This window comes from Schistocerca gregaria, chromosome 7, assembly GCF_023897955.1.
Source record: "Schistocerca gregaria isolate iqSchGreg1 chromosome 7, iqSchGreg1.2, whole genome shotgun sequence".
Classification (NCBI taxonomy): Eukaryota; Metazoa; Arthropoda; class Insecta; order Orthoptera; family Acrididae; genus Schistocerca; species Schistocerca gregaria.
Window position 1 is genome coordinate 236,614,872 of NC_064926.1, and position 144,179 is coordinate 236,759,050.

Here is a 144,179-nt window from a genome sequence, read left to right on the forward strand (position 1 = left end):
TGCCATTCTCCAAGAAACCTTCCAGCACCTGACTTAACGTATGCCTGCAAAAATGGAAGCTGTCATCAAGGCTAAGGGTGGGCCAACATCACACTGAATTCTAGCATTACTGCCAGAGGGCGCCACGAAAATGTAAGTCATTTTCAGCCAGGTGTCCGGATACTTTTGATCACACAGTGTAATTCCTTAAAACTGCTACCTCTGTCGAGAGTTCCTAGTAATCACTTTATTTACTTTAGTTTACATGTGGCAAGAGCCTTATGGGCCGTACGCTTGCTTTACGAGCGTCTTCCATTTCTGTTTGTCCATTCGGTGCTGGTGTTCACCCTACCTGTGTCCTCCTGGTTGTTATCTCACCACCTACTTTTGGTTTTCCCTCTCGTTCTATGTACCGTCCTACAAATGCTATTTTAGGTAGCCTGCCATCTGTCATTACCGCTCTATGGACTGGTCCGTCCAACCTTCGCTTACTTATCTCCGACAATGTGAAGGTGATTGTACAGTTCTCTTATTTATTCATTGATGTGTATGGAATATAGTGAAGACAGAGACAGGTGGGGCCAAAAAGGAAGAGGAACAGATAGCTCTAAAAATAAATGACACTTTTGTAGCAAGTACATGTAGTGCTGCAAACCTCTTAAACAAGTTCCTCATTTCTGTTACTGACAGCTTGGGTTTATCATGTTCAATGAACACTGCAGTGAAGTATCTGAGACCAGTCTTTAAAAATTATTTCAGTAAAATGGAAATGACACTCACATCTCCCAAAGAAATAGCATCTGTCATAAAAGCCTTAAAATCTAAGTATTCCAGTCGGCATGGTAACATAACAGCGCAGTTAATCAAATAGTGTTCAAGCGAGTTGAGTTCTATATTAAGTTATTTGTGTAATCAATCTCTTAGCAGCAGAATATTTCCAGACTGGCTATGATATGTTGAAGTTAAGCCTCTTTACAATAAGGGGAATAAAGAGATACCATCAAACTGTCGACCAGTTTAACTGTTACCAGCTTTCTTGAAAATATTTAAAAAGGTTGTGTTCAAGCATCTCCTTAAGCATCTGATGGCAAATAATATATTGTCCCAGTCACAGTTTGGATTTCTTAAGGATTCTGATATAAATAAGGCTATTTACACTTACAGATAGAATGAACTAAATTCATTGTGTAATAGATTAGAGGCTACTGGCATTTGCTGTGACATGTCAAAATCCTTTGACTGAGTGAACCATAGCATTCCATTAAATAAATTACAATATTATTAAGTCACCGGTAATGCTGCAAAATGGTTTGAATCTTGTCTGTCTAACAGGAAACAAAGTGTATTGTTACGAAATAGCTGTTCAGTAACCAGTAAGCCTTCATCTGACTGGGAATTAATTACATGTAGTGTTCCTCACAGTTCCATCTTGGGTCCTTTGCCTTTTATTGTGTAAATTAGCGACCTCTCAACTTTTACATTGCCAGATCCTAAGTTTTTTTTGTTTGCAATAAGTAACAAGTCCAGTACACATTCATAAATAGCTGCTAATCGAATTTTTGCTGACATTAATAAGTGGTTTAAAGCTAATTCATTGTCATTAACCTTTGAGAAGGCCCACTATATGCACCTAAGAACCAGTAAGACATTTCCTTCCAGCAAGTGTATAACATACGAAGACATGCAGATCGAAGAGGTTGACAGTGTTAAATTTCTCGGATTACAATTCGATAATAAATTCAGATGGGCAGTGAATACGTCAGAATTGCTTAAGCGCCTAAACAAATCTGTATTTGCAGTGAGAATTATGTCAGATGTAGGAGATATAAATATTTAAAAAACTTGCATTCTTTGCTTACTTTCGTTCTATTATATCAAATGACATTATATTCTGGGTCAGCTCATCAACCTGCTAAAAAGATTTTAGGGGGCAAAAGCGTGTGATAGGAATCATTTGTGGTGTAAATTCAAGAACATCTCACAGAAACCTGTTCAAGGATATTTTTATTCTACCGACTGCTTCTAAGTATATTTATTTCGTAATCAAATTTGTTACAAGTAATACATCTCTATTTACAACCAATAGTTTTATACATAGTATCAATTCTAAGAATGAGAGCAATCTACATAAATACCTAAAATTACTTACCATAGTCCAAAAAAAGTGTCCAGTATTCAGGAACATATACTTTCAATAAATTGCCAGCAACCATTTAAACTTGGTTTCAGATGAGACATAGTTTAAACAGAGGTTGAAAGACTTTTTGATAGTGAATGTCTTCTACTGTATAGATGAATATCTTGACAGAGACTGTTAAGCCAGTTTAAGTAAAAATGTCTGTTATATTTCAGTTTTTATATAACTTGATCACAATTGTCAGAATTAGATATTTTGTGTATGATAAATTTATTAATAGTGCATAACAATGTTTCATTCTGGCAGCATGTAAATTCTGTAAATATTAGCTGTTCCAGTTTACTCCATTGTATTCACCTATTTCTACAATCTCCTGACAAATGGTCAGGGTAGTAAGTATTATATTCTAATGTTTCATGTTTTTATGTTATACTTTCTGACATGTTCCACACCCAGGAGAATCAGCTAATTTTTTGAGTCTGTGGAACAAAAACTGAATCTAATATCGTCCATTCCATGTAGTTATCGTTCCACACTGATCCAAAAAGTTTTCGTTGCATTTTCTTATGTACATCAACATTTTTGCTTCATCTTTCTTTCTAAATACTTAGCTTTACATCCATCTAATATTACCGTTATAACTTTCTAGCAACAGTAGTAAATTCTGAAATTAGTAGTAAGGGATCTTTCCCCAAAGATTTCAATAAAACTAAACATGTTTTGTTCACTGTTGCTTGATGGAAATCTATTTTTAAATCCATTCTACTGTTGTTACTAAAAAGGCTATCAAAGAATTTGAAGCAGTCTCAGTTGTCTTGAAAACGTATTCATCTACGGCCAAATGTGTTTCGCTTTGGAGTTGCTTACTTGTGACCAGATATTCTATCTTTTCTTGGTTAACACATAATCCTGTTTTCACAGTGATTTTTTTATGATTTTGATTTAGTCTGGTTTATCCTATTTGTAACTGCTCATTGATGGTGTATCATATGCATAGACGAGTCTAGTAATTTTCACCTTCAGCATTTGCATTCCTTGTGGATTTGTTTTACTAAATTCTCTATCAGTCTTCTCTAAGATAATATTAAATATAATAGATGACATGGCGTCCCCTGGTCTCGGTCCAATAAACATCTTCAAATTTTCAGTTTCACCTTGTAATGTCTTTATATGACAAAGTTTCGTCTATACAGATTTTAACTACTGTGATTATCTATGATGGTTCGAATTCCCTCATTATCTTTGATGATGTATGCTATCGTTTTTGAAATCTATAAATAGTTTGTGTACATCTACACCATCCATGGCTACAAATCAATTCATTGGCCCAAAAAACTCACAAATACCATCACTTCTGACTGGCTGAGAAGCATCATAGGCAGCCAGGTATGAGTGTTAAAACTGAGCTGGACTCTATATTTTAGTATGAACCAATCACAAAAATATTTTTCTGAGCAATTGTTTAAATGAGCAAGCTTAAAAACCCACAAATATCAAAACAGCCCCTCCTTACCAATCTGAATTATCTATCTTTTTGTTTCCCTAGCACCGCAAACGGAGAATTACGCTTTACAAATTGTTTCATGCTCATTTGATTCACTCGTACCATCTAGGTCAGTTTTCACGCTAACATATACTCCGTTAACAAATATGAAAAATTCTTGTATTATATAATTTCACATTAAACAAACAATTATATATGTTAAATCAGCAATAAATAATATAAGAAATAACATTTGTAGCAAACGACAACAAACCGAATTACAAAAGTACGCTAATTTGATTGCTTATGCTTTTTGTTGTCCATATGACAGCATCATTGTCTTGGAACATGTAAGTTTGCAAGGAGCACACTTGTCACAAAAGCACCATGACTCATCTATGCAAGAACCTAATTTCTATCTTTACAGTCATTTACAAACAATGTAAAGGCACTGCGCCTGAAGTATAACAAAAACATTCAGTATAAACCATAACTAATATTTATGTAGTTTGGCAATCACATTTATGTGTTGATTTCTGTGTTGGTAAGGATCGCAAAATTCTGTCTGTAGATATATTTTTGTATGCAGATATGTAGAATGTTTCTTTTAAACTGTGGGTTCTGAACAAAACGAACACTTTGTATTTAAATGTTTCCTGTCCTGGATTAATTATCCACAAAGTATTATAAAAGCTGCGACACTAGAGTGGATCAGGGACAAATCTATTAACTAGAATTTTCGAGGTATAATATGGACCAACAAGCTAAAGTTATAATGTACATATTGCGGAGTAAAATATAAGCCTTGTGGCACTTTGATATGCATCAAAGTGTCATTTTACCTCTTTGCCCCTATAGCCAAGCAACTGCGTCCTTTGTGTGAGCTCGCTCTCAGTCGTGTATCACTGATAGCTGGAGGATGGACATCGAGGGACGGCTACTAGCAGCCATGTGGCACATGGAGGCTATGAGCAGTTGCTTAAATTAAATATAATTTCGAGCGTGTGGGTGGCGCTATACTATCAACTTATACACCTGGGATGGCAGTGAAACTTAATCTGGTATTTATGGCTACAGAATACAAAGTAAAAGTGAAATTACTGTACTGTGTGTCTTGGGGCTCTTGGGACTTGCTTGGTGACCTGCTGTGCCCTACGGATTCTTATATTAAGTTTTTTAAATTTGAGCTAAACCTCATTAAACTCCAGCAGTTTACAGGTGCCAGTCTGGCTGCCTTACATTTCCAAAAAAATTTTCTTTCCGAATGTCACAATAATTCGTCTCCATCGGCTTTGAGGCTGGTTTTTAAATTGTGAATATTAGTTGTGGTCGACTTGAGTAAGTTTTACACTTAGGATAAAGACAATTGCTTGTTGTTTTAATTGAAGCATTCTGGCATTATTGTTTAAATTTTATATAGACATTCGTTAGTGGAAACAGCCTGAGTAATTCAAAGTAAATTCAAACAGTGTATACTGTTAGCAGTTTCTCCGACATGAGTAAGTTTTCCACTTACAATAAATATGATTGCTTATTGTTTTAATTGAAGCATTCTGCCATTATTGTTTAAATTTTATATATACTTTCGTTAGTGGAAACAGCCTGAATAATTCAAAGTAAATTCAAACATTGTATACTGTTAACTGTTTCTCTCTCTGTGTTATTTTACATATACATGCTATTACCGAACTAGGATGCGAATCCACTTATATTTCTGTTTTTGGTAAGTTTTTTTTCTCATAATTCAATAACTGTCCATTTGTTGGTTTGAACTGCTCGACATACAAGTCTCTGCTCACGTTTTGATATAATGTTTAATCATGTTCTTTCTTTGAACCAAGAGGACTGAAATTTTTATGTATTGTTTCTCCACCCCGCCCCCACCCAAACCAGTAATGTCTGAATTTCACATTATCTCTTATTGTAGTACTTTTAATTACTTTCTGTTTGTTCTAACCTTGTGTGCAAACTCACATTGTTGAACACCAACTGCAAGTTCATCAACTTGTAAATACGAATACTGTCTTTAGTTCGCTTTTTGCATTCTTTTGCGATTGTAAACATATTCGAATTTTTAAAGGAAGAAAAATTATTTCTTCATTATAATAAAATTATATTTCTGGATGACATGCTGTGGTTTTGCAGACTGGCACATTGTTACTCCCATCTCCTCGTTTGCTATAGAATTTCCAGAATTTCAGTACAAATATGTGACTATAGAACAAAGCACGTGTTCTGAACTCTAGTATGTACAAAAACTACAATGTTCGAACAATGGTTACAACTGCTTATTTAATGCATTTGTGGAGGAGCGTTAATATTACGTGAGAACAACATTTGTTCTGCATCATCGACCATCAACGATTCAAACAACGTGGAGACTGTAACAATACACAATTTCAACACGTCTGCATACTAATTTGTCTTTCAAGGAAATCTACAGAGGAATTACTGGAATATGTTCGTCACCCACCAACGGAGAAACGACTTAATATTTCTTGTAGTGAAGATTATTTCACTGATCGTTGTAACTGTAAGGGAGCTTCTAACGTTCTTGTACTCTCCAGTGTACAAAAAAGTTCTTTGTGGTGCGTTTATCTTATGTTGCGTAATTGCTGGAATCTATGCAGCGAATCCTAAGATCAATGTTTACCAAAAGAATACAGACAGTTGTCGCACGTGTGTTTACTGTGTACAAGTTTAAAAAAAAGGATATAATTAGAAGTTATGCTGTTTGCTGTAGCTATCCATAATTTTTTATTCGAAAATTGTTTGAATGAATTTAGGTTGTAGAGTAAGAATGGTCACCAGTTCCAAAACGACCAAAAGCTAAATCTTGTAAATGATTATAATAACTTCGAAATCACGCAACTACTGGGCTGGAATGATAATGTGCCAACTGAAGAAAAAGCACTCATGCGAGCTTAAATGTAGAAAACACTTGAAACATGAACACTAATGACTTTAATTTGGAATGCAATAATTATAATCACGATCAGCGATAATTTGCAACAGTTGGGAACAGTTCACAGTACCTGCAATCTACTACGTAACTCACGGTAAAGGTATCTGTTTGCATGTTCACAGGTGATCGAATTAAATTGCAGCTCTTTACTGATTGCTTTTCAAATGATGCCGTATCAGCTTTCATTCATGGCAACAATTATTTGTCAATACTAATTTTAAGTAAAGTTATTGACATTATATCATTTACAGAACGCAACATAATTATAAATTTACTTTGACCACGGAAGTTCCGTCATAGAAATAAGATCAGCCTGAACAGTCTGAACAGGTTATGGTCTCCAGGAATAGTCCAACACCACATGGACAACTGTAGTTACTATTGCTTCCTGCTACAATAATTAATTGACTGAAAACCGGTTTTCAATTTAACTGACTCTGTTTTCTTTTAACTCCATCAAACATGACTTTCCTGGAAATTACGGTGATGTGGAAAGGAGCCTGCTGATGGTCAACGACTTCAACAAAGTTTATGTTTTGACCAAACACTCTAATGTTCAATACAGTTTGCTACAACGATGGCATGTCTATTACTAAGCTATAAAAATACTGTTGTAAAAATATTTAGCTTCCAAAAGTTTTTTCCTTTATCTTTAAACTTTTTATTCTCCTTATTGCTTTGAAAATTTTATTTTTGTCATTTATTTAGTGAATTTTTTTACTAAAAGTTGATAAAGGGTTTGCAGGGAGTTTCTTGTGGTGCTATGTATTGCTGATAATGAAATTTATTATTGGCAATAGATTGATTAGAGAACAACTTTAATAAATTCCGGCCACACAGTAGTCTTCATTACTTACAAGATCTTCCTGTGACCGTGTACTGCGCTCATATGCGTGTTCACTTTGCAACATATGCTATCACCATTTCAGCACAGTATCCATTTGGCCTTTGCGTGCAAATATACACATATGTACCGCACCACGGATGCTTCACTACTCCTTTCTGCCCCCATTTCTTCGACTGCGCGCTCTGGCGTCAGCGATGTTATTGTTACATGAAAAATATTTCTTGTGCTTTGTACTATATAAGTTTCCCTACATGACATTTTCATAAATACTGTTTCCTGACAAAATTCACAAAAATATATAATTATAAAAATGTTTTTATATTCATGAACTCAAGTATCTGAAAAGAACGCGAGGCACTGGGTTGTATTTGTAGCGTTACAAATTCTCCTCTTGGGATTATGTTTTTGAGATGATTTGCTAAGCAAAATGAACTCTTCTTTTGGTCAGTTCATATGCAAGGTTTCGCATTGTTCTTATCCAGTCAACTAAACTTTTTAACAGTTCATTTAAATAATTTTTCAGTAATTTCAAGGACTGAACCAGTACTAATTTCACTATTTCATGTATTTCACATTACAGTATTTTTACACATGATATTTACTTTAAATTCTGTTGGCACTTGCCTTCCAGCGCTAATAAGAAATATATAGTTTTTTGTCTTATTGTATACAAATTAGTACTTTAGAATTTGTAAGAGTTGTCCTGTCTTTTGAATGTTTGGGTCAAATTTGCAGAAGATTAAAAAATATTTCATTCACAGTGTTAGTAAAATGTGCGTGTTGTAAAGTGTTCGCCATTGAGATATTTGGCTTCGACCCAACAGAGAAGACTAGGTAGATTTTCATTGGCAGAGCTTTTAGACATCGGAAAATAATTGAAATGGACAATTTAGTGCTAAACAAAGTTCGTTTGCAATATTACAGAGCCATTGTGGGAAGATGTCTGCTTCTCTTTATGTTTTTTAATAATTATTCTAGTACGAGTGAAACTAATATTTCGTAAATTTGAGAAAAGTCAAATATTATAATACTTTTTGTTTTTCAAAAACTAACAATTTGTACTCTTTCCATCGATGAGAAAAAGGTCAATTAAATTGTGTTCGATTTTTAAATCCACACACTCATTACTGGTAGGAAGACTAATTTTGGACAGCATGATTCGTCATACGTTGAGCATCCAAAACTGTCTGGAGACATGGAACTAAGGTGAGAAATATTTAGTAATTATGGACGTCACCAGCACTCTCCGAATTACAATGACTTAAGTGCACAGCAACTGTTCAGTGTGACGAACACATGTTAGTGGGATGTGCAGGATTTTGTCACACTCACTGTAATACCACTGCAGCCTTTTCTTTTCAATGAGATAAGCATATAGATACATATGAGGCAGCTCATCTTCAGTTCATACTTGGATTTCGTTCAGCTTCTTCGTTTAGCCCCTTATGTAAAATTCCTCCAGAGGCACATCACTGAGGCAGTGAACTGCTTTTCGAAGTAGCACTTCAAATGTCGTTTCAGAAACAAGTACTTGACTTTCAGGGCTCATTCAAGATCTGAAACTGGCTGAAATATTGATTTCCTAGTATTAGTTCCACATCTAGAATTACGCAGTTTCCGATCCTCTACCTTTCTCAAACTTTTTGCCGTAGATTTTTGGAACACCGATTGCAGGAAAAATGCCAGTTGGTACGTGATTTAATTCGCTTCCATCTCTGTCTATGTTACTGTATACTGCAACACGTGCTAAGAAATTAGTTGTACGTATCATTATAGGTTTGAGAAACTCGGCAATTTTCGTTGATTTATTAGATTTTTAAAATGAGTTCCCTTGAAAGAAGTACGAAATTTAGGATGTTTGAAGAACAGCTTTCTGGGCGAAACGTGAAAACAGAAAAAACTGAAAGGAACGATCGAATGTTTTGTGAAATTATTTCTATAAAAGTAAGAAATGAAATAAATTATGGGAACATTTGACACGCATCTGAATTATACTAAAAAACACGCGCAGTAAATGGTGGTCCGCTTGAGAGTGTATATTCACTTTTCAGATATTTGATTGATTCTCTACTGAAAAATTTTCGGCACTGAGAAACTGCTGAAAACAACTTTGAGCACTGGTGGCAGAAACATGTCCATGCCACACAACAACAGTCGGCACTACCAGTTGACCCCCCTCCCCCCAGCCCCCCCCCCCACACCATCCACCCCTTCTACTGTTTCACACCATGGTCGTTGTACATGGGGACCAGGATTGTTTTCTCCACTCCTTGTAGCCACCTCCTCTGACAACTGGACGTCCTACCGTCAACACGCTGTACAACCGACTGACACACTCAGTTCAAGATACCTGCTATAATGAAATCAACATCGCTCACGCGTGTCTCCTGTCCAGCACGACCTAGGCCATACTTTCGAGACATCTCCTGGGAAAGGAGACTAGCATTTCTGGTTCAGGTGTTCGTCGTACTTAGTGTGCCCTTTGACATTCTTGGATGACATTTCCTGGCATACGTCCTCAGTTTCTTTGGGCAGTTAATACCTTAAGCTTTTTCAACATACTTTTGAGACAGCTTAAACGACGCCTCATACAGCTGTAGCCTGAAACAAATCTTCGAACAGGAATTTGAATATGCCTGGGTGTAGCAGCAATTTTCCATCGACTGCTGTACCTAATGAGTACCAGCTGTATAAGGTGGAGGACAGAAAATAATTACAGAAAATGCTGGTACGATGTCATATGTCACGCTCTGCCTTCGAGTTACCCCACAACCGAATTTAAATGGGTGGAGTAAATGAATAAATACGCCAGTTTTGTTATCGTGATAGTGTACTTTGTAACATCAAGGAGTCCGTAGGCGACGAAATCTCAGTTAAAATATTACCATGCAAAATTGTCCAATTAATAAAGCAATCATGGTTCTTCATTCAGCTAGAAAACATTTTTTCATAGGATTTTATTTATTTATAGGACTGTCCCAAAACATGTAAATACTTTCTGTCTTTATAATTTGGACTTAGTGCTTAGCTAAGCGCTGAGTCATTTCATTGTAATGAATGACGACTTTTCTTTTGTCCAGAATCATTGTTGCTAACACACCCTTGGAGCAAAAAAGAGTAATCAAATGTAATTGATAAGAAGGCTGTACTGATATCATTGCGTATCACACAGACAGGAAGTTTTTCTCCAGATATCTCCGATAACATCGGTGAGAAGTACGTGTATATTACGTCAGTGTCTATTCCTAAATAAATCTTCTAATTGAATGATGAGAACATAAAACAATCAGATATAATCTATTTAGTAGCTTGCAACATCTTATGAAATTACAGCGTAACTACATTACATATATACACCTTGCACCAGCTCACACAAAGGCACTGAAAATTTCCAATCATGAGTTTGCTGATCGCCTTTACGACTGTTTTGGCTGTAGCTTCGGCACTGACAACCACTAATAGATTTCCTGACGACTTTTTGTTTGGGGCTGTAACCTCCGCGTATCAAGTCGAAGGAGCCTGGAATGAAGATGGTGAGTTTAGAAGCATTGACTTTATTCCGCAGCAAAGTAACAAAGAACAATAGAAAACTGTGTATTGAAACTTGTTCCATTATACTTACTGCTCACAATAACATACGCTTTCAGTATCTTCCACGTTGTTGTTTTTCTACGATAAACTCAATAATAAACTTCCATGACAATAGTTGGTTTGTTATGTCATATATCATTTTTGCATAGGTAAAGGAGAGAGCATTCAGGACTACTTCTTCCACAACCACCCTGAACATACCACAGGAGACACCGGGGACGTCGCCTGCGATTCTTACCACAAGTACCAGGAAGACGTGCAGATTCTGAGAGCACTCAACGTAAGTATACTTTCCAAAGCGAAAAAGACTAAAGTCTGCTTATGCAGACTTCAGCTCAACATCTGCTTCATTTTCTCTTCAAATCATACGAGATAGCAAAATGTTTATTTTAATTACCCACATTGCTTCCCGTACAAAGTCTTCTAATACTACAGAAATAGTATATTTCCTCGAAAATAGGGGGTCAGTTTATTTTCAGGGATAATTTGGTTCGGATAAACACCTAATTGCTTAAAAATAGGACTTGGAAGATCTAATATCGGGGGAGACTACAGTTACTGCAGATGTAGCGTCTTCTCGAGCTGAAGAAGAAAGAACACGTTTGTCTTAGCCAGCAGTCAGAGAGATCGAATAAAGTACAAGGATCATTTCAGCACCAGTTCAGTTGTAACAAACAATGAAGAACAAAGTAAAAGAATTTCGGTAATACAAAAGAAAGAAAAGGAAATTATTGTGTCAACTAGGAGTTCACTATACTAGGAGCAAAGATCCAAAACGGCAAAGGATGAAACGGGAAAACTTCAGTGTCACTTGGAAAGAAAAACTTTCTAAAATTCCAGTTAATCGATTTAGGGGAAACACAGAAAAAGCAGTTGTTATGTGAGGCGAAATTTGAGCCCCGCTCCTCACATATGCGTATCAGTGCTTTAACCAGTCATCCACATGTCCTTCATTGCTATACTTGTCAGCTATTTTCATTCATATTCACGTTATCCCAAGAAACATGCAGATACAGTTCTACTTTATTCCTCTGTGGGTCACTTGTGCATCTGTTAAGTGTTAGTGACAGTTGCTTATGGAGAATTTTTGTGTTGTTATGTTACAACGAATTGTTGAGGAAAGGAAGAAAAGACTGTCGAAGAAATCGAAAGTTACTACTGTTCCATTTAATCGAGACAGTCTACGATCGTAACGTTTTCGTGTGAATGTCGTGGGCCACAAGGGGCAGGAACTTAAAAAGTTAGAAAATGCTTCCATACCACACGAATTCCAGACAGCCATTCATATCGGAAAGGTTTTAGAACACAGAATTTCTTTGGAGGTGTAAAAAGGAGAAAAAACAATCCTTAGAATAGCAAGATACTTTGTTTTCGCGAAGAGAAAAATTTATTATGAGTGTATCCAATGATAAATGTGCAGAGATTATTTTGTAGTCAAAAGATTCAATACTGTGTCTGAAATAGTTCGAAAAATTGAGGATTGTAAATTTTCAGGCTAACGCAAATGCTAGGAGCCAACCATGCAGTGACAACAGCGAAAATGAAAACCGCAGACTTCTTTTTATTAAGATTCAGTTGCTTGTGAGATCAACAAGTAATATATAATTTTAAGCTATCGTGACGTTTGCAGTCTGCTAGTGAGTACGGCAACGAGGTGGCAAGAGGCAATCAAGTTAGGATTATTACTGTGTATCGTTACTTCGATCTGTATTTAGTAGATCTGTAAAGTGGACCTGTTCCTTACTTCCATTAGCTACTAAGTAAGAAAGCTTACTCTTCCTCTTCTTATAGACATTTTCTTCATAGTTGTCTGTGTAGCTACTCAGTTTCCCGTTCTTATTCACATTTATCTCGGTCGTCATTACTATTGATATTCATTCCTCGTACGGTACATATACACTCCTGGAACTTGAAATACGAACACCGTGAATTCATTGTCCCAGGAAGGGGAAACTTTATTGACACATTCCTGGGGTCAGATACATCACATGATCACACTGACAGAACCACAGGCACATAGACACAGGCAACAGAGCTTGCACAATTTCGGCACTAGTACAGTGTATATCCACCTTTCGCAGCAATGCAGGCTGCTATTCTCCCATGAAGACGATCCTAGAGATGCTGGATGTAGTCCTGTGGAACGGCTTGCCATGCCATTTCCACCTGGCGCCTCAGTTGGACCAGCGTTCTTGCTGGACGTGCAGACCGCGTGAGACGGCGCTTCATCCAGTCCCAAACATGCTCAATGGGGGACAGATCCGGAGATCTTGCTGGCCAGGGTAGTTGACTTACACCTTCTAGAGCACGTTGGGTGGCACGGGATACATGCGGACGTGCATTGTCCTGTTGGAACAGCAAGTTCCCTTGCCGGTCTAGGAATGGTAGAACGATGGGTTCGATGACGGTTTGGATGTACCGTGCACTATTCAGTGTCCCCTCGACGATCACCAGAGGTGTACGGCCAGTGTAGGAGATCGCTCCCCACACCATGATGCCGGGTGTTGGCCCTGTGTGCCTCGGTCGTATGCAGTCCTGATTGTGGCGCTCACCTGCACGGCGCCAAACACGCATACGACCATCATTGGCACCAAGGCAGAAGCGACTCTCATCGCTGAAGACGTCACGTCTCCATTCGTCTCTCCATTCACGCCTGTCGCGACACCACTGGAGGCGGGCTGCACGATGTTGGGGCGTGAGCGGAAGACGGCCTAACGGTGTGCGGGACCGTAGCCCAGCTTCATGGAGACGGTTGCGAATGGTCCTCGCCGATACCCCAGGAGCAACAGTGTCCCTAATTTGCTGGGAAGTGGCGGTGCGGTCCTCTACGGCACTGCGTAGGATCCTACGGTCTTGGCGTGCATCCGTGCGACGCTGCGGTCCGGTCTCAGGTCGACGGGCACGTGCACCTTCCGCCGACCACTGGAGACAACATCGATGTACTGCGGAGACCTCACGCCCCACGTGTTGAGCAATTCGGCGGTACGTCCACCCGGCCTCCCGCATGCCCACTATACGCCCTCGCTCAAAGTCCGTCAACTGCACATACGGTTCACGTCCACGCTGTCGCGGCATGCTACCAGTGTTAAAGACTGCGATGGAGCTCCGTATGCCACGGCAAACAGGCTGACACTGACGGCGGCGGTGCACAAATGCTGCGCAGCTATCGCCATTCGATGGCCAACACCGTGGTTCCTGGTGTGTCCGCTGTGCCGTGCGTGTGATCATTGCTTGTACAGCCCTCTCGCAATGTCCGGAGCAAGTATGGTGGGTCTGACACACCGGTGTCAATGTGTTCTTTTTTCCATTTCCAGGAGTGTAATTCCTTTGGGTACCAGGATGGAGATGCATTCCTCGTAAGGAACCTATTAATTTTCTTTTGTACTTCTGTGTGTGAACTAATACCTTTTAAAGACTTTCAGGGAAAACTGCCTCCATTCGCCTTTTGTGATGGTGTAAATTTTAAAAACTGAACCATCACCAAAGGCGGCTGGCTGCAGGTATTTCTGAGAATCTCTATTCATCACATTAACAATCTACATCCGTGATGAGAAAGAGCTTTGTGTTTCCACCTATAATACTATCCTTTTCGTATTTCATTTGTTCATCGCACGTTCCTTTGTCTTTCATAGAACCAAAACCTCACTTTCACACAGTACAGTACGAATAATAATCACATTGTCCAATTCCATAGTACCCTGTCTTCACACTTAATTTTACATATATCTCCAAAATATTGCGTTTTTGTAATCGGGTACCTTATTTTATTACCAAAGAGTATTTTTTTTCCCCAGAAACGTAAATCGTACTGTAGCAAGTTCAATGATTTACCCTCTTTACTTGTTTATTTCCTGTTACTATGTCCCACCAATTTAGTTCTGGTTCTCTTACTGCCATGCCTGTGCTTGTGTTAGTCGAAACAGTGCTTGGTTCTATGAAAAAAAAACTCTTACTCAAGTGCTACGGGGTGACGAGTTATTACGCACGTAATGCAAAGGAATTTCTGTATACATACACAATCTCCGTAGTATTAAGTACGTAATGGCTCGTCACTCGGTACCGACTGAGTAAGAAATTTTTTCAGAAGACCACTCGCTCTTTCGACTAACACAAGCAAAGCCATGGCACTTAGAGAACTAGTTTTAATGTTTAATGTCTACTGTCGTATCTAATCATCTGTTTAAGACTTGCGAGATGGTTTAATGGCTTATTACACAAATTACCTTGTCACATACGTCGTGCCTATCGTTGTCTACTTCTAAATCTTCATAGTAATTGTAGGTTTCCAGAATTCAAACAATTAACTTCAGAATCGTTCACAGAATATTCTCAAGGTGAATTTATGTTACACTTTTTCAGTTTCCTTTTTTTAAAGTCAAAACGTAAATCTATTAATCAACGCATAACCATTATTCCTGGCGCATTGTTCAATCTTCTACCGGACCGTCGTCCGATATACTGCCCGAGTAGGTGTTTTCAATTTGAAATATATGTACCACTCACTGAATTCAGCATTAATACATGAATTAAAATCCAAACATAAGCCATCAATCCCCCAATCTTTCTGTCACGACCAATAATACCTTGTGATTGAACAGGCGAACGTATACCGATTTTCGATTTCCTGGACACGTGTGTTGCCCACCGGTGACCTCGACGTTATCAACCAGGCTGGTATCGACTACTACAACAACCTCATCAACGACCTACTCGCCAACAGAATTCAGCCTCTGGTAAGTTAGTAAGAATGTAAGTAAGTCTTATTCACAAACTTTACCTCGTGCAGTAACTCTGTCGCGCATTTATAAACACATACAAATAACATGTTTAGGCTACTTGAGAATTCTATCAGTACGACAAAGTAAAGAATATTGCTGTTATAGAGCCAAAATTAAATTTCTAGGTTCTTCCTGTGAAACGCAAAAAGGCATGCGAACTTTTCCTCGTCGTTATATAAGCATTAAGACCGAAACAGCTAACCCAGTCGGATTAATATCTACCTGAGCATAGCATTTGTTTTAAATGAAGACTAATAATTGTGATTGGACTTATCAAGCACTACGTTGTGAACATCAAATAATAAAAATTATGGGCAATTTTTGCCTAAACTAGTTTGAGAAACGACATAGTTCTGCGCTTCTTTGGCAATGAGACTGGCGAAGCATCCAAGGAGACAAGGAAACGAATTACAAGGGAATCTATAATCCGGCTGCATGTTATTTTCTCTGTGAGTCAACACTCCAGGGAATAGAAAAGCAACTGGAATTACTCAACAGAGGAAAGTCCACTGGACCTGACGGGATATCAATTCGATTCTACACAGAGTACGTGAAGGAACTTGCCTCCCTTCTAACAGCCGTGTACCGCAAGTCTCTAGAGGAACGGAAGGTTCCAAATTATTGGAAAAGAGCACAGGTAGTCCAGTCTTCAAGAAGGGTTGTCGAGCAGATTCGCAAAACTATAGACCTATATCTCTGACGTCGATCTGTTGTAGAATTTTAGAACATGTTTTTTGCTCGAGTATCACGTCGTTTTTGGGAACCCAGAATCTACTCTGTAGGAATCAACATGGATTCCGGAAACAGCGATCGTGTGAGACCCAACTCTCTTTATTTGTTCATGAGACCCAGAAAATATTAGATACAGGCTCCCAGGTAGATGCTATTTTCGTTGACTTCCGGAAGGCGTTCGACACAGATCCGCACTGTCGCCTGATAAACAAAGTAAGAACCTACGGAATATCAGACCAGCTGTGTGGCTGGATTGAAGAGTTTTTAGCAAACAGAACACAGCATGTGGTTATCAATGGAGAGACGTCTACAGACGTTAAAGTAACCTCTGGCTTGCCACAGGGGAGTGTTATGGGACCATTGCTTTTCACAATATATATAAATGACCTAGTAGATAGTGTCGGAAGTTCCATGGGGCTTTTCGCGGATGATGCTGTAGTATACAGAGAAGTTGCAGCATTAGAAAATTATAGCGAAATGCAGGAAGATCTGCAGCGAATAGGCACTTGGTGAAGGGAGTGGCAATTGACCCTTAACATAGACAAATGTAATGTATTGTGAATACATAGAAAGAAGGATCGTTTATTGTATGATTATATGATAGCGGAACAAACAGTGGTAGCAGTTACTTCTGTAAAATATCTGGGAACATGCGTGCGGAACAATTTGAAGTGGAATGATCATATAAAATTAATTGTTGGTAAGGCGGGTACCAGGTTGACATTCATTGGGAGAGTCCTTAGAAAATGTAGTCCATCAGCAAAGGAGGTGGCTTACAAAACACTCCTTCGACCAATACTTGAGTATTGCACATCAGTGTGGGATCCGTACCAGATCGGGTTGACGGAGGAGATAGAGAAGATCCAAAGAAGAGCGGCGCGTTTCGTCACAGGGTTATTTGGTAACCGTCATAGCGAGATGTTTAACAAACTCAAGTGGCAGACTCTGCAAGAGAGACGATCTGCATCGTGGTGTAGCTTGCTCGCCAGGTTTCGAAAGGGTGCGTTTCTGGATGAGGTATCGAATATATTGCTTCCCCCTACTTATACCTCCCGAGGAGATCAATAATGTAAAATTATAGAGATTAGAGCGCGCACGGAGGCTTTCAGACAGTCGTTCTTCCCGCGAACCATACGCGACTGGAACAGGAAAGGGAGGTAATGACAGTGGCACGTAAAGTGCCCTCCGCCACACACAGTTGGGTGGCTTGCGGAGTATAAATGTAGATGTAGAAATGTAGATGTAGATGAATAGAACACAGTCGAATAGAATGCAGCTGAGGTTGGCAACCAACAAAGAGATCGGTAACAAAGTTGATCATTGCGTTGGAGTAGTATCAAGTGAGTCGTTTCTGCGAAGTCGCAGATGTTCGCATGCTACAGCGAGAAGCTATTGATTTGCAGTACTGGTTTAAGGAAACCAAATGAGCAGTTCTATTGACTAGTTTAGTATCAGGACTAGTCCACAGGGGAAAAAGCAACCATGAACGTAGATATTAGTTCAACAAGAGAACGGCTCTCTCAGTCACTGATCTGATGAGGTGACGTAAAACTGCGATTACATTGTACTTTCAGCACCGTGGACGTCGAGAGGCGTGTAGAGAAGACACAAGATTTAAATAACGAACGACTCCAAAATATATCCGCTGTATTCTTTTCAATGGAAACGATCACGTTAGTGCTTCAGGAAAATGAAGTAAACTGAAATCTGGTTGAACAGATGGAGAGTTGTACATTTTGCAAACCTGAACCCAATATTTTAACCACTGAGCCATCACCCACGAGAAGAGTTACACTAGTGTTAACAGTAAGACAAATATTGGTATTTTGCTAATGGATAAGGTATTGTAGTATTACAAGGTGGGCTTCTATAATAGTAACTTCTAACAATCAGTAATGACTATCATACGCAAAATATGGGACTATATAGAATTCTTTTACTTATTCAGAGTTATTCCGTGATGACGTTACATACTTTCATGGATGATGGATAAGGGTTAATGGATCAGTTTTAGGTAAGAGACCCTAGCCTGGGAAACTCCAAATCGAAAGTTATAAGCAAATATCGTCCCGATTCCCTTGAAAGCTCTTTGCTTTCTATATTCTGAGAGGTATTTGAATGGAGCAAAATAAGAAGAAAACGGCCAGTAATCATGGACAGACCTTAAGAGCTATGAGCACTTGTTCAGTAAAGCGGATGTGTTTTAGAGTGGCAAAGATGAGCAAGTGTTCAATAGCATGCAGTTGAGCCCATGTTTATTGGACATTTTTCTGATTTTGGTTCATACGAGCACCAGCCAAAAATTGGGGAGCATAGAGGTTGTAGTAGAAGATGATTTTTACTTTCTAAAAGCTTTTGTGCAACATTTAAAAAACGTAAAATAAAATCTAATACTGTTTTAAGCTCCTGTTGCCTGTCTTGACCAACAAACGGCAGCATTCAGAGTTCTATTCCAGTACTATATTTGGTTCAATATACAACAGAGCCCCACATTATTCTGAAATGTTCTCAGACATGCGTCAGGAGTGCAATAAAGTGGAATTTTTACATTAGTACAGTGTCCAAAAGCATACAGTGTATTTAATCTGATGGTGTGTATTGTCATGACCTACCTTCTTCGAAGGAGAGTGGTGATAATGTATCACTAGTAAAATCAGTAGAATGCAATCCATACAAATTATAAAACTGATTGAAGAATCTACTACAATCAGAACTATGCCACTCTAAGAAACTGTAAACAACCACACCAGCATCTAATAAAACACCACCACGCAATAAGATTTTAGGAAGGAAGGTATTTTATTACGATACATCAATTAATCTGCAGACTCAGATGATTTTTAAGTTCTCACATACAAAGTGGCATAAGACAGAGACAGAGATGTGGCATCTCCAAAGATAATGGCATGTTCAATACCTCAGAAATAAATATATTTGATTAAGTCATTTATCTTTTATTATATTGTATGTATGTCACGAATTTTGCAAGCGGAATGCAGCTTCAAATTAAGAATTCCAGCACCAAAAAAATCTTTATTACTTACTAAAATAAATGCTGCTTGCTTTTCGGCACTGCTTAAATTATAGGTTTGAGAAGATTGTAGTTCGATTTAAGTGGCATGCATTACATTCATCTCAACAGGTAAGAACTGGTCACATTTGAATATTACTGCAGATCTGTCTTACAGCTTAAAATGCACCAAAATTGACCTCACAGCTAAAAACCACAGAAAGTTCCACACATTTTGCAAGCAAATTACTTATTTTTCTACCTAAATTGTCTATAAAGCTAATTAAAATATAAACAACATTACATTCATCTAGAACACTACTGTGCATCTGACTTACAGGTACGATTACCGAAGTCGTGAGTGACAACACTTTATGAAAAGATTTACATGTTCTCGTCACCATCTTAGTTGAACCTTAATATTCTCATATCCAACTTCTTTTCCCCCAACTTCATGCTTTGTTCCATGCTTCATGAAGCTCCTGTTCAGTAGATAGTGTTTCATTATCTTGCGAATTATAATCTTCCTTTTTCACAACTAACGAGAAAACCAATTGCTCCACCAATTTATTCCGTTCTATATTTGCACGTGGTTTTCCAATCGTGAACGTCATCATAATAATTCCCTCCACCTTCTTCTTCTTCTTCTTCTTCTTCTTCTTCTTCTTCTTCTTCATAACTGTGATAATAACCACCTTCCTCATAGTATTCACATCATTCTTCTCCAACTTCTGTTTTCATAAATATATATATTATTAATTTCTACATCTGCTTCTTTTGGAATGATTATCCTAGTCTATGGGAAATGAGTCTAATCGGAAGTTGAATTGCATGCTTTTTAAATAATATCTTCCCCTCTGCCAGAACCTGGTGAGATTTTTTTGTATCCAACGTAAGACACAGCTGGTTTAGAATCTGAAACTGAGACTAATATATCATTAACATCTCTACCTATGGACACAGTTCCTTCGTGAGCTTGGGTACTTCATTTCCACCCCTGAATCTGGTCTGCACTATGCTACAAAATAAATTAAAATTTACCTTAGCCTTTCAAATCGACAAACTTTCATTGACAACTGGTTTCACCGTTTTCAAATCTGTTGCAGTCTATTCAGCTTTCTCTTTCTTCTATATATTTTCCCTATCTTAATCATTAAGATCAGTGGTACTAATAGGATATTGACGGTAGTTTAACGTGGTACCCACAATTCCCTTAAGCGTAAAGATGGAACTTTCTGAAATGATGGAGAATGATGATTTCACATGAATTCTACCCATTTGAAAAGTAAAAAACTAAATACTGCTAGCATTATAATGGTCATTTCACTGGGTATTAATCATTCCTGCTATGTGTCTACCATTCACTTTCGGTAGCCACCATTCCACCTTCGGTGGCCACCATTCCCCCTAGCTCTCTATCATTCCCTCTAGGAAGGTTCCATCCCCCCTCGGGTGGCAACGATTTCCCTGCGTACTAATGGGTGGATCTGTTTATGTGGTGGCCGTCATTACCCTGTTCGTTTAAAATCATTAATAACTCTGTGATACAAATTAGGACTTACCTTGATTTTAAAGTTTTAGAAACCATTCCGTATTTGGAGCACAGCAGTCGGTATAAAGTACTAAAAATCAAATATAAGCAATCTCTATCGGATTTTCAGATTTTTTATTTGTTAGAAACTAGTCTGAGAAGAGGGCCGAAATCGGTTGCTAACAAATTAAAAATTTGGAGCCCCGACCGAGACTGTTTTTATTTGATTTTTAGCTCTTACCTTGATGTTGCATAATCAGTAGTATGAGACAACTTATTGTGAACTGTACCAACAGACTTACTTACTCGATACCCAAACAACAGGCAAGGCGGCTCACACTACACCTCTTTAATTCAGAAGACGGCAGCGCTCGCCACCGCGAGTGACATGGTGGGGCGCATTATCTACCCAACACAGTGATAGTATATATTACTTCCTTGATGTCACAACATGTTGATGCAGTCATTGTTACTCTAGAATTCTCTAGGACTTCGTACAATAATACCAATAAATGTTGATGTTTTGATCTCGTTTGCTGCAATTAATTTGCCAATAACACAAAATTTAAGGCAGCACGTCTCCCATAAGAACCTGCTCAGGTATGCTTTTCAGATTATGTTTCCTGGAAATCAGGATGATAAAGAGGAGGCTGCACAATGAGAAACTGGCGAAGAAAAGAAATTCCAGGACAAATCCCCTCCTGGTTTTTTATGCGAGTTTAGAAATTTTTTGGAAGTTCACTCCCCACCACTTGCAGACTTAGCTGAGGAATACTACTACAAATAATATTTCCACATCTGTTACATCACAATAAATGTGTCATTTACACAGCAGTAAGTTGCCCAGGTAACAATATGTTACAGGTGGAATACAATCCCTCCAATAGCCGACACCCACTGCAATGTAGGAACAAGTAAAGACTTGGCCAGTCACAACTTGCAGTTCAACACATGATATGGGATCCATCCTCACCTAGAATGGAAATAAACACAGACATGCACCTCCGGAACCAACACAGTGTTCCTATTCAACGCATAATGTGCGAAACATTCATACCTACATAAGGTTATCACATCCTGTGTAAAAGATATATGAGGTGAGATTAGCATCGTTCATTCATTCGTCCTCAGCTATCAGACAGCGTCCAGGCCAAAAACGTGAAGCTGAATTCTTTTGCACTTGTACTTAAGATCAAACTGCATGTTTACATTGTTTTGGGGCCTTGAAATGTTGGAAATAAATGAACGATCCACGAGTTAAATATACTCTGGGGTATCTGAAGTGATTGTCTGTGTGGGGTGTTTCTCAACGAGTTATTACTCAAATGTCGTGTGCTGGGACAGTGAAATCAATTTAAGGTGCAACAGTGACGTGCTGTATTCTCATGAAACAGGCAGATGGTCAGCTTGTCGGTTCCTGTTTCTTTCCCCTACGAAACTTGATGACACTCAGTGTGTTAAGTTGGAGCATAATTTGTAGCGTTTTTGTTTTTCATGCCGGTATTCCGGTTTTTAGGGGCTCATTTGTCCACTGTCATTTTTAATTTGTAGTTCACTATTGCTATTTGAGTTTACATCCTGTTCTTTTGTGTATGAAGCTCTGGACGCTAGAAAATGGAGTGTCAGTTGAGAAATCGGAACATTTGAGACATATTCTGTTTGAAATCAATTCATAGTTGACAGCAGCGGTGAATGCCAGAAACATTTACGTCTGTATCGGAATAATATAATTGGACTGAGAACAGCTAGCGTGCCATGATGCTACTCCACGATAAAGTTCACCCGCATTCTGGTACCATCCATCACCATCACCATCATCATTTAACACTGATTATGCCTTTCAGCGTTCAGTCTGGAGCATAGACCCCCTTATAAAGTTCCTCCATGATCCCCTATTCAGTGCTAACATTGGTGCCTCTTCTGATGTTAACCTTATTACTTCAAAGTCATTCTTAACCGAATCCAGGTACCTTCTCCTTTGTCCAGACTGGACAAAAGCAGTAATCACACGACTCTTTAAACATGGAAACAGAAATAATTGTAACAACTACAGAGATATCTCTTTAATCAGCGTTGCGGGTAAAATCTTCTCAGGTATTGTTGAAAGGAAAGTGCGAGTATTAGTTGAGGACCAATTGGATGAAAATCAGTGTGGGTTAGGCCTCTTGCAGGTTGTCAGGACCAGATCTTTAGCTTACAGAAAATAATGGAGAAGTTTATGAGTGGAGCCAGGGAACTGTATCTGTGCTTTATAGATCTAGAAAAGGCATATGGCCGGGTTCCTAGGAGGAAGTTATTGTCTGTTCTACGAGATTATGGAATAGGAGGCGTAAATTTTGGAAGCAATTAAAGGTCTTTACATGGATAGTCAGGCAGCAGTTAGAGTTGACGGTAAATTGAGTTCAGAGTAGTTTCAGGGGTAAGGCAAGGCTGCAACCTTTCTCCACTGTTGTTTTATTTATGGATCATATGTTGAAAACAATAAACTGGCTGAGTGAGATTAAGATATGTGAAAGCAAAATAAGCAGTCTCGCATATGCAGATGACTTAGTTGTGATGGCAGATTCGATTGAAAGTTTGCAAAATAATATTTCAGAGCTAGATCAGAAATGTAAGGACTATGGTATGAAGACTAGCATCTCCAAAACGAAAGTAATGTCAGTGGGAAAGAGATATAAACGGATTGAGTGCCAAATAGGAGGAACAAAGTTAGAACAGGTTGATGGTTTCAAGTACTTAGGATGCATATTCTCACAGGATGGCAACATAGTGAAAGAACAAGGTTGAGGTTACGGGTATGAAGGTAGCTAGGATGATTGCAGGTACTAGTACATCTACATGACTACTCCGCAATTCACATTTAAGTACTTAGCAGAGGGTTCATCGAACCACAATCATACTATCTCTCTACTATTCCACTCCCGAACAGCGAGCGGGAAAAACGAACACCTAAACCTTTCTGTTCGAGCTCTGATTTCTCTTATTTTATTTTGATGATCATTCCTACCTATGTAGGTTGGGCTCAACAAAATATTTTCGCATTCGGAAGAGAAAGTTGGTGACTGAAATTTCGTAAAAAGGTCTCGCCGCGACGAAAAACGTCTATGCTGTAATGACTTCCATCCCAACTCGTGTATCATATCTGCCACACTCTCTCCCCTATAACGCGATAATACAAAACGAGCTGCCCTTCTTTGCACCCTTTCGATGTCCTCCGTCAATCCCACCTGGTAAGGATCCCACACCGCGCAGCAATATTCTAACAGAGGACGAACGAGTGTAGTGTAAGCTGTCTCTTTAGTGGATTTGTTGCATCTTCTGAGTGTCCTGCCAATGAAACGCAACCTTTGGCTCGCCTTCCCGACAATATTATCTATGTGGTCCTTCCAACTGAAGTTGTTCGTAATTTTAACACCCAGGTACTTAGTTGAATTGACCGCCTTGAGAATTGTACTATTTATCGAGTAATCGAATTCCAACGGATTTCTTTTGGAACTCATGTGGATCATCTCACACTTTTCGTTATTTAGCGTCAACTGCCACCTGACACACCATACAGCAATCTTTTCTAAATCGCTTTGCAGCTGATACTGGTCTTCGGATGACCTTACTAGACGGTAAATTACAGCATCATCTGCGAACAGTCTAAGAGAACTGCTCAGATTGTCACCCAGGTCATTTATATAGATCAGGAACAGTAGAGGTCCCAGGACGCTTCCCTGGGGAACACCTGATATCACTTCAGTTTTACTCGATGATTTGCCGTCTATTACTACGAACTGCGACCTTCCTGACAGGAAATCACGAATCCAGTCGCACAACTGAGACGATACCCCATAGCTCCGCAACTTGATTAGAAGTCGCTTGTGAGGAACGGTGTCAAAAGCTTTCCGGAAATGTAGAAATACGGAATCAACTTGAGATCCCCTGTCGATAGCGGCCATTAGATGGGAACAATGGCAGGAGGGTGTTCACAATGAAGAAATCAAAGAAAAACTGGGAATGAACTCTATAGATGCAGCAGTCAGGGCGAACAGGCTTAGATGGTGGGGCCATGTTACACCCATGGGAGAAGCAAGGTTACCCAAGAGACTCATGGGTTCAGCACTAGAGGGTAGGAGGAGTCGGGCCAGACCGCATTCTGGTGGACTGACAAAAAACACTATAATGGTTCAAATGGTTCAAATGGCTCTAAGCACTACGGGACTTAACATATGAGGGCATCAGTCCTCTAGACTCAGAACTACACAAACGAATCTTACCTAAGGGCATCGCACACATCCATGCCTGAGGCAGAATTCGAACCTGCGACCGTAGCAACACCGCGATTTCGGACCGGACCGCCTAGAACTTTCTTTGAATGAAACTGCGCTCCAAAAATGTCTCAAAGAGTTCTACGCCTCAAAACCACGTGATTTCTTCAGCTGCGGTTTCGGAAACTTACCCCAGCATTGTCAGACTGTTGTAAATAGCGAGGAGAATATATAAATTAATCAAGATTTCTGAAATATGTATGTGTTGTGTTTATTAAACTTATCCAAAGAAAGCTACGAACTTATGCACCAGCCTAATGAGTATGTAAACATTCCACACACGTAAATACTACCAGAGACTACATGAGTGATGTCATTTTGGGAAACATCATTCTAATTTATCAATGGCGAACCCATACAGTGTAAAACGTGTAGTATGACTGATTAGTCCAGTGATCTTGGAGTATAATTACTAGCGACCATTCTGCACCTCCTTTGATGTGACGTATCCACTAGCAAGGAACTATCTGATGGCGTCGAATACTAAATTTACGAGTGAGACGCAGCACTTTGGGTTGCCTAATCCTGTTACAGTTGGCTAGAGTCTATGATTACCCATGTCATCAACAGTAGATAACATCCGACGTTAATTTCAGCCGAATTAAGACACTCACTATACCCCCATGACAAATTAGACAGTGGACAGCATCTGCACAAGAGTGGACAATATTGACCGTGATAAAGGGTACTGATGTTCACGACTTGCACTTTCTTTGCTCGATTAATACCCCATAGCCCTGCGGTATGAGAGTTATGGTAACCGTATTAATTTCCCATAGCGCAGGAAAGCTCTTTTTCCCACACAAAAGCTGTCACTAACTCAAATTTTGATGTGTTTATTGCGCTACGTTGTTGTAAAAGTAGGTGTTGGTGTGTCGAAATGTGAAATGGCTAACAGAAAGATATTACAGTTAACGGAATAATGTATGCTTTTTAGTAATCAACAGACATAGGGCAAACAACCGAAAGCTGCATTCGAAGGAAAAATTAGTTGGCGGGAGGAACATGATTTTTCTTTGAATTACTTCAAGTCCGTCAGCCGTATTCCTCGCTGAAAACAACATGCATTCGCTTCGAATCGTTTAAAGTTCTTTTGGTGTGCTCTCCCATTCCTTCATCTGTGTTCTACAAATTTTTTTCGATCATAGATTGTGCCGTCCTCTGCTAAGGTATGATTAAATATCAAGTAGGCTTGCGAGTCTCTGCACAACATATTTTAGTGTACTCACTCACTTGAAAATAAAACAGTCTTTTGTTAAACCACTGAGGCAGTTGCAAGCCAGTGTTATCTAAAAGTCTGACTTGGAAATCTCAGCATATATAACTCCCGTCAGATTTCCTATTTGTAGCCATGAAGAAAACATTCTCAGAAAATGCGTTTTTTTCTTTTCTTAGAGGCACTTTCAGAGTTAAGCGATAAGCAGTCGGTAGCTATCTTATTGGATTTAACGACGCCGATCTTATACTTCGTGTATGCTGGATATTTCAGAATTAGGCAAAAGTTTGCATGTGGTCCGTTAGACTTCTAGCAACCTAAGAGCAGACGGCTTTCCTTGGCATATGTGTAACAAGTACAAATACTCCCACAAGTCTGCAAACTCGTAGACGCCGTAGAGTCGTTTCAAGGCCCTCTGCCTTTCTTAAATGTATATAAATAATCTATCACTGAATATGACAGACGCCTACATTTTTGTTTTCTTTTCGCACATGACACAAGTTTAATTCTCAAATATGTCAAAGATAAAAGGTAATGTCAATAATTTAGCACGTGCTATAACAGTTCGGAGTGAGTAAATTTTTCGTTATATGCAACACCGCATACCGCTGACAGTTTCAGTAACGATAGTCTAGAAAAAGTGAAATGCCATTATGTACTAGGTGATTTAAGTGAAACAGAACATTAGGGTTCCTTTAGTTTTTGGAATTTAAATCCATATTACTCTATTTTGAATTATACAGTGATAGTTGTGATTCTCTCTTCTAAAGCATAAATCGAACACATATAAGTATTTTAAAATAACTTACGGGTTTGCTGCTGTGTGACGTCGTCGACCACCACCGATATTTCGACAGGAGCACACCCTGCCATTCTCAAGGCACAAATGCAAGGAGGAAGAAATTTGCAAGGAAATTTAATACCTCGGTTCACAGAGGAGAAACAAGGAAGATACCACACACAGAACAAGTAATCGCAGAGTCAACACAAAGTGACTATTAATCAGTAGGTGAGGTAGCACTAATTCTGTCCCTCCGTTTTTTGGTGAGAGACAAAGCGGGATTCCAAGCAGCATTTAAACAATTATGGAATACAACAACACGGAGATTCTGGTTTGCACGTCCAGCTATTGGAATAAATACAAAAGACTACAATGATTCCATGTTAAAAATGGCATCAAATATATTTTTTAATATCACAGCACTTTATAGTCTCTAATCACTCAATGCTATATTGTGTACCATTTCAATTACTATACATTATGTTCTAAATAACTTACCTTTCATATGATATTACACTACAGTGTATGATGTACGTCAGTTTCTGATCTGCCTTATCTAACTAACTGTAAGTCTTGTTCTCATACACTGTACAGGTAGCGTGGAAATTACTTTTGAAATGGATGGACTTGAACCACTGACTAACTCGACAGAGGATGCAGACGCTGCTGAAAGAGCACGACAGTTTCAGGTGGGTACTGTAGCTCTGCCGTAACCCAGTTGGAGCTCCTGTAACTATTCAGTGCCTTGCTCGTTGGAGAGCGCAACTGACACTAACCAAGTGACAAATGAGACCTACATATAGGACACGAATGACTGTGAGGAAATCTGTTCTGCAGGTGGGGATCTTCGCTCATCCTATTTACAGTCAAGATGGGGATTACCCTGGTGTGGTGCGACAGCTAGTGGATGCCAATAGTGAGGCTGAGGGGCGGCCCCGGTCAAGGCTACCAACCTTCACACAGGAAGAGATCGAGTACATTAGGGGTGAGTAACCAAATATATAGCAGTGGCAGGCCATTAAGATTCAACAGATGGAGACGTGATCTAATCCAGTACTGTCCACACGTGACAGTGCCGTAAACTGTTCTTCTCATATGTTCGTCCTTTTCCGATCTTAGTTCTTATGATTTTTTGTAACTGAATCGTATCAACAGCTGAAAGCGAATAGCAATGAATGTTGACTTTTGTCCCATTAGAAATTCTCGACCTCCAGCGACAGGTTTTGTTGCTGATGTACTGAGCACAACCATACATCTAGCAAAGTCACACACCGGAAAAAATGTAAACAGATTCATCAGAAAAACTTCCAGACAGTCGTCAATTACATTATTTTGTTTGGGATGGTGTACTACAAAGAAGTGTTCTTGCTTAAACATGAAGTGTCAAGTAAGAGTCAAAAATGTGTGCGAAATCTTGTGGGACATAACTGCTAAGGTCATTGGTCCCTAAGCTTACACACTACTTAACCTAAATTATCTTAAGGACAAACACACACACCCATGCCCGAGGGAGGACTCGAACCTCCGCCGGGACCAGCCGCACAGTCCGTGACTGCAGCGCCTTAAGACCGCTCGGCTAATCACGCGCGGCAAGTAAGATACAATCCTGTAAAACATATGGCTGTTATGACGCAGCACTCTCTCTTCCACAAGGGTGACGTTACAGTTTTTGGAAGCTACAACAATGGCCATATATTTCCAAAATTATTAGGCTTCTCGACAGAGTAAGCACATCCAAACCATATATATTTTTCTAAATTCTTCCACTATGCTAAATATCATTATTTCCACTCATTTTCGTTGTAGGCAGTCAACTTTGCCACGTCATTACCATTAAGAGGGGAATGTACAGAAGGGCTAATTTTTTTGTGGTTATGATTGCAAATAAAATAGTTTCGAAGTATTTGACTATTTATCATAATACATAAATCCTTTCACTTTGCTGTCAGACATGTTCATTTCGCATTGATGCTGAGTCATCCGCTGGTAGATTATGGCGGCCCAATTCTCCAACGTGGACTCGTCCTGCGTTATTGCCCTTTAAATGAAGAAAACGTACCACCATAAGATGGTTTACTTTATCACTGCGCTGCGAGATGTCGTTTTGTCTCGAGCAGCGTCTTGCTATTGTATTGTGTCAAAAAATGTTCAAATGAGTGTGAAATCTTGTGGGACTTAACTGATAAGGTCATCAGTTCCTAACCTTACACACTACTTAACCTACGTTATCCTATGCACAAACACACACACCCATGCCCGAGGGAGGACTCGAACCTCCGCCAGGCCCAGCCGTACAGTCCATGACTGCAGCGCCCGAGACCGCTCGGCTAATCCCGCGCGGCTATTGTATTGTGTCATCCTGATTTCAATGTGTATCGTAGTGCAGTCATATACCTACAAACAGACACAAAATAAATTTCACATGCTCATTTTCTTTCGACTTGATAATTAACACATTATGAGTGTGTGTCATATAATCCTTATGCACACCATTTGTCCTGTTCTCTGTTACTTCTGTCAAGACTGCCAAAAATATAAGCTAATAATTCAGACTTTGACAGCGAGAGGGCACTGATTTAATTCAGTGGTGAAAGTTGAAAATTTGCGACGGACCGGGATTCGAACGCAGGTGTGCAGCTTATAAAGTAGATGCGTTGACCACTACACCATCGCGACACAGACGTCACAGTCAGTGTACGGACCACCCTAGCACGCCACTCGTAAGCCTCAAATTGTCAACATACCACCACAGTACTAACGTAGACTTCCTTGCCTATTATCATCATTACTAGTGGCATTACGCCGATTACCATATGAGTTCGACCCCAGTGTGCATATACACTGGAAAGGTATACATACATACATACATGCAGGGTGCTTCACAATCTATGTTACACGCTTCTAGAGGTTGTAGAGGGGACTTAGTAGATCAAGTTTTGCGTCGAAATTACAGCGCTGGCGCCTGTATATATTTACACAGGGTGATTCCGTGATGGCGTTACAGACTTTCTAGGGTGATCGAGAAGGATGTATCAGTCTTAGGTAAGGATCCCGGTATCGGAAATGAACGAGTCCAACATTATAAGTGTAAACCGTCCAGATACTTCTGACAGTGGAATAGATACTGGTACTGTTCTCGCTAAGATTATAGTGTAGGCAACTTTCAGAGGTAGTAGTGTGGACTAAAAAAAGGCCTGAGTGCCTCAGCGATACAGATAGCCGTACCGTAGGTACAACCACAATGGAGGGGTATCTGTTGAGAGGTCAGACAAACGTGTGGTTCCTGAAGAAGGGCAGCAGCCTTTTCAGTAGTTGCAAGGGCAACAGTCTGGATGACTGACTGATCTGGTCTTGTAACAATAACCAAAACGGCCTTGCTGTGCTGGTACTGCGAACGGCTGAAAGCAAGGGGAAACTACGCCCGTAATTTTTCCCGATGGCATGCAGCTTCACTGTATGATTACATGATGATGGCGTCCTCTTGGGTAAAATATTCCGGAGTTAAAATAGTCCCCCATTCGGATCTCCGGGCGAGGACTACTCAAGAGGATGTCATTATCAGGAGAAAGAAAACTGGCGTTCTACGGATCGGAGCGCGGAATGTCATATCCCTTAATCGTGCAGGTAGGTTAGAAAATTTAAAAAGGGAAATGGATAGGTTAAAGTTAGACATAGTGGGAATTAGTGAAGTTCGGTGGCAGGAAGAACAAGACTTCTGGTAAGGTGACTACAGGGTTATAAACACAAAATCCAATAGGGTTAATGCAGGAGTAGGTTTAATAATGAATAGGAAAATAGGAATGCGGGTAAGCTACTACAAATAGCATATTGAACGCATTATTGGGGACAAGATAGATACGAAGCCCACACCTACTACAGTAGGAGAAGTTTATATGCCAACTAGCTCTGCAGATGACGAAGAAATTGAAGAAATGTATGATGAAATAATAGAAATTCATCAGATAGTGAAGGAAGACGAAAATTTAATAGTCATGGGTGACTGGAATTCGGGTGTAGGAAAAGGGAGAGAAGGAAACGTAGTAGGTGAATATAGATTGGGGGTAAGAAAGGAAAAAGAGGAAGCTGCCTGGTAGAATTTTGCACAGAGCACAACTTAATCATGGCTAACACTTGGTTAAGAATCATGAATGAAGGTTGTATACATGGAAGAACCCTGGAGATACTAAAAGGTATCAGATAGATTTAGGAACCAGGTTTTAAATTGTAAGACATTTCCAGGGGCACAATCTATTGGTTATGACCTGTAGATTAAAACTGGAGAAACTGGAAAAAAGTGGGAATTCAAGGAGATGGGACCTGGATAAAGTGACTAAACCAGAGGTTGTACAAAGTTTCAGGGAGAGCATAAGGGAACGATTGACAGGAATGGGGGAAAGAAATACAGTAGAAGAAGAATGGGTAGCTTTGAGGGATGAAGCAGTGAAGGCAGCAGAGGATCAAGTAGGTAAAAACGCGAGGGCTAGTAGAAATCCTTGGGTAAGTAAAGAAATATTGAATTTAATTGATGAAAGGAGAAAATATAAAAATGCAGTAAATGAAGCAGGCAAAAAGGATTACAAACGTCTCAAAAAATGAGATCGACAGGAATTGCAAAATGGCTAAGCAGGGATGGCTAGAGGAAAAATGTAAGGATGTAGAGGCTTATCTCACTAGGGGTGAGACAGATACTGCCTACAGGAAAATTAAAGAGACCTTTGGAGAAAAGAGAACCACTTGTATGAACATAAAGACCTCAGGTGGAAACCCAGTTCTAAGCAAAGAAGGGAAAGCAGAAAGGTGGAAGGAATATATAGAGGGTCTATACAAGGGCGATGTACTTGAGGACAATATTATGGAAATGGAAGAGGATGTAGATGAAGATGATACTGCGTGAAGAATTTGACAGAGCACTGAAAGGCCTGAATCGAATGAAGGCCCCCGGAGTAGACAATATTCCATTTGAATCACTGACGGCCTTGGGAGAGACAGTCCTGACAAAACTCTACCATCTGGTGAGCAAGATGTATGAAACAGGCGAAATACCCTCAGACTTCAAGAAGAATATAATAATTCCAATCCCAAAGAAAGCAGGTGTTGACAAATGTAAACATTACCGAACAGTCAGTTTAATAAGCCACAGCTGCAAAATACTAACACGAATTCTTTACAGACGAATGGAAAAACTAGTAGAAGCCGACCTCGGCGGATCAGTTTGGATTCCGTAGAAATACTGGAACACGTGAGGCAATACTGACCTTACGACTTATCTTAGAAGAAAGATTAAGGAAAGGTAAACCTACGTTTCTAGCATATGTAGACTTAGAGAAAGCTTTTGACAATGTTGACTGGAATGCTCTCTTTCAAATTCTAAAGGTGGCAGGGGTAAAATACAGGGAGCGAAAGGCTATTTACAGTTTGTACAGAAACCAGATGGCAGTCGAGGGGCATGAAAAGGAGGCAGTTGTTGGGAAGGGAGTGAGACAGGGTTGTAGCCTATCCCCGATGTTATTCAATCTGTATATTGAGCAAGCAGTAAAGGAAACAAAAGAAAATTTCGGAGTAGGTATTAAAGTCCATGGAGAAGAAATAAAAACTTTGAGGTTCGCCTATGACATTGTAATTCTGTCAGAGACAGCAAAGGACCTGGAAGATCAGTTGGATGTAGAGGCACATATCACCAGGGGTAAGATTGATACTGCCTACAGGAAAATTAAAGTTACCTTTGGAGAAAAGAGAACCACTTGCATGAATATCAAGAGCTCAGGTGGAAACCCAGTACTAAGCAAAGAAGGGAAAGCATAAGGGCGGAAGGAGTATATAGAAGGTCTATACAAGGGTGATGTTCTTGAGGACAACATTATAGAAATGGAAGAAAACTGTAGATCAAGATGAAATAGGAGGTATGATACTGCGTGAAGAGCATGACAGAGCACTGAAAGACCTAAGTCGAAACAAGGCCCCAGGAGTAGACAACATCCCATTAGAACTAATGATAGCCTTGGGAGAGCCAGCTCTAACAGAACTCTACCATCTAATGAGGTAGAGGTATGAGACAGGTGAAAGAAATACCCTCAGACTTCAAAAAGAATATAATAATTCCAATCCCAGAGAAAGCAGGTGTTGACAGTTGTGAAAATTACCGAACTATCAGTTTAATAAGCCACGGCTGCAAAATACTAACACGAATTCTTTGCAGACGAATGGAAAAACTGGTAGAAGCCGACCTCAGGGTTAGATTAGTTTGGATTCCGTAGAAATGATGGAACACGTGAGGAATTACTGACCCTACGACGTATCTTAGAAGAAAGATTAAGGAACAAAAATTAGTCTTCTAGCATTTGTAGACTTAGAGAAAGCTTTTAACAATGTTAACTGGAAAACTCTCTCACAAATTCTGAGGATGGCAAGGGTAAAATACAGGGAGCGAAAGGCTATTTACAATCTGCACAGAAACCAGATGGCAGTTGTAAGAGTCGAGGCACATGAAAGGAAAGCAGTGGTTGGTAAGGGAGTGGGACAGGGTTGTAGCCTATCCCTGATGTTATTTAATCTGTATCTTGAGCAAGCAGCAAAGGAAGCAACATTAAAATTCGGAGTAGGAATTAAAATCCATGGAGAAGAAATAAAAAATTTGAGTTTCGCCGATGACATTGTAATTCTGCCAGAGACAACAAAGGACTTGGAAGAGCATTGGAACGGAATGGAGAGTGTGTTGAAAGGAGGATATAAGATGAACATCAAGAAAAGCAAAACGAGGATAATGGAATGTAGTCGAATTAAGTCGGGTGATGCTGAGGGAATTAGATTAGGAAATGAGACACTTAAAGTAGTAAAGGAGTTTTGCTATTTGGGGAGCAAAATAACTGATGATGGTCGAAGTAGAGAGGATATAAAATGTAGACTGGGAATGGCAAGGAAAGCGTTTCTGAAGAAGAGAAATTTGTTAACATCGAGTATTGATTTAAGTGTGAGGAAGTCATTTCTGAAAGTATTTGTATGGAGTGTAGCCATGTATGGAAGTGAAACATGGACGATAAATAGTTTGGACAAGAAGAGAATAGAAGCTTTCGAAATGTGGTGCTACAGGAGAATGCTGAAGATTAGATGGGTAGATCACATAACTAATGAGGAAGTATTGAATAGGATTGGGGAGAAGAGAAGTTTGTGGCACAACTTGACCAGAAGAAGGGATCGGTTGGTAGGACATTTTCTGAGGCATCAAGGAGTCACCAATTTAGTATTGGAGGGCAGCGTGGAGGGTAAAAATCGTAGAGGGAGACCAAGAGATGAATACACTAAGCAGATTCAGAAGGATGTATGTTGCAGTAGGTACTGTGAGATGAAGAAGCTTGCACAGGATAGAGTAGCATGGAGAGCTGCATCAAACCAGTCTCAGGACTGAAGACCACAACAACAACAAGACCTATAGCATTTGGCTAGCAGGGAGATGTGTACAGCAGTAGCGAATTTGTACAAACGTTCATAGTTCCTCAGGTATACATTTCGAGCCCATGTATGACGGCATTTTTTTCTTTTTTTGGTCCATACTACCACCTCTGAAAGTTGCTTCCCCTACAATCTTAGCAACGACAGTACCGGTACATGATTCCACTAGCAGAACTTATAACTTTCGACTCCTTCGCTTCCGGCACAAGGGATCCATACCTCAAGTTGATACATTTAGCCTTTCGCATCATCCTAGAAAGTTGATAACATCATAGAAATATCATATATATTTACAGGTGCCGAAGCCTGACACCGACGCCCTGTAGCGTCGTTTGATGTAAAACTTGAGCTACTAAGTCCCCTCTTCAACCTCTATAATTGTATGTATGTATCCACTACGAAATAAGACACAAAGGAATTACAGACATGGGCTGTGAGCAGACATAGATTTAAATCCATGTGAAGTGTTGAATCACTCCCCGCTCTCAGCCAATGTCCGTAATTCCTTTGTGTCTTCAGTCATAGTGGCCGTTGGATCAAAATTGTGCCTGTTCTTTCGGACATGTCCGAAAAAGAAAACACCACACCACACCACACACACACACACACACACACACACACACACACACACACACACACACACACACACACCACATGGTAAGGATATTTAAGGATTCTAGATTCGAAAGAAACAGAGATTGTTCACTTGCATGGGGACACTGGAGTCAGAGCTATCGGTTGGAGGTTGACTGGGAATTGCATACATCGCTGTATAAAAAGAAAATGCAAGAACACCAGCAACTTCCCTATTATTGTCGGATAATTCCACATTTTTCCCCTCGTAACCTCGGACCTTTCGCCCTATAGATCCAAGGGATTCTCCAGTGTTATACGTTAGAGTCCCAGTTTCCTGCATTTGCACTTTTCTCGGATGAAACCGATTTCTCCATAGACGACATCCCCAATAGTTTTAGTATTCAGGTACGTACCGCCCCATTACAACTGTGATGATCGGCCAACACAGGTTTTCGGCGAACTCTTAGCCGTATGTAGGCAGTGACTGGTTAATAGTTGTGTGGTGTCAGGCTCCTTTCCGATTAATACCACCATCGTACACTGTACTTCTGCGGGACATACTCCCTCATCTCTTCTAAGACATCACATTTCAGCTTGTGCGACATGCCGTTAAGCATCAGCCCTGAAAGTGAGGAGCATCACCACGGGAACACGCTGTGCAACAAATTTTCGTACCTCCGTATACGCAACAGTGCAAAACTGTGTGGTTCGGTACAAAAAGCGGCACTCACATAAGCGTGTGAATGGCGTCAATGGAAGTCAGTGAAGGTCGGAATATGACTGATTTGCCTTAGATTTTCTCTGATCACGAGTCATAGTCGAAAAACTTAATCAACAGTAGCGTTTGCGAAACACTTTAAAAAGTGCTTGTTTCCCAAAAGCGGTAAGAGAAATCGTACAGATTTTATACTAGCGCGACAATACTCCGCACATAAAGAAAGACCAATGGCATCCTGATACCGAGAAAACCAAGTGAATCACGCAGAGTTAATTTCTCGAAGCCTCTGCCAAGTCTCCTTTAGAATGAACTACTGCATAGGTTACTCTACAGATTTGTTGCTTCAAAACACCAGGACATCTTTCCACCTTTCACCATGAAGAACGGGAAAACACTGTACTATCAGTACCTTGCAACTTACCTAAGGCCTTTTCGATGGTTAAACAGTGTAGCAGTAGCGCAGTAGATGCACACACTTCTACACACTTGACTTCTATCTTTTGACTTAAGGTACACGAACTGAAGTGATATTATTCGAAAAAATTCATGTCAATACTGAGCACTGCTTTATGAATGTCGATTACTAATCGCTATTTTTAACATATCAAATGGTTCCTAGAAGCTTCAATACATAGTGACATTTGGCAATTTAATGCCTTTAGATTTGGAAGCTATTTGTTTTTATTCGTGATTTTAATGATTCTTCTAATATACTCTTTTAAGAAACTTCGAAATATATATATTATCTGTAAGTATTGCAATTCCTTTTTCTTATTATTAATTGCTTTTTGGAGAGAAATAGGGGCTACTCTAATAAATATTGAAGTAAAAAAAACCACTTTCATAAATTTTCCTTTTGTTAAATATGCTTTAGCTCAGCACTGATTACTTTCTTATGCATCTGTCTAGGCTATATCACACACATAATCAAACAAATACTTTTTAAGGTTGGAGCAGTCGTTTATCATTTTGCTAAAACTGACGGAATGAACCGTGTGACAGGTTCGGCCGACTTCTTTGGAATGATCCACTTCGGAACGAATTTCGTGACGCCAGGTGTCACAGTCGAATCACGTTCTAAAACGCGGGATTCTCCTGTAATTACATCGTCTCGTGAGGTAAGTTCAAATTACTGCTTGTACGAAAGTATAAGGGATCACAATGTGTTAGCGTAAATATTTTAAACGGTGCCTAGCTTTCACAGATTGACGTTCACAAGCATAACAAAACTTTGACAGCACATTCGGTATTGCTGACGGCGCATATCCTGTCCATTGGAAATCGTCGAAATGTGTATAATATGTTCTGAAGATGACATTCTCGAAGAACTTCGAAACTTCTTTCATATCATTATTCGTTATCACGGCAGTGAGACGGAGGTGCTGCGTGTGAAGGCTTAAGAACAAAGGTATTCAGAATATTCTGGGCTGAAAAATCGCGAATATGTTCGCAAGCTAACATTATTGTAGAAGAAGTTGAAACAAGAAATGAAGCTGATGATCCGTTACATTGCTGACACACTGTATTAAAGAGAAGCGTGTTCATCTCCGGCATGGTAACTCAGCGTGTTCGGTGGGAGGGTAAGCTGCCCTCTGTAATAAAAAAACTGAGTGAACGGATCAATGATGAACTTGAATGGATGTCATGTGATATCTGTCTCGAACAAATGCAACGAGCAATAACGAACAAAATGAGATCACAGAAAAAGGCGTAGCATCTTTGATTAATAATCAACACGTCCTCGGTCCCGCAATCGCTTGAATTTCAATAACCAGCATTGGCGACCGAAGACTTCCGGCATAAGAACTCATCCTCATTTTGCCAACAGTATTGTCAAAGAGAACGGAGGACAGTGTTCAAAGCACTCTCTTGCCTTGGCATGGGAAACTGCCCTTAAAGACGAAAGAATCAGCAATAATCAATGGCACGAGGATGCAGAAAGCAATGGAAACCACTGCAATAAAGACACACGACGTGTATACACAGAACATATGGCTTGTAATTGAAAAAGTTTCATGATGTTCTCACCATTGGCAAATGATTCCGGAATAGTCCCACATTGGGATCTTCAGGAGGGAACTGCCAACGAGGAGGTGACCATGAGAAAAAGATTGAATAACCAACTAAAGGAAAAAGTTCTACAAGTCGGGGCGCGGAATGTCAGAAGCCTGAACGTGGTAGGGAAGCTAGAAAATCTGAAAAGGGAAATGCAAATGCTCAATCTAAACACAGAATGGGTCAGTGAAGTGAAATAGAGAGAAGACAAGGACTTCTGGTCAGATGAGTATAGGGTAATATAAAAAGCAGCAGAAAATGGTTTAACGGAAGCAGAACTCGTCAGGAATAGAGGGGAATGGCGGAGAATGTGTTACTGTGAAGAGTTAAGTGATAGGCTTGTTCTTATCAGAATAGACAGGAAACCAACACCGAAAACGATAGCTCAGGTATAGATACCGACATCACAAACTGAAGATGGAGAGAGAGAGAAAATAAATGAGGATACTGAGAGGGTAGCCCATTACGTAAAGGAAACGATAATTTAATAGCCATCGGGGAATGGAATGCAGTTGTAGGGGAAGGAGTAGAAGAAAAGATTACAGGACAATATGGTCTTGGGACAAGAAATGAGAGAGGTGAAAGGCTAATTGAGTTCTGTAATACATTTCAGTTAGTAACAGCGAATACTCTGTCGAAGAATTACAAGAGGTGGAGGTATACGTGGAAAAGGCCAGGTGATATCGGATGAATATGGGACGATCTCAGCTAGAGTACATCATGGTGAGGCAGAGATTCAGAAATCAAATATTCGATTGTAAGGCGTAAGTAGGAATGTAAATAGACCCAGATCAAAAATTGGTGATGATGGAGAGTAGGTGGAAGTTTACGAGACTAGGCAGGAAGAATCAATACGCAAAGAAGTGGGTACGGAAGTACTAAGGAATGTCGAGATACCGTTGACGCTTTCTGAAGCTACAGATACATCAATAAGGAATACCTCAGTAAGCAGTACAGTTGAAGTCGAATGGACATCTCTAAAAAGCGCAATCACAGAAGCTGGAAAGCAACAGCGAAGAACCCGTGGGTAACGGAAGAAATACACTACTGGCCATTAAAATTGCTACACCACGGAGATGCGTGCTACAGACGCGAAATTTAAGCGACAGGAAGAAGATGCTGTGATATGCAAATGATTAGCTTTTCAGAGAATTTACACAAGGATGTGCCGGTGGCGATACCTACAACGTGCTGACATGAGGAAAGTTTCCAACCAATTTCTCATACACAAACATCAGTTGACCAGCGTTGCCTGGTGAAACGTTGTTGTGATACCAGGTGTAAGGGAAGAAATGCATACCATCACGTTTCCGACTTTAATAAAGGTCGGATTGTAGCCTTTCGCGATTGCGGTTTATTGTATCGCGACATTGCTGCTCGTGTTGGCCGAGATCCAATGACTGTTAGCAGAATATGGAATCGGTGGGTTTAGAAGGGTAATACGGAACGCCTTGCTGGATCCCAACGACCTCGTTTCACTAGCAGTCTGGCATCTTATCCGCATGACTGTAATGGATCGTGCAGCAATGTCTCGATCTCTGAGTCAACAGATGGAGACGTTTGCAAGACAACAACCATCTGCAAAACAGTTCGACGACGTTTGCAGCAGCATGCACTCTCAGCTCGGAGACCATGGCTGCGGTTATTCTTGACGCTGCATCACAGACAGGAGCGCCTGCGATGGTGTACTCAACGACGAATCTGGGTGCACGAATGAGAGAACGTCATTTTTTCGGATGAATCCAGGTTCTGTTTACAGCATCATGATGGTCACATCCGTGTTTGGTGACATTGGAAGCGTGTATTCGTCATCGCCACACTGGCGTACCACTAGGCGTAATGATATAGGGTGCCATTGGTTACACGTCTCGGCCACCTCTTGTTCGCATTGACGGCACTTTGAACAGTGGACGTTACATTTCAGATGTTACAACCCGTGGCTCTACCCTTCATTCGATCCCCGCGAAACCCTATATTTCGGCAGGATACTGTGCGGCTGGTCCCGGCGGAGGTTCGAGTCCTCCCTTAGGATAATTTTGGTTAAATAGTGTTTAAGCTTAGGAACTGATGACCTTAGCAGTTAACTCCCATAAGCTTTCACACACATTTCATTTCATTTTTCGGCAGGATAATTCACGACCGTATGTTACAGGTCCTGTACGGTCATTTCTGGATACAGAAAGTGTTGGACTGCTGCCCTGGCCAGTACAGTCTCCAGATCTCTCACCAGCTGAAAATATCTGGTCAATGGTGGCCGATCAACTGGCTCGTCACAATACGCCACTCACTACTCTTGATGAACTGTGGCATCGTGTTGAAGCTGCATGGGCAGCTGTACCTGTACACGCCATCCAGGCTCTGTTTGACTCAATGCCCAGGCGTATCAAGGCCCTTTTTACGGCAAGAGGTGGTTGTTCTGGATACTGATTTCTCAGGATCTATGCACCTAAATTGCGTGAAAATGTAATCACATGTCAGTTCTAGTATAATATATTTGTCTAATGAATACCCCTGTATCATAAGAATTTCTTCTTGGTGTAGCAATTTTAATGGCCTGTAGTTTACTTCAGTTGATCGACAAAAGAAGGGAGAACAAAAATGTTCACAGAAACTCAGGAATACAGAAATACAAGTAGGTGGAGAATGAAATAAATAGAACATGCAGGGAATCCAAGACAAAATGGCTGCATGAAAAAATGTGCAAAAAATCGAAAAAGAAGTGATTGGCGGAAGGAGTAACTCAGCATATAGGAAAGTCAAAATAACCTTCTGTGAAATTAAAAGCTAGCGTGGTAGCATTAAGGCTGCAACGGAAATTCCACGGTTAAATTCAGAGGAGAGATCAGATAGGCGTAAAGAACACATTGATAGCCTCTATGGGGGGGGGGGGGGGGGAGGTTTTGTCTGATGTGATACAAGAAGAAACAGGAATCATATAGAAGGAACAGGGAATCCAGTATTAGAATATAATTTAAAAGAGCTTTGGAGGACTTAAGATTAAATAAGGCAGAAGGGATGGGTAACATTCGATTAGAATTTCTTAAAACATTGGGGGAAGTGGCAACAAATCGACTATTCATGTTGGTGCGCCATTATATCTGACTTCCGGAAAATTGTCGTCCACACAGTTCCGAAGACTGCAAGAGCAGCCAGTTGCGAGAATTGTCGAACAATGAGTTTAACAGCTCATGCATCCTAGTTTCTGACAAGAATAATATACAGAACAATAGAAGAAAAATTGAGGATTTGTTAGATGACGATGAGTTTGGCTTCAGGAAAGGTAATGGCACCAGAGATGCAATTCAGACGTTGCTCTGATAATGGAAACAAAACTGAAGAAAAATGAAGACATCGGATTAGTCGACCTGGAGAAAGGGTTCTACAAGGTAAAATGATGCAAGATCTGAGAAAACAGGAGTAAGGTATAGGGAGAGACGGATAATATGCAATATGTACAAAATCAAGAAGAGAATAATAAGAGTAGACGACCAAGAAAGAAGCGCTCTGATTAAAAGGGGTTCAAGACAGGAATGTAGTCTTTCGCCCATACTATTCAATCTGTACACCGAAGAGGCAATGATGGAAACAAAAGAAAGATTCAGGAGTGGAATTAAAACTGATGGTGAAAGGATATGAGTGATACGATTCACTGATAACATTGCTATTCTGAGTGAAAGTGAAGAAGAGCTGCATGATCTGCTGAATGAAATGAACAGTCTCATGAGTAGAAAATATGGATTGAGAGTAAATCGAAAAAAGACAAAAGTGATGAGAAACGTAACATCCGGATTGATGGTCACAAAGTAAATGAAGTTAAGGATTTCTGCTACCTAGACAGCAAAATAACCAATGGCGGATGCAGTAAGAAGGACATCAAAAGTAGAATAGCTCTGGTAAAAAAGGCTTTCCTGGCCAAGAGAAGTCTACTAGTATGAACCGTAGGCCTTAATTTGAGGAGTTAATTTCTGAAAATGTACGTTTGGATCATAACGCTGTATGGCAGTGAAACATGGACTGTGGGAAAACCGGAAAAGAAGAGTATCGAAGCATTTGAGATGTGGTGCTGCAGACGAAGGTTGAAAATTAGGTGGACTGGTAAGGTAAGGAATGAGTAGGTTCTGCGAAGAATCGGAGAGGAAAGGATTATATGGAAAACACTGACAGGAGAAGGGATTGGATGATTGAACATCTATTAAGACATCAGCGAATGACTTGCATGGTACCATAGGGAGCTATAGGGGGCAAAAACTTTAGAGGAAATCTGAAGACTGATACCTCAAAAAAATAAAAAATAAATTATACTTCATATTACGATTAAATCGATCGAAATGGTAGGTCTCTGAAATACAATACACATTATTTGTATGAAAATCTACAGTATAATGTTAATTATTTTTGTGGCATTTTAATTTCTCTTGCATACAAAAGAACTAAGTTAATCCCTATCTAGCAAACAAAGGATTTCATAAATTAAGTTTGCCACTACACCATAAAACTCTCTGCACGCAGTGCTGCGTGTAAAAGAATTATCTGGGTGTAATAATTTTAAGAGAAAAGACGCCAGTCCTGCTGCTGATATGTCTCAAGACATGGACAGATATATTTTTGCTCAAAAAAGCCTGCAATAATAAAGCCCAAATTTGGTTTACACAAAGTGAAGTTTTCAGCAACAAAATATTCTATGCAGTCAATGAAATCAAACTATGTGCTCAACTATTCATTAAGCGCAGCCTCGCATAGAAATTAAAGACCCGGCGTGCATAATAGAGCTGGTATCATATGAAAGTAATTTGAAGATACCATTAACTGTAGCCAATGACCTGCATACAAATTCTGCAGATGACACTAGAGTAATGTAAGAATCTGATAAAGCCTAGACATTTAGCAACACTTGCACATAAGAGAGATATAGTAACATTATGGCATGAACATTAACTATAATACGAAGCCTAGGAAAATTAGAGTCTGACGTACTTCCATGTAAATTATAACTAACCGAAAATAACTGTTTCTGTCAACAAGAGAAAAGACGCCAGTCCTGCTGCTGATATGTCTTAAGACATGGACAGATATATTTTTGCTCAAAAATGCCTGCAATAATAACGCCCAAACTTGGTACATATCTACTATCTAAAATAACTTTTTTACGTAGTCCACTACGGGTGGGGTGGAATGGGAATGGGAAAGAGTGAAACGTAAAAAAGGAGTTCGGATCAATCGATAATACTGTCGAATGGATAGTTTTGAAAGTTGATGGACACGTCACTGGCCCTATAACTTGCAGTCCGAAGTTTAATCAAACAGAACAAATAGAATGGAAAAACCGTGTAGAAGCAGATTAAAATAAATTAAAGTTTATTGGAATTTGTTGTATTTACAGAGCCTTACGTTCTGAGAAAACGCTCCAGTTCCTAAGGTTGCTGATGCATGCTTGCGCGGAGGCGCTGATATCGGTAGTGTTTGTTCAAACCCGGCGATAGAAGACATTTTCACAGCCAGTATTTTGCTTCCAAGAGGAAGGGGGTTGAAGCGTAATGTTCATGGTCACCAGACATTATGCCATTGTGGTGAATTAAATTCCATCTCACACTGCAGTGTTTCGTGGGATGAGGGAGTGACACTGGCGACGAGGCCCGTCCCTCGAAAAGGAAAGCTACGACCGACTGCCACTTGGTGGTTTTGTAGAGCTTTAGCCTATGTGTCGCAATCGGGTTTTACCTTCTGCCTTCCTTTTATCTGTAACAATCGCTACTGCACAAGGACTCACTATATTTATGAACATGACTCTTGATACTTTGCAATAGGTCGGAAGAAGACAGCCCACCTCCATTAGTAACCTGCTGATGACGGCAATACAGGATTCTCTGATCGGCTCCCATATTTCATTTCGTTAGTAAAGGACAAATTTTGACTTTTTCTTCTAAGAATCGCATCGCTTGTATATGCAGACTCCTTATACTGTGAAAATGTGAGGGATCAAGAAAAGTAAGATTTTGTAATTAGTACACAGTATTAACACTTTTAAGAACACCCAAAGAAATTATTGGATTTTACACCAAGGATAGATTTCAGGCATTTTCCTTTCACATAAGGTTTAGAAACATTAGATGTTAGTAACTGGGCAACGCCGTGCTGTAACTAGGGACAGAAATATTTTAAATCTTTTTTAACTATTAAATTTGGTAACCGCATTAGCTGTTTGTATTTCCTTTATTACAGGATTGCCGGCCGCGGTGGTCTCGCGGTTCTAGGCGCGCAGTCCGGAACCGTGCGACTGCTACGGTCGCAGGTTCGAATTCTGCCTCGGGCATGGATGTGTGTGATGTCCTTAGGTTAGTTAGGTTTAAGTAGTTCTAAGTTCTAGGGGACTAATGACCACAGCAGTTGAGTCCCATAGTGCTCAGAGCCATTTATTATAGGATTATACACAACCGGTTTCGCAATTAATTGATAGCATCCGAAGTTGTATGCGTGTAACTAGTTTAACACTTCTTTTTAAATACACGGTCTCCCATGAGTAGTGCAAGCTGCTGGTACGGACCAGCGATGTAAAACCATGTGGCTTATGGGCGTATTTGTTGATCTTTATTTTTAAAAAATGTATGTTAAACTAGTTGCACGTATACATCTGAGGATACGATTATATCATTAAAAAACCGGTTGTATATAGTCCTGTAACATAAGAACTGTTAACAGCTAATGCGGCTACCGCAAGTTTTTCAGTACACTTCAGTAACTTTTCAAATATGTATAATATTTCTGTCATGCATCTAAGCTGTGGATACCCAAACAGTAAAATCGTATGTTGTATGATAAGTACCTTAACTTTCAGACATATCCTTGGGGATTGCGGAGTCAACTGAACTGGGTTGCCAACGAATATCCAGGATACCCAATCTTTATAACAGAGAACGGTATGTCTAATTCTGGAGGGCGAAACGACACTGACCGCATCGAATTCTATACTGTAAGTACGATTTTCCACACGGATATAGCGAACATTTCCATATTCCTAAAGTCATTTCATTATCAGCAATGTTTTTTCTAGGGATACCTAGGAGCTGTACTAGAAGCGATATACACAGACGGTGTTCCGGTTATCGGACACTTGGCATGGAGCCTCATGGACACCCTGGAATGGAACGCGGGATTCACGTGAGTAATTGTGATACATTCATGTGTTAAACGAAATAATATAGAAAAACAAACACATCCACAAATATTTAAAAAATGAAGGTACTTACGTTTTTATGTATGTATGTTCCCCATCTCCTCCTAAACTACTGGACCGATTTCAACGAAACATTCAACACGTATTTCTTTATAAATACTGTGGCGCTGAAAACCACGTACCTATCAAAGTGGTGAGGCTGGGCCTGAAAAAGCACTATAGCCAAAGGTGCGCGAGTACCTACAGTTTGTTCATCTGGTATTTCAGAATGACAGCACTTACCGACTTTTAACAAACATTGCACAAAACTTCATACCTTAACGTATCTTTTTCTTACTCATATTTTGCAGACAGTATTCACATATACTATTGAATGTACCAGGGAAATTACATCATCGTTTATGGCAGAGAGTTTGGCAGATATAACGTTAGAAATACTGCAATGAATGCAAAAGTGCGCATTATTATGACGTTTACATTTATTACTTCTCTGCTAGTAAATCTATTCCCAATATAGTTCACAGACAGTATCCTCATCTGCTGTTGAATGTATGGCAAATAGTTCAGGAGGTATGACATCAAAGACTGAGACGCGTGAAAAACTCCTCCATCGTGGATAACATTTTAATTTATTGTTTGTTTGCTACTATTTCTATTCACAACTCACTGCAGAGACATTAGCCACATACGCCACTGGGTGTACGTGCTAATTTATATCATTGTACGACACATAATCAGGAGATATTGCGTTACAAACATTGAGCTGGGACAAAATGAAACCGCAGGGCAAAATACTATAGACATACAGGAGATATATGTGCGCAAATATGAGTGAAATAAGTTAAATACAAATGGTTCAAATGGCTCTGAGCACTATGGGACTTAACATATTAGGTCATCAGTCCCCTAGAACTTAGAACTACTTAAACCTAACTAACCTAAGGACATCACACACATCCATGCTCGAGGCAGGATTCGAACCTGCAGCCGTAGCACTCCTGCGGTTCCAGGCTGCGGCGCCTAGAACCGTACGGCCGCCGCGGCCGACCGTTAAGGAAATGTGAAATATGTTTGAAAAGTGTGTAAGCGAGTAATGCGACTGGCAGGAAACCCATTCTAAATCCCTAGCACGATTTCACTCAAATTGTGTGCACATATTAGTTATATCTGGACAGAAAAACTATGGGCGCGAGAACCACCTTCCTTCTATTGGATTGGGAATGATAACGGGGCGAGAGAAGAGGTGATGAAGATATCGACAGAGATAGAGGGGGCAAAAGGACAGATACAGGAATAGACGCGAGGAGATGAACAGAGAAAGGAAAGAGGAGGAGATAGACAGAGAGGAGAAGGAGGTGGGCAGAAAGAAGCGGGTGGAGGAGATGGATTGAGGGAGGGGAGGAGGAAATGACCAGTTGGATGGATGAGAGGGCATTAGTAAATGTCGACTAGTGCCTGAATGTGTGGAATATGAAAATGACAATCCGAGGCTGGTACTGAGTACAATAATACTCGTGGTTGCTGTGTTGGTAGGTACAATGTAGCCAGCAGTTTCTCTGCTCTGTCTCATCGCATATTATTGACAGTATCATTTCAGGTGTGGATCTGTAGTTCATGACATTTAATTACATGATCACTCTCATGTTTTCTATGCAGAGCTAAGTACGGGCTGTACGAGGTGGATTTCAACAGTCCAAACCGGACGAGGACGCCCAAGGATTCAGCCGGAGTCATGGCGGAAGTCTTCAGCAGCAAGCAGTTGCCCAACCAGTAGGAGGTCCTGTCTCACCTCCCGAGGCTTGTAAATCAATCTGTCAACGCAATTTTTAATAATCTCACTTCAATGATACAGTGCAGTTATATGAAGTAACACATTTATTGTCCGCAACTATTGAATTTAAATATTTCCAACCACTGCCTGTGTAATAAATTTCTGAAAAGGAACTTTGGTCTCTTCTTCTTTTCACTTTAATAGGTACAAAAGAGAGTAGCAGGAGCAGGTAAAAGTGGCAGTTTATTTCCCCCGTAGCCTCACTTGAAGAACGAAATACTAAAATGAAAGGCAACAACAAAGCAGTCGTTGAACTGATTACATACAGAAAATCTACATACACACTGTAATCTACATCTTTTTTCATCGTACGAAATTGGAGATCTTCTTTCCCTTTAAAGACTGATGCAAATTGAGAGGAAGAGTACAGGCATTGTTTTATAATTTTATGAACTGAAACTACGTGCTGTAAACCAACGCGGCTTGTTTGAGAAAAACCTTAGTTCTACTGCTTATTACTAGGCTCATAGCAGTAAGCAACGACTGACAAGCAACAACAGGAAACTGGCTGAAAATGTGACAAGTGTGTTAAAATTCGCATTATAACCGGGTCGCACTCCAATAAAACATGTGCTTATATACTTTGTTTAGTGTATATGTATTACCAATGCTATCGGAAGAACAGTAGAGTATTGTTGCAAATGACCGCACGACAGAAGCTTTTAACACATGACTGAAAGTAATTCTATCCACAATGAAAAGCTTCCGGAATCTTTTGTGAACCGCCTCTTTCCCAAAATTCGAAGAATTCGCTACTTAAAATTCTTTGAGCCTGAAAAATTGATTGACTTTTTTACACCTTCGGGCATAAATGATAGAAATCTGTCAAAACTACACAACAGCAAACTGAACGGTCTACGCATTGCATCAGGCTAGTAAGCTTTGTTATTTCTTAAAATACTAGGGTTCTAAGTTAAAAATGAACTACACATCCTCAGTCGGGACCTCATTGGCTGTACATGATTTCGAATATCAAGCTACAGAGAATGTTGTGTCCAATTTTCTTTGTTTCCTACTTCACACTAATCGTTTCACAATGCAAAACCTTTCCTTCTTTTTTTTAATATTTCTTTGTTTTCCAGTTTTGATCAGCATGACCTTCTTCAAACGTCGCTTTCTTGCCTAACGTCTTCTTTCCTCCAAATGTCCTGAACTTAATACTTGATTCGAAGGAAGCTATTTTCACACTTAAATAAATATCTCACCGATTCTACTTTTTATGCGCGTCAAGTATTTTAGTTTTTCCTTTAATCACTAATTAATTTATTGTTATTTACCCTGATTATTTTTAAGCAGTTTGTATGGTTTTTGTTAAACTATATCTGACACTGATGAACTTGATGCCCCATTTCTCCATTTCGCAATTTCGTTAGTGTATGAAAATTCTGACAAAACCTATTGTGCAATTTATCGAGTGTCTTGTTTGCGAACATTCGACCAAAAATATCACAACAGGAGCATAAATACGTCTAGAGTTTATCGGGCAGGAACGAGTTTCAGCAGTGCTACCGTTTACCAAAGTTGTACCACTCCGCCTTCATCATTCCAGCAAGCCTACATGAGATGTCAAAATCACCACGTGTCCGCTAGCTTTTGTACTTACCACGTCTTCCAGGGATGTAATGGAGAGATGGTATGTTCTGCTTATCAGCACTGCTTAAGAAGAGCCAGTCAATTATAGGCATGAATCTCCCCAGTCTAACTAACTTTGCAGTTACTTTTTAATGTTTGCTTATATTAAATTCTGGTTTACATGCCTAAGTCAGACTTGTCTCTACAGAACTTTACTATTTCTCTCTTCTAAACTTCAGTTTTACTATTGGTTTTAATTTAATTAGCTCTATCCAGTTAAATGCTGCGACAGTAATTGACGAGCAGCTTTCGCTATCCACCTACTGGGAGGTGTCCTTACTGCTTACGGAAAGCAACCAAACTTCTGGCCTTCAGTCCTGTCAATTCTGAGAGTCTGACAGCTCCCCGATCTGTATGTGGTACCGCTGGTCGCTCGTAAAATTCTACTAGCCCAGCACAGAAACCAACTGACCAACATATGCAATTCCTGCGAATTGTTTATTCTGTTGTCAATATCGGTTGCGGTATTATATGGCGTGCATATTATTCGGTCGAGTTTTTTCACTTCGCTGACGCGAGTTGCAACCCTCTGCCGCTAGGTGGCTCCGATTTGTAGCGTGTAACATGGAGATGTATGAAGTAACTACGTCGGTGCGTAGAAACAGTGTGCTGTAATCGAGTTTCTAACCAGAGAAAACGTGCTTCCATTTGAAATCCATAGTGAATGAAAGCTATGCACGGTGATGATTGTATTGACACCGGTTGTTCTTGCTCGTGATGAGGGAAACGGCGGTGCTAACCTCAACGTATGTGACACGGCCCAGGGGGGGGAGGACTGCAGACGGCAACTGACGAGACTCATCGGGGTGAGATTGATGAACTCATCACAGAAAATCATCAGATAACGCAGACACAGCTGTCAGGTATGTGTGGCAGGTACTGGCCATCACTGCAGAACTGCGATACAGAAAACTGACTCGAATGCTCACTCCTGACATGGAACAGAGGACATCACACATCCGTCAACAATTCGTTTTAATTTTTGGGTAAGCGTGAGGGCTTCCACACCAACATTGTGACAGGTGGTGAAAACGAGAGTGTGTCAACGGAGTTCGCGCCACATTGGAGCACCGACGTCAAAGAAGTTCAAGAACGCGCCACCAGCAGGAAAGGTCATGCTCAATGTGTTGCGGGATTTTCAAGGTGTGGTGAAATTGGAATTCATGCTTAAAGGCACCACCATAGAATCGTCCCCCCCCCCCCATCTGTAAGTTCATTACCCGATGATGCAACGTGGTCGTTTGCCGAAATATTGTGCCCGTTGGACACCGACGTCTGGCATCTCACCCATGAGCTATTTCAATGCATAATACGTAAGTCCACTAGGTCAGTGGACAAACATACTGCGGCAGAATCACTAACATACTCAAGAGAGCGCCGCTGCTGGTGGCCCCGCTATACCCCGTGCAGTACCTTGGGTGACGTAAGAAGAACGTCCGACGAGTTTGGTAGTGACTACGCCCTCCAAACTGTTTCTTTCCCAAAAATTTATAGAAGACTTCATCTTACGCCTATGCCTTTGTCTGACCGTGCGGAATGAATTGACATCCCTTCACGTGGGAAGGAGCAGTAGGAAGCAGAGGCAACTTTAAAACCTGTTCCCGTCTGTGGGAGGAAACGAGTTTCTCCATGTGACATTTGAAAGGAAATGAATTTTGTGAGGAATCGCAACTCGTGCATCGTCGTTGTACGTATGAAACAATGCAATAGTAGAACACCTGGTCGCGCAGGTAACATGTGACGATGCGAGAAATGGCGGCGCGCCAATAGGCGATGATTTCTTTTAAACTGCACGGTTACACGTAGTCTAAGTATTCCAAAGCGACCTGTAGAGCTGCTCAGAAGCAGTGGCTAAGACAAGACGCCAGAAATCGACAGGCAAATTTTCAAGACATCCAAAATCCTATGAAGCGATTTGAAAATTTGATTACTCAGAAGATTTAAACGCTGGGTCAGTACTGACTGGTAACCGAGAGTATAAGTCAGCATTCGAATGTTGGGCAGGTAGCCTCTACAACTAATTATACTGGTCGTTGGACAATATCACAGCCCAATGTTGTAAATTTTTGCACTTTCCAAGATGGAAGCGTCTTGGCAGGATATAGCAACAGCGTCAAAGGACCATGATCTGACAGCAAATATAGCTTCCGATCGTACAAATATTGGTTGAACTTCAACTCTATAGATAATGGCGTGTGATATTGCCCTGTGTTAGAGAGTTCGAGACTAAATTAACAGCTCTATCAGAAGCACCAATTCCATGGTAGAGGACTGCTCCGATCTCATGTGAAGATGCGTCCACAGCTAACACGACAGGCTTACCTGGATGGAAATGAATCATAAATTAACGACTTAACAATGCGTCCTTTAATTATTGAAATTCGTTCTGGCATTCCTTCTAAAGCACAAAACGAACATTTTTTCTGTCGTAGGCGATTGGATGATGCAGCGATATAACAATAAATTTTAGATGTTAAATGAGCTTCCCCATGACTGATGTGAGCTTCCTAATGTTACAGAGCGCCAGCAATTATTTATTTGCAGCCAACTGCGAAGTACTAGGATGAATATTCTGTACCTCAATGATGTGACTTATATAGTTTAGTTCTTCCTGGAAGAACGAGCACATGTCTTTGTTGCACTTTAAACTTGCTACAGAAAGAACGTGAAAGAAACAGTGTAAATTTGCTAGATGTTCAGCAGATGTGCCGTTAACAATTCCAGGAACTGTTGAAATATTTCAGGAGCTGACGCACTCCAAAGTGGCAGTCTTTGAAAGTGAAACAAACCCAGGTCAGTGTTTATCATGAAGTCTTCCTGGATCTGCTTGTCTGGTGGTAGCTGCAAATATGCCTCATGCAAATGAATTTTGGAAAACTATCTCCCCTGTTCCAGTCTGTATATCATTTCATCTGTATGAGAGAGAAGAAAAGAGTCCATTATAGTCTGTGACTTTACTGTCGCTTTGAAATCAGTGCACAGATGTAAACCACATTGATCCTTCTTGCGAATGACCAAGGGTAATAAACATTGGCTTTTGTGGAAACGGGTTGGATAAATCCATTGTCTTTCCGTCTTACTAGTGTTCACACACTAGTAATCCTATGAATCGATTTGAAAATTTGATTACTTAGAAGATTCAAACGCTGGGTCAGTACTGACTGGTAACCGAGAGTATAAGTCAGCATTCGAATGTTGGGCAGGTAGCCTCTACAACTAATTATACTGGTAGTTGGACAATATCACAGCCCAATGTTGCAATTTTTGAACTTGCTACTGTATTGCATAGAGGACAGGCTGTGTCGGGAAAAAAGGAAGAAAGATGGATGCGCATTATCTTTCACAGTCATGTGCGTTTCAAAGTCTGTAGCCCCTCCTAAATCTGCTTCGAACAACTCTTTGTACTTACTACACAATTTAGAAATATTAGTCTGAGGCCCTGAAGCACTGACATGTAACACATAGTCTTGTAAGCATGGGTTGAACGAGTCAAATAAATCTAACCCTTTGTACCTTCCTAGAATTGAGTACATGAAACGAGACGTACTTCGTCACTCCATGCAAACTTGCAGATGAACTTTACATTCCAAGAATTGGAATTTCTTTCCCCTTTTAGGCAGCAGAAATGGAAATAAGCTTTTGTAGAGGTGTGATACCGATTCTGTTAGTCTTTATTAATCAGGGAAACTGAATCACCATTGTCCAGCTGCAGATTAATTGTCTTTTATTCTACTTTTAAGTGAACAAAAAGTTTGTTCGCCTACCTGCGTACTGCAGCAGAAGATTTACGCGATGCAGATGTACCAGGTTTTGGATGTGCTGTTGGGAATGGCTTAATCGAACGCACTTGTTGACAGCTTTTTCGCAGCTGCGCTTTCGCAGTATGGCAATTGATTGCTAAGCCTGGGTTGCCATGCAAATACACGACTTGAATGTGACCTTGCTGCCCACTCTGTAGTACTTCCAATCACAACAATGACAAGATATCCGGTCATGATTGGGGAAGCACTGAGGATAATATTTCCGCTTGAAATTTTGTAGCACACTCATTTTACCGCAAGACAAAGTTTTTACTTTTATGCTTACCGTTTGTCTCAACCCTATTTTGAATCACTTGAACACATTAACGTGCGTTAGATAAACTGTCTTGTTCACTTTGAACAACAGAAATATCTGTAGCCTAAAAATAAACCTTTGTTGAGTTTACCATTGCTTTAGATTCCCCAACAGACAGGTTTTTAAATCTGGATGTGATACACTACTGGTAATTAAAATTGCTACACCAAGTAGAAATGCAGATGATAAACGGGTATCCATTGGACAAATACATTATATTAGAACTGACATTTTCACCCAATTTGGGTGCATAGATCCTGAGAAATCGGTACCCAGAACAACCACCTCTGGCCGTAATAACGGCCTTGATACGTCTACATGACTACTCTGCAGTTCACATTTAAGTGCTTGGCAGAGGGTTCATCGAACCACAATCATACTATCTCTCTACTATTCCACTCCCGAACAGCGAGCGGGAAAAACGAACATCTAAACCTTTCTGTTCGAGCTCTGATTTCTCTTATTTTATTTTTATGATCATTCCTACCTATGTAGGTTGGGCTCAACAAAATATTTTCGCATTCGGAAGAGAAAGTTGGTGACTGAAATTTCGTAAAAAGATCTCGCCGCGACGAAAAACGTCTATGCTGTAATGACTTCCATCCCAACTCGTGTATCATATCTGCCACACTCTCTCCCCTATAACGCGATAATACAAAACGAGCTGCCCTTTTTTTGCATCCTTTCGATGTCCTCCGTCAATCCCACCTGGTAAGGATCCCACACCGCGCAGCAATATTCTAACAGAGGACGAACGAGTGTAGTGTAAGCTGTCTCTTTAGTGGACTTGTTGCATCTTCTAAGTGTCCTGCCAATGAAACGCAACCTTTGGCTCGCCTTCCCGATAATATTATCTATGTGGTCCTTCCAACTGAAGTTGTTCGTAATTTTAACACCCAGGTACTTAGTTGAATTGACAGGCTTGAGAATGGTACTATTTATCGAGTAATCGAATTCCAACGGATTTCTTTTGGAACTCATGTGGATCATCTCACACTTTTCATTATTTAGCGTCAACTGCCACCTGACACACCATACAGCAATCTTTTATAAATCGCTTTGCAGCTGATACTGGTCTTCGGATGACCTTACTAGACGGTAAATTACAGCATCATCTGCGAACAGTCTAAGAGAACTGCTCAGATTGTCACCCAGGTCATTTATATAGATCAGGAACAGTAGAGGTCCCAGGACGCTTCCCTGGGGAACACCTGATATCACTTCAGTTTTACTCGATGATTTGCCGTCTATTACTACGAACTGCGACCTTCCTGACAGGAAATCACGAATCCAGTCGCACAACTGAGACGATACCCCATAGCTCCGCAGCTTGATTAGAAGTCTCTTGTGAGGAACGGTGTCAAAAGCTTTCCGGAAATCTAGAAATACGGAATCAACTTGAGATCCCCTGTCGATAGCGGCCATTACTTCGTGCGAATAAAGAGCTAGCTGCGTTGCACAAGAGCGATGTTTTCTGAACCCATGCTGATTACGTGTCAATAGATCGTTCCCTTCGAGGTGATTCATAAAGTTTGAATACAGTATATGCTCCAAAACCCTACTGCAAACCGACGTCAATGATATAGGTCTGTAGTTAAATGGATTACTCCTACTACCCTTCTTGAACACTGGTGCGACCTGCGCAATTTTCCAATCTGTAGGTACAGATCTATCGGTGAGCGAGCGGTTGTATATGAGTGCTAAGTAGGGAGCTATAGTATCAGCGTAATCTGAAAGGAACCTAATCGGTTTACAATCTGGACCTGAAGACTTGCCCGTATCAAGCGATTTGAGTTGCTTCGCAACCCCTAAGGTATCTACTTCTAAGAAACTCATGCTAGCAGATGTTCGTGTTTCAAATTCTGGATATTCCATTCGTCTTCCCTGGTGAAGGAATTTCGGAAAACTGCGTTCAATAACTCCGCTTTAGCGGCACAGTCGTCGATTACAGTACCATCGGCACTGCGCAGCGAAGGTATTGACTGCGTCTTGCCGGTTGTGTACTTTACATACGACCAGTATTTCTTCGGATTTTCTACCAAATTTCGAGACAATGTTTCGTTGTGGAACCTATTAAAGGCATGTCGCGTCGAAGTACGTGCCAAATTTCGCACGTCTGTAAATTTTAGCCCATCTTCGGGATTTCGCGTTCTACTGAACTTCGCAAGCTTTTTCCGTTGCCTCTGTAACAGCGTTCGGACCTTTTTTGTGTACCACGGGGGATCCGTTCCATCTCTTACCAATTTATGAGGTATGAATATCTCAATTGCTGTTGCTACTATATCTTTGAATTTGAGCCACATCTCGTCTACATTCGCATAGTCAGTTCGGAAGGAATGGAAATTGTCTTTTAGGAAGGCTTCTAGTGGCACTTTATCCGCTTTTTTAAATAAAATTATTTTGCGTTTGTTTCTGATGGATTTGGAAGAAATGGTATTGAGCCTAGCTACAATGTCCTTGTGATCACTAATCCCTGTATCAGTCATGATGCTCTCTATCAGCGCTGGATTGTTTGTGGCCAAGAGGTCAAGTGTGTTTTCGCAACCATTTACAATTCGCGTGGGTTCGTGGATTAACTGCTCGAAATAATTTTCGGAGAATGCATTTAGGACAATCTCGGAAGACGTTTTCTGCCTACCACCGGTTTTGAACAAGTATTTTTGCCAACAAACCGAGGGTAGGTTGAAGTCCCCACCAACTATAACCGTATGAGTGGGGTATTTATTTGTTACGAGACTCAAACTTTCTCTGAACTGTTCCGCAACTGTATCATCGGAGTCTGGGGGTCGGTAGAAGGAGCCAATTATTAACTTAATTCGGCTGTTAAGTATAACCTCCACCCACACCAATTCGCACGGAGTATCTACTTCGACTTCACTACAAGATAAACCACTACTGACAGACACAAACACTCCACCACCAATTCTGCCTAATCTATCTTTCCTGAACACCGTCTGAGACTTCGTAAAAATTTCTGCAGAACTTATTTCAGGCTTTAGCCAGCTTTCTGTACCTATAACGATATCAGCTTCTGTGCTTTCTATTAGCGCTGGAAGCTCAGGGACTTTTCCAGCGCAACTATAACAATTTACAACTATAATTCCGACTGTTCCTTGATCCAAGCACGTCCTGTAATTGCCAAGCACCCTTTGACATTGCAGCCCATCCCGCACTTTCCCGAGGCCTTCTAACCTAAAAAACCGCCCAGTCCACGCCACACAGCCTTCGCTACCCGTGTAGCCGCCAGCTGAGTGTAGTGAACTCCTAACCTATTCAGCGGAACCCGAAACCCCACCACCCTATGGCGCAAGTCAAGGAATCTGCAGCCAATACGGTCGCAAAACCGTCTGAGCCTCTGATTCAGACCCTCCACCCGGCTCTGCACCAAAGGTCCGCAGTCAGTTCTGTCAACGATGCTGCAGATGGTGAGCTCTGCCTTCATCTCGTAAGCAGCCTTCACCAAATCAGATAGCGGCTGGAATCCAGAGAGAATTTCCTCAGATCGAAAGCGACACACGTCATTAGTGCCGACATGAGCCACTACCTGCAGCTGGCTGCACCCTGTGCTCTTCATGGCATCCGGAAGGACCCTTTCCACATCAGGAATGACTCCTCCCGGAATGCACACGGAGTGCACACTGGATTTCTTCCCCTCCTTAGCCGCCGTATCCCTAAGGGACCCCATTACGCGCCTAACATTGGAGCTCCCAACTAGCAGTAAGCCCACCCTCTGCGATTGCTCGGACCTTGAAGGCTGAGAATGATACTCTGAAACAGGGCAGGCAGCTGCATCTGGCTCAGCCAGAGACAGTGCCCGAAACCGATTTGTCAGACGCACCGGGGAGGCTTTCTGATCAGCCTCCGGGGACGCCTTTCGCTGCCTGCCACGCCTTGGAACGACCTCCCAATCAACCACAGGCGAGGGCTCAGCCCCACTGCGGGCAGCAACCGGGGCAACCACAGCGGCAGACCGATCTGGGGACAGACGGGACGAGTTGACATCCTCGTGATACCCAAGTCCGGCTCCCCACAGTGGTGCCCATTGGCAACAGCTTCAAGCTGCGCGACCGAAGTCAGCGCCGATTGCAGCTGTGAGCGAAGGGATGCCAAGTCAGCCCTCATCCGAACACAGCAATCGCAGTCCCTGTCCATTCTAATCGATGTTTAACAACAGTTACCGAAACACGAGTCCGTGCCTAGATAACGCAAGCGGAACACGCAAAGAATGTATCAACTAACCTGTACAAATGCCTAACGACTGCGCTACAATCTGCTGAATTTACGATTACAGTAACTAAAACTTGAAATTGCACCTCCTATACGAAACTCACACGCAATTTAAATAAGAATCTACAAAGTAAACACTAAAGCGCGATGCTACAACTGTCAAATACTATAATACGCCCGAAATATATGAATTAAACAATGCAAGTACCCAAAAACACGCAAATAAATTAATTAAACTATCTAACAAATAAGTAAGCTAGGGTTATACGACTTGCTGCTGCAGCTGGTTATCCAACGGCGGCAGGGAGCACACTGACTGGCCAACCGACACTGGCCGTTCACAACAAAAACAGAAGACAGACGACTACGCGAATTTGCACTATTCAGGTACTAAGGCGCGATGCTACAACCCTCAAATACTATAATACGCCCGAAATATATGAATTAAACAATGCAAGTACCCAAAAAACACGCAAAGAAATTAATTAAACTATCTAACAAATAAGTAAGCTAGGGTTATACGACTTGCTGCTGCAGCTGCTTATCCAACGGCGGCAGGGAGCACACTCTGGGCATTGAGTCAAACAGACCTTGGATGGTGTGTACAGATACAGCTGCCCATGCAGCTTCAACACGATATCACAGTTCCTCAAGGGTAGTGATTGGCGTATTGTAAAGAGCCTGTTGCTCGGCCACCATTGACCAGATGTTTTCAATTGGTGAGAGATCTAGAGAATGTCCTGGCCAGGGCAGCAGTCAAACATTTTAAGTATCCAGAAAGGTCCGTACAGGACCTGCAACATGTAGTCGTGCACTATCCTGCTGAAATGTAGGGTTTCACAGGGATCGAATGAAGGGCGGAGCCACGGGTCGTAACACATCTGAAATTTAACGTCCACTGTTCAAAGTACCGTCAATGCGAACAAGAGGTGACCGAGACGTGTAACCAATGGCACCCTGTACAATCACGCTGGGTGATACGCCAGTATGGCGATGATGAATACACGCTTCCAATGTGCGTTCACCGCGATGTCGCCGAACACGGATGTGACCAGCATGATGCTGTAAACAGAACCTGGATTCATCCGAAAAAATGATGTTTTCCTATTCGTGCACCCAGGATCGTCGATGAGCACACCATCGCAGGCGCTCCTGTCTGTGATGCAGCGTCAAGGGTAACCGCAGCCACGGTCTCCGAGCTGATATTCCAAGCTGCTGCAAACGTCGACAAACTGTTGGTGCAGATGGTTGTTGTCTTGCAAACGACTCCGTCTGTTGACTCATGGATCGTGACGTGGCTGCAAGATCCGTTACAGCCATGCGGATAAGATGCCTGTCATCTCGACTGCTAGTGATATGACGCCGTTGTGATCCAGCACGGCGTTCCGTATTACCCTCCTGAATCCACCGATTCCATATTCTGCTAACAGTCATTGGATCTCGACAAACGAGAGAGCAATGTCGCGATACAATAAACCGCAATCTCGCTAGGCTACAATCCGACCTTTATCAAAGTACGCATTTCTCCTCCTTATAACAACGTTTCACCAGGCAACGCCGGTAAACTGCTGTATGTGTATCAGAAATTGGTTGGAAACTTTCCTCATGTCAGCCCGTTCTGGGTGTCGCTACCGGAGCCAACCTTGTGTGAATGCTCTGAAAACCTAATCATTTGCATATTACAGCATCTTCTTCCTGTCGGTTAAATTTCGCGTCCGTAGCACGTCATCTTCGTGGTGTAGCAATTTTAATGGCCAATATTGTAGTTATAGAACAGGAGCATCGATACATGCATCTGATACAGTCTGTTTTTTTTGGATCATGTAATATGATATCACTGCAACTAATACCACAAGGAAACTTAAATTCACAACGCCTCGTAAGCCCTCTGAGTTCATCACTCCACTGTTTTAGTGTTCGTGCTAGCTGATGCGTTGGATGAAAAAATTTGAACATTGCTGCTGCGACATGGATCGGGCTACCACAATGATGTTCGAGCTGTTTAACGAGGTCGTTATACTTGACTGATTCGAGACTAGTGTCTGGACGTAGCTTTACACAGAAGTTGTATACTAAAGCGTTGCCCCCCCATACTGTTAAGTGAGCATTTGGCATCAGAGTTTTATCTACCACTAAGATTTTTGTTTTACCTTCATTAATGTTCATGATATAGGAAGAGCTGAAAGTGATCTCCACCTGACCCAGCGTCTCTTGTAATCGTTCATTTTCTATTACATCATCAGAAAATCTCAATATATCTATTTTCTTATCATGAATTTAGTTCCTCAAATAGCGCCTAGTTTCTTCCTAACTTCCCCTTTTTGTCTCTGACTATGTACATTGTACAAGACACAAGACCGTGAGCAGCCCTGACGTACACCCTGTTTAATGGTGGCGTCTTCTTGATGTTTTGCACATCTTATCACAACCATCTCTTCTCTATACATTCTCTACACCACTCTTCTGTCCTTATACTACACCCCAGATGCACTCTCCATACCTATAACAGATGTCACCAGTCTACCCCGTCAAATGGTTTTTCTAACTCGACGAAGCCAATATGTGTGTCATGAGCCATCCTTAGTCATTTCTCTAAAACTTTCTAAGTATTGGTTGTCGTGCGTCTACCCGTCCTCTAAAGCCAAATGAGCCGTCCTTCATAATTGCCTCTATCCTGCCTTTGATCCGCATTATAAAGATACAGATCAATATTTTCGTGGCATGTGTCACCAAAATGAGTGTCTCTCTATTAACACATGCTCTTTTTCGTACTGACACCTTAAAAAAAATTTTTAAAGTCTGTTGGGCGCTCACCATTTTCGTACATATATGAGAGAACACATCTTAATGTAACCTTTCCCTAAGTATTTACAGTCTACAACAAATTTCCTACAACAAATAATGTTTAACTATATCTAAAATGACGTTAGTGTAAACCCATACTTTCAGCACTGTTTACCAGTAAAGATTTGGTACAGCACAATTTTGACTATGAGTTCCTATGTTTTGGTGTTGTTACTAACATTACTGCTCCTTACAAAGTGTGAAATAATTTTTTTGGGTGCCTTGGTATTCACGCCCACAAACGTCTCACTGGTGGCGGTGAATAGATACCTGCATCATATATTCGTGAATTTTAATTAAAGACTGCGTAGTTTACGGAAGACAAGCTGTTCATGGATATTCAACAGCTAGCCGGCATGTGCGTTTCCTCTAAATAATATATGAACAGGCCCCTGTGGGATAAAATGTGTACAGATACATTGATAGAAAAAAATCGCAGCACCAAAACATAATTCACCTAGAGTAATGGAATATCGAGAATACATTTCTTTAGCTGACATAATTAAGCGATTAACATTGCAAGATCACTGATTATTGTAAGCGTGAGGAAAGCTATTGCAGATGTGATGTACTGTTACTTTAATAACCCCCAGAATGTTGAGTGTAAGCAAGTAAACGTACATGCATTGTGTTGTATAGATGCTGGATGTCAATTTGTGGGATGTAGTTGAGGAGAGTATTCCATTTGCCATGTCGATTTTCAAGAAGCTCTGGCAATAATTGTGAATGAAGTTGCACATCTGATAAATGTACTCAACCTCTGCGCTATGGATACAATCATATTCTTTGTAAGCGTGTGTTTTGAGACCAAAGATGTTAGAGAAGTCAGAGAGTAGCAGTGCCAGTGTGCGTTAGGCAGTTGGCAGCAGAGTAGCTTTGAGAAGGATTGAAGGTGGCTAGCCGTGTAATAGAGGCAGCATTATTTAAAAAGAATTTTTGTAATAATATGTTTCGAGGAAATGAAATTATATGAACGCAAGAATGACAATGCCAATATTTGAGGTAATGTTGTCCTCCATATTTGTAGTTATGTAGTTGGCCGTATTGTTAGAATACTGTTTGCTGTATAAATTTTATAGTGAAGCACATAGACCAGTCTGATGGTTGAAATAAATCTCAAGGAAGGCAGTTGTACCCAAGACAGTTATTAAGAAATATGTTGGTAATCTGTCAAAGTGTGTAAACTTTATGAAATGTGTATTCTTGTTGTGGCCGGATAAAGCATAGTTATACCAAGAGTGTTTGTTCTCATTCATGTGTCATTAAGTTCAGTTTCTTATCTTTCAGTCTTTACTTTCATGACTGTTCATTCATATTGCGGGTTGTGGACTGAAAGCAGCATTTTTTTCTGAAAAGTGACAAGATACCGTCTTGTATTGCACATCGCAAATACGGTAAAGGAAATTAGATTTTTGGCAATGACAGCAATATACTAAGACTGACAGATTACTGAGCAAAAGAGCGTTCCATGCACACAGGTATGTCAACGCATTTAATTACTGTCAAAGTAAATGTCCACTGTGAGGCAGAATGATTGTCAGAGTGTACTTGTGAAAATAATATCATATCATTTCTCAGGTTTAACGACAGTAGAAGATCTCAGTAAAGTGAATTTTCAAGTAGTTGTATCAGGAAGTCAGATACGTTAATTTTTATGTTTATTTGCTCTGTAAATACGACAGTATTTCAGTTACAATGACTGTTTACAGGACTAAGATAATGATTAGTTATATTCAGGCCAGCATTTTTAATCTGAATCATTGTTTTGCAGTCATATGGTACATATAAATTTCACTGGAACCAAAAATTAAAATTTGAACTATAGGCTTTGACTTGACAGACACTTTCAAGATTTTTACCGCAACAATTGATGTAATTAAACATTATATGCTATGAAAGCTGTGTAAGAGTAAAATTATTGTCTCTTTTCTACACCTTTGAACAGCGAATTTGTGAAAAATATTTTATTCTCAATTATGAACTTTTGATATACTGCAGCGTATAGTACAAGACTGATGGAGTACATCGAAAAAGTTCAAAGAAAGGCAGCACGTTTTGTATTATCACGAAATATGTGAGAGATTATCACAGAAATGATACAGGATTTGAGCTGGAAATCAGTAAAAGAAAGGCGTTTTTATTTGCGACGGAATCTTCTCACGAAATTCCTATCACCAACTTTCTCCTCCGATTGCGAAAATATTTTGTTGACACCGACCTACATAGGGAGGAACGATCACCATGATAAAATAAAGGCAATCAGAGTTCGTACGGAAAGATATAGGTGTTTATTCTTTCCGCGCTCTACACTAGATTGGAATAATAGAGAATTGTGAAGGTGGTTAGATGAACCCTCTGCCAAGCACTTAAATGTGATTTGCGCAGCATCCATGTAGATTTAGATGTAGATTCTTTCATTTTATGTGTTTGTAGTGTTACATTGTGCTTAGAATAAGTGTTTTTGCTTTTACTATTTGCTATTCCAGGTAAAAGTGTTCTTGTTTATTCAGTCTTTTAGTACTATATGATTATATAGAAAGTGATTTTTTTTATTGTTGGTACTATTTTGTGTCCTTTACTGAAGTGTTGGATTTCATTGCTTAATAATATTACCAGAAGCCTAGATTTGTGTTCATTCAGAGACATCCGTCAGTGGAAATCTAAATATTTTTCTGTCCTCAGCTATTGACTACTGCTAATGCACAGATATTAACTGAAAATTCCACCTGAATATGTATATTGTGAAAAAGTCGACGCTGTGTAAAGAATGATAGAGAAAAGGTGTCGTACGACATGGTACTTGTGATGAGCATTAATGAAGGAATAATATGTACTGAATTATGATGTGCACCTATATGAGGAGAGAATTTTCAGGCAGTTTTATCACAAAGTCAAATGCGTTGATACTGATGTTCATTTGCTCTCAATCCTTCTGTTTTGCAGTCATATGACATATGTAGATTTCATTGGAAAAGGATTGCTTTCTCGCAAACAAATTGTTTGACTTATCGCACGGCCTGGATTCCGCATCGTGTAGCTTTTGTTTTCCGTTTAAAATTAAAATTTCACATAGTTCTGCTGCTCTGCACTGGGATTTACATATTTCGATATCAAAATAACTTTAACACATTTCTCAGGTACCAACCAGACACTTACAAACACGAGTTTCAATAAATACGGACACAAGTGAAGTTCTACAAATTTCTTTCACAGTTCCATGCATGTTGCCATCGGTCCTTCAATACAGCGACTGTTAACGCTGGTTGTGGATGACGCTGAAGATGTCGTCCGTTGATGTCCTATACGTGTTCGATTGGTGACAGATCTAGTGATCTAACAGGGCAAGGGAAATGTAATAGTTGAATGTAGGAGCGCGCTATCCTGTTGGAAAAGAACTGCTAGAGTGCTGTTCATGGTAGCACAACTAGTACAGTTATCAGACAGATGAACAGATTTGCATTCAGGATGTGTGGAATGATCACGATGGTTCTCCTGCTGTCACCCAAAATCGCACCCCAATCCATAACTCCAGGTGTTCACGCAGACAGGTTGGTTGCAGGCCCATCAGTGGCATCCTTCTAACCAATATACGGCCATCAGCGGCACAGCGGCAGAACCAGCTTTCAACAGAAAAAGGCAACAGACCTCCATCCTGCCCTCCAATGAGGTCTCACTTGACTCCACTGAAGTCACAAGTGGCGGTGATTTGGGGTCAGTGAAATGCACACTACAGGGCATCTGGCTCGAAGCTATCCTCGAAGTCTCGAAGTAACCCATTTCTAGCAGCTCGTTGTTTACTGTGGGGCCAATTGCTGCTCAAATTGCTGCTGCACATGCAGTACAATGCGACATAGCCAGACGACGAACACGATGGTCCTCCCTCTCCGTAGTGACACGTTTCAGTCCCTAGTCTAGTCTTCTTGCGATTGTACATTCTCGTGACTGCGGTTGCCAACAATCATGTACCATGGCTACATTCCTGACAAATCCTTCTGCAGTATTACATAAGGAATATTCCAACTTCCTGTAGCCGTATTTCGCGACATCGTTCAAACGCAGTGAACTGTTTATAGTGGCGACTTTGTCACGTAAAATGCTTTCCTAACAGGAACTCACCATGTCTGATCTCAAAGGTAGCTAAAGCACACGTCCGCTACAGCGTGTGTGTGAAGCAAACCATATCTGCATCCTCATACTGACACTACTAGTACCACTCGTGTGCGGCTAATGCGAAAATGGAACAGCCATCACCTTTCAGATGTAGATACACGTCTATCAATTTTCGTTTATGTCGCACAACTCCTTCTTGGTGTTGCCATTTTATTTTCTGCGAGTGTACATATATCACCCAAAGTAGATATACCCACACATTAGACTGCTGCTTTGATTCTAACTGATAGTATATTGTCCTATAGTCAGAAGTATCCGTGAACCCATTTTTTATGGATAGAGTCATACACAGTAGTTAAACGAATTATTTCCTAGAAGGAAGCGTCAGCTCTTTTAACACAGGTGCCTCACTAAACGAAGCAGAACTTACAGAATGAGAGTTTCACTCTGCAGCCGAGTGTGCGCCGATATGAAACTTCCTGGCAGATTAAAACTGTGTGCCGGACCGAGACTTGAACACCGGACATTTGCCTTTCACGGGTAAGTGCTCCATCATCTTAGCTACCCAAGCACGACTCAGGACCCGTTTGGAAGGTAGGAGACGTGGTACTGGCAGAGTTGAAACTGTGATAACATGTCGTGAGTAGTGCTTGGGTAGCTCAGATGATAGAGCTCTTGAACGCGAAAGGCAAAGGACCCTACTTCGAATCTCGGTCCGGCCAGGAGGTTTCATATCAGCGCACACTCCACTGCAGAGTGAAAAAATCTCATTCTGGAAACATCCCCCAGGCTTTGGCTAAGCCATGTCTCCGCAATATCCTTTCTTCCGAGACCGCTAGTTCTGCAAGGTTCGCAGGAGATATTCCGTGAAGTTTGAAAGGTAGGAGACGAGATACTGGCAGAATTTCAGCTGTGATGACAGGACGTGAGTCGTCTTTGGACAGCTCAGTTGGTAGAGCACTTGCTCGGGAAAGGTAAAGTTCCCGAGTTCGAGTCTTGGTCCGGCACACAATTTTAATCTGCCAGGAAGTTTCGAAGCAGAACTTGTACACGTTTACAGAGCTTTTGTTGCGAATAATAAAGGAAAATCTTCTCCACCATCTGACATATTGATTTACCGGTCACAATATGCTTTCCAACAAACAGATAAACCGATAATCGTGCTCCGGTTCTAGATCACCATTTACTCTCTAGAGGCAATTACAGGGTTTTGCTCCAGGGGTAGCGTCTCGTACTAAAAATCGTCTTGAGTCCTGGTTTCGATCATAGCTACCGCTGTGACGGCGGAATGTTTCCGATATAAGGAGAAACTGTGATTATGCCAACTGCCTTGTTAAATGAGGATGAAACAGCCGATGAAGTTAACAACGTCTTTCCAGTGGGAATGGGAACTGCACGTTAAGGCGGAAGAATCAGCAGGACCAAACTCTGAGGAAGCTAGTGAAGGCAGGAGGTGCTGTTTTGTTGAAAACTGATACGGTGAGACCACGGCTGAGTGAAAATACGGTTTAATTTTTACAATAAAGTGAAAACAGGAAACAACAGCTGTTAATAATCTTAATTATGAAGGGCAGCTTCCGCAAATAATGTCTGGATGACCATTTCCTTTGCAGAGAATTGCGGAGGTAAACCAATTGCCTATTGTAACATCTGGGTGTCGGCTGTCCTGGAGGTTTTTCTCGGTAAGATGATTCAGTAAGAAGATAGGGATAGTGCTCCACGACTCATAACGTAGGAATTCAGAAATATGAATTTTTTAGGGTTACAGGACAATCTGAAAAGATAGATGAGCAGGCTAAATTTGGTAGGAATTAATGAATTTTCTTTCAGACTGTCATAATCTGTATTCGTTGTGATTCATTTGTAGAAAACGGACATAGAGAAAATCACGAAGTTGTCTATAATGTACCGCCATAAGTTTCCAATACTGTACCGGTACAATTTAAGAAATTAGCATACATTGTCGGCTTCAAATAATTCGTTTAACATCAGTAGTGCAACATAATGTCTAGGGAGGTTGTGATGAATTTTTATTGGTTTTTGCATCCTAAGTTATTAAGCAAATAATTATTTTGTATAGCAGTGTGGAAACAGAAAGGCATTAAGGTAAACGGAGCACAGATCAATTGTTTTTAGCTGTAAAGATATCTATAAAAGTGGGTAATGGATTAAATGAACGTGCACGCATATGAAGTATATCTAAGGCAGCAATTAAGAGTCATGCTGGAAATATCAATTGAAATGCACAATGGGATGTAAAAAATTTTTGGTCACAAAAGAAGCGTTTTCCAATGAAGTTGAAAAGTGATTAGAAGAGCATTTCTTACATCTGAGGCGCTGTGAACGATAAGGGCCAAAGCGCAGACAAACATTTTTCAGACAAATGATGTTTGTAAAAATCAAATTTATATTCAAACCACAGTCTTATAGGTTCGACTTGCTTTTACTCCAGTCTCAACTTCCTGTATTTCCTTTAGAGAAATAATGTACCACTTTACATCATGAAATTGTAATTAATAATTATGATTCCTGTTATTAAAATTTTCACATGTAAGCTAGTGGAAATAATGTCTCTTTGACTGTTATATGGTTCGTAATTAATGTGAAGCTAGAATCAGAACGGACACTCGAAACTCCGACGCGGGGAACGCACGGACCGTGACAAGGCGCGGCTAGGTATCCTGTCTGATCACGTGCATCCGTTCATGTCCATTGTGCGTTCCAACGGACTTGGGCAATTCCAGCAGGACAATGCGACGCCCCACACGTCGTAATTGCTACAGAGTGGCTCCGTAACACTTTTCTGAGTTTCAGCACTTCCACTGGCCACCAAACATCCCAGACATAAATACACTCCTGGAAATTGAAATAAGAACACCGTGAATTCATTGTCCCAGGAAGGGGAAACTTTATTGACACATTCCTGGGGTCAGATATATCACATGATCACACTGACAGAACCACAGGCACATAGACACAGGCAACAGAGCATGCGCAATGTCGGCACTAGTACAGTGTATATCCACATTTCGCAGCAATGCAGGCTGCTATTCTCCCATGGAGACGATCCTAGAGATGCTGGATGTAGTCCTGTGGAACGGCTTGCCATGCCATTTCCACCTGGCGCCTCAGTTGGACCAGCGTTCGTGCTGGACGTGCAGACCGCGTGAGACGGCGCTTCATCCAGTCTCAAACATGCTCAATGGGGGACAGATCCGGAGATCTTGCTGGCCAGGGTAGTTGACACACCTTCTAGAGCACGTTGGGTGGCACGGGATACATGCGGACGTGCATTGTCCTGTTGGAACAGCAAGTTCCCTTGCCGGTCTAGGAATGGTAGAACGATGGGTTCGATGACGGTTTGGATGTACCGTGCACTATTCAGTGTATCCTCGACGATCACCAGAGGTGTACGGCCAGTGTAGGAGATCGCTCCCCACACCATGATGCCGGGTGTTGGACCTGTGTGCCTCGGTCGTATGCAGTCCTGATTGTGGTGCTCACCTGCACGGCGCCAAACACGCATACGACCATCATTGGCACCAAGGCAGAAGCGACTCTCATCGCTGAAGACGACACGTCTCCATTCGTCCCTCCATTCACGCCTGTCGCGACACCACTGGAGGCGGGCTGCACGATGTTGGGGCGTGAGCGGAAGACGGCCTAACGGTGTGCGGGACCGTAGCCCAGCTTCATGGAGACGGTTGCGAATGGTCCTCGCCGATACCCCAGGAGCAACAGTGTCCCTAATTTGCTGGGAAGTGGCGGTGCGGTCCCCTACGGCACTGCGTAGGATCCTACGGTCTTGGCGTGCATCCGTGCGTCGTTGCGGTCCGGTCCCAGGTCGACGGGCACGTGCACCTTCCGCCGACCGCTGGCGACAACGTCGATGTACTGTGGAGACCTCACGCCCCACGTGTTGAGCAATTCGGCGGTACGTCCACCCGGCCTCCCGCATGCCCACTATACGCCCTCGCTCAAAGTCCGTCAACTGCACATACGGTTCACGTCCACGCTGTCGCGGCATGCTACCAGTGTTAAAGACTGCGATGGAGCTCCGTATGCCACGCCAAACTGGCTGACACTGACGGCGGCGGTGCACAAATGTTGCGCAGCTAGCGCCATTCGACGGCCAACACCGCGGTTCCTGGTGTGTCCGCTGTGCCGTGCGTGTGATCATTGCTTGTACAGCCCTCTCGCAGTGTCCGGAGCAAGTATGGTGGGTCTGACACACCGGTGTCAATGTGTTCTTTTTTCCATTTCCAGGAGTGTATTATTGAACATATCTGCGATGCCTTGCAACGTGCTGTTTGGAAGAGATCTCAGACCCCTCGTGCTCTTACCAGTTCATGGACAGCTCCGCAGTATTCATGGTGTCAGTCCCCTGCAGCACTACTTCATCCATTAGTCGAGTCCATGCTACGTCGTGTTGCGGCACCTCAGTGTTCTCGCGATATTAGGCTATTCAGTTTATATACACTGTAGGAGTTCAGCTCTAATAAAGCTGGTTCACCATAAAGTCAACAGATGTCTGGAGGATACATACATGGTACAATCTCAAGATCCGTGGTGATATGTCTTATGCCATTATGATTTTCGGCGTCTCATTTGAAGATATGATGCTCGTCGGTTTATGCTGTTGTATGTAAGCAAACTTGTGTTCCGACATTCTTGAAAAACGTGAATTGCTCGATAACTTCAATGGAAAAGAAGCCTTAGTAGCGGAGAGCTAAAGGTGCCCTTTCAAGAAATATCAACGAATCCAACGGTAATGACGGAAGTTTCAAGTCAGACTTCAAGGCCTATCCAAGGAGCCTGTCAGCTGACAATTGGCCCATGCAAATAAAGGCTAACCGAACCGAAGGAGAAGCTTCACCTGTGAGAAGCTAGTGTCTTGGAGATTCTGCAGGGAAGCTCCCACAAAAATTCATTGTAAAAGACAAGAAAGAATGATGCATGAAATGCAAAATATGGATTCATGGAAAGTTTGGAGGAGTGGGGAAAGGAGAAAAAACTTATATTTTAATGACTGAAAATATATAAGTAATAAAATACGGGCCATTTCTTTAAACTTAGACTAGGACACGTCTTCAAGCTCAGGGAAATAGTTTATAAGAGTAGTACAATTTATGCAAGCTCTGCTTAGGGAATCTGATTCTTCATTTATACCACTTGCACATCTTTAGAAAATTAGATATAGTGTATTTACTTTTATCAGAATATTCATGCTTTGAATCAGATATCAAGAACGGCGACATACTCTTGAGAAGGGCATTATTTAAATAATTTTGTAACTTGCTGTTTAAGCTATAATAGATAGTGATATGATTAAAATAACTCTCCTCTACGTGTAAGAGCAAGAGACACAAGAAAGATCGTACGGGAGAAAGCAGTTTGTTCGAGTAAGATAGCCACAATCCAGGGCTCGAGACCCCTGTCTCGCTTCTCTGTGATGGATGGCATCTCTCCTTTACGTTTCTTAAGGCCACTATCACCCTCCACCAAATTTATCTTCCGATATCGCTTAAATGCTTGTCACTCAACATGGATTACTGATCCAAGGGGTTGTCTCTCTCTCTCCCTGAGATGGTCCGTCATCCTCGTATGTCGGACACTCGGGAAGCTTACTGCTGAAAACATCGCTTTAGCGCTTTTGTGCACCATCAGCGATCCTTTGGTGGTTTCACGTCTATTTTATACTGGGGCACCACATCTTAAGAAAGACCAATGAAAAGTAAGTTATTGCCTGACATCACGCAACCAGTGTTCCAGTTCTTTTCGTTTCAGGCCAACATGAAACACCCCATAATCACTCTCAAACGCGCATCGCCGGCAGTTTCCTATCCCTGCTTTCACGATGGTAAATCAGCCTTGGGACTTGTAACGCGTGTGTTAACCTCCCACGTTACGAATGAAGTGCATGCGTCTACAAAATTTCGGGATGGTGGCGACGTCACTCGAACATTGTTCGTTGAAGTCAGTGACCTCTGTGTAGATTCAAAGTTCAGTCACAGATCACGACAATTCTGTAAGGACCGATAATTTCATTACACTGCATTAATTGGAGGTCATGAAAAATAATATTCACAAGTTATGGACATATTTTCGTATATTCTGAAATTACTTCTTCACACAGATCTAAGTACATTGATTTACCAGTGGCCGTGGAAAACTATTGACAGCCAGTTATTATGGTTACAAACATCGCATATTCCTCGGCATTTACGCGAAGTTCCAGTTTCTATTACCAAACCTGTACTGTCTCTGATTCAGTTCCGACGCGATTGAATACACACTTTTCTATTTTGCGTCGTCGTGTTGCGAACCTGTTTCAGAGTTCGTGCTAGTGTTGGTTGGCTTGGCAGTATTACATAAGAGTACGTATATTGCTTCAGGTGTGGGTCACTTTTAGCTTACTAAGTACACAGTCCCGTCACATTAGCGTAGCCAGTACCTACAGTGGTGGAACTATTTATTGCATCACTTCTTACAATTAACAATTTTTGCTACAATCATTGAACCACTGACCTAAATTTGGGTGATTTCTCTTGATTTCTATCAGAAATGAATATACACAATAATTTTTGTTAATTTTTTCTTAAATTTTGTTTCTATAGAAAAGTTTTTTTTTATAATTTTAACACTTTCTTGAAAAATCAGTGTAAGCTATTCTGTTTGCTATTCTGAAATATGAACACTAATGTTGAAAGAAAGACTGTATACTAATGTTGCAACATAAAACTGATGGATTTTAGTGTTTGTATTGCCTCATATGAACACACTGTTGCATTTAATACTTTGTTGCTCCACCACCCGCCTTTATCACCACTTGGCATCAGGAAGGCATTGAAATAATTAATTTTTTTAATGTACTCCTCACTCAGTTCGTGAAACCACACACGCACAAGGGTCTCCAACAGCTCCCGTTTATTCTGTGGCTTTTTTTTCCAACAGTTCTCAATAGGATTGAGAACAGTGCTGTTTCCAGGCCACTCGAATACTCGAACCCCATTCTGTCGAAGGAAAGATTTTACTTGAAATGTAAAAGTACGTGATAATTAAGCAATAAATTAATCTGCTTTGTATTTGGTACAAATATTAGTCATAGGACTCACCTAAAAAACTCTATGGCAAGGAGCGGAGTCATCCTGAAAAGTGCATATTGGAAACATCTACAAACTGGTCTCTAATGGTTGGCATAAGCTTCGTTTCAAGGATGCTTATGTAGGCATCTGCGTTGACAGTGCCATTGATGAAGTCCAGACGACCTACTCCGTGACTGGAAATGCACCCCCAGACCATCTGTCCTTGTGGGTGTTTGACTGTATGTGTTAGGCATGATGGCAAAAAATTCTTCACCTTTTCTTCGATGCACCAACACTTTTCCAACTGACCCATGAAGATTAAATTTGGACTCGTCTGAAAAGGTTACTTTGTTTCACATCTCTGGTGTCCATGTCGCCTTTGAGCATAGTAGTCCCTGTTGTAGCATTATCTTGGTCAAAAAAGGCTTCCTTCTAGGACGACGGGCTGAGAGTCCATCCTCCAGTAGTCTATTTCTAACAGTTCTACTGGTTACTGAGATGTCGCACCTTTCTTCCCAGTCTCGCTTTAGTTCAGTTGATGATAGGCGACGATCGTTGAGCGAAATCCTTTTGAATACCCTGTCCTGTTTGGCAGTAGACGCACTTTTCCAACCTCTTCCTTTCTCGTGATCAACATTTCCTTTTTCCATGTATTTTATCAGTATCCTCGAAATCCTAGACTGGTGAAATCCTGTCTTAGAGGCTATCTCACTGGTGATGAGACCAACGGACGAATAAGCAAGTATAGCAGATTTCTTTTCTGGCGTTAATTCAACAGACCTGCCCATCTTCTCACTGCAAAGTCTGAACTCAAAATGGCAGTATAAACACTGGTTTTACTGTAAAACCAAACGACAACAACAAAGAGTTGTGAAACTTCCTGGCAGATTAAAACTGTGTGCTGGACCGAGACTTGAACTCGAGACATTTGCCTTTCGCGGGCAAGCGCTCTACCAACTGAGCTACCCAAGCACGACTCACGCCCCGTCCTCACAGCTTTACTTCTGCCAATACCTCGCCTACTACCTTCCAAACTTTACAGAAGCTCTCCTGCGAACCATGCATAACTAGCACTCCTGAAAGAAAGGTATTGCGGAGACATGCCTTAGCCACAGCCTGGGGGATTTTTCCACAATGAGATTTTCACTATGCAGCGGAGTGTGCGCTGATATGATACTTCCTGGCAGATTAAACCTGTGTGCCGGACCGAGACTCGAACTTGGGCCCTTTGCCTTTCGCGTGGTACAGCACTTGCCCGCAAAAGGCAAAGGCCTCGAGTTCGAGTCTCGGTCGGGCACACAGTTTTAATCTGCCAGGAAGTTTCATACAGGGCACACTCCGCTGCAGAGTGAAAATCTCATTCAACAAAGAGTTGTGTATTGTTGGAAAACATGCGTGAAGAAGTCAGATTATTAAGGCAAGAAAATGACAACAAAGTTTAGCAAACAATGGGACTGTTATGACCTGAAGCAAACTGCTGCAAAGACAAAAAGAGGAAGTAATTCATGATGATGGAATCAATATTTCCACCACTGTATGTTCGTCAATGAACAATAACCATACACAGGTGCGAGCACTAACATTGGAGGGATTATAAAACCTGCAGGAGGACGCGGAAAACAGTGCAGTCGCTGTAGTATTGCGGAAATGGAGCATCATCATTGGCTTTCGGGTCAACGGTGGAATCGTTTGCGAAACGGTTATATCTGTAAACTGTTCGCAGTCCGCTGTGGTTTAAGCCTGCGGTGCTATCAAACACCGGCGCCAAAGAAACTGTGGTGCACCACAGGCCGTAGACGACAGGGATGAACAACGGCTGCGGAGATGCGTAACGGCGAATGGATGAGCAACTGACCATCCAAATGAACCAAGAGGATTCCAACAGTATCCTCAACGACGGTTCAGCGAATGTTGCTGCGTATGTGTCTCCACAAGAGGCGCCTAGTTGATGCACACATTCTGACTACTGTTGATCGCCGACGAGGGCTGGAAATAGCACATCAGTACCGCAACTGGACGCCCATTTTCAGATGAATCACGTTTTATACTACATCGGTCAAATGGCCATTGGCGTGCGTGTCTCAGAGCATAGGGGCCCAGATGGGAGGGGGGAGCATCTATATTTGGGTACCGTATCCTACCCCACATGCAGTAATTTCTTCCTAGCGGCATCTAGAAACAGGAGAATGCCACGTGTCACACAGCTCGTAGTGTCACACAGTTCCAGGATGAGTTCATCGTACTCCCCTGCCCACCAGACCCCCAGGATTGAATCTAATGGAGAATATGTGGCACCACATCGACCGGGCTGTTAGCGTCACCGATCATCAGCCGAGAAATCTAGAGAAGTTGGCCATGGCAGTGATGTCGGAATGGCTCCACATTGCGGTCGGTATCTTCCAGAGCCTCTTTGATTCTCTTCGTGCACAACTCGCAGTTGTCCGCACTGCAAAAGGTGGTTACACAAGCTTTTGACGGGAGGTCACATTAATGCGACTGGAGAGTACATTATCAATCATATTTTCATTTAATGCTAACGCCATGGTGGTTGTATGCTGCGGCCGTCCATCTGCTTCACTTACGCAGAAAAATGGCTCTGAGCACTATGCGGCTTAACTTCTAAGGTCATCAGTCTCCTAGTACTTAGAACTAATTAAACCTAAATAACCTAAGGACATCACACACATTCATGCCCGAGGCAGGATTCGAACCTGCGACCGTAGCGGTCGCTCGGCTCCAGACTGTAGCGCCTAGAACCGCTCGGCCACTCCGGCCGGCTCACTTACGCAGACTCTGGGCTAGATTGCTAAAAGCTGTAAACTGAGAAACGGGCAGACAATGTCAATTTTCACTAAACAGTGTGAGATCGTAACTTAAAACGAGGCTCGTAACTCAATATTATGAATGATGAGGCCTCGTCGGAGTGACAGACTGCTTCCATACACTGAGGATATTTTTGTGCGGCAATATATTCAATTTTAGCTAATCCTTCGTCCAAGTTTAATTTCATACTTAACCCTTTCGATCACGAATAACTTTTTTCCTGGAAAAAAATCATAGATTTGCCATCCAGCCCTTCCAATTAAATTATGATTTTTCAGATGTAAAAAATATTCCGAAATGGGGGGGGGGGGGTGGATACAACGGGTCACCAAATGAGCACATTCTGTTCAAGTGGGTACAGCATAAGTCGAAAATTCGAAGTATTTTATTTGAATTATATTTCATCTAAATACATAAATTACACAAAGCTTACTTATTGATTATATACATAAACTATGGTTTTACTCTTGTGAAGAGTGATAATCAAAGAAACTATTTTTTTTATCAAGATATAAGTGAATGCTGTCGCCCTGCCATTCCGGACGCAAAACACGTGAACAGACATCAGACTTACCAATCTGGACATTCAAAGCTACCTTACAGGCTAGTACGATTAGAATGAGTATTTTTCTTATTCAGCTTTAGACTGGCTGCGCTGTAACAAATTCATACGCTAAAATTATTTTCTCGCTGCCAATGCATTGTTGTTTGGATGGGAAGAGTGTTTCGTGATTATCTCAGTGTCACTTACCATACAGTTAGCGTGTTTTGCGTCTTGGCTACTCAGCTTAAAATATACCATAAGGCATAGAACTTCTAACATCACTTCCATCATAGTCCTCTTGTTCAAAATTATCGCCAGGATCATGGGATACATCGTCAGTTTCAAATGAATTAATGAGCTCTATAACTTCTTCTTCTGTAAGTGGACTCTGTCTATCTTAGACTCGGGACGTTGTAAAATACCGTAATGTGACTAAAAATATAGTGAAATAATGTCCTAAATTTCTATGCTATTACAACCTTTCAATCACAATGTTCTCATTTGGAGACATGTGTAAAGTTACAAATATGTCACTTACCTTTCATTCTGAAAGACACCTTTAGTTTTCACCTTCAAGAATGCCCCATTTTACGCACAAATAATTGTTTTTACCGACACTCAGAAAGTACAAAGATTACTGGGATTGCCCATATGAATGTGCGCATCCAGTTTTGTTTTGTGATACCACAGATTGACAGAGGGTGTCCACACCGTTCTCAAATAAATCTCTACTTATGACAATATGAGAACAACAAACAAAAATGGTAAAATTTAACGATTTTTAATATACTAAGCATTTATATGGTATGTCCTTATATGTGGACACCATGACCGAAAGGGTTAGGCACATGAAGTCAGCAATACATCAGTTTAATTCTAGCCTGACAGACCAGGAGATTGTAACAAAGCTCGTTGTAAAGTTATTAGTGTCTTCAAGTTTTCCTGTGAAACACGAAATTTAATGAATTTAAATTTAGACTACTCACTGTTTTCCAGATGTACTTCACAACTGAAACAAACTACACGAATAAACAGTTCATGTCCTGGCTTTTGCTTTTGCCCGTAAAAATATCCATAGTAACCTGGTGCTACAATTTAGCAATATTCGTATTATCTATTTTTGAAAAAGTAAAATCGAGTTCCTCAACGCACGAAACCGATATTCTCATAACTTTGTGAACCCTTCGCCTTAGTGATTAATTCTCCGTGCGCTGAAGTAGCGCTAAGAATCTCAAATTCACCGATAATCATGAGTCAATAAAACTGTTTGTGAACTCTCACCCTTGTGCAAGTTTCGGGGCGTCTAGTTCCTATACCATTAGCGCTCATTATTATTCAAATCGACCTCAGTTTCAACGAAACAACCTCAGTGATGTTTCGTAATTTAAATTAGTTGTGTGAAAAGAGATTTTATATATTTCATATTTTCTATAACCTGTGGTAGTGAAAAGAGACTTATTACCAAGTTCCTGTGTAAGTAAGTTAAATAATCATTCTTTCGTGCTGGATGTCCACAATAGTTTGAGATGCAGAGCCCACATATTTAAGCTGCCAAACACAGTACTCTGTATTTACCAAAGGCGAAGTTTGGAACGGTTGTCTCGTACAGTTCATCCAGTGTACAACGATCCCCGTACGTATGAATTCAGAATATTTAGCTTAGTATTATATACATGGTATATCGTTTTTAATCTTATATTTAAGAACATTAAATTTCTGTCCGAACAAATGTCTGAGGTTTCTACGTCATATTAAGATGTAAATCGATACGGAGAAAAGAATTCTATGTCTTGTTTCGAGTAATGATGAATTTTTCAGTGGAATTCATCAGTGGAATACGCCAAGAAAGAGTGAAATTGCATATTTTTTCGACTATTCTTTTTATTGCACGACCATAAGGATTTCGAGCATTACAGTTCCGTAAAACCGTACGCATTAACAGTTGAATGACTGCAGTAGCAGAAGGTCCTTCTAAATTCGATTAGTGGTTTCAGGGGTTTACAATATTTATCACACAAGATTTATTGAACATGAAAGCGATTGCTGCCTCGTAGGGGAGTTCGTTCTGTCATATGGATCTGTCGCGTCAGTTGGATGGGTCGGCTCAGATTGACGCAACTGAGAGAATCTACTTACAATAGTAGTATAGTGGAGAAACGTGTAATTTGAAGCTGACACCAATGACACTTGGGTACATGTGTTACCCAGCAGATAGACTGGAGGCCAAAAGACGTAACAGCAAAGAAATGTTCACGAGTTAAATACGGTAAGAATTATACTATTTTTTCTACCACAAACCTCAAAGAAAGGTGAACGTCAAAAACTGAATGAATTTGTAAAACAGGCAATTACGGCGCAACCATTGTTACATTATAATTTTGTACCGTCAATTTAACGACAAGATGGACACTTACACTGCAAAATGCAGTGGCATAAACAATTCCTTAAAATTCCATTCATGTCATCAACGGCACTTCGCTCTTCAAGATCAGTTTATTTGGTTCGGAAACTTAGATCTATCGGTTTCGAACGTTAAAACCACTTATTGTCTTCTGCATAAATTCGTAATGTAGTACGAACCTTTCATTTCAGGCTGAAGGCACACTCCAAAAGCGGCGAAATGGAGAAATGTTTTACTTGAAACTGATATGTGGCTGGACCGACACACCAACTGTAAGGCAAAGATAGTGGTATCTAAGGAGTATTCACCAGTTAATTACTGTGTATCAGGAGATGAGTGTGTTGGATGGATGCTAGGCAGAGGTCATGGAAACAGTCTTCAAATACCTGATGCTCTTTATTGACGTATCTTACCGCAGCCCAGCATAGGAAGACGGCGACTTTGTCGAGAAAGTCTGCAGCCTTGAGTTTTGTTGACGTGCAGGATCGCTGGCAGAGCGCTGTGTCGGACAACCGTTGCCTTCGTGAATCTGTCTCCTGCTCTGCCAGCTGCGTTTCTTTGTATTCAACAGCGCATTGTGTGGTGGTGGCGAGTTTCTCATCTCACCTTCCCACGGTGTAAGAAAGCAGCTAGCCGCTGACATACTGGTGGTCGCGGCTGCTCCCATTGCTCGTCTTTGGCCCGCTGTAGCTGCGGCTCCAGGATCGAATGGCTTCAGGGTGGGCTACCCTGGAATGGATGCGAACTGTGGTCCTCAAGCAGCATCCCATGTAATGGCTGGGTGATACAATGCCTGTGGTGGTAGAGCAGTGGTACAGACAGGAGTTATTTTGGTACAAATGGCTTGGGTACATGTACTCTTCCGCACTTCGCGTGTTTGGTCTGTGTACAGCTTTCGGCCCGTGCGTTAAACATGTGGTTAATGTAGTTATCAACTGGTAGATACTTTAAAAATGCATGACACACAAAAGCTGACTTTATTTATATTTTGTTCCGATCGGTTCCGGTCATGAACATGTTCAGCATCCTGTACGAAATGCCAAACAAAAATGACCGGATTCATAGTTATAATATTCGAAATGATCGACGCTTTTAGTCTTGATATGAGGTGTTGGCTGAAAATTCATTCCTCGACATAAAAAATTTTGTTTTGGCGCATTAGAACAAATGCTGCGAGTTTGTAGGTTATTTCCTTTCTGCGATTTGACATGATTTTTGTTTTGTGTTTCGTACAGGATTGTCAACAAAGTTAAGGACCGAACCAGGTAGGAATTACGGATAACTAACATTAGAATTTGTGTCTCATACATTTTATAAAGTAATCTTGGGCAGCTTGCTGACTGAGTACTGCTGCGTTAAGTGCCGAATGTCAGTTTGTGCGGTAGTTTTCCATACCTGTTGCACTTGGTTCCGTCAATCCGTTAAACCTGGTTGTGGATAATGCAGGAGTCGTCTGATGATGGTACATATGTGTTCGACTGCAGACGGATCTGGTGACTAAGGCAATATGTCGACACTCTAGAAAGCAACAGTGGTACGCGGGTGAGCGTTGTCCTGTTGGAAAACACCACCTGGAATGCTGTTCATAATTGGCAGCACGACAGGTGGAATTCCTAGATTGACGTACAAAAAAATGGTTCAAATGGCTCTGTTCACTATGCGACTTAAGTTCTGAGGTCATCAGTTGCCTAGAACTTAGAACTAATTAAACCTAACTAACCTAAGGACATCACACACATCCATGCCCGAGGCAGGATTCGAACCGGTGACAGCAGTGGTCGCTCTGCTCCAGACTGAAAAGGCCTAGAACCGCACGGCCACCCCGGCCAGCCATTGACGTACATAGTCCGGATGCGTGCTGTCATGGTAGATCGTACCCCAGGCCATAATCCCAGATGAAGGTACGGCGTGTCTAGCACGCAGACAGGTTGGTTGCTGGCTCTCAACTGGTCTCCATCAAACCAACACCTGGTCATTACTGGCATCGATACAAATGAAGCTTTCATCAGAAAACTCAGCATACCTCCATCCTGCCCTCTAATGAGCTCTCGCTTGACAACAATGCATTCGAAAATGGTGGTGCTTTGTGGTCGGTGGCATGCGGGCTACAAGGCGTCTGGCTCGGAGCTGTAACTGAAATAACAAATATGTGACAGTTCTGTCACTGTGGTGCCCACTGCTGCTCCAATTGCTGCTGCAGATGCAGTACGATGCACAAGGGCAATACGCCAAACATGGTCTTCCCTCTCGGTAATGCCACGTGGCAGTCCCGAGCCATCATCTTACGACCGTACATTCTCGTGACTACCGCTGCCAGCAATCATGTACTATATCTCCGTTCCTGACAAGTCTTTCTCCAATACTGCAGAAGGAACATCCGACTTCTCGTAGCCCTATTACAAGACTTAGTTCACACTCACTGAGGAGTTTATAATGGCGTCTTTGTCGCGTTCTTTATTAAGATCAACTCATGATGTCCTATCTCAAAGGTAACTAATGCTCACGACCGTTACGGCGTGTACTTACAGCAAACATGATTCCGATGATGATAACGGAACTACTAGTACCACTCTTATGCCACTGATGCAAAGTGATGCATCATCTCTCAGATGTAGAAACAACGCCTTACAACTTTCGTTCACATAGCACAACTCCTTCGTGGTGTCGAGATATTTTTCGTCAGTGTAGCATATCAAATATCTTTTGGTTTGTGACAAACATTTATCTTTTAAACTAGCCAGCACGTGGCACACGTGGGTGACACAGATAGAATTATAACTATATTTCCACTGTGTCCCTTTCATACAGGTGTCGCAGCAAGGCAACTCTGTATCTCCTCTATATGAGACGACCGCAGCTCGTGGTCTCGCAGTCGTGTTCTCGCTTCTCGAGCACGGGGTCCTGGGTTCGATTCCCGACGGGGTTAGGAATTTTCACTTGCCTCGAGAAGACTGAGTGTTTGTGCTGTCCTCATAATTTCATCATCATTAATCAAAGTGGCGACACTGGACTGAGCAAAGGTTGGGAATATGTATGGCGCTGATAACCGCGCAGTTGAGCGCTCCACAAACCAAACCAAACATCATTATCATCTATATCAGACCTCCCGTATTTCCTTATTCTGGCATTAAAACACAAACCTCCACGTAAGACAGCAATTGGTTTTTTCTTTCGAAGTAGAGTACTTAAGTTTTGCCTACTGTAAGTTACCCAGAACTACTAAGCGAATTCTGAAGAGTGAAACGGTGTTGAATTTTTCTCGTTTAGAACTACGGTGGTGGCAAGAGAAATAAGCAGTTTTATGTGATGGAACCCCCTCTAATAGTAATTCTACCGGAGAAGTCCATCCACATTTAATAAGAGTGGAAAATGTTAATACCTTTCTCATGATGTGTACCCACGATATCGTACACGTAAATTTTGGCTTAGCTAGAATCAAGAAAATTTTATTTTTTCCCAGGTTTAATTGAGCATCATGCTCACAGGAACTGGAACGATTATTTAATTTTACCAAACGAATAATCAAGACGTTGCACTAGTTTAGAATAGCACAGCATGACCAATACTGATACGTCAGTAAATTCACTGACACACGCATTTTTCAGTCTCAGATGTTTCCGACAGTGAAAATACTTTACGAATGGAAAACTTATATATATATATATATATATACGGGGTGAGTTACCTAACATTACCGCTGGATATATTTCGCAAACCACATCAAATACTGACAAATCGATTACACAGACCGAACGTGAGGAGAGGGGCTAGTGTAAATGGTCAATACAAACCATAAAGAAATGCACAGAAGTATGTTTTTTAACATAAACCAACGTTTTTAAAAATGGAACCCCGTTACTTTTGTTAGCACATCTGAACATATAAACAAATACGTATTCAGTGCCGTTTGTTGCAATGTAAAATTTTAATTACATCCGGAAATATTCTAAACTAAAGTTGGCGCTTCAGTACCACTCCTCCGCTGTTCGATCGTGTGTATCGGAGAGCACCGAATTACGTAGGGATCCAAAGGGAACGGTAATGGACCTTAGGTACAGAAGAGACTGGAACAGCACATTACGTCCACATGCTAACACCTATGTATTGGTCTTTTTCACTGACGCACATGTACATTACCATGAGGGGTGAGGTACACGTCCACACGTGGTTTCCGTTTTCAATTACGGAGTGGAATAGAGTGTGTCCCGACATGTCAGGCCAACAGATGTTCAATGTGGTGGCGGCTATTTGCTGCACACAATTGCAATCTCTGGCGTAATGAATGTCGTACACGCCGCAGTACATCCGGTGTAATGTCGCCGCAGGCTGCCACAATCCGTTGTTTCATATCCTCTGGGGTTGTAGGCACATCACGGTACACATTCTAATTTAACGTACCCCACAGAAAGAAGTCCAGAGGTGTAAGATCAGGAGAAACACAGTCGTCATCGTAAACTTGTCCCTGCAGATGCTGCTAGCCGACCGTGGCCCGTGTTCGTTACAACACGCAACTGAACGTCGGAGGTTTCAAGCGTCAACTTTAGGTTACAATATCTCCGGATGTAATTAACATTTTACAATGCAACAAACGGCACTGATTACGTATTTGTTTATATGTTCAGATGTGCTAACAAAACTAACGTGGTTCCATTTTAAAAAATGTAGGGTTGTGTTAAAAAACATACTTCCGTGCATTTTTGTATGGTTTGTATTAAACAATTACACTAGCCCCTCTCCTCACGTTCGGTCTGTGGAATCGGTTCGTCAGTATTTGATGTGGTTTACGAAATATATCCAGCGGTAACGTAAGGTGAGTCACCCTATATATATTCAAGAAAAATATGAAATATCTACAGTAGAAAGTTACTTAATGAACGAAATTCATTTTATTTTTTAGTTTGAAATTTACTAAGAATCTTACTCAGAGAAATCGAAATGCCACTCCACGATAAGACAGAATTTAGTCTGGAAGTCCACGACCGCACGAAACGGATCATGGTCTTCACAAATGATGCGGGACAGACAGCAATCATGGAACTTGTTGATGTGCACATTGTGTTTTCGGGTTCAATGGTCAATATGTGACCCCACGAGGAGAAGCAGTGTGACGTGTTTGAGCGTCCTTTTTCACGATGCGCACCCAGATCGTGCGCGTGGCCCTGATAAACACAGTTTCTTAATGGCAGCCGCGATCACCGATCTCTCGCGCTCGCTCGACACGGCAGTCCTTCATTTACTCGCTCTACCGACTCCTTTGTGGTCGTTTCATCTGTCGACGCCTCGATACATTCGATACATCAACTGATCTCGGTGAATATCACGCAGAGTACATTGCTTCACAGTTCCACATAAAACCGTAATTTCATGTCACCATGTTCATTAACAACAATGATTTAAATAACTCACCAATAAATATGTAAACACACGTCATGAGAAAAATGGAAAATAAGGGTTTCACAAAATATTATATATGTAGAAACAAACTTACTAAACCTATACCATAATAGATCTCTCGAATACACAAAGAAAGGACAAATTACGAATAAGAAAAAGGAGAGTAATTAAAGAAAAAAAGTATTTCATACTGTAATAGTTTCTTCACATATGAGCCTTATTTTATCATGTGACGTTTTCTCGACCCTCTCATGATTAAATGTAAGACGTAGCTAACCATTCCGGCTCGCCACACCTTACCCACGTAAGGCGTGATGACATAAATTAGCATGGTCATAACGATTAAACTCGAGAATTTCACTTGGAATTCAAACGAGTGATATGTCAATGATTGCAATGGCAGTACAAAATGTCTGTGCCTTTATTTTCGGTGTGGCTTCTGGCATTCTGTGGTAATGATGGTTCAAATGGCTCTGATCCTTATGGGACTTATCATCTGAGGTCATCAGTCCTCTAGACTTAGAACTACATAAACGTAACTAACCTAAGGACATCACACACCTTCATGCCCGAGACAGGATTCGAACCTGCGACTGTAGCAGCAGCGAGACTCCGGACTGAAGCGCCTAGAACCGTTCGGCCACAGCGGCCGGCTTTGGTAATGATGTGTGGAGGCGAACAGGATGCCATCAGGGGAGAGCGAGTACTAGAGGAAGATGGATGACCACACCAGGCGACGTCCCCTGAGGTGTAGGAGGCGGTGCCCTTTGAAGCCGGACAGTGAACTCACGGCCAGGCAAGAGCGGTAGAACGGTGCCTTGTGCGACTGGGCCGGGCAGCCACCAGGCGTGCGACGGGGAGCGGGCCATCAGTACAGGGGGACAATACACGCAGAGAAAGCCGTGATGTTACAATGCAACACGCTGCCCTGTTCCCCCAGTATAACCAGTGCCCACAGGTTAACGGAAGAAACGGTGGTGTGACGGATTCCAAGAGGTGCTGTTGGTATATCTGACGTTGTGAAAGCAAAGACTGAGTAATGCAACACAGAACGAGTATGCAGAATCAGATAGTACAGCTTCAGCTCCATTAGGTGAAACACAGGAAGTTTGGTTGCTACTGCAATTAAAAGAAGCAGCAAAATACTAACAAGAAGCTGCAGGGACAAGCAGAACATTTATAGAAACTGTACAATGGCCTTAAGGAATGGGCAAAGTGTGCTGTGGTCTTAAGCAATAGTATGGAACATATCAACAACTTGGTGCCATTTGTAGGAAAACTGCCAATAGAGAGGAAGAGAAAAAGTGGAAAAATCAATTGTATCAGTCACGAGGGAACAGTAAAGCACATAGAGTGGAGTTATTTTTGCAGGCGAAGAGATCTGGGCTTGAGCTGTTTGATTACTATCATTACATGTCAGTGCATAAGTACCGTTTGTTAAAGGTCTGGATTGAACAGTTTCATAATTTAAATCCATTTCATGAGCAGTGTCGCACAAACTTGAATACATTTGCAGTTTTTTCAAGAGGGAACCCACTGCGAAAATGCGGCAAATAGAACTAAAATAGATAACATTTTGTGAGTTTAAGGGACGTTTGTGGTCAACTACTTGTGCAGACAGAAACAAGCCAGAGTTAAGAATGAGATTATTATAGGATGTGACTTAACAGAGTCAGAACTGCAGAGTCCGATAAAATTCTTGGAAGAGATGATGAAAAGGATTCCATTCTTGGATGTACCATATAGTTCATAGAAGATGACTAGATTTTGTTTCCTAAGATTATCCAGTTATTATGAACACATTCTGATTGGCCACTGTAGAAATGGCATAGATGAACTTAAGTATTTTCTACAGAAAACTGAATTTGTGCACAGTGGTGATAAACGATCGAATCAGAAAGAGGATCAGGGACACAATGTTACTGCACTACAGCAACTGCATGACGAGAGGAGAAATAATCATTCACATCCTAATGACAGAGACAATTCTGGTCTTATCAACAGAGCTAGGGAGGATCGAGTCAGATGCCCAACGAAGCAATGGTTTCAACAGCTACCATAACACTAAGAATGCAGATTATCGACTCGAGAGGAATCATCATATGCAGCCATGATAAATGGCAGAAATTAATGAACTGCGAGGACTGATCCACATATGAACCTTTTGCAGTAACATTTACTTGTCAACGACACGGGAACTTCTCGCGTACAAGAAATATGAAACCCATCAACGAAATCGATAAAGAGAGCATCATTTGTAAAGCGCATACATCGTTCGAGAAGTACTATTAGAGATTACCTGGATGCAAAGTAGCAAATTTACTGGTAGCAGAAATAGCTTTTGAAGCCATTCTCGACAGTGGCACCCAAATTTTGGCGATATTGGGCAATGTATTTCAGGGAAGTATCCAAGAAAACGACTGGCCAATACGAGGTATACTCAAGACAAAAGTAGTCTGCTTTAACAGGAAGGAGCAGTGCTAATGTCATCAAGTGTGGTTGGTGTTCATGTGTCAAGGCAATACCCCTGACAGGGATTCGTTAATTGCCCTAAACCTCTGTATATCAATGACATTACGGGTTGAGTTTCTGTAGTTGTATCACACGATGATGGAAATCGGTAGAGGATTGGTGATTCCACAGAAGGACACTGAAATATGCGTATGTGAGCAGATACTGCAGAACACTGACATACAGTGGGGAAGTAACTTGACGTGCTACCAAAAAATTGCCTACTGTTTTGAAATCAGCATGCCTATTTAAAACAGGTAAAAGGTCGAAACCAACAGAAACTGTGTTACACGTTGTTCTCTAGTGTTATTTATGTAAGCTAAAGTGAAATCTTGGGTACGTTGCTTTCGAAAACATGGAACCGAGATTCAGTGAATCGGGACTTCTTGTGTTGATTTTAATACATAATTATAATAAAGTTGTTAATTTTCGGCTGTGGTCACTGAACGGCGAATGTAAATAACAAGAAATCAAGATTTCGATTTTGATCTGAAAGTGAACAATTAAGAGTGAACATAATGACTGGGAGAAAGGACAACTGATCACAGAATGGTGGTGCTTGAACGAGGAACGGGTGACCGTCGGGAAAGAACGAGACGGACAGATCAAGACCGAGGCAGGAATAAGGCATGAGCTGACAACTTGGACTCGTTCTTTTGCGAACAATCACCTTTAAACCATAGCATTCCTATGGATGACGAAGGTGAAAATGGGTGACATAAAAGGAAAGCTCAGGAACTTTTGGAGAAATTTCCACCAAAGTATTTGTATAAAACTATTTGTTTGAAAGTAGCGTTGGAGTAAGATACGTCTACCGTAAGAGTCTCCTTTGTGGTGTTCAATTCGTTAAACAGATAACGAAATTAGCACTGCAGTGAGCCACAAATTTTGTCAGCGTGTTTGGAGCCACAGATCGTGCCACACGACTGAATACCCATGTAAATCCCACAGATACATTTAACGTCCACTCTAGAGTAGCACTATGTAACAATCAGACAGTTGCCAGCGACAGAACTTTTCTCGAAACGACATCAGCTACTGTTATAAATATGTCTCAAAGAAATGGAGCCTAACAGTCAGAAACGGGAAACAAATCGAAACCGTTGTGAAGAAATGAAACAGACTGTCAGTGGCATCATCGGCTTCAGGCTAAGCTGACCGCATCACCACAGTGTGAGCTAGAATCTAAGGATCTACGTGAAGTTCACTTACAAGGAATGAGGAAACACGAAAACACATCACCGGCTAGTGAAGCTGTGCGAAATGTGTTATAAAACACATGCGTGTGACATGTATGTGAGGAGTGGGAATGCGGCCGAATCCATGGCCCAAAAACAATTATGTTTCATAAAGAACTAACAAAAAATTATCTGGTCCTGAAAGTTGTATTGACTTCAGTAAAATGATTCGACAGTCTAAGTCTATAACGGGTAAAGTTAGAAGATAAAGGATTATTACTTTCAGTTGTCGTTGTTTTAGTGTTGGATATTTTTATCACAATGTGATTGTTTTTCATCATATTCAACATATGTTCCGCATGCACTTTGTAATCGCAGGGATCTACGTTTATGATCATGACAAACTCTCATTCATTTCAGTTAATTTTCTGAATGAGGGAGCAATTCGCAAGCTGCCATTCCTTGTTATTCAGCATACATGCGTTGAGAAAACTTACTTCTAGCCATACATACCTCGATTTTCCAAACGGAAATGGTTCGTAAAAGATGTTCAATGCTATTTTATGCCATTCGTCACAATGTATTGAGGGGAACTGGGTAAGCGTAATGTCCTCTTAACAGTTTTTCTATATACAGAAAAAATTATAAACAGAAACAGCAACCGTGGAGTCATGGAGAGATATATAATTTCATTGTTGTATTCGTTAAACCTGCTACAGAAATACATATGCTTGCGAGTGATAGTATTAATGGCCTGGAAGATGCATTATTTTTATTTTTTTATTGTCTCATCAGTCACTCTTATTTTGAATGAGAGAATATCCTTCACTGAAAGGACGAAGTGTAAGCCAATCCATTATAGAATCCCCGCGGCACTTTACAGTTAGAGGAATGCAGTATTACTTGCTCCCCTCATCGACGACCTCTATTCGTAATATCTTCTTGTTTTAGAAAACAGTTCAAATGTAACTTGTCGACATGTACCACATGTTTCACTTGGTCTGCCATCATAATTTTGTGCTCAGTGCTCCAAGAATGTTGCATTCATATTATTAAACATTTCACAAAAGGAGTACTTATTTTTGTAAGTTCCTGTTCAGTTTCATGTGCTCCATGGTATGCACACACACACAAAAAGGAAGCTAACGTTTGATGTCGTGCATCGTATGGCGATTTCTACAGTTTTGTCACAATGTCTTTTTAGCCACTGCATTTAACTTTAGATTCGCCTTGTCTGGTGATGTCAGTCTTCTTCAGTTTCCCGCTGCAATGAAGAAGACATACAGAATCAAAGTACAATATCACAGTTAAATTATATCCCACAAGTTACGTTGGCTCTCTGTTAATTAAGCATTTCGACCATTCTCTTGCACATTTCTCGTCTGTTTGTGAAGTTACAACTCGCTAGCCACAGGCTGGCGTGTTTGCTCTGTAAACGACAGCACCGCAACCCCGTCTTCTCCAAGTGGCCGAGTATTTGTCCTCTACTTTCCCTTCCCCGAAGAAAATTACTTTCACTCTATGGTTTCACTAATATTTATCTGAATATGCATCCTTGTTTTCATTGTAATCTGTTTATGTTAGTTAATATTGGCAGTGATTAATTGTGCTTGCTTATTTGTTAATCCTATCTGCAGTAAGCATGATATATTCTTTACAATCTATTAAAGTAAACGTCATTTTCAGTTTATAATTAAATGTTCAATACATTCTGAAAAATTTGTATTGAAACAAGAAGTTGATTTTAAAATTGTTTACTAGCAATGACAATGATTACAGCTTGTAATTTTACAGATATTCAGTGAAGATACGGGGATTTCTTTATAAGAACACAAAACTGGAACAAATGCATTAGAGACTAATTACGTACTACAGGGGAATTTAGTGATATGTATCAAGACTGTAGATATTGTGTGAACGACTAATTTATGATTCATGAGGGTGTTTTTGATCTGTCGTTGCAACTACAAATACGACTGAGTTTTTTAACAGACGCGTTACGTTTTATTGAAGTAATGCATAATCAGTGGTCTGTAATTAAGTTTATTTACATTTTGATTTGCTTTTTAGACATAAAAAACTTCGTCAAGAATACGTTGGTCTGAACTTATTCTAAAGGAACTGTTTTTTCAATCTATAAAGCAAATCAAAATGTAAATAAACTTAATTACAGACCACTGGTGATGCTTTACCTCAATAAAGCCAATTGCGTCTGGTGAAAAAAGTAACGCATTTTTGTAGTTACAGCGACGGATCAATAATACCCTGATGAATTATGAACCAACTACGGACACTATAGCCACACAAATGAAGAAGATTAATTTAGGAGTTGAGGAGGCGGAAGGTGGGACAGATAGGCGAGTATGAATTGCTGTCTGATATTTATAAACGGGAAGGAAGGAAGATCAAATTTAAAGAACAGAAGGAATGATTTGTTACACCTGTTCATAGGACGAGCACACATCAGGACGGAAATTGTGCTCAGGAAGTGGGATACGGCTACATTGTGTCTGAAGTGAGAGATGTCAAGTGTACTGTGCACATGTAGGGCTGAGGGACAGATGACCTCAGCGGTTTGGTCTCATTAGACCTTACCACCATGTAGGGCTGGAGATAAATGTTGTGATAATCAGATATCTACAGTATTCAAATGCAAGTCCAAACATGTTTCAAATGGCTCTAAGCACTATCAGACGTAACAGCAGAGGTCATCAGCCCCCTAGAACTTACAACTACTTAAATCTAACTAACTCCTAGACTTCTTAGTAAATCAAGAAATATTTTAAACTTGTCTAATTTTATAACTACATAATATTTTAGATGAACGCCACAGTTTTAAGTTCATGTGTGCAGTCGAAGTACAGAGAATCTCGTGGCTGCTCATTATTTTCCTTTGACAGCGTCTGGAATATCCATTTAAGCGTTCTGTTTACAGTATACAACGCAGAGTTGTACACTGTTCTTGAATCAATGGTGCAGATGCAGCCAAAGGAAGATATTTCTTATCTATTCTGATTTCGTTAGTGCTGAGTGGGTCCTTAAACAAACGTGCCTAGCAGAAAAAATTGTACAGAATATTCAAGGTATTCTTTTCGTGCTGCAGAAGCATGGCCAGGTACTGGTAACACATTGTGAACCAGGAGTTACAGAGATAAAGCAAACTAAGCAACCTGAATTAGCAGGCAAGGAGGCTAGTATGAGTAACAGAATTGAGCAAGGTGCTGTTCGCTTACAGGACAGTAGTAAGTGGGTAGCCCGACATGGGTGACAGAGTTGAGCAAAGTGCTGTTCCCTTACAGGATAATAGTAAGTGGGTAGGCCGGCCAGTGTGGCCGTGCGGTTCTAGGCGCTGCAGTCTGGAGCCGAGTGACCACTACAGTCGCAGGTTCGAATCCTGCCTCGGGCATGGATGTGTGTGATGTCCTTAGGTTAGTTAGGTTTAATTAGTTCTAAGTTGTAGGCGACTGATGACATCAGAAGTTAAGTCACATAGTGCTCAGAGCCATTTGAACCATTTTTAAGTGGGTAGATTGAGCGCACTAAGGGATTATTTAATGATCAAACCCACCCCACCCATGAAAGTAAATATAAAAATTTAGTCTATAAAGTAAATAAATATAAAAATTTGCTCGTTGAGCGCAATGGAATCTGTGACACAAAAATGCACAGCAAAAATGGATAGCAAAAATGGACACAGAAAATGGACAGCAAAAATTTACAGCAAAAATGGATAACAAATTTCAGCACACTATAATATGCGACAGCAAAAAATGGACAACAAAAAGTGGACACTATGTGATAGAAATTAGATGAGTGAAAGTAAATGGAGACTGAAAAAACAACAAGAAATGGACAACACTTTCAAAGAAGGTAAATGGAGATTGAAAGGACAGCTAGAAATGGACAACAATTTTTTTGTATTAGAAGGACACCATAGAGAAGACAGTAAAGAAATGTACTAAATGTTGAGTATTTAAAGACATTGCCACGTATGGGAAAAAGTTAAATAAACCTAGGTTGATCCTTCAAAAGTGTATAAATTAGGATCAGCTTAGTATACATTATTCAAACAACATTAGTTACATACTGAACTCTACTGATGATGAGGGGCAAATGTTAAAAAAGTGCACTAAATGTGACACAGTAAAATGTGAAATAGAATATGGTAAGAAGTTAGATAAACTTATATCAAATGGCAAAAAATGTTAAAATAATGATTGTGTGAGTAGATATATGAAAGTGACTCACATTCGGAATAGTACAGAAAACATGCAGAAGGATATAAACAAAAAGCATGATAATAATCCACAGAATAATATGGACAACAGCTTTAACAGTGAAAGGCCGAAAACATGTAACTCATGTAACATTATAAAGAATTTAGATTGTTTTCAAAAAATTATGGAAAAACCATCAATTGGTAGAGATTGTAGATTATTAAAAAGTCGGAAAGTTAAAAAAAATATTGCTCCAGCCCAAAATAGATTTTATAACTTACTAAAAATCTGTAGAAATAAATGGACGAAGACAGGAACAGTAAAACTATAGATCTGTTTTACAAAAAGAAAATGCATTGCCAAGATATGAGGGAAAAATTAAATAGTTTGTTAAACGAAGAATACCAATTAGAATGTTTGGATCTAATTTTACTTAACAATGACAGTGTAAAAATTACAGTTTACAATAAATAAAAATATGCTTTTGCTTTTCAAAAGATTTTAATAAACGTTGTAGGGAGAAATATACAAAAAAGATTCTTAAGGCAATTAATAAATCTTATTTCGAAGAAGATGAGTCGGATTCTTGCGAAGAAAGCGAAATAGGTAGTGATTAATATTATAAAGAAGCATTTCCACAACAAGTAAAAGATCATGGGAGTGGTCGAATTTACTGAAGAAGGAATAAAATTTTTATGAATTTTACATTACTTTTTAGATAGCGGTGTTTTACTGCTACCAATCAAACACATCTAAAGTTGAATCCTCTATGATGAATTTATTTGAATTTATTCAGGATAACAGTTGGATTATTTATCAAAATAAAGAAGTTTGTATGATAACAGATAAAGAGAATAATCCATGTTTTAAAGCAAATGATATTTGTGATACATTGGAATATGTTAGTTCGACAGATACCTTGAAGGACAATGTGAAAAACAAAGATATTAAAAAATATAAAGAACTGAAGTGTAACCAGCAGCCACACTTACATTTGGATGCTAATTTTCTAATTTTTCAGTGAATTCAGATTATATTCATTAATTATAAATACAAAAATGAAACAAGCTGAACATTTTCAAGATTGGGTGACTCAAGAAATAAACGGACTTCTGGGTTTCATCCATCTCAAAAAATTCAACATTTAATAAACATTTAATAACATTTAATAAAAATTTTGGATGGTCTTCATTGGTCGCTAAAAAGGTTAACAAACTTAGACTGATCAAGTCTTCGTCATTCTTTGATTATCTTATCAGCAACACAATCGAAGAAAACAAGGGAGAGTCTGTCTCCCTGGCTGACTTCTTTTTTCATCTGGGAGCTTTCTTCTGGACTTGACATCGGATGTCGTGTTGCTTAGGGTCTGATTAATCAATTCACTGAATTTTCCATCCGAAATCTAGAGCAATCTTGGTCTATCTACTGAATAGGCTTTCTTGAAGCCTACGAACTTGAACACGAAATAATTGTTTATTTGTCTTTGATACACGATTCGCTATTTCAGATTCAAGTTTTGGTCTCGTACATGATCTACCGTCTCTGAACTCTCTTGGTGCCCACCAATTTGTGAATTTAGTTGCTTTTCCACTTTTTCTTATTGGCTGCTGGTATTAAACATACATGACTGTAGATGTCCGGCAACATCTTATGTCCTCTTTTTGTGTGAAGGATGTGATAGAGCCGACGTCCATCCTCCTAAAATCTGCTCGTTTCCACAAATTCCACTTACAATATGTGTCAGTTGGATAATAGTTTTCTTGCTAGTATACTTACAGGGTCTCCGATGATCACATTTTCCTTAGGATTTTCTTTGTTTCTCAGTATATATTTTTAGTAATCTTTTTACAGTTGGTGGCCCTGAGTCAAGATTTGGTTTATCCTGTTTGTAGCTCGGTGTCTCCATGTGTAGACGTTGTTTAGAACGACAAGTGTGGGCGCGACTTGGATGCCTACCATTCTCCCGCTCCCCTCTCCACCCCCCTCCAACACCATCAGCCTTCATACTGTGATTACATAGGCTTTCCCTGCGTAATAAGTCTTGAATGTCTCTACGGGTTTGCTGCCAGATCCTAAAATCAACTTGACTCGATATTTCGGCGGTCCAACTGGTCCTCATCTTCAGGAAAATGCTGCTTCCGCTGAGTCCTGCTGAGATCTTACGCCAGGCTGCAAATCGACGTCCTATATGGGGCACGGTTCAGTACCAGCGCATGCGCCACCCATCACGGATGCTCCCCTCCAGGACTGAGAGTTGGCGCCGCTCTTAGTTGAACACTGCTGGCAACGATATATCGCACTCAGGGCCGCACCGAAGAACGTTCAATTTTGATGCGAGACAATACAGGATTCCACGTCTCGCTAAGAGGAAACCCATTGTCTCTGTTGATTAAATTATCTGCCAACCTAATTTCAGTCGTCTCTTTATAGACACTGTTCCAAAAACCGGAAATGTTGACCACTACAGTAGTTTCATCAAATGTCATACTGTGTCCCTCATTTAAGCAGTGTTCTACTACTGCCGATTTTTCCAGCTGTTGTAGCCTCGTATGACGGCGTTGTTCCATACACTTCTCATGCACTGTGCGAATCGACCGGCCAACGTAAGCTTTCCCACATTGTCACGGAATTTTGTACACACCAGTTTCCTAAGCCCCAAATCATCTTTCACAGAGCCGAGTAGTCCCCTAATCTTAGAAGGTGGACGGAACACATTGTTAAAATTCCTTACAATTCGTCAGCTCTTAAACGATAAGCCTCCGGCAGAAGGAAGAAAGTCCACCGATCTATGTTCCTCTTCATGCACCTCCGAAAATGGTTCAAACTCCATAGGCCGACGAATCTGTTTCTCAGAGTATCCATTTCCCTTAAAAACAGCCATAAAATACGCAAGTTCTTGGGTTAAGCTATCCACGTCTGTAATGGCATATGCTCTCCGTACCGAAGTGCTAAGGACGCCTTTGCGTTGGTGTGGTGGATGACAACTCTTAGGATGCAGATACCAATCTGTGTGCTTCGTCTTTCGGTGAACACTGTGTCCCAAAGTTCCATCTGGATTATTATATACCTTAAGAATGGAAGCATCCCATCATTTTCAACCTCTATAGCAAATTAGATGCGGGGATGAAGACAGTTGAAGTGGTCGAAAAATCTATTAAGGGCATCACGTCCATGCGGCGACGAAAAAGGTATCATCCACATATCTCCAGAAGCACGTTGGGTGCAAAGCTAAAGTCCTCAGTGCCATATCCTCGAAGTCCTCCATAAATAAATTGGCAACTATGGGTGATAAAGGACTACCCATAGCCACTCTGTCATTCTGTTCGAAAATGTTACCGTTAAATAAAAAAGTACGTGGATGCCAGCACATGACGACAGAGCTGCACCAGCTCTTCGCCGGCCGCGGTGGTCTAGCGGTTCTAGGCGCTCAGTCCGGAACCGCGCGACTGCTACGGTCGCAGGTTCGAATCCTGCCTCGGGCATGGATGTGTGTGATGTCCTTAGGTTAGTTAGCTTTAAGCAGTTCAAAGTTCTAGGGGACTGACGACCACAGATGTTAAGTCCCATAGTGCTCAGAGCCATTTGAACCATTTTGAACCAGCTCTTCATCCAGTTTTTCACTGATCAAACTAAGGGTCTCTCCCAGAGGAACTCGTGTAACAAGGGATACCACATCAAAAATCACTAACAGATCTGAAGGACTCAACTTGAAAGATCCCAATCGTAGAATAAAATCCACTGAACTGGAGATATGGTGTTCACACTTGCCAACAAATGGACTGAGAACAGATGATAAATACTTTTCCAGGTTATTAGTGGGTGCACCCAAATTACTAACAATAGGGCGTAGAGGAGTCCTTTCCTTATGCAACTTAGGCAAGCCATACAACCTAGGCGGAATGGCTGTACCAGGATAAAGTTTCTTACCTAAATCTTTTTAAGGAAAATGTATACTCCGAGAAGCAGATTCGTCGGGTTATGTTGTTTGGACCATTTCCGGAGGTGCATGAAGAGGAACATAGATCGGTGGCCTTTCTTCCTTATGCTGGAGGCAAATCGTTTAAGATCGAACGAATTTTAAGTAAATTTAACATTAAGAGTGTGTTTCGTTCACCTTCTAAGATTAAGGCACTACTCGGCTCTGTGAAAGATGATTTGGGGCTTAGGAAACCCTGTGTGTACAAAATTCCGTGTCAATGTGGGAAAGCTTACGTTGGCCGTTCGATTCGCACAGTGCATGACAGGTGTGTGGATACTCGCCGTCATACCAGGCTACGACAGCTGGAAAAATCGGCCGTAGCAGAACACTGCTTAAATGAGGGATACAGTATGAAATTTGATTAAATTGTGGTAGTTGGCATCATTTCCGGTTTTTGGAACAGTGTCTATAAAGAGATGATTGGATTTAGGTAGGCGGATATTTTAATCAACAGAGACAATGGGTTTCCTCTTAACAAGACGTGGAATCCTGTATTGTCTCGCATCAAAATAGAACGTTCTTCGGTGCGGCCCTGAGTGCGATATATCGTTGCCAGCAGTGTTCTCCTAAGGGCGGAGCCATCTCCCTGTCTGGGAGGGCAGCATCCGTGATCGGCGGCGCATGCGCTGTGTACTGAACCGTGCCCTATATAGGACGTCGATTGCAGCCTGGCGTCAGTTCTCAGCGGGACTCGTCATCAGCCGCAGCATTTTCCTGAAGATGGCGACAAGCTGGCTCGTCGAAATATCGAGCCAAGTTCATTTATGATCCGGCAGCAAAACCGAAGAGACTTTCATACTGTTAATGTTACTTATGTTTAACGCATCATTCGCTTCGCTCAACATGATCTGGTTGCGTGAATATAATTTGGAATGTGCGGCACTGTAAAGCACGATACACTGATGAAATATTTCCACTCTGAGGGAGCTTTTGCGGGTAGTATGTGCCAAGTAAACAGCTCCAGAGTCTGCCCCCTGGCAGTCTCTGAGAATGGAACAAGGTCTCCGTTAGCCACGCTCTACGAGTTTAGACGTGTCGTGTAGACGGCAGCCTCCATCTCTAGCACCGGCGTTCTCGGGAGAGCTGAGAGTACTCTGTGAGTGATGAGCTTTCATATTGCATCCAGGATTTGTATTTCACAGTTTTTACGCAACCACACCTTGAGGATGCGTTTAAGCGTACCCACGCACGCATTTAATGCAATTACGCACGAAACTGCATGTTTTCAGCCATAGATTTCGGCCGCGGCGTGTTTCTCAGTAAATAAATCGAATAGCACGAGCAGTTAGCCTAATTCGAAAATCTTAGACTTAGGCAATGCAACATTGTGAAAAAATGAAAATATCATGGACGTGTTATACGGAAATAATAACCGAAAACCAGTTTTGTAGCTGGAGAGGCACAGGAGTGCGTTACCCATTTCGCCATACAGATACTGAGACAGTCATTTCTGCAAACGAATATTGGTATTTTTTGAACGGGTGAGATTACTGTGGTGATGGATACGCACGGTTAAGTGAATTAAGTGATTTGTCGGCAAAAAAAGTAATGAAGAAATCTGCCCATAAGTGGACTCAGGACAAAGTTTTTCATTTAATTAGTTTGTACGACGAAAGACTTGCGTTATGGACTGTATTGACACAGGATTACAGGAAACGAGATAAGAAGCGATGTCCTTTGACTGAAACGGCTATAGTTTTCCACCTTCACAGAAGAAATTTACCAGATTATCCACAACTTAACAAATCAGAAAAGTATTTTTATAATAAAGATTAATTAACATTGAGGAACAAGTGAGGTTATGTTTGATAGTAATTGTTTTGGAACACGGAAAATTGTTATTTGATATCAAGTAATCTAGATACATCTATAATTTTGTATGATATAGTGTTTATACATTATTTTCGGTATTGAAGACCAAACATTCAGGAATTTAGGAGTAGTTCTTTAAGTCAATACAAGAAAAAACGTTGAAATAAATGCATGTCCTGATATGCTTCATTTATCAGTTTTCCGCCCTACTTAGGGTTTAAAAGAGTATACAGGGTGGTCCATTGATCGTGACGGGGCCAAATATCTCACGAAATAAGCGTCAAACGAAAAAAATTCAAAGAACGAAACTTGTGTAACTTGAAGGGGAGAACCAGATGGCGCTATGGTTGACCCACTAGATGACGCTGCCATAGGTCAAACGGATATCAACTGCGCTTTTTTTAATTTTTTTAAAAATAGGAATCCCCTTTTTCATTAAATATTCGTGTAGCGCGCAAAGAAATATCAATGAATTAGTAGGACCACTTTTCTCGCTTTGTGATAGATGGCGCTGTAATAGTCACAAACATATGGCTCACAATTTTAAACGAACAGTTGGTAACAGGTAGGTTTTTTTTACATTAAAATACAGAACGTAGGTACATTTGAACATTTTATTTCGATTGTTCCATTGTGATACATGAACATTTGTGAACTTATCATTTCTCAGAACGCATGCTGTTACAGCGTGATTACCTGTAAATACCACATTAATTCAATACATGCTCAAAATTATGTCCGTCAACCTCAATTCATTTGGCAATACGTGTAACGACATTCCTCTTAACAGCGAGCAGATCGCCTTCTGCAATGTTCGCACATGCATTGACAATGCGCTGACGCATGTTGTCAGGCGTTGTCGGTGGATCACGATAGCAAATATACTTCAACTTTCCCCACAGAAAGAAATCCGGGGACATTAGATCCGGTGAACCTGCGGGCCATGGTATGGTGTTTCGACGACCAATGCACCTGTCATGAAGTATGCTATTCAGTACCGCTTCAACCACATATTATGTTCGAAGTACATCGACAGTCTGTCATGCAGTGAAACATCTTGTAGTAACATCGGTAGAACATTACGTAGGAAATCAGCATACATTGTGCCATTTAGATTGCCACCGATAAAATGGGGGCCAATTATCCTTCCTCCCATAATGCCGCACCATACATTAACCCGCCAAGATCGCTGATGTTCTACTTGTCGCAGCCTTCTCGGATTCTCCGTTGCCCAACAGTGCATATTATGTCGGTTTACGTTACCGCTATTGGTGAATGACGCTTCGTCGATAAATAGAACGCTTGCAAAAAGTTTGTCATCGTCCCGTAATTTCTATTGTGCCCAGTGGCAGAACTGAACACGACGTTCCAAGTCGTCGCCGTGCAATTCCTGGTGCATAGAAATATGATACGGGTGCAATCTATGTTGATGTAGCGTTCTCAACACCGACGTTTTTGGGATTCCAGATTCTCGCGCATTTTCTCTGTTACTGATGTGTGGATTAGCCGGGACAGCAGCTAAAACACCTAATTGGGCATCATCGTTTGTTGCAGGTCGTCGTTGACGTTTCACATGTGGCTGAACACTTACTGTTTCCTTAAGTAACATAACTATCCGGCGAACGGTCCGGACACTTGGATGATGTCGTCCAGGATACGGAGCAGAATACATAGCACACGTCCGTTGGGCATTTTGTTCACATTAGTCATACATCAACACGATATCGACCTTTTCCGCAATTGGTAAACGCTCCATTTTAACACGGGTAATGTATCACGAAGCAAATACCGTCCACATTGGCGGAATGTTACGTGATACCACGTACTATTACAGCGCCATGTATCACAAAGCGAAAAAAGTGGTCTAACTAAAACATTCATATTTCCTTATGTACTACACGAATATGTAATAAAAATGGGGGTTCCTAATCTAAAAAACGCAGTTGATAGCCATTTGACCTATAGCAGCGCCATCTAGTGGGCCCACCATAGCGCCATCTGGTTTCCCCCTTCAAGCTAGACAAGTTTCGTTCTTTGTAGTTTTTTCGTTTGACGCTTATTTCGGGAGATATTTGGCCCGGTCGCTATCCATGGACCAACCAGTAGATATCAGTATGAAATCCATTGTAATATTATTTCGTCTTATCTCTTACTTTACCAAAGGTTAAGGAGAATCAACGTTCTTGACACTAGAAGTCTTAGTCCAACAATCAGTCTGTCAGTAACTGTAACAGATTTACGCATATTGGTGTCTTGCTGTGTGATTTTGGGCGTTACTATAAGGAGTACTTCTTCCTTATATTCGCAGTCATGTCTCAAAATTTCGATTTTTTGTGTATTTTCCATGAGAGGCTCTATAAGCAGATTCTTGCACGCTCCAAAATCGCCCCGCCGCCTTATTCCAAAAGAACACAGTCGTTTAACTTTTTTGTTTCCCACTAACGGTAATAAATATACAACTGCTGCCCGACGCTCTTCCTTCGCACACGGAACTTCGACTAGAAAATGTCATGACAGTGACTTCTCAGTACTGGCATACTCTCACAAAGTGCTTTTTACAAGCCCTTCCGCAAAGCTCTAAGATTGTGAAAGTACTCGCAAGTAATTATCAGAAAGCAATTAACAGGACAAATTCGCTTCTAGTTTGATCAGTTCTGCGAGTGGTATCTGAGAGTATCAGGCTGAATGAGACATAGAACTCTCTTGTATATCCCAGCCCTGACAATAATTTGACTTCAGGTTCTGGAGAAAACGTGGTTACACTCCTGCAGATACTATCTTCAACAACTGTAGTGTTTACTGCTCAGTTTTAGATTCACTTTATTTAAGTTCAGTTCAGTAAATATTACAGATTCCTTTAAAATCGTTTTCCCGTTTCACAGACTAACAGTCATACGATTTGAGTTAATGTTCGCCAGTAATAATTGGATTATCCGACCCATAAATTGCAGTGCACTTCGTATTCCGTTCTCCACGGAAATTCATAAAAGAACTAAATGACACGTGACGTCTAAGCCATTTGATGGAAATACTTCCGCGCCGTATGGCGACACGTGCACAACTTGGCCCCCCACTTCGCAACTGCAGCTGCAGAGTGCAGTTGGCGCATTCTCGACACGTGCCCAGCATCAGAAAAGACGCGTTGCGCTAAGAAAAATTCTGGAAGGGAAGACCATCCAGCAGGATTTACTTCAGCTCAAAGAGTACCGGGATTTATTGTGCTCTTACAGACCGACGTTCCCACTTCTTCGCTGACGGAAACAAAACTGCAACTCCAAGAAGCAGTTGTGCAACATAAAAGAATGTGGGTAGGCATGTTTCTACATTGAAAGATGGTCTATTCAGATTTCACGTCAGTCGCGGTAGTAGTGTCACTATGAGGGAGTAAATCAGATAAGCTTTAAATACGCGTTGTAAAGTTCGTGAGTGTTAGTTACCATTGATACGGGACGTGGTGAGTTGATGTTAGTCATTAATACTTTCAAAACCACAAGACACCATTTTCTACACCTTAGTGGGTTTCAGACAGGACGTGTTATATGGCCACGTGAAGCTGGATGTTTTTTTTTTTTTTTTTTCTGCGATGCTGCAGAAAGACTTGGCAGCAATGTAGCCACTGTACATGAATGTTGGCAATGGTGACCACGAAAATGTACGGTAGTAAGAAGTTCGGGATCCAGACTACACGTTGCACTACCGAAATGGATGACAATCATGTTCGGCGTATGGCTCTGGCGCGTAGTAACTGCATCTGCAGCAGAAATTTGAGCAGCAATTGACACGACAGTGATTCGACGAACTGTCAAATTGGTTCCACCCTGTAGCGTGCATTCTACGGACCCCAAACCACCGTCATTTCCCACTTTAGTTTTGTCAAGCTAGAACTCACTGGAGGGCAAGGCGAAGGTCTGTAGTGTTTACTGATGAAAGGTGGTTCACTTCCGTGCCAGTGATGACCATGTGTTGGTTATGGATCAAATGGCATTAAGCACTATGGGACACATCTGACGCCATCAGTCCCTTAGACTTAGAACTACTTAAACCCTGCCGGCCGGAGTGACCGAGCGGTTCCAGGAGCTACAGTCTGGAACCGCGCGACCACTACGGTCGCAGGTTCGAATTCTGCCTCAGGCTTGGTTGTTTGTGATGTCCTTAGGTTAGTTAGGTTTAAGTCCCATAATGCTCAGAGCCATTTGAGCCATTTGAACTTCAACCCAACTAACCTAAGGACATCACACACATCCATACCCGAGACAGGATTCGAACCAGCGACCGTAGCAGCAGCAGCGCGGCCATAACGGCCGGCTGTGTGTTGGTTAGACGAAAGCCAGTTGAGCGTCTGCAACCAATCTGTATGTGCGCTACTCTGGTGTTACACCTGAAGTTGTGGTCTGGGAGTGCGATTTCGTATGACAGCAGCGGCGTTCGCGTGGTTATGCCACGCACTCTGACTGCAAAACTGTTCTTCAGTCAGGTCAATAGACCTGTTGTCCTGTCACTCATGAACAGCATTCCAGGCGGTGTTTTCCAACTGCTAACTGCAGCCGACACACCGCTGTTGTAAACCAAAATGCTCTACAGAGCGTCGACAAGTTACCTTGGCTTGCTCGATTACCAGATATATCTCCATTTGAGCATTTATCGGACATAGGATGACAACCCTAGCGGCGTTCACAAACGGCATTAACCCACCCTGCTTTGACCGAACAAGTGTGACAGGCGTGGGACTCCGTCCGGCATCTGTACAACACAATGCACCCACATTTGCATGCTTCCATTCAATATTCTGGCAATTACACCGGTTACTCAAGTACTAACATTTCACATTCGCAATGTCTTATCTCGTGCTTACATCAACCTGTGATCTTGCAGTGTTAATCATTTAAACATGTAGTCCTAAAATTTCCGTACTCAACATTATTTTTTGGCGATGCAACTTTTCTCGTCTGAGTATAGTCTATTATGTTGGCAGAAGATAAGTAGTATTTACTTATTACCCTTTGTGCATCAAATAATCGTTCAGTTTTATCAGTTATGCCGAGTACTGAGAAGACAGCGGTTGAACATATTTGATGTTTATCCAGATCACATATTTTCTTCTCGGTCACCATTTTGTCACCTGAGATAATCCAGTTACATATCGTCATATAAAAAATAGAAAAAATGAAGCCTTTTTTTTAGAGCCTTTCACTGCGAAATAGTCAGGTTATTGTGTAAACGAACCAAGGAATAGATTCAAACACACATCTTTGCCATAAATGTGAGTCAGATGTTTCTTACATTACATTTTTTTTAGTCAAATACATGCATATTGTACAGTTCTAACGCAGTTCTACTGCACACAAAGTTATCAGAGTATGAGCTATAGCCCTTTGCGAAGACATTCATCGATGGATTGGAAGGAATTGTCCAACAGGAAGTTCTTTAATTCACTCTGAAACCGATATTCATCACTTATAAGACCTTGGATATGCTATGTCCTTTATGTAATAATGTTAAGCTTTCATAGTCCGGTTCTGGTATTATAATCATGTTTCATACAATTTTCTGTAAAAAGATACGTTGGAAATGACAAAGGATATCAATGAATGCATGTACTGAGAAGTAGCAGTTAGAATACCAAGTTTCTTAAAGAGGTCTCTGCATGATGATCTTGGAGTGACACCAGATATAATTCTAATGACTCGTCTCTGAATTTTAAAAATGTCCTCTTTGTGAGAGGAGTTTCCCCAAAAAATGATTCCATTACTCATTAGTGAATGTAAGTAGGCCGAATAAATTAACTTCTTCATTTTTAAATCATCTATTTCTGCTATCTGGCGTTCTGCACATGTAGCTGAACTAAGAAGTTTCATTAAGTCTAGAGTTTGAGTTTTCCAATTTAGGTTGTGGTCAGTTTGTGGCCCTATAAATTTAACACTGTCTCCAACTTCAGTTACATTGTTTGAATACATTATACTTACAGGGTCAGGTATTCATTGTGAGGTAAAAACTGTGTGTACTGGGTCTTGTCAAAATTCACTGACAGTCCATTGCTTTGAACCACACATTGATATTGTTGTTGTTGCGGTCTTCAGTCCTGGGACTGGACTGATGCAACTCGCCTGCTACTCTATCCTGTGCAAGTTGCTTCATCTCCCAGTACGTACTGCAGCCTACATCCTTCTGAATCTGTTTTGTGTATTCATCTCTTGGTCTCCTTCTACGACTTTTACCCACCATGGTGCCCTCCAATGCTAAATTGGCGATCCCTTGGTGCATCAGAACATGTCCTACCAACCGATACCTCCTTCTTGCCAAGTTGTGCCACAAACTCCTCTTCTCCCCAATTCTATTCAATAGCTCCTCATAGTTCTGTGATCTACTCATTTAATCTTCGGCATTCTTCTGTATCACCACATTTCAAAAGCTTCTAGAAACGTAAGTTTGCCTTTCCTTAATCCATGTTCTAAGATACGTCGTAGGGTGAGTATTGCCTCACATGTTCCAACATTTCTATGGAATCCAAACTGACCTTCCTCGCTGTCGGCTTCTACCAGTTTTTCCATTCGTCTGTAAAGATTTCGCGTTAGTATTTTGCAGCTGTGACTTATTAAACTGATAGTTCGCTAATTTTCACATCTGTCAACACCTGCTTTCTTGGGGATTGGAGTTATTATATTCTTCTTGAAGACTGAGGGTATTTCGCCTGTATCATACCACTTCCTCATTAGATGGTGGAGTTCTGTTAGACCTGGCTCTCCCAAGGCTGTCAGTAGTTCTAATGGAATGTTGTCTACTCCCGAGGCCTTGTTTCTACTTAGATCTGTCGGTGGTCTGTCAAACTCTTCACGCAGTATTATATCTCCATCTTATTCTACATCGTCTTCCATTTGCATAATATTGCCCTCAAGGGCATCGTCCTTGTACAGACCCTCTATATACTCCTACCAACTTTCTGATTTCTCTTCCTTTCTTAGAACTGGGTTCCCATCTGAGCTCTTGATATTCACACAAGTGGTTCTCTTTTCTCCAAAGGTACCTTTAATTTTCCTGTAGGCAGTATCTATCTTACCCCTAGTGAGATAAGCCTCTACATCATTACTTTTGTCCTCTAGCCATGCCTGCTTACCCATTTTACACTTCCTGTCGATCTCATTTTTGAAACGTTTGTATTCCTTTTTGCCTGCTTCATTTACTGTATTTTTATATTTTCTCCTTTCACCAATTAAACTCAATATTTCTTCTGTCACCCTAGGATTTCTACTAGCCCTCGTATTTTACCTACTTGATCCTGTGCTGCCTTCACTACTTTATCTCTCAAAGCTAGCCAATCTTCTTCTACTGTGTTTCCTTCCACCATTCTTGTCAATTGTTCCCTTATGCTCTCCCTGAAACTCTATACAACCTCTGGTTTAGTCAGTTTATCCCGGTCCCATCTCCTTAAATTCGCACCTTTTTTCAGTTTCTTCAGTATTAATCTACATTTCGTAACCAACAGATTGTGATCAGAGTCCACATCTGCCCCTGTAAATGTCTTACAATTTAATCCTGGTTCCAAAATCTCAGACTTACCATTATATAATCTAACTGATACTGCGTGAAGAGTTTGACAGAGCACTGAAAGACCTAAGTCGAAACAAGGCCTCGGGAGTAGACAACATTCCATTAGAACTACTGACAGCCTTGGGAGAGCCAGTCCTGACCAAACTCTACCATCTGGTGAGCAAGATGTATGAGATAGGCGAAATACCCTTCTTCAAGAAGAATATAATAATTCCAGTCCCAAAGAAAGCAGGTGTTGACAGATGTGAAAATTATCGAACTATCAGTTTGATAAGTCACAGCTGCAAAATACTGACGCGAATTCTTTACAGACGAATGGGAAAACCGGTGGAGGCCGACCTCGGGGAAGATCAGTTTGGATTCTGTAGAAATGTTGGAAAACGTGAGGCGATACTGACCCCACGACTTATCTTAGAAAATAGATGAAGGAAAGGCGAACCTACGTTTCTAGCATTTGTAGACTTAGAGAAAGCTTTCAACAATGTTGACTGGACTACTCACATAAAAATTGAGAAGTTGGCAGTGGTAAAATACAGGAAGCGAAAGGCTATTTACAATTTGTGCAGAAACCAGATGGCAGTTATAAGAGTCGAAGGGCATGAAAGGGAAGCAGTTGTTGGGAAGGGAGTGACACAGGGTTGTTATTCAATCTGTATATTGAACAAGCAGTAAAGGAAACAAAAGAAAAATTCGGAGTAGGTATTAAAATCCATAGAGAAGAAATAAAAAATTTGAGGTTTGCTGATAACATTGTAATTCTGTCAGAGACAGCATAGGACTTGGACGAGCAGTTGAACGGAATGAACAGTGTCTTGAAAGAAGGATATAAGATGAACATCAATAAAAGCAAAACGAAGATAATGGAATGTAGTCGGATTAAGTCGGGTGATGCTCAGGGAAGTAGATTAGGAAATGAGACACTTAAAGTAGTAAAGGAGTTTTGCTATTTGGGGAGCAAAATAACTGATGATGGTCGAAGTTGAAAAGATATAAAATGTAGACTGGCAATGAAAAGGAAAGCGTTTATGAACAAGAGAAATTTATTGACATCGAGTATAGATTTAAGTGTCAGTAATTTATTTCTGAAAGTATTTGTATGGAGTGTAGCCATGTATGGAAGTGAAATGTAGACGATAAATAGTTTGGGCAAGAAGAGACTAGAAGTTTTGAAATGTGGTGCTACAGAAGAATGCTGAAGATTAGATGAGTAGATCACAAAACTATGAGGAGGTATTGAATAGAATTGGGGAGAAGAGGAGTTTGTGGCACAACTTGACAAGAAGAAGGAATCGGTTGGCAGGACATGTTCTGAGGCATCAAGGGATCATCAACGTAGAATTGGAGTGCAGCTTTTAGGGTAAAAATCGTAGAGTGAGACCAAGATATGAATACACTAAACAAATTCAGAAGGATGTAGGTTGCAGTAGGTACTGGGAGATAGAGTAGGATAGAGTAGCACGGAGAGCTGCATCAAACCAGTCTCAGGACTGAAGACCACAACAACAACCTGTGTTTTTAAATTCCATTGTACATAACCCTTTCACACACTTTTGAACATATTGCCAATAATGAAATGGGACAGAAGTTTTTGTGTAATGGTTTAACAACTGCATATTTAATCCTATCTGGAAAAACACCACTGTGGAGGGATTCAGAACATAAGTAACTCAGTATGGCACAAAGTTCTGAGAAGCGACATTTAATTATTGTAGTGCTGATTTCATCGTAACCACTGTAACATTTATTTTTAAGAGAGCTAACAATATTAGAAATCTTTTTGGTGAGGTGGGATATAGTTGAACTTTGTCAAACTTCTGCAGAAATGCATTTTTTAAATATTTTAAGCTGTCTTCTGAGGAACAATGCAGACCTAAGTTGTCTGACATTGAAAGGAAAAAATTGTAGAAAGCGTCTTCAACTTTGGAGGTATCGCTAATCAGCCGATTATTTACAATTATCATAATTTCCTCATTTGCCAAATTAGATTTTTTTGTTTCACTTTTTACTACATTCCATACAGTTTTTATCTTGTTATTAGAGGCATTTATTTTTTCTTGAAAATACATACATTTTGACGTTCTGATTACTTTGTTCAGAATTTTGCAATATAATTTGTAATGTATTTAGCTCTGTAGTCATCGTTTTCCTTTTACATCAAGTACGGTCATCTTTTTGTTTTGCAGGATACTTCTATTCCATTTGTAATCCAAGGTTTTGAAACATTTAATCTGTTTGCTTTGGTTACTTTCTTACATAAGCACTTTTCAATGTAACCTACAACTGTATTAGAGAAACCGTTAAATTTTTCATTTATGCTGGGTGAATTGTATACATCTTTCCAGTCTGTATTCCTCAAACAGTGTTTACACTTTCAATTCCTGCTTCGTTTACAGTTCGTATAGTTTCCCACTTTATTAAATGTAAGGATCTGGGCAACATGATTTGAAAGGCCATTAAATATTAGATTAATACTATGATTTGCTTGTAATATCTTTGAAAATGTTATCAATAGCAGTGCTGCTGGTAGCTGTAACCCTGGTTGGAAACTGTACTAAGGTAATGAGATTATTAAAAGTGGTAAGAGACACTAGTATGGATCTTGAGTGACTATCCTCCAGAAAATTTAAATTAAAATCTCCACTTAGTATGAGCTCATTATTTTTAGAAGTTAAGAAATTTAATACTGCATCAAGCTGTTTAGTGAATAGATGGAAATTACCACTTGGAGTCGTCCCTGTATATTGTGACTATAGTTATTTTTCTTTTGTGTGTTTCTATCTGTGTGGCATATGCTTCAAATTGCTCTTCACTACAGCATTTAATAATGTCAATGTTTTTATAATTGTGACTCATTCTAATGTAAGTGGCAACGCCTCCTTTCTCCATCTGTTTTCTACATTACTTTGAAGCTAAGGTATAGCCTTCCATAACTAGCATTTCCGTTTCACTACCTACATGATGTTCAGAAATACAAATATTATCAACAGGATCTGTAGACTTTAGCTCATCTAAACAGATCTGAAATTCATTAATTTTGTTCTTTAAACCTCTGACTCTGATGTAAATTTACTGTTCCTTTTTTTGTCTTCACAAGTATTATACTTAACATTTTGAAAGTTCAAAGCAGTCGTTGAAGTCTAGTGTTATGCTTTATATTAGGTGTTTCACTTAAACTGATGGTGCTCCAAATGCTTCAGTGCGGGTTGTATGTGTCACAGGATGCTGAATCATTCTAGGTTTGTTTATTAATCAATACGCTCATGGTGTATGCTGAAAAACATAGTAGTTTCATTTGATGTCAACACGTGGGAATACGGCGCTGTGGGTGAGGAAAAGGGAAGGAACGATGAAACACACGATAACGGTGGTTGTGGCATCACGAATGGTCGTAACTTATAGCGCATATTCAATATGGTCTTCCGAGTTAGTAACATGCTGAATCTGTAATACGGCGTGTTCGACAGCTGCTCTCATCAATTTGGTAGAATCCTTCAGATCAGGTCTCGTCCCGTTACATCCCTGCGAGACACTTCAGATACTCCCACAGCCAGAATCACATGGACATAGGTCGGGGGATCTGGAAGACCACTCACCATGAAATTGCCTGAAGATAATTCGGTCGTCACCGTAGATTTCCCAGAGCAAATCTTTCACCTAGAAAGCGACATGTGTTGCCCCTTCTTGTTTGAAAATAGTGGTGTGGACACAGTTGCGTCCTTGCAAAACTGAAATTTTGTGTTACACAAGCAGATCCTTATAAAGTGGAGGTGTCACTATAAATCTAAGAGGCCCGTGAGGTGTCACATCAAAAAAAAAAAAAAGAACAAAACAAAAAAAAACGGAGTAAGAATATTGTTGCTTGTGGAACCACATCACACGTTCACATAAGCTGAGTGCAGTGGATGTTCCCACACAACGTGTGGTGAAGGAGAGTCCAATAGCGACAGTTCAGTGCATTCATGGCACCGTGCAAAGTAAAATGTGCCTCGCCCATCCAAGAATATTCCACAGTCATATGATATCAGTTTCCATGCATATCTAAAAACGAAGGGCGAAGTCAAGAGTTTTAGTCTGTCCCAGGGGCTTCATTTGGTACACATTCTGAATCTTTTATGCATACCAGGGTAAAATTCCCGCAAAATTCTATGACCTGTTCACCAAAGAAAACACAAACTCATGACACAGCTCGAGCAGTGGCTGCCTAATCTAAGGCATGTGCTGCATGGTTAGCTATAACTTCAGAAACTTCACCAGCAACTGGGCCACCTCCGCCTCCCTGCTGCACCGCCTGATTCACCTGTTTCTTCAAATTTCTTGATCATATTTCTTACCCTATTATTCACACGGGCCTCTTTGCAGCTGATTTTGATGGTGATATTCCCGCAATGCCGAGCTGCTTTGCACAGTCTTTCTTCTCAATAGCCATTGCGTTACGCATGAGAAACTTCAACCTCCCGAACCCCTCCACCAACAGTAAACTCAAAAAAGAAATCAAAACTTGTCGCCAGGTGACGAACAGTATCCTAACGTCGGAAGAGGAAACATTTCACATTCTAATTGCTTACAGCGTCATATTTTCATCTGATGCCTGAAAGTGATACTACTATTTTTTCCAGCATACTCTGGGAGTGCTCCGATTAATGAATACACCCATGGTATTTCAGAGTCTTGTAATGTATACAGCCCACTTTGCAGCACTCTGAATACTATCAGTGTGATTACAAATACTCGATACATGAACTATGATTACTTAAGAGGAACCCTTTAGAAGGAAAATGAGGAGGTGTTAGACTGTAGCTTGTCCCTAGACTGTCGCGTAAAATGTTTGATAATGTTGTATACACGTCACCATGGTCAACTTAGCTGACCTCTTATGCAATATCGTAACTTTCATCAGGGCCTAATTGCACAATTCTAAAATTTGAACTCACTTCGTTGCTTGCATTGCACATTTCAGGGATGCTGTTAGTGTCCGTATTTATTTCTACGAGTTCATTCATTGAAGCACTATCGATTCACCCAGTCATTTACAGTATTCGCGATTTTATTATCACTATTATTGTTTTATTGTGCTTACCCATCTGTGCTAAGGTTAGATTTCACAATTGTAGCCCCTTGGTCATTTATCAAATGTTCGTTTAGTTACCTCAGTTAGTAATTTATGTTTTGACACTTTATGGCAATAAGAATGATTGTTATTGTGATTGCTTATAGGAAGATGACCCTTCCTCTCATTAATATATCCACTTGTGGTGCGGTACCCGTATTTTCATGCTTCATTGAGTCACCCTTATTAGTTATCATTCAATGAGACACTCCCATTGTGAGACATCCTTATTTCCTTAAAATTTGCGTGATCTTATTGGGAGCTGCCATTCTCTTTAGATCATTACACTACATACTTAAAACAGTTTGGGGGTATGCTAAACAGTTAAGTTAGAACACTACATAAAAATTTGTTGTCTTTAGCCAGGATTTTTGAAACCTGGGATACTCTGACTCTTTAAATCAAATTTTAACAAAAAAAGTAAAAATGAATATTTTAATAACAGAAGGACATCAAGAATTTAAAGTAGCAATTAGCTGCTTGCACATTACTAATTTGCGCTTCTTTACAGGAAAGGCTGGTGAGTAAAAGTCCACTATTCTCCTGAGTTCCGTCTTTTCAACTTCGGAGGAAATACTTTACTGTAAGAATTTCTCCATTCTATCGTCGCAGCATGCTACAGCAACCATTTTAGAATTATCTCACAATAAAAATAGTCTTGGTTGCGGAATTATTTAATATCAATATTAAACACTTTCACTAACAATACTGTATTTCCTCTGAAGCTTTCTTTTTGTATTTGCATACATACATAATTTATTTCAGATTTCGTGGCGTATATGTTAGGATTTCTGACCATTAGAAGGGAAGTGTTTAAATTATGTGTCAGTATTTGGTTGTGCCAAAATTCACTCAATGTCGTGCATGTAGTTTAGAGAATCTTACTTGTAATGACAGTGAAGAAGCGAATCTGTCTCTATCCGTTAAATGCAGACTTAAAATGGAGGTAGAACGAAGAACTTCACACAGTTCTGTGTGAGGTCATGAAAGTATATTCTACGAGTCATTAAATACGGATGAAGAATTAGATAGTTTGGAAAATAATGTGGAACAAATCTAAGCTAAATTGTTATGTGAAGAGAGTGTGACAATGTCTCAAGCAACGGAAGATTCCATCGTTCTTAACTGAAGTGACATCATAAAACAATCGTCAGTATGAGAAGAATGTTCTGCGCCATAAACAGTTCATAAATAAGCCGTAAATAACATAGAAAAAGGCAGAAGAGTATGACAAGATTTCTGATTAGTCTTATTGGCTCAAAGGCTCCTGAGGTTGATGACTACTTAGAATGCCTGTACGGTGGTGTTGGCGGTGCTTAGTTCATATGGTTCAGCAAGATAGCAATCAAATTGTGAGTTCTTCAACTGAAACTTGTTTGGGGATTTTTCTGACGTTTAACCCGCACGAATGGCTAACATAGTGAAAGCTTAAGCCACCATAGTTGGTGGTGGACGACAATGGAATGTGAACCTGTGACAATGCCAGCGAAACGTCAGAAAAATCATCAAAAAAACATCAGCTGACGAACCCCAAACACAAGCCAACAGGCATTATGTCAAGAAGTTGTCACAAAACAGTTAACAGTTTTTTAGATAGCATCTGATCTCTAGAAGTGACTGGTTCACAGCTGAAAATCAGTCTTTAGGCTCAAGACGATAAGTGGGCCTATTATATGAATGGAATGGAATCCTACCATTCTCTCTCTGGAATCCTACTGTTATCTTGGGTGATAGTGGGAGAGTGAATGTATTTTCCTGTATGTTACTGTGTGCCAACGTGGTTGTCTGTGTCTGAGTGCATGGGTGATAGTGGGAGAGTGAAAGTGTTTATTTGTAAATAGCACATGTCCATGTGTGTGTGTGTGTGTGTGTGTGTGTGTGTGTATCGAATAGTATGATCATTTTACTGTGGTATAAATAGGTGTGCTCAAATGGTCTGTATCTCAATTGATTGCACATTCTGTCTACATGTAAAATACGTGTATTTGGAAAAAAGTAAGTTTACTGTGTACAGAGTGAGGTTTTGTGTGTGTGTTTATCATACAGTTTCACATACTGTTGGTCATCAAAGTTTTTGTTTTTTCGGCGTTAAGCCTTTCTTAACATTACATAGTGATTCATACTGCAACAGCTGAATTGCAAAGTATTTCCATTGCAAAAGATGAATTGCAAAGATGAATTTCAACATACTGCTATTGCAACAGCTGCATATCACATGACAATACAACAGTTGAATTGTACATTTTTGCACTGCGATAACTGCAAAGGCTTTCATTAGAATATAGTGTATATAAATATTGCTACTGAATGACGTACTACCTAGAGTACATTGTACTACATGCTATTAGTTATTACTTATATTATTATTATTATTAGTAGTAGTAGTAGTATAAGAAATCTCTAAAAATATGAACAAGAAGTAATGCTAAAAAAAACTTTTTTATATGGTGAATAAATAAACTTGAGTATTTCTAACATTGTAACATTTTTTAAAGAACATACTGCGCAAAAAGATCCCTACCAAAGAAAACATTATACGTGTTACCAATAAATGAAGAAAACTTACTACCTTATAGCCATGCTCTTATTCAGAAACCTTGTCCTAATTCTTAAAGACCTATCACATTGGCAGTTGTACTTAATATATATTTTTTTGTCGGTTGTTGTTGTTGTGGTCTTCAGTCCAGAGACTGGTTTGATGCAGCTCTCCATGCTACTCTGTCCTGTGCAAGCTTCCTCATCTCCCAGTACCTACTGGAGCCTACATCCTTCTGAACCTACTAAGTGTATTCATCACTTGGTCTCCCTCTACGATTTTTACCCTCAACGCTGCCCTCCAATACTAAATTGGTGATCCCTTTATGCCTCAGAATATGCCCTACCAGTCGATACCTTCTTCTAGGCAAGTTATGCCACAAATTTCTCTTCTCCCCACTTCTATTCAATACCTCCTAAATAGTTATGTGATCTACCCATCTAACCTTCAGCATTCTTCTGTAGCACCACATTTCGAAAGATTGTATTTTCTTCTTGTCTAAACTATTTAGCGTCCACGTTCCACTTCCATACATGGCTACACTCCATACAAATACTTCCTGACATTTAAATCTATACTCGATATTAACAAATTTCTCTTCTTCAAAAACGCTTTCCTTGCCATTGCCAGTCTACATTTTATATACTCTCTGCTTCGACCATCATCAGTTATTTTGCTCCCCAAATAGCAAAACTCATTTGCTACTTTAAAGGTCTCATTTCCTAATCTAATACCCTCAACATCTCCCGACTTAATTCGACTACATTCCATTATCCTCGTTTTGCTTTTGTTGATGTTCATTTTATATCCTCCTTTCAAGACACTCTCCATTCCGTTCCAATGCTCTTCCAAGTCCTTTGCTGTCTCTTGCAGAATTACAATGTCATCGGCGAAACTCAAATTTTTTATTTCTTCTCCATGGATTTTAATTCCTACTCCGAATTTTAATTTTGCTTCCTTTGCTGCTTGCTCAATATACAGATTAAATAACATCAGGGATAGGCTACAACCCTGTCCCACTCCCTTACCAACCACTGCTTTCCTTTCATGTGCCTCGACTCTTACAGCTGCCATCTGGTTTCTGTGCAGATTGTAAATAGCCTTTCGCTCCCTGTATTTTACCCTTGCCATCCTCAGAATTTGTGAGAGAGTTTTCCAGTTAACATTGTTAAAAGCTTTCTCTAAGTCTACAAATGCTAGAAGACTAATTTTTATTCCTTAATCTTTCTTCTAAGATACGTCGTAGGGTCAGTAATTCCTCACGTGTTCCATCATTTCTACGGAATCGAAACTAATCTAACCCTGAGGTCGGCTTCTACCAGTTTTTCCATTCGTCTGCAAAGAATTCGTGTTAGTATTTTGCAGCCGTGGCTTATTAAACTGATAGTTCGGTAATTTTCACAACTGTCAACACCTGCTTTCTCTGGGATTGGAATTATTATATTCTTCTTGAAGTCTGAGGGTATTTCTTTCACCTGTCTCATACCTCTTCCTCATTAGATGGTAGAGTTCTGTTAGAGCTGGCTCTCCCAAGGCTATCATTAGTTCTAATGGGATGTTGTCTACTCCTGGGGCCTTGTTTCGACTTAGGTCTTTCAGTGCTCTGTCATGCTCTTCACGCAGTATCATACCTCCTATTTCATCTTGATCTGCAGTTTTCTTCCATTTCTATAATGTTGTCCTCAAGAACATCACCCTTGTATAGACCTTCTATATACTCCTTCCGCCGTTCTGCTTTCCCTTCTTTGCTTAGTACTGGGTTTCCACCTGAACTCTTGATATTCATGCAAGTGGTTCTCTTTTCTCCAAAGGTAACTTTAATTTTCCTGTAGGCAGTATCTATCTTACTCCTGGTGATATGTGCCTCTACATCCTTACATTTGTCCTCTAGCCACCCCTGCTTAGCCATTTTGCACTTCCTGTCGATCTCATCTTTGAGACGTTTGTATTCCTTTCTGCCTGCTTCAGTACGGCATTTTTGTATTTTCTGCTTTGATTAATTAAATTCTCTTCTGTTACTCAAGGATTCCTATTAACCCTCGCCTTTTTACGAACTTGATCCTCTGCTACCTTCACTGTTTCGTCTCTCAAAGCTACCTATTCTTCTTCTACTGTATTTTTTCCCCCATTCTTGTCAATCGTCCCCAAATGATTTCCCTGAAGCTCTCTACCACTTCTGGTTCTTTCAGTTTATCCAGGTCCCCTCTCTTCAATTTACCACCCTTTTGCAGTTTCTTCAGTTTTAATCTACAGTTCATAACTGTGGCCAGAGTCCACATCTGCCCCTGTATATGGCTTACTATTTAAAACCTGTTTCCTGAATCACTGTCTCTGTAATGACCATTTCAAGCTTGTACAGACATTAACAAAACGATACTAAAGTGACAAAAATGGACTAAAAACGCTCTTAATATTCTTGAAAAGAATTATGTAACACCGGAAAGACTTAGATTACAGTCCGATATTTCAAATACCACTTTTACTCTTCCAGGCAGAAAAATAAAATAGCAAAAGATTTTGCTTTAATGCGTACTTATTTCTGTTTAAATGTGTCAAACTACATAAATGTATAGAAGTAAGGAAATAAAATTTCATAACTTCACTGACTTTTAGAATTCGTTTTATGTAAGCAGCATAGCCAGCTGTAGCAAAGAAAATAAGGGAAACAGCGGAATAATGCTTCTGTCGGAGCACAAAAAGGTGAATTTGTGCTGAAAGAATCGTCGGGAACCAGCTCCCTCAATCCTTATTCCACGTCCCTAAAGAAAAATTTTGGCATGCGACCGTAGCAGAAAAAAAGTGACGGTGGAAAAAAGAGGAGACAGTGCCAGAGAATGAGAAAGAGAGGGAAAACAATGATGGTGGGAGAGAGAACGTTGCAACGAAAGAGAAAGAGACATGGATAAGACAGTGACAGAGAGAGCCAAAGACATACGAGATGCTGACTGTCAGTGAGAGTGAGTCGCAGTAAAAGAGAAAGACCCATGGATGGGGATAGAAGTGGGGGCAAAAGAGACGAGAAACAGTGGGAATGAAAAATCACTCCTGGAAATTGAAATAAGAACACCGTGAATTCATTGTCCCAGGAAGGGGAAACTTTATTGACACATTCCTGGGGTCAGATACATCACATGATCACATTGACAGAACCACAGGCACATAGACACAGGCAACAGAGCATGCACAATGTCGGCACTAGTACAGTGTATATCCACCTTTCGCAGCAATGCAGGCTGCTATTTTCCCATGGAGACGATCCTAGAGATGCTGGATGTAGTCCTGTGGAACGGCTTGCCATGCCATTTCCACCTGGCGCCTCAGTTGGACCAGCGTTCGTGCTGGACGTGCAGGCCGCGTGAGACGACGCTTCATCCAGTCTCAAACATGCTCAATGGGGAACAGATCCGGAGATCTTGCTGGCCAGGGTAGTTGCCTTACACCTTCTAGAGCACATTGGGTGGCACGGGATACATGCGGACGTGCATTGTCCTGTTGGAACAGCAAGTTCCCTCGCCGGTCTAGGAATGGTAGAACGATGGGTTCGATGACGGTTTGGATGTACCGTGCACTATTCAGTGTCCCCTCGACGATCACCAGAGGCGTACGGACAGTGTAGGAGATCGCTCCCCACACCATGATGCCAGGTGTTGGCCCTGTGTGCCTCGGTCGTATGCAGTCCTGATTGTGGCGCTCATGTGCACGGCGCCAAACACGCATACGACCATCATTGGCACCAAGGCAGAAGCGACTCTCATCGCTGAAGACGCCACGTCTCCATTTGTCCCTCCATTCACGCCTGTCGCGACACCACTGGAGGCGACCTGCACGATGTTGGGGCGTGAGCGGAAGACGGCCTAACGGTGTGCGGGCCCGTAGCCCAGCTTCATGGAGACGGTTGCGAATGGTCCTCGTCGATACCCCAGGAGCAACAGTATCCCTAATTAGGTGGGAAGTGGCGGAGCGGTCCCCTACGGCACTGCGTAGGATCCTACGGTCTTGGCGTGCATCCGTGCGTCGCTGCGGTCCGGTCCCAGGTCGACGGGCACGTGCACCTTCCGCCGGCCACTGGCGACAACATCGATGTACTGTGGAGACCTCACGCCCCACGTGTTGAGCAATTCGGCGGTACGTCCACCCGGCCTCCCGCATGCCCACTATACGCCCAAGCTCAAAGTCCATCAACTGCACATACGGTTCACGTCCTCGCTGTCGTGGCATGCTGCCAGTGTTAAAGACTGCGATGGAGCTCCGTATGCCACGGCAAACTGGCTGACACTGACGGCGGCGGTGCACAAATGCTGCGCAGCTAGCGCCATTCGACGGCCAACACCGCGGTTCCTGGTGTGTCCGCTGTGCCGTGCGTGTGATCATTGCTTGTACAGCCCTCTCGCAGTGTCCGGAGCAAGTATGGTGGGTCTGACGCACCGGTGTCCATGTGTTCTTTTTTCCATTTCCAGGAGTGTATATAGCAGTCTAAATATTTGGAAATGCTGCACAAAATGCAACCTCATCTCTAACAACAACAATAATTTCAGAAAAACGCCTTATGGTGGTCTATAGTAATGACCCCAAGTGTGATTCTAAAACCATTAGACAGAAATACCTCTACTAATATCAGGCTCCGATGTTTTCCCACACATACGTAAGTATTTTACGATGAGAGTTGTCTATGCAAATAATTGTTTTACAAAATATCATAACTTTTATTGAAAATTGTGTAGCTACATGTCACTAAAAATGTTACTCTTACATCATTTTTTGTGTATTTTAGAAAGAATGTGTTGTTATATCTCATAAATTGAAGCGATAAAGTCTTATAACTTAATTGCAAAGCAATCATTACACAGTAACATGAAAATTACTTCTTTATTTCAGGGTTATCAATGTTTCCGTGCTTGGATATGTTGGGCTAAAATTCGTCGTACCATCGCACCTTGCATAAGCAGAGCGTGTGTCTCCATCTTTATAAATTAGATCTATCATTGATGCATAGTTTTCTCGATCTAGGCGATAATAAGTTACAAGTTTCCAATTGAGAATTTCTTATTTCTTCCATCCAACTGAGGACTTGACCTTTGGTGTATTGCTGGTCACCTGTCTTCCTTGCTGTTTAAACAAAGAAGTAGGAAAAAAAAGTCTCATCCACAGTGCCACATTAGACACATAAATCTAGCTTAGGTGAAGATAATAAAGCTGAAGGAAAGGTAATGGTCTGGTCAAAGAAACTTAAGCGAAGTCTTATGAAGTAATTTAGGGGTCCCAGGAAAACCCTTTAACAACACATGCAAACGAGCATTACCACCCTGCACATTCCAAAAACAACGATGTATAAGTGGTAGTAAAATAGAAACGAGACATGGGAAGAAAGTACAAAAACTGTTCGTTATTTCAAAAGTAATCGTCAAAACTTTTAATACCTTTATCCCACCGTGAGGCACGACGGTCAATGCCTTCATGCTAAAATGTTTGTGGTTGCATACGGAACTATGACTGTACCGGCCATTAATATCTGTCCTGAAGGCTTCAAAACTATGAAAATAGCATGGGAAGAAATCAGGACTGTACGCAGGATGTGTAAGGTTTCCTAGTGGAAGTTGTAGAGCGCAGTCTAAACAACGTTGCCATCGTGTGAGTCCTCTCGACCCTCTTCGGACGAAGAGGCGCTTGCCTGGGTACATTCATGGTTCCATAAGCAACCGCAAAAATTATTGCTTGAGGGAATTAACCATCTTATATCGCTGTAAGATAAACGTATAAGAAGTTATGGTTATTGCTTTTCAAATAATAAACAATTTATTTATGTTTTTCCATCTGCCTCGTTTGTATTTGATTGCCCCTTGTACATCAAATAATACTGTATCCACTCCTGTCCCGAATCTACATAAATGAACGTCCAGTCACTTTAAAGGAGTGTTGAAAAATCTGGATGTTTTACAGTCACACTAGCATAATACCGTAGAACCCAAATTCTATCGTACCTGACAAAAATGAGATGACAGTTGTACAGTGCTATATCTGGCTCAAAGCAAACAGAACGCACCGGTATGATGAACTGATTAATATTAATGTTGTAATGTAGATATTAATCTTTCAATATAAGATAAAAACCTAATATTTTGTAACATGTACTGTTAAAGAAATCTGCGTCTATCTCATAAGACATTTTTGTCTCCTGACTATGTTAAAAGGAAATTAAATATTAGTAGCATCAATGAAGAAACTGAATAACGAGACTTTGAAATATCACTGCACATTATGTGAAATAAAATTAAATCATAGCTGCTACTAAAACAAGGAAATGTCCACACTGAGGTTTATTTCGCATGTAAACCAAGCCTCTGATCTAGTATGCAATGTCAATGGGAATAACTTGCTTTCCGAAAACTTATTCCTGATAACATCAGCGTCAGTCAGTCGATACTTATACCACGTTTGTAGCTGATATGTGCCACATAAAAAACACTTTAAAAGGAATATTATGAGGCGTTTTAGAGTCTCGGGGGACGCACAGGTGGCAATTGTCATCTTTTGGTTACAAAAAATTATGTGGATATTCTCCTCAGCTCTATGACGCTCTTCAGCTGCAGTTTCGCGCATTGTTTACCGGGAAAACCATTTTCGTTTACGCCGGCTGCCCAGAGTACATTGCAACAGCATTATCCTCTACAGGCAGCCATTTGCATTAGATTCAACTTTAGTGTTCGCGCAACGCCCAGCACTCCTGCGCTTCTTTCCACGCTGTTTATAGCAGACCAGTGTACTGCATGATTATAAATAATTTGCACGTCCAAGTTATTAGAACAAAGTTGAAGTCTACCGCTATGAAACAGTCGCTGGGTGGTACTAATTCTGCCATCCCAGTTCCACCACAGATTTATAGCAGTCCATTTCCGGCTACAACCAACGACGTAGAGTAATCGTTGTCGACGCTGCCTGCATTAGTTACTTAACTACCTGTTAATATTACGAAAGCGTGATTACAATGTATGGCACAGTGTGGATATAACAATGAATTTAGCCAAGTTACTTCTTTTAGTTTGTTACAAACGTTTAATGGAGAAAAGTTACACAATTTGCTACAAATATGTCAAAAGCTCCTAAGTAAGCAAAAACTATTTCAGAATAGCTACACAGATAACAGATCATATATTTGACACTTTAAGTAGCTAATGTTCTTAAATGAATTTCCTTCGTTACTAAATGCTTACATATTATAGCAACAACTCAAGTCCACAGCATCTATTCAAACAGAAGCGCATTTGTCTCAGTACTAGAATTACCGCGGTGCACAAAAATATACCACAGTCGCGCAGATATCTATGTTGTCTGTTGAACAGTAAGACCGACGATTCAGACCCTACCAAATTTAGGACCGTTTTCACAAAAGTCGACATCCACAAAAACAAAATTTTCAGGAAACACATTTTATCGAGTTACTTGAACAGCACGCATTTCTGCGTTCTTACAAAATTATATTTTCCGAATCCAAATGACGTATTGAAAAATCTCTTTACTTGCTTGACATCGTCAGCTGTGTTGACACTCCCATGGTTTCTAAGTTTTATTCCAGTTGATAGATCACTGTTCTTGAAATTGTCTTCACTTCAATAATAATCGTAGAAGAAAAGCATTTTTCTCCTACTTTGTAATGTGCACTACCTTTTTTCCGAAATAAGAACTCTGGCTTTAAAGCTTTTGAATTGTTGCTTTTCCATTATTAATCTGTTATCAGTGGTTCTGAAAGCGGACACAGGTCAGCTCTTGCCCAGATCCATACAGGTACCATGGTAGCTCAGAACGTCATGACAGTGTGATCGTGAGTTTATGGCTTCAGGTTTTCTCAATTCACATTTAATGTTATCACTCACCCAATCGGGAACATGTAAGTGTGACCCCTGATTTGAAAGTACTCAGTTACTTTGTCGATAACTAACAAAAAATTTATACCACAAGCAGTACATATTCCCCCCTGGGCAATACTCGTTCTTTTGTAAATGTCGAGTATAGGAATATTTCACAGTTTTGTGTACAAGGTGTAACAGATAAATAGTAAGTTTTCGTAAAATCCGTGTACATTAACCGATCAGTCTCATTTATAATTTAATTAATACATATATAACTCATGCAACGCACACTGTGAACATGGAGCTCCGCACCTGACGACTACTACGTGTTCCAAAGGTCACCTAACGACATCAGCAATTAGCACTTAAATGGGCACAGGATCATGGAGACTGAACTGTGCGACATGTAAACATATCGCCTGGTTGGATGAATTACGTTGTAATCCCTCTATGTCGATGGTCGTGGTCAGATACGGACTCATCCTTGCAACGAACTGCTCAAAATATGCACCGAGATTGTAGGCTACCTGTAGTAGCCATCGATGGCACTATGACAGGTGTAGACTATATGAACTTTACTGTGGACCAGCTGAGACATAGTCGCGTATACGAACAGTGATCCAATACTGTCAAATGTTTTTTATTCGAGTCTTTGATCACAATATCAATTCTTTTGACCATGACCGGTTTCAGTCCGTAATGACCATCCTCAGATCTTTTCTACACCATGTCCTAAAGTGATAAGCCGGCCGGAGTGTCCGAACGTTTCTAGGCGCTACAGTCTGGAACCGCGCGACCGCTACGGTCGCAGGTTCGAATCCTGCCTCGGGCATGGTTATGTGTGATGTCTTTAGGTTAGTTAGGTTTAAGTAGTTCTAAGTTCTAGGGGACTGATGACCTCAGTAGTTAAGTTCCAAAGTGCTCAGAGCCATTTCATTTCAACCTAAAATGATAAGGCCATAATGGCATCGTCAAAACATATAAATATAATCAGCACAGCATCGTCACATAGATCTAAAATAAGGTGTAGAATCGGCCACATCGTCCACACAGTCATTGTTGCAAATCAACTTCATTTGTTACATCTCTCCCAGCGACGATGGTGGGTTCCAGCAGGATAACTCCCTGTTACTTCCCGTAACTTCAGTCCAGCGACAGTGGTTTGAAAAGTATGATACTGAACTGAAGTTGACGTCTCGGCAAACAAATTCTGAAACCGATAGAACACAGCTGGAAAGTTATCGGGCAACAGCTTCGCACCCAAAAACCGTCGGCCGGTAATTTAAGTGAACTGCGTGATCTGATACCACTTACCTGGAGTTGTGAAATGCACACCATTCAGCGTTACTGCTGTATTGAGTTGCAAGAGAATACCAACAAGCTATTAAGAAACCCAAGTTTGTTGTCGTAAAGGTATCCAAGTTCGAAATGGTTCAAATGGCTCTGAGCACTATGGGACTCAACTTCTGAGGTCATTAGTCCCCTAGACCATAGAACTAATGAAACCTAGCTAACCTAAGGACACCACACACATCCATGCCCGAGGCAGGATTCGAACCTGCGACCGTAGCGGTCTCTCGGTTCCAGACTGCATCGCCTAGAACCGCACGGCCACTTCGGCCGGCGGTACCCAAGTGCCAGGTATTCGGTCCTACTACATTTACGTTTGTGGTGTAATTTTAAGACTTTTCAGAACATGGTTTCTTATTCTAGATATAAGTCAAGCATGCAAAATACCGAAGTTCTACTCCAATACACGTTTGGCGTCTATGGTCCAAGAACTTCTGGACAGATTGACGAGATTCTTCCATGTCGTTGCGCAATTCTTAGAAATCCTCGTGGGTCTTAGGAAATTTTGCTCAGGTTTCCTCCCTGACCTTACCCCAGAGATTCATGCTGACTGGCGAACGTGCATGGCAACTGATAACGACCCCACGTCGTATCTTGAAACGAGAATAGGGCTTGAGTGAGCCGGCCGCGGTGGCCGAGTGGTTCTAAGTGCTTCAGTCCGTAACTGCCCGATTGCTACGGTCGCAGGTTCAAATCCTGCCTCGGGCATTGATGTGTGTGATGTCCTTATGTTAGTTAGGTTTAAGTAGTTCTAAGTCTAGGGGACTGATGACCTCAGTAGTTAAGTTCCAAAGTGCTCAGAGCCATTTCATTTCAACCTAAAATGATAAGGCCATAATGGCATCGTCAAAACATATAAATATAATCAGCACAGCATCGTCACATAGATCTAAAATAAGGTGTAGAATCGGCCACATCGTCCACACAGTCATTGTTGCAAATCAACTTCATTTGTTACATCTCTCCCAGCGACGATGGTGGGTTCCAGCAGGATAACTCCCTGTTACTTCCCGTAACTTCAGTCCAGCGACAGTGGTTTGAAAAGTATGATACTGAACTGAAGTTGACGTCTCGGCAAACAAATTCTGAAACCGATAGAACACAGCTGGAAAGTTATCGGGCAACAGCTTCGCACCCAAAAACCGTCGGCCGGTAATTTAAGTGAACTGCGTGATCTGATACCACTTACCTGGAGTTGTGAAATGCACACCATTCAGCGTTACTGCTGTATTGAGTTGCAAGAGAATACCAACAAGCTATTAAGAAACCCAAGTTTGTTGTCGTAAAGGTATCCAAGTTCGAAATGGTTCAAATGGCTCTGAGCACTATGGGACTCAACTTCTGAGGTCATTAGTCCCCTAGACCATAGAACTAATGAAACCTAGCTAACCTAAGGACACCACACACATCCATGCCCGAGGCAGGATTCGAACCTGCGACCGTAGCGGTCTCTCGGTTCCAGACTGCATCGCCTAGAACCGCACGGCCACTTCGGCCGGCGGTACCCAAGTGCCAGGTATTCGGTCCTACTACATTTACGTTTGTGGTGTAATTTTAAGACTTTTCAGAACATGGTTTCTTATTCTAGATATAAGTCAAGCATGCAAAATACCGAAGTTCTACTCCAATACACGTTTGGCGTCTATGGTCCAAGAACTTCTGGACAGATTGACGAGATTCTTCCATGTCGTTGCGCAATTCTTAGAAATCCTCGTGGGTCTTAGGAAATTTTGCTCAGGTTTCCTCCCTGACCTTACCCCAGAGATTCATGCTGACTGGCGAACGTGCATGGCAACTGATAACGACCCCACGTCGTATCTTGAAACGAGAATAGGGCTTGAGTGAGCCGGCCGCGGTGGCCGAGTGGTTCTAAGTGCTTCAGTCCGTAACTGCCCGATTGCTACGGTCGCAGGTTCAAATCCTGCCTCGGGCATTGATGTGTGTGATGTCCTTATGTTAGTTAGGTTTAAGTAGTTCTAAGTCTAGGGGACTGATGACCTCAGACATTAAGTCCCGTAGTGCTCAGAGCCATCTGAACCATCATCAGAGTTTGGGTCAGCGCTTCTTCCTTAGACCAGAGCCAGCAGTGAGTCGCATACCCAACACACTGATACAACATACATCTACGTATACATCAATCCGTTTTATTTTGCACGCCATCTCTTTCACACAAACTTTTACACTTCTCTATTACCAGTTTAGGCTACTGCCATATTCAGACCTGTTACAAACAAAGACAGAGAGTAAGTAATTAAGTTCTGTTTGCTGACGCTAAATCTATAAACGGCCTGGTACTACATATGGAAGGTAAAAAGTGTTTACATGATTAACAGCCATGTACACTAGCCATACATATCATTAAAATATTCAGATGTAGCATCAGTGTCATACTAAACATGTAGGTGCATTGCTCTTAATCATGTATACACTTTCTATCTTTTTATGTAGCACCAGGCCCTTTTATGTATTTAGTATCAGCAAACTGAACTTACTTAGTTACTATTTTTGTATGTAATAGATCTGAAGATGGCAGTGGCCGAAACCGATAATAGTGAAGTGTAAAAGTTTGTGTGATCAACACAGACCTATAAAATAGAGTACCAGAATGATTACTGCCTCACGTTCAGACTTTATGTCTTCAAATGACACCCAGCCGTGCTTCTACCAGGACAGCAGGTAACACATCGGTAGAAAAATCTGTATATCTGCAACTTGTTTAGCTTGCTTCGGTGAAACAGAGACCTGTGAGGTGCAACCCTCCTTAACTACTTCGGATTCTAAGCAACAGAATAAACTATAGTGCTTACATTATACTTTCAGTTATTTGTAAAGGTGGTTACATCGACAAAGACAATTCTTTGAAGAAGAAAGCTAATGACCCGATGTCACATCAGAGTCGAGAGACAGAATTCCGTGCATCTTATGGAATCCCACGGTACAATTCTAACTGATGTGACACATACCTGGACTGATTTATTCTAGAAGCCTCCGCAATTGTTGCAGACCTAACATGTACATTATGAATAACAGCTTTGACAACATCTGCGCCTGTTTATTTCACTTTGCCCTTTGCAAGCTTCCTCTCATGCTCTTTCTATTTTATTCCATTGCTTTTGACGTCGTTTAGTGCATACTTTCTTATTACTAATCTTAGTGAAAAAGCAATTACATGTTCCTAAAAGGTTTTAGAAATATTTTAGGTGAAAAGCTTGGCCAAAACCTGTTTCTTGATTCCACACGCATATACTAAAGACAGAAGAGATTTACGTATCACAGTAAAATCTATCAAATCTTTGAAAGATAGCAATTGGAAGAATAGCGATAAACGTGGACAGCCAGATTAATAACTTATTATATAGTGTTAATGGTGAATTGGCGAAAATAGGAGCAGCAGCAGCACACACTCGTTTGCGGTTTTTTCAAGTATAAACGAGCCGCGGCTTAACATGGCTGTCAGCTGTGTGAACAAAGAGCTCAGCGAGTTGATCTTGACTGAAACAAGGTGTCATATCTGTGCCACGCCTATTACTGCGCTGGGAGATGAGGATACACTTATCATAGCCTGCACCAAAGTCACCATGGTTACTAGAATCAAAGGGGCACGTTTTTTAGGGTCAGAGTCATATCACAAACAGGGTGTCCTGAAAGAAATTAGAGCAGTATAAGAGCGTAATACATATAACAGTTTCCAGAAAACTGAAATTATTTTTTTAAATTAAAACATTAGAGTGTTAAGACCAAGGTAGATGAGCATATTCTACGCCTAGAAGATGTGGAAAATTCTGAAGGGATAGATGTTCTGTGTCTCTCTGAATACAATGTGTCTGCCAGCAGGAAGAGGTTAAATATCTGAGCTTAAACGCTTGCATCATTTTCATGTAAAGTTAACATGGAAAAGGAGGAGTTGCAACATATTTAAAAGCTGGACTCAAAGTCAGAAATATGTAAACAAACAGTTTTTGTGTTGATTACAACCTAGAAGCATGTGCTTGTGACTTGTTACTTCAGAATACTTCTCTAATGGTTGTAATAGTCTACAGATCCCCTCTAGGAAACTTTCAGCTGTTCATGAGAAATCTAGGTGTTTTATTGAGGTACCAACCACACAAAATGAACAGTTATTAATTTATAAAGAGTTCAGTGTAGGTTTCTTAAAAGATACAGACAGGAAAAATGGACAATAATTCTCACTTGGCTGTTTCAATGTTATTTCAGTAGTCAATTTTCCAACTAATGTGCAGTAAAAGAGACGTAGATTTATGTTTTTATAGACAATACGCAGGCTGAAACTATTAAAATGTACCTAATTACTGATGGACTAACTGATCATGGTACACAATTAATATAATATACAATATGGCATATTGCAACCCATAGACATGTTTACACAAAGCAGTGAGGCTTATTAAATAGAACAGGATACAATGTTTTAAGAGTACGCTTAAGAGGGCGGTAAGGGATGAATTATATCTAGAATGATATCTTAATGTCAAATTCAGTCTATTCAATAGTAAATTTGTATCAACATTTGATCGTTGCTTTCCCAAAACATTTATCCAAAACATCCATTAAAAAAGATAAAAGAACAAGTAAGCTGTGGATAACTAGGGTAATTAAAATATCATGTAAGAAGAAAAGGTAAATTTCTATGAAAGCCAAAGTAAGTCAAGATCTAACATTAATTGCATACTACAAAAATACTGTAGTACTATAAGGAGAGTCATGAAAATATCCAGAAGCATGCTTGTCTTGACAAAAATTAAAAATGCAGATAATAAGACCGAAACATATATGTGACATCATCAAAAGGGAGACAGGACAGCATCTACAAGATTCCACAACGATAAACTGAATGGCAATGCTGTGAACAATAATTCACTATTTTGCAAGTACTTTTAACAATCATTTTATACACATAGCACCACATATAGGATTAAATGGTTCAGTTGAAGAAGTAAGAGAATATATTAAAAGTGTCATTCCATAAAAGTTCAAGCAACTACAAGTAGCAGCAATATCCTCTATTGAAAATGATACGATTCGAAAAATTCTGAAAAACAAAACCTCTTCTTTATTTGATGAAATTTCAAATAGAATTTAGAAAATTAGTTCCAGCTTAATTATAAAGTTCATTGTGATATATGCAATGCATCATTGGAACAGGGAAATTTTTCCAGACAGTTTAAAGCATGCAATTATTAAACTACTTCATAAGAAAGGTCACAAGAAAGACTTAAACAATTATTGCCCAATTTCCATACTGACATGTTTCTCCATAATATTCAAATCAGTTATGTACTTAAGATTAGTCACACACTTAAGCAGAAACAATTACTTAGCTTATCACTATTTGGATTTCAGAAGGATGACAATTGAGAATGCTATTTATAAACTTTCTCATTAAATAGTATAAGTGTTAAATAATATTGTATTGCCAGTTGGTATTTTTTGTGATCACTTCTCAGTCTTCGAGTGTGGAGTTCATGGTACTTTTTTTTAGGAAAACTGAAGTTTTAAAGAACTGATTGCTTTTTGACAAACAGAATGCAAATAGTTTTGCTGATAATTCAGACGATGTTGGAAAGGTAGAAAATTTTAGTGACAATGGTAAAAACATCAAAGGACGTTCCACAGGGTTGAGTTTTGGGTCAACTCCTATTCCTTACACAGGATGTTCAGAGATAACCACTACAAACTCGCAGAACTTGCAGAGAGGAGTGAGTACATAATATTTTGAATAAGAACCCATAACCAGAAACGTCATCTAATGACACTACAGAGCGTACCAGAAACGAAGGAGCTGAAAGTTAGAAGTGAAAATTATACCTCTGACATCGAAATATATGTACCAGTACTGTTGTTGCTACTATTTCACGGTATTCAACTGTGAAAATATGGACAAAAATAAGAGAAAATGCCTGGTACACATGGGCTTTAAGGAGCTATGAGCACTCGTTCATCTTTGCTAGTGTGAAACACAACTTCCTTACTGAACAAGTGTTCTAGCTATTAAAGTATGCATTTTGGAGTCCATGTTTACTACACATATTAAATGCATCGTGCATGTGTCTGACAAGCAGTCATTCCTCGCCAGGTGACGCTGCTATCGCCTGGAGTGCTTATATCGATAGTAGGTCTGTGGTCATCACGTTCTGGCTGCAAATTTCCACTTAATAATGTTGTATAGAATAATTACATTTGACAAATCATCAATTAGGAAGAACATATTGATTTCACAAAAGCGAGCAGTAAGAATAATATATAGTGTTCACCCAAGGACGTCAAGTACGTACCTCTTCAAGGACGTAGGCATTTTTAACTGCGCTACTGCAATACACTTTTTTTTTTTTACTAATGATATTCATCATAAATAACCCAACACAGGTTGAGAAGAATAGTGATGAACTTACCTACAAAGCTAGAGGCGAAAATTACCTTTGTTACCTATTGTTAAATTTGTCAGTGGCTTAGAGAGGGATTCAGTACATAGCATAAAACTTGTCGACCATTTTCCCAGTAAGGTCTGACAGGTATAGAAGCAAGTTTTAAATCTAATTTAAAGTCTTTTCTCCTGGACGACTCCTATTGAACTCACTAATTTCTACTTAGAAACTGGTAACCAGTGAACAAACAGCATTAGTTTTTAAGTGTAGATGTAAATCCAGGAATAAAAGAACGATTTATTGATTAATTTTAATACTAATGATATATAAATATCCTATAACCTCTCGCTCCACAACATTGCGAAAAAGGAATTGTTCAAATAACCTGTGGAACATGTAACTAAGTAACTACCTCATTTTTATTTTATTCTATCATTGTATCTAGATATCCATATTTGCCTTAAGGCTTTGCAGACGTACGTTTGTTGCAATAACAGGCTACAGCCCCACACAAACCACATTCTAGCTATGTCTTGTCTGTATGCACACGTCTTGCAAGGACAGCGAACGTTCCATTTTCGCTCTATACCATTTTCTCCGAGACATGCATAACCCCTCCACCCCAATGTTCTTAAGACCTCAGTCTCTCGACTTGTTTACGATACTACTGTTGCAGAGTTTTAAATTAACCTCAGAGTGATTTAAATTAAATTCCTGCTCAGTCTTGACAGAGTATAGCATAAGGTTCATACCTACTTGCTGGGGTTAGTAATTAATTGAGAGGAAAGTACTTAGAATCTCAGCTTCAGTTAAAAGAAAACAGGTTAAAGATTAACAAATAGATACATCCTGATAATAGAGAGTACAAACCTCGAGTAGCCTTCGCCAGTGTTAAATCGAACAAAGAAACGTAGGGTGCCTTAATAAAGACTTTGAAAATCATTCTTTAGAAAACGAGTTCCATATAATTTACTTTTACGCGAGATGTAAGTCGCTGTCGATGTGCGAAGACACTTCACGCACAGGTGTCTTCTGCTAGTAGCGCCACAGTCTTTAGCTGCTCAGAAAAACGACGTCTACATGATGTACTTCAGAGGTGGTAGTTAGCCGACCTATCTTGTGTCAGGATAGTTGAGATTTGAGTTGGATTGCCCACGTAGCCTCAGAGACAAAGACTCTTCAAGGAGAAGGGGAGAGAGAGGAAAGGGAAGGGGAGGGAAGGAGCTGCTGGTATCGGCTGCAAAAGGACTGTATGCGGAATTAGCGGATTGTCCGAAAGAACATACACCATGACGTCATATAGTTGATTTGCCTCTATGACCAGTGAACCCACAGTCTTCACTGTGGATGCAAATTCACATTCGACCTCTAAAATTAGCGATCGTGGACAACATAGAATGGGGAGTACAGACTGATGCCGTTAGGTGGGAGTTTGGGTCGACCAGGGAGCTTTCCAAGATAGTCTGCGCATTTTCGATAAATTCTGTGTCCGGATGGCACAGTGGTTAACACAACTGCCTAGTAAACAGGAGGTCGTTTCGAGGCCTGGTCCATCACACGTTTTCACTCGTCGTCGCGCGATTCCGCAAAAAATCTCGATGCAGCTGATATCATTAGTTCCTTCCCTTCCCAGCGAGCGAGGTGGTGCAGTGGTTAGCACATTGGACTCGCATTCGGGAGAACGACGGTTCAATCCCGTCTCCAGCCATCCTGATTTAGGTTTTCCGTGATTTCCCTAAATCGTTACAGGCAAGTGCCGGGATGGTTCCTTTGAAAAGGGCAAGGCCGATTTCCTTCCCCGTCCTTCCCTAACCCGAGCTTGCGCTCCGTCTCTAATGACCTCCTTGTCGACGGGACGTTAAACAACACTAACCTAACCTAACCCTTCCCTTTCCTTTCTCGCCTCTGGCCCTTCAATTTACATAATATGCATCGTGGCAGCGGATTACACGTGGTGTCTGGAAGAACAGAATCCATACTTTCCTGTAGAAGACAGTCGTATTTTCGGGATCGCTGGGGCTAGACGCATCGCATCTTCATGGTTCCGTCAATTCTAATTTGAGGACTTCGGCTAATGCTTTATTTCGACGGAGAATTCTGTTGTGGGGAGAACACGACCTTTGGCTTAATGTTCTACTTTTTTCCATCTTTCTGTACGTGACTCCTTAATGTCCTAGGATAAATCCATTGTCGTTGCCAGAGACTTTGTTTCATATTCAAGAATCAATAGCGGTCACTCATTAACTCATTTGTGAATACAGGTCATGGAAGACGTTAGTATCCTACTTATTACTGTTATGGCAACGGCCTTGCCGCAGTGCCGTCAGATCACCGAAGTTAAGCGCTGTCGAGCTGGGCTAGCACTTGGATGGGTGATCATCCGGTCTGCCGAACGCTGATAGCAAGCGGGGTGCACTCAGCTCTTGTGCGGCACACAGAGGAGCTACTTCATTCAGAATTGGCGGCTCCTGCCTTGTAAACTGTCATACAGCCGGGGAACGGTGTGCTGACCACATGCCCCTCCATATACGCATCGAGTGACGCCTGTGGGCCGAGGATGACATGGCGACCGGTCGGTACTGTTGAGTCTTTCCAGGTCTGTTCGGATGGTGCGTGGTTTTTGTTATTTTTATGGGATTCAGAAATTATATGGGGTGTTTTTGTTCTAACTTTTATGATTTGCAGTCGTTATATTCATGTGGTCCCAAGGAGTACTACAGTAATTTCATTGCTGAACTATCGTGTTATCTTTTAGTAACAATCAACCTTCATTCCCGTTTCTCTTTCATTATTACTCATCCCGAACATATTCTTAGTTTATCATGTTTTCTGTGTTCATTTACTCTTTGCCCAAAGTCAGAGCATATGTCAGCACAACTGCCAAGTTGTGCCATCAGTGAGATCGTTGTTCATTAGTAGCTCATACAGTCATATCTTTATACGCATATTACAGCAAGAATACGGTAGTACAGTCTTGAATGCGGCCGTTAACGGCAGCTATGAGTAAGCTTGACTTAATAGAGTAAACAACTGAGCAGGTGCCACAAGTTTACTTATTTCAACTTAATACTTAAATAAACTCCCGCAAGTGATTGGGTGTTTACGTTACGACTGAAGAATAAGCTAGGGCTGAGCTGCAGAGAACATCGAGTCATGTGCTGATCGTGAATATATTCATAATGATTAATGTGATTAATACTTCTTGAACAGGTATTAGTTTAAGCAACGTGGAATCAGTATCTCCATTGCACATCCTATTCGCTGTCACATCCAATAAGTAAACTTTGAGTATGATGTACTTAATTCTGGACTGCTCAATCATATATTTACTCTTGCGCTATGAAAGCCTTTCAAACCTCTTAAGGGGAGTCGCACCGCCCTATCTCGACAATGTTAAAGTGGCTATAAAAATGCCTCGTTTTCTCAGGAACTGTTGAGTATATAAATGTGGTGTTTTTATCACATGTTTTGTGACTGTATTGCTCTACAATCAATTTCAAATAAAAACTGGAAAAAAGTTATTATTTTTTGCCTGAACATATAATTTTTGGTGTAAATTTTCACAATTTTATTTTCTTGAATTTTAACTATTACAGTAAATACTACTAAAGTAGGGCTACATACTTATTATACTATCTACGTTATGTGGTAAATAATTCATTGATGTTGATTCAGAAGTTTCTGAGAAAAAAGGGGCTTTTATACTGAAAAATTTAATGGTGAGAAAATTGTATTTAAAAAAAATTAATATACAGCCAACTGATACATAAAAAATATGTTGGAATCCTCCTGGATGGTAGTCCTCATCTCCTCCTTCATCTTCCTCACCCAGTGCTGTTCTCCTTCTCTTGGATTTGGCTTCTTTTGACATATTGTTTGTTAAAACCTCTGCCTTCATGATTCGCAGTTGGTCCAAGTCCATTACACTTTTAGTGGTGTTGTAACCTTTATGAATGCCAAGATATTCCAAAACCTGTAGTCATCCAGAATGGCTATCATTAAAAGTAAGAACTGCATCCAAAACACCTAGTTCAAACACTGACCTTCCAACAAACATTTTCAAATGATTCATTCGCATTTTGTGTTTTGCCCTTGTGACATTTCTTCAACAGCTCTGGTTGGGCAAGATCCTCAAACACAGGTTTCACGGCAAGCATAACAGCATTTGGTATAGTAATTTTGTGCGAGAAAGTGTCTGCTTTACCCTCCTCTTTTGCCTTCAAGTATTTACACCATTCAGTGTAACACAGGTTGTGTACTGGTTCAGCATCTGTAGACAACTTGTAAAAATAAATTGGCCAAACAGCTCTCTTCATACCGTCTAAATTATCTCTGTTACTTCTAATAGCCATACCATAATATTGTGTTGCCTGATCAATTTGTTTATCAATCAGTCGACGTCTTATACTTAGGCCATCAGATAACGCAGCACTTCCCAACTGTTGTTTGAATCTACGTAGTCTCGTGCCCATCCTCTATTGCACATGATTAATGCACTCCAGTTTTGTAATTGACAAATCACCATAGGGTTTACTCTCCACCACTGCCTTATACGATCGTGAGTCTCCATCCCCAAGAAAACTCAGCACGGTCATGCTGGGAACGTTGGAACATTTTCACTGCAGAAGCAAGCTCCATCCCTCCACTAGTTCCTTCATAGTTTCTCTGCCAATTCATTTCATGTTTAGTTTGCTTTTCAGTACTCTTCCTGCTTGCCTACAACCCTGACAGTACGTGCCCAACACATCAACATCCAACGATTTCCCTTTGTCGATGCTGATAATAGATGCACATGGAAACCTCTTTTTTGCCAGGATCCGTCGAATGACATTTCTATGTCAGAACTACCATTTTCTGCTACAGCCGGCTCTGCTGACTCCATAGCACATGCATTGATACTACTTCTTACTATGGAGTTATATTTGATAGATTTTGCAGGGAGACAAGGAAGGTTAAAAAGGCCACAAAGAACCTTACCAGCGTAATAGCCTTTTCCTATGTGTCTAAGTCCATAGAAGTATCTTAGATTAGTGTCAAAAAGTCCATTCTTTACACTTACTTCTGAAGTCTTGAAAGTCTTTTCGCTTTTACAGTTCAAGCACATTATTTGCAAAGTGCACACCAGACCGTTGGGTTGAGATAGATTTTGAGAAATTTCAGTTTCCCCTCCACATATACCACAGCTCACTGTTTCACACAAAGCTGAAATCAGGGTATGGAGATTAATAATGATATTGCAGTTTGTTTCACTGTCTGAAGCTGCGTTGTATTTTACATCATCACCCAGTAGTTTTTTCTTGGAAGCACTCGGAGGAGTAAAGGGACTGTCACTATTTACAAACAAATTATCACGCCCTTTGGTGCTAACCACTCATTTTACTGCTGCTATATTTGTTCTGTGGTATCTGTTTCCTTTGTTTCGTATTTTTTAAACACTGCTTTTGATTTAGTCATGACGAACTATCACAGGAAACACAGAAAATAAAACGCGGCTGGTGGATAACTATTGTTCTCAAACACAAACAAATGTACAGTCCAAAGAGTTTACTGGCAATGAAACGGACTCTTCTCTACAAAACAAAAGAAACCACAGCCTTCTAGACTATATAGGTCCAGAGAAAAATGCCAATATGCGAAATAATGGAAAACAAAATTCTCCAAAATGTCATTGCACGATTATTTTCAAATATTTATTTGAAATAGTAAATAATCGAATATTTCACTAAAACCAACACCAAATTAAGCATAAACATACATAATTTCATAATTTGCATATAAATAAAAATGTCAAATTTTGTCATTTTGGGCTGTACTACTCCCCTTAATATCCCATAAAAAGAAGTCAGCTCGCGTTTATATTCATTTGTCAAAAATCTTGTAAATGAGCGGAATATTTTAGGTCATTGGTAATCCAGTCGTACAAGTTATGTACTCAGATTAAATTTCCAAATGTGTTGGAGGCATTTAACCTGAACTAGAGATTAGTGCTATCAACAGAAAAACATTAAAAATGTGTTTACATCAAACGTAGAGTGATACTGGTCCTAAGAGAGAACGCTTTAACAGAAACTGTCATGCCAGAATTAGAGTAATGTACCGATGAGATACCGATTGAGATGACAAAAGGGGTGGCAGAGTTGATTTCTTAGTAAAGAGATTATATTGTCACTGTTTGGGCAAGGCAACGTGCAGGTGTGCATGTCGTGTAAACATAGTGATATATGTACTCTAAGGACAATATGACTTTCTGCTAAAACACAGGAAAATTGTGAATATCTGTAAAGTGGTACGTACCAGGAGCAAAGTGTGTATGCCGTGGCATAATTTTGCGACAGTCGTCAGTCCAGATTCCAGCTAACAGAATGAGTTATTAGCAAATGAGAGTGATGCTAAAGTTTTTATGACCTCGCAGTCGCTACATTTCATTGAGCTCCCTACCATAAAAAAGTCACGAAAGCGTTCTGAGGAGATGAGACATAGTACTGCCTACTGTGCTTTCTTTGTTGTTACTGCATCCCTGCACCCGTTTAAAGCTTTACATAATTTTAATGATCGCCACATTCAGGACAAGTTATCAACTTTCCTCTGAATAAAAACAGCGGAAGTCCAATTCTCAATTTCAGTTCCTCAATATTTCGTGAATTTCTTTTTTATTCTGCTCTCTTTTGTCGTGGAATTTTTATACAGAGGTTAACTTACCTATTTGTGTACCTACTTGTTTCGTATCTAGCTGTTTACCTATACATGTATAAATTAAAGTACCCCATCTATGGTTTCTTTCTATGTTCAAATTAACCCCAGAAACTACTGTTAGGATTCAGATAACGTTTTCGTTGATAGATAGCTTGATTCACAAGGAAGGTGATACATAATTAAAATTTGCTGATCTGTGATGAATTAAATTCTCCAGCCCCTGTCAAATCGCTGCCATTGCCATCCTACGGTGAACGGCAGAACGCCTAGGTTAGGGCCACCCGAGTACAGCGCCACGCCAGCACTACCATGAGACTGGCACAAGTCACCGCAGACTTTCTGAGCGACCTGCTGTGCGGGACGCATCACATAATACCCTGATAAGAATATATTTTTGGGTATAGAATTTCTGTTTGAAGGGTACGAATGGAAATTCAGCAACAGCTACACAGAAAAATGCGCCTAGTGCCAGAGTGGCTCTTGATTCTGACGGCATGCAAGTGGCAGCAGCTCGCGCCCAACTGCGCTGCTCTCAGACGACTGAGAGGCCTCAGAAGCTCGTAGGTCGCATCAGTGCTACGAAATGTCGCTCCAAACACCAATAAGATATAGTACACACGACATTCGTGCAACAGAGCATGCACAATGTCGGCGCTAGTACGGTGTATATCCACCTTTCGCACCAATGCAGGCTGCTATTCTCCCATGGAGACGATCGTAGAGATGCTGGATGTAGTCCTGTGGAACGGCTTGCCATGCCATTTCCACCTGGAGCCTCAGCTGGAGCAGCGTAAGTGCTGGACGTGCAGACCGCGTGAGACGACGCTTCATCCAGTCCCAAACATGCTCAATGGGGGACAGATCCGGAGATCTTGCTGGCCAGGGTAGTTGACTTACACCTTCTAGAGCACATTGGGTGGCACGGGATACATGCGGACGTGCATTGTCCTGTTGGAACAGCAAGTTCCCTTGCCGGTCTAGGAATGGTAGAACGATGGGTTCGATGACGGTTTGGATGTACCGTGCACTATTCAGTGTCCCCTCGACGATCACCAGAGGTTTACGGCCAGTGTAGGAGATCGCTCCCCACACCATGATGCCGGGTGTTGGCACAAGTTATCCAGACACCTTGCTAAAAATGACTTGCAAGTCCTTGGCGTCCTCTATCCGTAATGCTAGAATTCAATATGCTATTGGCCCAGCGTTAGCCTTGATGACAGTTGCCGCTCTCGCAGGCATACGTTCAATCAGTTGCTGGAAGGTTTCTTGGGAATGGCAGCCCATTATACACAGAATGCTGTAGTGAGGAGAGGTATCGATGTCGGTCGGTGAGGCCTGGCACGAAGTCGGCGTTCCAAAACATCCGAGAGGTGTTCTGTAGCATTCTGGTCAGGACTCTCTGTAGGCCAATCCATTACAGGGATATTATTGTCGTGTAACCACTCATCCACAAGCCGTGCATTATGAACTGGTGCTTGATCATGTTGAGAGATGCAATCGCCATCCCCGAATTGCTCTCCAACGGTGGGAAGCAAGACGATGCTTAAAACATCAATGTAGTCCTGTGCTGTGATAGTATCCCGCAAAAAAAGTGGTGCAACCCCGTCCATGAAAAACACGAGCACACCATAACAACACCGCCTCCTAATTTTACTGTTGGTATTACACACACTGGCAGATGACGTTCACCGGGCATTCGTCATACCCACCCCCTGCCATGGGATCGCCACATTGTGTACCGCGATTTCTCACTCCACACAACGTTTTTCCACTGTTAAATCGTCCAATGTTTACGCTCTTTGCACCGAGGAGTCGTCTGGCATTTACCGGTGTGATGTGTGGCTTATGAGCAGCCACTCGAGCATGAAATCCAAGTTTTCTCTCCTCCTGCCTAACTGTCATAGTACTTACAGTGGATCCTACACATTCCTGTGTGATGGTCTGGATAGCTGTCTGCCAATTACACATTACGACTCTCTTCAACTGTCGGTGGTCTCAGTCAATCAACAGACGAGGTCGGCCTGTACCCTTTTGTGCTGTACGTGTCCCTTCACGTTTCCTTTTCACTATCATATCGGAAACAGTGGACCTAGGGATGTCTAGGAGTTTGGAAATTTCGCGTACAGACGTATTTCACAAATCCATCCAATCACTTGACCACATTCGAAGTCCGTCAGTTCCCCAAAGAGCCCCATTCTGCTCTCTCATGATGTCTAATCACTACTGAGGTCGCTGTTATGGAGTACCTGGCTGTAGGTGGCACCATAATGCACCTAATACGGAAAACATATGTTTTTTATGGTGTCTGGATACTTTTGATCGCGTAATGTGTTTTCCTTGCTTCGGCTGTCCTGTGAAATGTTCCTCCCTAAACAGGAGACTTATTTCACTTCACCCACTGCTGTTTAATCCCCACTTTTGTACTCTTATTCGTCTTCCTGCTCGTCTTCACAAATTTAAATTCTTTTTCAGTTCTTAAGCAAAATTATTAATTATCAGTGTGTTATTAATAATTAAATGTGTGTGTGACATAATGCGTATCTGTTGGTAGTACAAGAAGAGGTAGTTTGTAAAAAAAACCTTTACTGTTTTTGAATCATTTCTCTACCTTTTTGATTATAACTTAACATTATACTTCAGCTTGGGGCAACGGATAAAAATATCCAGAATTATATTTTGTCCGCTCGTCACAACAGCTTTGTGACCGCTATTAACAGAAATAAACGTGTTATCAAAATTTCGCGTAACGTGAGGCAGCATAGGAAGGGAGTTTCGATAAAATACATCTGTAAACGGCAGCGCTATAGCTGGCAGATGGGGTCAAATAGTAAGTATCTGAGTCAAGCAGTTAGGACACAGGCCGTTCACCCTGCACGTGGCGGGTAGCTGGTCTGTTGTAGGAGATTGCGGCCATCCAACCGTGGAGCCTTCTTAAGCAAGATTCAGTGAGCCTCTTTCCGCTGCAGTTACGACAGAATGTGACGTAAAGTAAGATAAAGTCTACTTTAGACATCGCCGAGCTGGGAGAGCTTCTTTGCTTTTACTCTTCTCTCAGTGTACCCTTTGAAATATACTGTTTGCAACAGAAGTACTTTGAGATGTAACCAACGAATAGTAATATCTACGAAGGGAGAGTTGCGTACTGTGGGTATCGCCATAATCAATCAGAACTATCACGCAATTATAGTGTAGCGTCGTTCATTCAAGTTTTGTTCTAATAAATAAACTTTAACCTATAGATATTTACGTCGGTCTTTACAATTTTATTTGTTAGGAACACTAATAATAATAACGGGGAGGCCTCAATTGTTGTATCAGGCAAGAAAAGTGGAAGTTGCGGCATACCAAATTCAAACCAAACATTGTTGCTATAATGTTGTTGTCGTCTGATAGTGGGTATAACGCTCAATTATATATAATATAATGTGAATATAGTGTGTGTCGTGTGTCCAGTGACGTAGTGAGACATGAATGAACAGCGGAACACTATTGTGTTACATAATGGAGTATCTTCTGTACCAAACAGCGTTGCGCACTAAGTATAAATCGAATTAGTTCACGCTGTTTCAAACAGACTGGCCACGCATGCTGGAGGATGGAGGTTACAATCTCTCCCCAGCGATACTTACTTAGGCCTTCGTGGTTCTCCTAAATAACTTCAGGCAAATTCTGGAAGTTTCGTGCTATGAGGCCACGGCGAAATGCTTGTTTCTCCCTCGTCAAAAAAGACCTCTACATACATAAACGCATGTATTCATGAATTAATTATTTTTGTTGTTCTTAACTTATAGTACAATGACATGTGTAGTATCAGTGATAAAGTAATCTACGGATCATAAAACTAGTACAACAACTAGTACTGTTACTACTTCTGCCACTATTGCCACTACAGCCGCAAATCAAAGTATGCCAAGGATTATCAGTAACTACTCAGAGGTAGGTAGCACAAAGTCACGTGATTTTGAAAGAAGAATATCCTTTTCTGCTCATCTCAATACTAACTCCATAGGTACTACTACTCTATGACCACAATACAGTACACAAATAGCACAGGAGCATCTGATTATTATGAAGAATATTACGGGGAAGGAAAGTGAATACTCGTTTGAGTGTTGTAGCTTTAATAACAGGTGACGGATATTTCACTTAAATTTCAGCCCCAGGGAAGATGGCGTCACGCTTCAGTTACACGGCCCAGTGTCAGCAGGAAGCATGGTGTTCGCGAAAAAAAACTGTAACCAGTACACTTTCAAAATACTGAATGTATTACCCGAATGACATTTTTCAACAAATTGCGTTCTGGATATTAACTATGGGTCAGTAGCATAGAACTCAGGGAGAACGAGAACGTTTTCTGTGCCTAGAAACGAAACATTCTTCCTAAAATGCATTTATTTCTCGACGTCGTCCCCAATAAGCCAGTTCACTTAATCTACTATTTTATCAGTGGGTGTATTCCTTCACTGATATACTATTCTCAGAATTTAGCTAAATATCCTTCTATGGCTTACGTATCGTCTTTACTGGATGAAAAATATTTTCCATCCACAAATTTCTTCGCAATGAGCAGGTAGAAGTGAGAGGTTTCCTAATCTACTCAAATTCCTACTTCAAATCTCTCAGTCTGCTGTCCATAGGGTGAATAGCTTCAAATAACCAAGTAGTTTCAAACGTCTTTCACCCATTTGTTCATCATCCACAGCTCTATCGCAGCCCTTTCCTGTAGCCATCTGTGCCACTTAAGCTACACAACGTCCCTTCGTTCATCTTATCCAGCACAAAAATCTAGCTTATCACCACAGCACTCGTCAACGTGTCACTGTATCTTATGCCTACTGTTCCAGTTTGACGTGCATCAGTTCACTGCTCTCTCTAGAATTATCTCCCCCTACCTACAATATTCCGCCGAACCTCTACCACATATATTGTACACCAGTCTCTTCCAAAATCTCCGTCTCAGTTTTCCGACAACCAGTAACAATCAACTGCAGCCACCATTGCAAGACAACGTGATAGTCCAAGCAGAGGTTTCAATTATTCTATCAAACAAATGAACTAGTAATTAGGAATATCCACTCTTCCTTCAACACTACAGCACCATCTAAATCTTCCTATATACCATTCACCATCTAGACAACTCCATTATGCAGGTCACGTAGGATTTCAAATTGGCCATCAGGTGGCAATTTATGAAGACTGGTATTTCACTTTTCGGTTAGACACAAAGAAATATTTTTTATGGGATGAAAGTTGCTATGGTAATTGAAACCTGGTAGTCAATGAAGGCACACCTCACCGGACAGCAGCGGCAAGGCGAGGAAACGTACACAGCCATTACATACACTAACCGCCGCGACAAATAACTGGAGCGTTAGTGTCCACGAGGCAGGAAAAATACCGCTGGCGGAACTTAACAAATAGTAACAAACTGAACGCAATAAGTAGTAATTAAAAGTCCAGAAAAACTCATCAGATCTGCCTTCCCCAAGCACTCCACTCGCTGCTCTTCACTTCGGCAACACTACAAGCAGCAACAGGAGTCCAGTTCACTGGATAATTGCAAGATCTCACAGTAATGGAGGTCCCTCTAGTTGAATCCAAATGCACTCAAGCTTGCAGGAGCCAGTTTGCGACGAGGTCGTGCACCCTCATCACCACAGGCGTTCGATCCGGCAGTCCATGAGCGCCGCCAGCGGTCCCGGCGTGTTGCTGCACTGCGGGGACCTGGCTCCTGCTGAGTCCTCAACCGAACTGCCCACTGACTCCACCCAGAAGAACAACGACGTCACCCCAAAGACAGGGCCACAGTCACTACGTATCGATAACCGGCAACTCTTGCGAAACCCAGTGTCACCAGTCAACTCGAGAAGAAGACAAACAACCGCAACCATATCAACTAAGTGTTACGGTTTGGCCTCCAACAGACGCCAGAAACCTACAAACAGCACCAACACGAGCCTCGGCACGTCTCAGAAATATGTCCACAAGAACGCAAAAGGCGTAATTAACAAAAACTTTGGACTCTGGCTAGCAGAACCGCTTTTTGGTCAGAAGTACATTCGGAAAAGACCATGCTTATATCGCCTTCATTAATTAGCGTGAAAAGCTTATAAGGTGTTGCAATTTGTGAACAACATAAAAATTCGATTAAATTTATAAAAAAAAAAACACTGCAGGCCATACAGTCTATGTGAGCGAAGCAGTGAGTGCGAAGTTAGTCCTTCTGTACAAATTCGCTCTTCACTTAAACTCATTTTTCCCGACGATGAATGGTGTGGCGACCTTGGCTATATAAATATGCATTTTGGCTGCTCTGTAAACATTCCGTTTCGAAATCGTCTCGTCATCATTTTCGAAGTGCCTACCGCGGCAATGATTTCATCATTTGAAGAAATAATTGACTGGGTACTATTTTATCGGATGAAATAACACTCGTCGGCACATTGGCCGGTTTTCAGCCTTATTCCTGGTCGAAGATGAGATGATACTACATATAAAATATTAGATCACTTTATTCCAATTTGAACTAGTTCAAGTACAAAACTTTGTAACAATACATGACTCGAGGATTGTCATGGGTATTTATTTCTGTCACTCAACATTAACATCTGATTTGGTACAGAACAAGGCACTGGTCTCTTCTCACAGTAAAGTTATAAATAAAGATGTACGCAGAGTTCTGTCTAATAGAACTGTTACACTGCTGGCTCGGTGAGAGACGATGCTGTCGTCTTCTGCAATGATTGGAAACTGGACTGAGCGGCTTTGCGTTGACAAGTAAGTAACCGAGCTGGAGCGGCGATGTATGGAAACTGTTCTGGTTGGCTCTGAGCACTATGAGGCTTAACTTCCAAGGTTATCAGTCCCCTGGAACTTATAACTTATTAAACGTAACTAACCTAAGGACAGCACACAATCCATGCCCGAGGGAGGATTCGAACCTGCGACCGTAGCTGTCGCGCGGTTCCAGACTGTAGCGCTTAGACCCGCTCGGCCACCCCTGCCGGCGAAACTGTTCTGGGCCTGTCTAGGCCGACTCTGACCCATTCGTCGCTGCGTCTGGCAGCGGCTATGCTTACTTGTGGTACCTTACCTGGCGTTGGCACCTAGTTATTTCGGTGACACCACAGCTACCACGTCATGGAAATAGCGATTGTGGGTGGAGGGGGGGGGGGGGGGAATTGCAGAGGGCAGACGGTGCCAAAGTTTCATAGCAGAAGGCGCAGAGTGTGTGACTTGGGATAGTTTCCCACGAGGCTTCGTCTTGACAATCTGTCGCGGCCTCGTCAACATATTTCGATAGTGTGCTCCTATAACAGTTTACCATTTACGAGCATTATCTGGTAGCACCACATCGTGGTAGTCCCAGCTAAAATGCAGCGTCAGCTTGTCAGATGATAGCTGGGACGTCGCCCTTTTCTGAGGCAGTGAATCTAGGTTTTTAACTGCTTACTTACGTACTTAGTTTCGGGCCATAATGATATACCTAACATTCGTCCGCGGCAATTATGTCGCGAAAGAAGTCATCTGAATTGGCCTGGCACATCTGCACATTTCTTCTGCTGCCTCGATTGTGCTTGCTCTTTGAATGGGCGTGAGTACTCCTGGAATTTAGAAGGCAGCAAACTTAGTCATCGTTTTCTGCTTTCCTGTCGCCATTTATTTACAGGATTCTTGTAGAATACCTCAACACCCGTAAGTATAGTTTCAGTCTGTCCGTTGTAAAATAGTTTTCTATGTCAGTAAGCCAAACTTATTTCTTTGTAGACCACGTTTGAAAATGGCCTGTAAGGCCAAAATTGGCCAGTCTTAAGATGTGTAACAAACAGAATACTTTTGAAAATACTTCAAAATGTCTTTAACAAACTTACAAAATCAAAATTTTTACTGATCGGCGACTGATTTTTCACTAATACCTCGCCTGTGACAAGTATGTCTTCGAGCAGCAGAGCATTCACTTTTTTTGTGATTCCTGGTTCTTCACAGAAAGATGGTGAGCCTATTCGTTGTTCGTAATTGAGGCTTCTTTGACCTAAATGGAAACATTTCCTCCGCCTAATCAGTAAGTAATGTAATATTGCAATGGTGCACTGTAGCCGTTCACTACCTAGCAACTCAATATGGATTGTCCCCCCCCCCCCTAACGCAGAAAACGATTTACCCGCAACGATGTAAAACTCCACCACAGGCAGGAGCCGTAACAAGGCCATCGTCGAAACCTGCAGCTGCGGCCAGCGATCTGCCAGCGCCGCAAACCTCCACCGTGTACCTATTCCCAGGTCTGCCTACCGCATGACAACACTCTCACCTGGAACACTGACACCCTGCGAGACGTTTCGGCGCGAGTCAGAACTGACGGCAAACTTTGAGTTTACACCGCAACTATACTGGGTAACACAATTAAAGGATCACTTTTTCGTAACACAGTAATTGTGTCCAATTCTGACGCATAAGCTTCAGATCTGGCTCAGAGCTGCTTGCAATCTTCCATTGCAATGGTGCAAAGGTGTGACGCCCTGCGACGTCACCATCGGGCTCGATGATTCTTCAGACAGCACATACGGAAAAAAAGGCCACAGCTCAGTTCACATTAGGCGCAAGTGGGGTTAACGATGTCACATTGGCAAAAAATTTTACCACAATTCAGCCCAGTTCCACCGAACGCGACTCTCACCATTGGAAGGTCATCACACCTACTGTTACTCACATTTCACCCCTACTTTTGACGCCTCTGGGATGGTGGTCAGAACCGCGAGTCCCAGCGTTGAAATCAGGTGGAACATGTTCAACAAACAGTCGCTCAGTATCTAGACCGATAGCATGAAATGCATTAATGAAACAGTCCCTTACCTCCGGGCACATGCCCCACATATTAAGCGGGTTAAAACGACAGTTCGCAGTGTGATATGTGACAAGACAACATTCGTAACAATGTCCGACACTAATGCACCGTACTTTGGTGGTTCAATTGTACTCTGAGGACATCGTGGGGCTGCAACCCTATTAATTCCTTTGGAATGTAGTGTATTCGCAGTTTTTGCCCTCGTATACAAGATAGAACCACTGAGGACCGGAAGAAAACCGTTCGAAGAAATCAGAACGTAGTCCGGAGGACCAAAGGGTTTTTATGCTTTGTCAGTCCCTATGTTTGGTGCCCTCCTGTGTCACGATCATAGGAGCAGCAACATTAAGATGTATGAGAATAAAACGGCCAAGTACCCCTCTAAGATCCATCAATTCTTCAACACCGTCAGTGACACTGTACCCCTTTGTTGAGCACATTAAATACGTACCTGTCAGAGAAGTCGATACCCATTCAGCCAAGCTTCTGAGGGCAGGCAACGCCACTGAAATGTATGTGAAAATGGTTGCAGTCCTCTGGTCTCCCTCCCTTCCCGCCGTCCCGCCAGGCTTGCCACATACCACACGATGCTAATAAGGGGACAGCACCGGTTTCGTCCAAATATATGGTGTATGCAGGGCTTGGCCAGAAATGAAAGTGACAGAAGTGGAAGTTCCACATGGTAAAGCGTTTAGAAAAAACAGCATTTTTCGCGAGGGTCGGGCGAGTCATGGGACATTTATATCAGTGTAGTTTCCGGAAAGCCGTTGGCGTTCGATTCTACACAGAGTAATCGAAAGAACTTGCCCCCCTTCTAACAGCCGTGTCTCTAGAGGAACGGAAGGTTCCAAATGATTGGAAAAGAGTACAGGTAGTCCCAGTCTTCAAGAAGGGTCGTCGAGCAGATGCGCAAAACTATAGACCTATATCTCTGACGTCCATCTGTTGTAGAATTTTAGAACATGTTTTTTGCTCGAGTATCATGTCGTTTTTGGAAACCCAGAATCTACTCTGTAGGAATCAACAGGGATTCCACAAACAGCGATCGTGTGAAACCCAACTCGCTTTATTTGTGCACGAGACCAAGAAAATATTAGATACAGGCTCCCAGGTAGATGCCATTTTTCTTGACTTCCGGTAGGCGTTCGATACAGTTCCGCACTGTCGCCTGATAAACAAAGTAAGAGCCTACGGAATATCAGACCATCTGTGTGGCTGGATTGAAGAGTTTTTAGCAAACAGAACACAGCATGTTGTTATCAATGGAGAGACGTCTACAGACGTTAAAGTAACCTCTGGTGTGCCACAAGGGAGTGTTATGGGACAATTGCTTTTCACAACATACACTCCTGGAAATTGAAATAAGAACACCGTGAATTCATTGTCCCAGGAAGGAGAAACTTTATTGACACATTCCTGGGGTCAGATACATCACATGATCACACTGACAGAACCACAGGCACGTAGACACAGGCAACAGACCATGCACAATGTCGGCACTAGTACAGTGTATATCCACCTTTCGCAGCAATGCAGGCTGCTATTCTCCCATGGAGACGATCGTAGAGATGCTGGATGTAGTCCTGTGGAACGGCTTGCCATGCCATTTCCACCTGGCGCCTCAGTTGGACCAGCGTTCGTGCTGGACGTGCAGACCGCGTGAGACGACGCTTCATCCAGTCCCAAACATGCTCAATGGGGGACACATCCGGAGATCTTGCTGGCCAGGGTAGTTGACTTACACCTTCTAGAGCACGTTGGGTGGCACGGGATACATGCGGACGTGCATTGTCCTGTTGGAACAGCAAGTTCCCTTGCCGGTCTAGGAATGGTAGAACGATGGGTT

At 41.0% G+C, this 144,179-nt stretch overlaps 1 protein-coding gene and 1 long non-coding RNA gene across 3 annotated transcripts; both read left to right on the forward strand.

Annotated features, from left to right (window-relative positions):
• The first annotated feature begins 10,808 nt into the window (after positions 1 to 10,808).
• Positions 10,809 to 47,103, forward strand: LOC126282360 (myrosinase 1-like). Its single transcript, XM_049982018.1, has 8 exons — positions 10,809 to 10,944; positions 11,152 to 11,282; positions 15,601 to 15,735; positions 28,201 to 28,348; positions 37,106 to 37,221; positions 44,991 to 45,125; positions 45,207 to 45,313; positions 46,986 to 47,103. Exons 1-8 carry the CDS (start codon positions 10,809 to 10,811, stop codon positions 47,101 to 47,103), a joined length of 1,026 nt encoding a protein of 341 aa, XP_049837975.1.
• A 13,754-nt stretch (positions 47,104 to 60,857) lies between these two features.
• On the forward strand, positions 60,858 to 116,317 carry LOC126281763 (uncharacterized). 2 transcript variants are annotated; one of them, XR_007551304.1, is made up of 3 exons: positions 60,858 to 60,981; positions 61,267 to 61,457; positions 116,097 to 116,317. It is a non-coding gene; the product is annotated as an uncharacterized LOC126281763 (long non-coding RNA). The 2 variants fall into 2 exon arrangements; XR_007551305.1 differs by lacking the exon at positions 60,858 to 60,981 and adding an exon at positions 61,054 to 61,154.
• The last annotated feature ends 27,862 nt before the right edge of the window (positions 116,318 to 144,179 follow it).

Excerpts from the sequence above, each read along its gene's own strand:
- LOC126282360 (XM_049982018.1), top strand. The coding sequence starts at position 10,809 with ATGAGTTTGCTGATCGCCTTTACGACTGTTTTGGCTGTAGCTTCGGCA. Across the intron at positions 11,283-15,600 it reads AGATTCTGAGAGCACTCAAC|GCGAACGTATACCGATTTTC; the intron begins GTAAGTATACTT and ends GTGATTGAACAG. Across the intron at positions 45,126-45,206 it reads ACCGCATCGAATTCTATACT|GGATACCTAGGAGCTGTACT; the intron begins GTAAGTACGATT and ends TGTTTTTTCTAG.